Source organism: Ptychodera flava (assembly GCF_041260155.1).
Source record: "Ptychodera flava strain L36383 chromosome 23 unlocalized genomic scaffold, AS_Pfla_20210202 Scaffold_23__1_contigs__length_28996876_pilon, whole genome shotgun sequence".
In the NCBI taxonomy this organism is placed as follows: Eukaryota; Metazoa; Hemichordata; class Enteropneusta; family Ptychoderidae; genus Ptychodera; species Ptychodera flava.
This window is the reverse complement of record NW_027248277.1, coordinates 6,482,014-6,626,192: the sequence shown is the minus strand read 5'-3', so window position 1 is coordinate 6,626,192 and position 144,179 is coordinate 6,482,014. Positions and strand designations below refer to the sequence as shown.

Below are 144,179 nucleotides of genomic sequence, written 5' to 3'. Positions count from 1 at the left end.
TTGATTACGCGCCATACATAGATAACAACATTAAATTTCCAAAGCAAATCTGAATTGAAGAGGTATTCTAGTATTTGGACGATCAAAAAACTGTGCAAAGTCTCTACGAGAGAGATGTTTATGAAAGTGTTTTTCCTGTAGCTTTGAAATGTGGTTCAAAGTATTTTGTGATTTCATTGTTCTAATATGTTCAAATCTTGATGAAATTTAATATTGAAATTCTAAGCGTTACTTTCTCATTTAAGGTAATAAGTTCAAGAAACTCAAAACAGACTTGTTCTGTGCAGCAGGCCTTACAATGAATTTTTGACAATGAAAAGGCAAATCTGCTTTTTTCTATTGACAGATATATCTGCCGTATACACTGCTCCACAGAAAATCTGGATGCGCACTACAGCGTATGGTGAATGGGAGAAATATCTGTTGAATCATGTTGAAGAGAACCAAGCAAAGTACTTGATAGAACAGTCTAGATATCACCATATTATCAGTCAATTGAGATTTGACGAGTTTTTCTTTCCGTCAGTTGTATCTTACTGGTATAGGAATTGTTACACTTTACCATCAACTTTGACAGAAGCAACTGAATGGGCAATTATGCATCATTTTGATATGTACTGTGAGAAAGATCAGCTTAAAATAGGCAATGTTCAGAAAGTGATGCGAGATAGTTTTTGTAAAATAGGAAAGTCTGTATTCGGTAACATTTTTGGAACAGGGACTGCCAACCTAACATTTGTTGTTCCTCATATTGAAACATATCTTTTTGGCTTACTTGAGAAAACTCAGGGCAATAAATACAAGTTCATAAATGAGTTATTGTCCTTTTACGCTGCTGCTATCTATCTAAGTAGAAGCCAGTATATTTTTTTAGACATTGGTGTCATTGAGGTCCTTGTGAAATCCTTTCCAATAGTTTTGTACTTTGTATCCAGCATACTGAATGTAAAAGCAGATTTCTTCTTCAGTGTTTTAACAAACTGTGTAATGAAGACGTATCCTGTGACATTTAAACTATTTAGTCTGCAAGGAGGCTGTCTTCTGGAAACTAAATATCCCGAAAATTTTTTGAGAACTGTCCACAGTTTGATGATACCACATGGTCTAAATTTGTCACAAACAGACCTTGAATCCATTTCTCTTTATGATATTGAGGCTGTGGAATTCCTCTTAAAGAATACATCACTGATTCAGAATATCATGTTTGATTTTGTAAAACCGATGCCATGTGAGTTGGGGTTTCTAAAAGTTCTCAACCAACTAGTGGCAAATCCTACCTCTTCTATAGGCATCAAAGTGAAAAATTCTGTTGAATTATATATGGTAGCCAGATACATAGCATTTCACAGGCTTTTCACCACACAGAAGTATAAAAGTAGTAGAGGATTCAGTAAACCTGATTTACAGTATATCAATATTGAGGCAACACAAAACAAATCTGGTCATATTGATAGTAAAACAACACAAGCGTTAGTCAAAGTTATCTCATCACTGCCATTATCGGAATCTCTCAGTCTGAGTGGATTTTGTGAAAACTTCATGAAAGAGTTGATGGAAACTATGCTGGATAACTTTGCTATTTTAAAAGTCAGGGTTTTAGATTTATCAAATAATCGTTTAGGATCCATGTTTGCAAGTGTTATGATGAGATCAGTTAAATGCTTACCATTTCTTGAGAAACTTGATGTGAGAAATAACAAGTTAGGTAGCCTAGGTAGTGTTGAATTACTGAAACTGCACGGTGAAGTTCACGTACGTTTAGATAACAACGGAGTTGAAGATAGCCTCAAACAATTACTAGAATGTAAAGAGGTTGTTAAGAAGACTGGTGATCTTGTAGAAATGTCAAAACAAGTCAAAGATTTAGATGATATCAAAAATATCCGAGATAGTTTTGACAATGACTTAGAATTAAATATGTCTCAGGCATCAGCTGATAATGTACGCGTGTTATGCATGAATTTGGCTCTCTTTAAGAATGTGGTTAACTTGAATCTGAGGCAGTGTAATATTTGTACAGAACTTGGCATGGTGCTTGCCGAGAGTTGTGGTCATTTGTTGTTGTTAAAGTATTTAGATATCAGCTCCAATCAGTTAGGTGATGACGTCATCGGGCACTTAGGTTTTAAACTACCCTTACTTAGAAATTTAAGGTATGCAAACCTACATGACACCAAGATCACTGTGAAAGGCATCATGAGTTTGCTTGAAAGTGTACCTGAAGAGCAACAGAAACTTGTCAATGTGTCTCATAATTTGACAACACTGAAATATACTCTACCACACATCAAAGACACAGTTAGGCATCACGCACAGAATGTTGATCTTCATGCCAGTGAACTCACCCTTGACAAGTTGAAATTTGTGAAAGATTTGTGGAATGTATGAAATATTGTGGTTGAAAGCAAAATTTAAAAAGATAATAGATTTGAATACTTTTGCAAAGGCTTGGACAATCTTGTGTTCTTCCATAGTCTTATCTTGAGAAGCAACAATATAGGTGATGCAGATGAATGCAGAACAATTTAATAAATGAAGGGGTATGGGGTCTTACTGAGCTGAAGCAGTTGGTCAGTCAAAAACAATATTGAAGAAGCTGCAGGACTATGGCCTTTTGGAAAATTGGTGAGATTAAGGCAGCTGACGCTTAGCAAAAACAATATCAGGGAAGAAGGTGCAAAGTGTCTCAGTAAGGTGATAAAGAACATGCCTTGCCTTGAACAACTTGATCTTAGTCATGATAAAATAGGAGTTGTAGGTATTAAGAGTTTTGAAGAATTGACTTGGCTGAGGCAGTTAAATCTCAGCCATAACAATATTGGGAGAGATGGTGCGAAGTGTCTAAGTAAAGTGTTAATGAATATGAATTGTTTGGAAAAGCTGGACCTTAGTCACAATAACATCGGGGAAGATGGTGCAGAGAGTTTATTTGTAGGAATGCAAGTATTAACAGGGCTTACAGTCTTAAATTTAAGCAATAATAACCTTAGAGAAAAGGGAATCAAGAGCATTAGTAAAGCTATGAGAAATTTCACACGGCTGAAGCATTTTGATCTCAGTTTCAATTACATCAAATTCGTTGGTGCAAATAGTTTGAGTAAATCAATGGTGGGCATAACTTCATTAGAGTACATTGACCTCGGTCATAATGACATCGGGGATGTTGGCGCAGAAATCATGAGTGAAATAATTTGAGTTACAATGACATCAGTCACATCGGTGCAGAGATTTTGAGTGAAGCGATTGGAAACATAGAAACACTGCTGCATCTTGATCTTAGTCATAACCACATAGGAGATGCTGGTGTTGAAAGTCTGAGCAAGAAAGCAGAGTCCTTACAATGGCTGCAGCATTTAGATCTTAAAAACAATGACATTGGTGATAATGGTGTTGAAAGGTGTTGAGCAAACGAACGGACTGTTTTGAATATATGGATTATCTAAATCTTGGTCAAAATGATATAGGAAGGCATGGTCTACAGTGTATTGATGAAGCACTTGAGATGACAGATATTAAGAATACCCTTGATCTCTACATCTCATAATACTACCACCCCTTTCAGATGAAAACTGAATTAATGCATCCAATCTGCAAACGTGTATCCTCCATAGAAATAAGCTTTAGTGATTTAGCTCTGATTTAGTTTTCTTCTGGGAGTTTTTTAAGTTTCAAGCGTGTAAACAACATTCGTGTAAGTTTTAATTTACTTTAAGGACATTACATGTTTGAAAACACGAAGATTATGCATAGTTTCTTTTAAGTTATTTCATACTTTTTCTATTTTAATATTGTGGCCATTTCTTGAATAGAATTCATTTTTGTTAAATTCCTACGCACATAAGATATTTATGTGCATCACTTATACTTTACATAGAACACGTTTTGCAATCATGAAATGTTACAAAACCATATCCAATGAAACGACACATTTTGTATCAGAATTTGGTGTATTTTGTTTAATCACAATTGTATCATTTTTACCCTGCTTGTTTAATGATTTATATCAGAGGAGGAATAAAGTTACGAATATATATTTTGTAAATACTATTACAGAGTTTTATTTCTTTATATCTCTCCTATGTAACATTTATTATTTATTGCTGTCATGGTACCGTGAAAATATTGGAAAAAACATGTAAAACAGGATGCAGAAATAGACATAGGCCCTATTTCACCACGTCATGTACAGGTCTAGTCGCCAAAGTAGAATAATATGACAGAACCACATTGCCTTTGAGGGCACTCTGTGGTGTTCCGAAGGTATTTCCGGAGGGATACGGTGTATTTTGCCACCAGTTCTTTTCAGAGCGTTTCTGTTATTATTACATATGTTCCCCAATTTTGTCGATCGCCGTCGAAAAAAACCAGCTAATCGCGATGCGGCCTTATTGCATATAGACTCTATATGGTGCGCATTGATATGCTGTCAGTGAACTTTTCATCAGCTGTGAGCTCACTGATTGGCTAAGGGAAACTTTCTGATATTCATATGCAAATATTTTGATGCAGTGTACCGAGTTCACATCACTGTATTTCCACCTCAACTAAGACAACAAAAACAGACACAAACAAAGACGTTTGAGCACAGAAATCTTAAATATTTCAATACATGTGAACCAAATTGGCATTTACAGTAACAAGATCAACTTCAGTAAAAATTCGAATAACAGAAACTTCAAAATCTTGCGCGAAATTAGACTCATAAGAGTTCGAGTACGATTGTCAGTGGTGCACAGACATCTGGCGAAGAAAGACGCTGTTAAGAGTTGTTTCCTGTGGCCGCGATGTTGAATGTGCAGTTGAAGACCCCACTGGTGATTTTAATATCAGAGAATAGCTCCAGTAACTGGTTTTGCGAACTTGCTGGCTACATCATTGCAAGGATTGCAAGTACTGATCATCGTATTGTCTGAAGAGCCGATCTATCACTCGCCTTGCTGGCCAAAGACATTTCTTTGCCATTGCCGATACTGGTATTGCACTATCGCTTGTCGATGAGTTAGGTCACGGGTTGAATTTGTTATCAAACCCACTCAATATTATTCCTTGGCCGTTGCTCGACTGGGCACCATTTTACAAGTGGTATAGCCACAAACTGATGACGTCAAAGATGTGCATATTTATGGAAATGACATCAAAGGTTACGTTCTAAAAGGGGCGATAAATTATTCTGGGGTATGAGTTAGGAATGGGGGCTTGGAAACTAAGGGGGAAATGATTGAAAAGAAGGGTCCAAAGTTTTCACTATCTTCACTACACTCCCTCTTTCTGTAGTTCCTGATACCTATGTGGAAGCAACGGTTGATTAATTAGAGGTGTTAGTTTTTAGTTACACATTTTTACACAATAATCAATACCGCTACCGGGGCTCGAACATCACAACTTCGCCGATGCTAACTCGCCGTGTATGCAACCCTGGGAATTCGGGGTTAGTTAATATCCTAAGCCGGTCGGAAGGTGTGAATCACGTTGACGTCAATAATAGTAAGCTCAAACTACTCGAACAGCATTTGCATGCAAGGGAGTGTGTGGAAGCAGTGACTATTTGCCCTGTGAAGTTTGACTGAATATTAGTTTCGTCACAGTCCCTGCAAGTTCTGCGTAAGCACGGTCACTCTGCAAAAGAGTGGAGTGACCGCGACGTACAGACTTCGCTCGATTGGCGACTGCTGTATTGACTGCTACTAACATTCATATGAGCATAACTCCTAATTTTAGCCCGTACTTACGACATAGCTGCAGCTGTATACTTCATACCTCACCTCACCTCACCTCACTTCAGCTTACCCCACGAGAAAGACAGAGACACTGTCTGTGTATTTGACTCGGGGCCATCGCATCAAGACATAGCCTCGCTAATCACAATCGTATGATCAAATGTTGTGAATCAGACAAGGCCTTCGCCAGAAGAAAATACTCCAAGTGTACCATAGACCCTCCAAAAACGGGTCTACGACTGGTCATTAAACCACGATCACTCCACCATAATTTTGAATCTGGGACCAACGGATGGCTGGGGATCACTTGGTTTGCCTATCTCCCCTGGCTGAAGTTTAGATGAATTTTTGTCTAAATAATGCGATCAAAACATCGCGAAATTTGTTGAAACAACATTTGATGGACATTCAAGGATTCATGAAGCATGGAAACGTGTCGAAATTATTCTTCTGTTAGTGATCCGCGTGCTTTTTGGAGAGCTCTCTCTCACGTTGTTACCTCCATGGTTTATGCTTGCGTAAACGATCGAAGCGAGGACTGCGTTCCCTTTTTTAAATTGTTTATAAAATGCAATTTACCGGCTGCAAACATTGATTTTGGAAGTCCCCTAAACTAAAACACAGTGAGAGTGACTGTCATCGAAGGAAGACCATTTTCACGAAAACAAGGATGCCAAATTGTCGTTGAAAGACGATCAATACCAAGCGCCTTAAAATGACTCAGCTGCAACAGTTTTGTGATCATCGCTTAATTTTTTCAGAGGGATATATGTCACATTATAATTACATCATTTCATGGCCAAACCAATGAACATGAAATTAGAATTTCCATTTCCACATTAATGTTGGTATTTTAGTTCCCTTGGTTTAGCGTCGCCTTTGATTTTAAAACTTCACTGAAAGAAAGCGGCGAACAATGATCGCCGAATTCTTAACAGTCCCCTATGGTGGATAGAGGGACTGTTTCTCTATATACACAGTACTGTCACACAGAGAATCTATCTTTATCTATCTGTTTACTTTATGCTATTTCATAAGTTATGCAAATGGAAAAATACTGGTTGAAAAGTATTATAGGTCGTTCCTTTGTGAAAAACACTCTCGGAATGACAATCACTGGAAGAAACGGGAATGCGAAATGCTGTGCGTGGTCAACTTCCGGTTCGCCTAGTCTCGAGATAAAGACGATCTCGCTAGTGTGAAACACTGCCTTTCTGAAGATACACAATGTTTTATTCAGATCAGAAGACGTTTAAATCTCCAATCCTGCTAAACAACTGCGTCTCGTTAACGTGTACACATGGTAAAAAATAATCCATCTTTTCTGCCAACGAAATTCAGCATTGTTCTAAAGTGAAACTTTCATCATGACACGCTACGATAATATCAAAAGAGCGTTCGGAAAACGAGTAATGATTGGGTCATGTGATCATAGCCTGGCAGTTCCAGAAAATTATCTGAAATATTGATTGCGTCCACTTTCTCGTAATCTCACGGAAATTTGAAAAGTTGATATAAACAATCTGCCTAGTTGTCGTTCTGGGGCCAAGGACATGGTGAACAGCAGAACGAGCGTTTGCTTCATCGCTTGCTAACACTCCACCGTATTGAAAATAATCAACCATGATAAAGTGCCCATTGACCATAGATAGTGGACCGATGTTTAAGTTTTAAAAAGCACAAGATGTGCAGCATCCGAATATCAGTAAAATAAAATCTTCCGGGGATGTTACTTTACTACATTGCAAGTTATTGACGACGCTATGCTCTGGGAAGTGTTTCAGCATTCACAGCAGAACAAGGTCGATTGACACTGTAGCAACAGTAAAATTGCGCACCTGCACACGTCACTGAGATGAAAACTTGGCCGTTACTAGTATTTTACGGTTTGGAAGCATGCACTCACGATAAGTGCAGGTTAGATATGATTTTAAGAAAATTTGGAAAAAGTTCTTTGAAATATGCCGTTTAAATTTTCTCCTCTGGCACTGTTTGATGCAAACCATCGCTTGTGCAGTCAGTCAAAAATAAAGTCGCAATGATTACCTTACACCGATACGTTGTACCATTGCATATGCCGTTGATACACGTCTTGGTATACATGCTCAAGTGCGACAATATTTACCAATAGAAAGTAGCACGGGGTTATAACTAATTTGCATAATTTAGCGTGAAATAATTTCATAACCATGGTTTTCTATGTAAATATTATTTAATGGCAGGTGACCTGTTTTCAACATGCTTTCCAGTAGGCAAAACACGTAAAACATTTTGCTGAAAGCAAGCAATCAGTAAAATATTAAAAAACAGTGATAATTAGCTCAATCAAAAGCTAAAATACTTGGAGAAGTTTCACAGTTTTTGAGAAAATGCAAAAAATAGAGGGACTATGTTAACTATGTCTGTGAAAATACCAACATTATTTTGCTGCCAACAGATTGGTAATCTGTGGTACATTATATAATAATGAAAAGGTTTTGGTTTGCTTGGTTTTCAAAATTAACAGAATATTCCACATTTTCGGATTTAATCTTTCTAGGCAATGTCTCGGTGATGGATGCCATGAATATCGCAGAATTGGTAAAATATAGAGTTATCAGATTTCACCTCTAATACTTTGACCGAAAATTCGGTTGCTTGCCGGTACCCCCGAGGAAAGCGAACAAAAAGTGCAGGCATTTGAAGCTCGAGAATGAAAAGCCGTACATTTGGCTTACAAATCATCTAGAATTTGGTGATGTTTTTGTTCTGAGCGTGGCACTTCCAACCCGTCTGTTTGAAGACTACGCAATGCGATTATATAGAGCGGACTTGCAGGAATCCACATATTTTAAATTTCTAGTTGGGGTATTTTGATTTCACAGCAAACCCTATTCTGGCAATTCAACAAACTATAGATACATAGATGTTTTCTCAGTTGTCTCAATTGCAAGTATTGTCAGAATGTATGGAGTTGTGTATGGGAACTAATGTCAAATTCATTATTACGCATCGCAGCTGGAATCTGCTGCCGTTGACTTATTAGCATAAATCATATAGCTGCTGGTTTGACCTCTGTTAGGGTCATCAGGCAGAGGTTGCTAAGCTCTCATTGGTTGAACATTCTGTGATGTCAGCCTAAAAGATTTATGCTAAAACAAGGCAACATCTGACTGGTGACCTCCAGAGGTTAAACTGCAAACGGTAGTAAGATTCCCGGATATAGTCATGTAAAGGGGTCAAGCGTCTGAGAAACTGCATTTTCGGACTTTGCACAACATTTTAAGAGCGATAGATTCACATAGCGACAATTTAGAAAGGCTAACAATGCAGATCTAATGGCAAGCTTATCAACCATCAATAATGCGGTGGAGATACAGCGATTTCAATGGTAGGAGCGAGTAAAATAGAAAATTTTCAGAGCAGTGTAGAGAGAGCTGGCTGTGTAAGCTGGCACCTCCCCTTTATATACTCCTGGTACATTGGTCGCCCCAGCTGGCCGCGACCGGACGCCCATGTCATACATAATTCATTCACATACACATACACATACATATAGGGCCTACACATACAGCGATTTTATCGAATGCTGCTCTGCAGAAAGTTAAGGAAGCTCAATCCTGATAAAGTACTAGCTCGGTTATGTGATATCAATTATGATTTAAGTCTTACTATTCTAATAATCATGAAAGAAAATCATATTTTAGACTATTAATTTCCAATTTGCCTGTGACTATACCACGGAAATTTAACTAGAGAGAACATGCACATACAACGTTTATGATTCGTACTTTGAGATCAGAGAGATCACGATCGTGTTCCGAGTAAGTAGATTTCGGAAACAGAATAAAAAGACTTCCATATAGGGTCGTTTTAAATAATTCGCTTCCTGTTTAGGACGCCGGTAGGAAAACGGTGACCGGTCATAACCAAAGTACATGTATGATAAAGGAATAATTACATAAACTTTGGTCGATATGACACTGTAATTGCAACTCGTCGGAAGTATGTCGGCTGCAGGCTATCTCTATTTCAACCTGGATCCCTGTTGGTCACGTAGTAGTACTTCTGTTGCTTTGAGCGTTCTAGAATTCTGCAGGTGAACTAATGACGTCATATGTCAATCCGCGACGTGAAGCGGTCATCGCTTTTCTGAAAAATTGACACAAATGGCGATGATTTGTTTGATTTCGCACGCATTTTTACCTCCAAAACGATGCTGGATAATTAAGATCTATAATAAAACCTGAACGGTCCTGCGGACCTTGGTCGTACGGCGTACGGGCCCTCGCATGCTCGGGCCATTCCGACGTACGACTTCGGTAAAGATTATTATGGCATATCAATCACGGAATGTTCGTCCGTTTCTCTTTCTCTTTTGCAGAGAACGGTAGAGGGCGCATTTCCGGGAAATCCCCAATTTGTACCTGTGTACAGAATGGGAAGATCTTGATGATCGAGCGACGGTGTTTACTTTATGATTATTTTTGCGAAAAGGCAGCTATTTCGAAGCATTGACCTTGATATGAGAATTCTGTGCAACTTTAAAATCGCTGGTAACTCTTAGGTGAGTATCTCGTTATTACAATCAGAGCGGTCGTATGATTGTACCGGTATATATTGTAGGCTTAGAGCGGCCATGATTAAAGCGTACTTCCTTGTATATGAAGTTGTAAGGGATCGATTTTTGTTTGGCGACTGTACACAAGCTCTTTTTCCATGAAAGTTGGATATCTACTATACATATGTTTCACAAAAGCGTGCTAAGGTCCGTTTGTGCTTGAGTCTTAAAACGGTTGTCATAGTAGCATAGTTTTCACGTTACTTGTTAGGCGTAGTCATGTTTGAAATGGGGTCATTCAGGGTCATACCATACAGAAGCTGAATTAAAGTAGTTCGCACCGAGAAAATGACTGACAAACACAATCCAAATTAAGAATAAAAATCGGGGATCACCGTGCATATTTTACGACCAGAAAAACAAATTACTCTATATTTTGGTAATACTGTCTTTGCTCTAAACGTAAATGATATTATTTTCATCCAGCAATATTTGCTGTATGACATGGTATAAATATCATTCTTTGCTTCATGTCATTGAAAACACATCTTACTTAATGATAATGTAGAAAAATACAACTACCCACCATGGGGCAAACGAATGTATGTGTTTTATCATTAACAGTGAGCGATGTATGACCACCACTTATTTTTTTTTCCTTTTCATTTTATACAGGTAAATAAAAAATGACATCTTTATTCCTGGCTGAAAGATGGTCTCGTATTGGCGACACAGTGTCAGCTCTCAACTGTCAACTTGCAAGCCTTGCAGCACAAAACAGACAAAAGAAGATCTGCTGTGTTGTTTTGAAGGCAACTGAAGAAGAAAAGAAAGATGCTGCTGACTGTGGAGTTGAACTCATACTGCCATGCTTGAGCGATGACATCATAGATGCATGTGAAAATGATGAACCATGTTACAAATGGCTTCTATCACCTGACCAATATTTCTCAAACCTGATTGAGCTTCAGAATGTTGAATATATTGTTGAACATATAAAGTCGTCAACATCATTCCTTTGTGCATCTGCACTAAGGAAACGCTGTTTCAAAAACTCAGACATTGTTTTGATAAATCATGAAACTCCATCAGCTGATTTGAGAGACAGACACGTGAAAATTGCCGAAGCAGCAGGCGCTGTTTTCTCTGTCATACCTACTGTCTTCAAGGAATACACAAGACTTTACCAATCAACTAATATTCAAATGAAGCATGAACTTTACATTCCAAGATCAGAGAATTTCTTCTTTGATCTAAACGTAGATCAAATGTCCACAACAAGTGACCTTAAACAAATACTTACAGTGATAACAGACAAAAAAGTTGAGACCGCAAGGTTCAAAGTTCTTTCTGCTGCAGTTGGTAAAACAGCAGCTGGGTTTAAATTTATGTGTGCAAATATTCCAAAGTGGTTTGTTCGTATAACATCAGCAGCTGATCTCAGTGACACTGCAAACTTTCTAAACAACAATTTAAACAGTACTTACATAGAAGCCAACACTTATCCTCCTTACGGCTCTCAAGATGAAATATACAGGGACCTTCAACAAAGCAGTGTACTTGTAATACCACCTGATGAGCCATTTAGAATGGAGGCATTGTGGGCCATAGCTGCTGGACTTCCTGTGTTGGTTCCAAGGAGAACTGCCATGGCAGACTTTCTTAAGAAAATCTGTGGTGATCGGGCAGAGTACTTCCTTTATGAACCTACTGTCGATGATTTGTCAGACCAAATAAGTAAGATGCTGAACAGACCTGAGACCGTTGGTGTGACCAGGAAGTTGAAGAATGCATTCCAAGGTCACACTGAAATCAATGAAAGTCAGGGAAACTTCACAGCCTATTTTGCTAAATCACAACAACCTTATCCTCAACCTGTCTCAGGTATGATATGCAGTGATTGTGCAAACTTTCATAAATACTTGGCATTAAGGTATATATCTGTTGAATTTGTTTGTGCATGTATAACTATGTGATTTAGTCTGTTCTATTATTATAAACCAATAGGTTATGATAGCTTGCTGTATTCAAGTCAAATTAGCAACACCGAGTTAATTTAACAGTGAATTTAAGTGATTGCAGTTTGGTGGCTGTCACACATGGTCAGTGTAACCGCCTGACAACTTTGATTGCCATGATTTTACAGTGCCATATTAATGACAATAATGCCCGAGTGCTGGAAATTATGACAGTGGCAGAGAGATTGGATATGAATTTAAAACACTGCGATGGTGACATTTAAAAATTTCTCGGGGTGTTCCTGTACAGGGTATTCAAATGCTACAAAGTGTAACAATGATACAAGGCGCTTCAAAACATAATTCACTCACAGAAACATTCAAATAAAAATCAAAACGTGGTAACAATATCTGTACTCTATTTTTCTTCAGTTACTGCGGCTTCAACACCTCCCCACAGACATTCAACTGATGACGGCATAGGTTCTATTGAAGACACATCTTCTCAACAATCACTCTCACCTCAGCCAGGTAAGCATAACAGCCATAACACTAAGAACATGTCAATGTGAATGAATGTAAAAAACAAAACAAGTAAGATTAAGTAACATATTTTCCTCTAATATTTTCTTTGTTCGGTGCAGGAAAATTATAGTGACGTCAAGACTGTCACAAAATGTTAAATACGAATGGTAACGCAATTATCACGTCAAGCATATTCTGTTATTCGTGAAAAAATAGGATTTATACAACTATACTCATCACAAGCCCAGAATGTGTTATTAATCTGCAAAATACAAATAATTTCCTTGAACGAATCCTCATTTAAAGTTATGAAGTACTTTTGTAATGATATAAATATGACATTAAAAGTTGTCCATAACTTTAAACTGTAGATTGAAATTGAGGAACCCTGCCCTCACTTAACGGATCTCTCAGACTTGATTGTTCTACACTTACCTCCAGCAAAAATATACAAGATTTAAAAAATATTCTTGGTCTAGAAGCTCGATTGACTATGGATGGCTTCAAACTGACATTTAATGTTGCAAATGGCTTTAGCGAGCATTCAAAGATTGACAGTAAGTTGCAAATCCTACGGAGGTCAAAACTTAGATATTCACATGCAGTTACATTATATGTGTTGTTTTGAAAATTGCGTTGTTCCTGTAAATAGATACTTGACATTTCACTTCTAAAAACATCTTATCTTACCTGCTTTCACACAGCGAGTCCAGAGTCACCAGTTTTTCTACACGAAGCATCAACAAGTGAAGCCCAGAGTGCACCAGTAATAGCGAGGAAACGACCACTTATGCCAAGTAAGCTGTTCAGCCATAAAAACTGCTTTCATATATATTTGGGCTCAGTAGGATTTCAAATTTCAGATAGTGATTTTCTCAGTTAGAAATATTCCAGGGTTCTAAAAAAGGCAGCTTTTGACAACCTCTTTCAAAAGTGTAATTCATATACTTTGCCATTTGATGTAGTTTGACAAAAGTGATTGCAAAATGCCAAGCTAACAGCAACATGTTTTTTTTGTTTTTTTTGCGTCCACCAAAGACCTCCCATAGTCAATTGACATACAAGTAAACTGTCTAGCTTAAGAGATCTTCAAAATAATACTTTGTCCCATTTATATTTTTTAATGTCACAGTATAGGTTCATTAGTGCATGGTCCAAAATGTTTAATTCTGCCCTAGAAACAGTCTAGGTGTTAGTAGTAGAAAAAACAAATGCCATTCATGGTCTCTTAACATACAGTTTATTTTTTCACTTCAAGACTGTCAAATAGAGCGTGTGAACATGATCAGAAATTTTAGCAAGTCAAATCATTATATCGAAATTAGACTACATTTTTTCTTATGTCATCAGCATAGCGCTTGTAACAATGAAGTCGTTGTATTAAGGATTCTATCAACACTAACATTCAGTTGTTGAAAAGGAATACCTTGCTTAACTCTTGGACCATTAAGTTTATTGTACAGCTTTGTACCGTGTATCTCAACAAGGTCTTAAGATTGCACTGTGTTAATACATTTGGAAAATATGAGAAAATGATGGAAAAGTCAAGAGCTTGAAAGAGACTAGTATAGTAGATAACTTTCTCAAATATCTCTCTAATTCGTGTTTCCTAATATATAGTTCAGGTTATCTTGTTGAAATAATATTAGTTGTATTAAAATTTTGTTCCCATTTTACTGAAGGAAAGATATAACTCTAACAGTAATTTTTATTGAACAATCTTTTCATGTTGTCTTTGTCCATAGCTCTTCTCTGTGATGCAAATCTTGAATTTGAAGAGAAAAAGATGAAGATGGAGACTACTCACCTGATGGAAAGAGAAAGACAGCAATTTGAACTTCAAAAAGAGAGAGACCAACATTCCTTCAAGATTCAAAAGAGGGAAGCGTTATTGGCTGAAATTAAGGAACTTTATGAGCTTGAGAAAAAGAAAATCATGGCTAGAGATAGCGCAGATTTAGTGAAAGAGTTAGATGAAGCCTATGATAAGTTTAAGGCGAGGCTAGATGCAATTTCTGATGGTTCCTTACAGTTCATGTTAAGTTTCCTTTCAGAACAAGATATTGACCATTTTTGGCAGGAGTACATAGCAGCTGATGTTGAGCACGTCATTAGTGGTATTCTAATAACACCAGAGATGAGAGCCCTTGCAGAGAAAGCTGGGTGTACTGCCAGAATCAGACTGAAGATTGATAAGAAGGAATATGAGCTTGTCAAGGAAATACTTCATGGTAAGGACCACATAACTTAAGTAGTTTTTCAATTAATACTTTAAGTGTACAGTGAAAGTAAATAGCTGAAGAAAGTTTAACTTCAAGCAAGTTATAATAATACTGTTAAGAAATCATAACTATTTGTGCGTCTTTCTTATCCATCTCAATGGTCAATATAAGGGACAAGAAATTAAAATGTAACACTTTTCCCCTTTTAGTGTAATCTTAGGTTTTGTGAATTATCATCAATGATTTTGTATAGGTGTAGAGTCACAGATACGGCAATTAAGAATATAATCTGACCAGCCAATTTGACCAGTATGTGCTGAAGGAACATTAACAGCCCAAAGTCGTAACTCACCCAGTCTCTGTGTGTCCATATATCCATCTATAGACCAATTTGCTCATAACTTTAAAATTTAATAGAGCAAATCTGACTTTTTAAGGTAATCTAGCATTTGGATGATCATCTAAAGTGCCAAGCCTCTAGTTACAAGATGTTTGGCGAAAACATATATAACATGGCTTTCTTCTGTGGTTTATTGTGTTTTGTAATTTCATTACACTGATATGTTTAAATGTTGGTGAAATTAATATTTAAATTGCAAGGGTTTATTTTGCTCATGTAGGTGATAAGTGCAATACAATAGCTGTCTTGTCATCGCTGACCTTGATTCCGAGGTGTATTTTAATCATATAGCTTACACTAAAATCTTCTCAATTAGTAACATTTTGATTTTATTGTGATTTCGTCATCCAAAGCAAATGAAATTAATTAATAGAATCATATAGCCTATTTGCTATTTAAAACACTGTATTGATTTTATTGTAATTAAAAGTTACGCCTTCACAATGACTGTTGACAGAAATTGGTAAGTCTACTTTTCTTATTGACAGATATGTCGGCTGTGTACACTGCTCCACAGAACACTTGGATGAGGACTACAGCATATGGTGAATGGGAGAAATATGTCTCGAAACATGTTGGAGAAAACCAAGCAAAGTACTTGATAGCACAGTCAAGGTATCATCATATAGTCAGTCAATTGAGATTTGATGAGTTTTTCTTTCCTTCAGTTGTATCTTACTGGCGTGAGAATATGTACACTTTGCCATCGACTTTGACAGAGGCAACTGAATGGGCAATTATGCACCATGTTAATGTATACTGTGAGAAACATCAGCTTAAAATAGGTAATGTTCAGAAAATGGTGCGACGATAGGTTTTGTGAAATAGGAAAGTATGTATTCAGTAATATTTTACGAACAGGGACCGCCGACCTAAAATTTGCTGATCCTTATAATGAAGCATATCTTTTTGGCTTACTTGAGAAAACTCATGGCAATAAGTTCAAGTTAATAAATGAGATTTTGCCCTTTTACGCTGCTGCTATCCATCTCAGTAGGAGCCAGAATTATTTTTCAGAAGTAGGTGTCATTGAGATCCTTGTGAAATCCTTTCCAACTGTTTTGTACTTTGTATCAGGCATACTGAATGTGAAAGCAGATTTCTTCATCAGTGTTTTGACAAACTGTGTGATGAAGACGTATCCTGTGACATTTAAACACTTTGGTCTGCAAGGAGGCTGTCTTCTGGAAACTAAATATCCAACAAAGTTTCTAAGAACTGCCAATAGTTTGTTGATTCCCCAAGGTCTAAATTTGTCACAAACAGAACTAGAATCAATTTCTCTCTATGATATTGAAGCCGTGGAATTCATCTTTAGTAATACATCACTGATTAAGAATATCATGTTTGATTTTGATAAACAAATGCCACGTGATTCAACGGTTCTAAAAGTTCTCAACCAGCTAGTGGCAAATCCTACATCTTCTGTAAGCATCAAAGTGAGAAATTCTGTTGAATTGCATATGGTAGCCAGATACATAGCATTTCACAGGCTTTTAACTATACAGAAGTATAAAAGTAGCAAAGGGTTTGGTGAACCTGTTCTAAAGTATATCAAGATTGAAGCAACACAAGAAAAGTGTGGTCATATTGATAGTAAAACAACACAGGCGTTAGTCAAAGTTCTCTCATCACTGCCATTCTTGGAGTCTCTCAGTCTGAGTGGATTTTGTGAAAACTTTATTAAAGAGCTGATGGAAACGATGCTGGATAACCTTGCTATTTTAAAACTCAAAGTTTTAGAATTATCAAATAATCATTTAGGACCCATGTTTGCAAGTGTTATGATGAGATCAGTTAAATGTTTACCATTTCTTGAGAAACTTGATGTGAGAAATAACAAGTTAGGTAGCCTAGGTAGTGTTGAATTACTGAAACTGCATGGTGAAGTTGATGTACGTTTGGATAACAATGGAGTTGAAGATAGCCTTGAAAAATTACTAGAGTGTAAAGAGGTTGTTAAGAAGACCGGTGATCTTGTAGAAAGGTCAAAACAAGTAAAAAATTTAGATGATGTCAAACATGTACGAGATAGTTTTGACAATGTGTTGGGATTGGATATGTCTCAGGCATCAGCTGACAATGTACACGTGTTGTGCACGAATTTAGCTCTCTTTAAGAATGTGGTTAACTTGAATCTGAGGCAGTGTAATATATCTAGAGAGCTTGGAATGGTGCTTGCCGAGAGTTGTGGTCATTTGTTGTTGTTAAAGTATTTAGACATCAGCTCCAATCAGTTAGGTGATGATGTCATTGGGCACTTGGGTTTTAAACTACCCTTACTTAGAAATTTAAGGTATGCGAACCTACATGACACCAAGATCAGTGTCAAAGGCATCATGAGCTTGCTTGAAAGTGTACCAGAAGAGCAACAGAAACTTGTCAATGTGTCTCAGAATTTGACAACACTGAAATATATTCTACCACATATCAAAGACACAGTAAGGCATGACAGAAAGGAATTGGATCTTAATGCCAGTAAACTAACCCTTGACAAGTTAAAATTTGTGACCGATTTGAGGAATGTAAGAAATATTGTGATTGAAAGCAAAATTTGGAAAGATGATGAATTTGAATACTTTTGCAACGGTTTGAACAATCTGGTCTTCCTCCGTAATCTTACCTTGAGAAGCAACAATATAGGTGATGCACGTGTGAAAAGTTTAATAAGTGTAGGGGTAGAGGGTCTCAAAGAGCTGCAGCAGTTGGATCTCAGCCAAAACAACATCGAAGTAACTGGACTATGGTGCTTGGGAAAATTGGTCAACTTAAGGCAACTGACGCTTAGCAAAAACAATATCAGGGAAGAAGGCGCAAAGTGTCTAAGTAAGGTGATAAAGAACATGCCTTGCCTTGAACAACTTGATCTTAGTCATAATAAAATAGGAGCTGTAGGTATTAAGAGCTTTGAAGAATTGACTTGGCTAAGGCAGTTAAATCTCAGCCATAACAATATTGGGAGAGATGGTGCGCAGTGTCTAGGGAAAGTGTTAATGAAAATGAATTGTTTGGAAAAGCTTGACCTTAGTCACAATAACATCGGAGAAGATGGTGCAGAGAGTTTATGTGTAGGGATGCAAGTATTAACAGGGCTTACAGTCTTAAATTTAAGCAATAATAACCTTAGAGAAAAGGGAATTGAGAGCATTAGTAAAGCTATGAGAAATTTGACACAGCTGAAGCATCTTGATATCAGTTTCAATTACATCAAGTTTGTCGGTGCGAATAGTTTGAGTAAATCAATGGTGGGCATAACTTCATTAGAGTACCTTGACCTCAGTCATAATGACATCGGGGATGTTGGCGCAGAGATTATGAGTGAAATAATTTCAAATTCTCGTTGGATTGAATATCTTGATCTCAGTTACAATGATATCAGTCACATCGGTGCAGATATTTTAAGTGTTGCTATTTATTCCTTGGAATGGTTAAAACACCTGAATGTTAGTAACAACAAGATCGGAATGGATGGAGTTAAAATTTAAGTACAGCAATACAAGGTCATGTGTTGTTGGAGCACCTTGATCTTAGCAATAACAATATAGGAGATGATGGCACCGAGTGTTTGATGGAAGGGATGGAGAACAAGGATTTTGTGAAACATCTCAATTTAAGTGGAAATAATATTGGTGATAGGGGTATAGAGAGTTTAAGTAAAGGACTCGAGTTTATGACTAGGCTTGAACACTTTGATCTAAGTAACAACGACATTAGCAGCATTGGTGTTGAATGTCTGAGTGAAGGAATTGGGTACATAGAAACACTGCTGCATCTTGATCTCAGTAATAACCATATAGGGGATGCTGGTGTTGAGAGTCTGAGCGAAAAAGCTGAGTCCTTGAAATGGCTGCGGCATTTAAATCTTAGCAACAACGAAATTGGCGATAATGGTGTGGAAAGTCTGAGCAAACAAATGGATTGTTTTGAATATATGGATTATCTCAATCTTGGTCAAAATGATATAGGAAGCCATGGTCAAAAGTGTATTGATGAAGCACTTGAGATGATGGATATTAAGAATATGCTTGATCTCTACATCTCATGATTCTACTACCCCTTTCAGATGAAAAACTGAAATATTGCATCCAAATTGCAAGTGTGTATCCTCCATGGAAAGAATATTTAGTGGTTTGAGGCATTTCTGTGATGACAATTTTTGTAGACTCTCAGAGTGACTCATTTTCGTTGTGAAACCCATTTTAGTTCATATTTGGTTTTGTATATAAATACCAAAAGGGGCTTATATGATGAGTCGGTGGCGTCTGTATGTATGTATGTTTGTTGGTATGTATGTGCGGATGTATGTCCGTCACACACAAAGGCTCCCATACCGCCAAAGCTATAATCTCAGTATTTGGTGTACAGGTAGATGCAGGGGTTGAGATGTGAATTTGTTCAAATGAACATGTCGTTGTCAAAAATGTGCTAATGAGGTAAGAGAAAGGGAAATCCTGCAAACGTGCAGGAGTGATGGCATGCCAGTGACTGAAACAGGCTTGAGTCATTTCCTGTCATTGTTTATGAACTGTTACATATTAACAGACCTGCTCAAACCATAGACAGTAGAGGGGGGAAGACTGTCTATGCTCAAACTAAGAGGGGCTAGCTGTAGTGCTGTGCATATTGCTAAAGTTGAAATCCAGTACCGAAAGTTTCAGACCTTATTTACTTTTGTCATTCTTTTTTTTTCTGGTTTAAATATTTCTTGTTGTTTTTCTGGTTGTACTGTGCAGAAATCAATGTCATAACATTAACCTAGAATTTTCTAGCACTGATGGACAGATAGAAACAATATTTATTGTTGATCTTTGATAACCATACTGGTATATACCAATTCTGATCAAATTTGAGCGACACCGTATAATTGCTGTATTTTTATTACCTAAGAACATGTTCTAACTGACTAATTAATTACATTTGTTAAATCGTAAATTTGCTAATGTATTTCTGTACTTTAATTTGGAACGCTTCTCATCTGGACTACTACCATTTATTTAAATATTTGTTATGGAGAGAAATTATCAATGTTTTCTTTAAGAAAATTTGAGCAAACATTGCTTCTTTATTTTCATTGCCATGAGATACGATTGTATTATATATGCAGCATCCAAGGCTAAAGTAGGGAAAGGTGTATCGCACAGTAAACGGCCACAGTAACGCTATCATAGTTTCATGAACATGTTTATTGTCCTCGCACAGAAACTGCTACGTTTTGAAATTTGTGTGAATCCGATTTTTTGCATGATAATATTTTGTGAAAGTTTCTTTTCATTGAGGGGTAGTAATTCTCGGACAGTTTCATCAAGCTATGTCTAGCTGAGGTGCAGCAACCTTTCCAAAAACTGTAGTGTCAGCAAGTATGAGCACTGGTATATAACCCTTACGTTATATTTACTTATATGATGAGTCAATATGAACTTGAAGGGATTTAACTGCTCACATTAAATACAACTTAGCCATGCTGTGGTTATCATAACAGAAAGTTGGGGTACACAGTCAATCGTTTAATTGGATCATTAGATATCATGTGAAGAGTCAAACTTTCCAGTAGGATTCTAGTCTTTACAGGTGATTTGTTATAATGAAAACGTACTAAATGTTCCTATACCACACGCTGCAGTTCTTAATACATACAGGTATAGCCACTAAACCTTAGGAATCATAAAATAAGCATCCAGAATAAACAATGTTATGTTGATCATCATTACAGCTATATTTTGACGCTAGCATTCGCCACGAACATTGTTTTACTACTTAAAATAGCCTTAAGGTAGACTCATTGTAAATGTGTGTATATTTGCCTGTTTTTTGTTTTGTGATTCTTTAGGGGGAGAGTTAATATGCCAACCATATTTATTTATACATAATAATATTTTGAATATTAAGTGATCATTTTAAGCTATTCAGCTTTCCAGAACTTCCGTTTAAGTATATCCTTTACTCGATTTCATTGAAATTGTTCTTTGAATGAACAAATCAAGTACAAAGAAGTAGTTTACTCGGGATCTGTTATGTTTATATTTACCTTTATGAGATTTTGTTCTATAAGTCAAAGTAAGTTTTTGTGCTGCTGATATCGGAAAATAGTTGTAAGCTCTCAAAAATGATAACAAGACTTTCTGTCTGCAACACGTAGATCAGTACTTATCGAATTTGCATGTTTTTTTGTGATTTACAGCCTTTTTTAACACAGTCAAGTTTGGATTCAATAAATGTGTCAACAATGACTTTACATATTTTACTTTTTACATATTGTATGCAATGGTACTATTTTATATTTCAACAATGTTCAGGGAGAGGTAAAAGGTAATATAAATGTTTACTGGAATGAAGAGAAGGCAAATAACACTGCATGAAAACCCAATAATTCAGATAAATTCACATTAATGAGTTGCCTGTATTATAGTATAATACACGTGAATTCACATGAATCCACATGAATACAGGCTTGCTGAATACAAAAAATGAATTCTTGGCTGTATTTATCTGTATATGCACTCTTCAGCTAAAATACAGGCAATAATCCATGTTAATACAGTAAGTATTATAGGGTTTTTATGCAGTGTAATAAAATTCAAACTTACACTGTATTGTCCCTGAAACATCACTGTGATAAAGTTACCCTTTGTAGAAACATTGATTGTGATGCAGAACATGTCACAATCATGTTGTCAACACTGAGATATGCGTTACACTTGTTAAAGCTGGCAGGTGATGTGTATACCTGGTGCTATCGTTGTTCATGAGTAAAGCTATGATTTAGTTTTCTTAACGTCAGTTTTTTTAAGTTTCAAGCGTGTAAACCAGATACGTGTAAGTTTTACTTTACTTTTATGACATCGCTTGTTTGAAAACACGAATAAGACTTGGGTAGTTTCTTTTAAGTGTTTTCATACTTTTTCTATTTCGATATTGCGTCCAATTCTTGAAAAATTATTTTTGTTTAGTTCCTAAACAAATAAGAGTTGTTGTAATTTGTTCAATCACAATTTTGTCAGTTTAACCCTGCTTGTTTTATGATTTATATCAGAGAAGGAATAAAGTTACGGATATATATTTTGTAAATATTGTTACAGACTTTTATTTATTTACATCTGTCCTATGTAACATTTATTATTTATTGCTGTCATGGTACCATGAAAATATTGGAAAAAGAACAGGTAAAACAGGATGCAAAATAGACAAAGGCCCAATTTATCCACGTCAGGTACAGGTCTAGTTGCCAAAGTAGAATAATATGACAGAACCGCATGGCCTAGGAGGGCACTCTGTGGCGTTCCGAAGGTATTTCCCGAGGAATACGGTGTATTCTGCCGCCAATACTTTTCAGAGCGAACCGAGGAAAAGTACTGGCAGAATGCACGGTATATCCCAATGGAAATACCTTCGGAACGCCAGAGAGCGCCCTCCAAGGCCATGGGTTCTGTTATTATATATTCCCCGATTTTATCGAGAGCAGTCAAAAAAAAGGTAATCGCGATACGGCCTGATTGCATATAGATTCTATATAGTGTGCATTGATATGCTGTCATTGAACTTTTCATCAGCTATGAGCTCACTGATTGGCTAAGGGAAACTTTCTACTATACATATGCAAATATTTGATGCAGTGTACCGAGTCACAGCACTGTATTTCCGTCTTGACTAAGACAACAAAAACAGACACAAACAAAGACGTTTCATGACAGAAATCTTAAATATTTTTAATACATGTGAACAAAATTGGTATTTAGAGTAACAAAATCAACTGTAGTAAAAATTCGAATGACTGAAACTTCAAAATTGTGCACGAAATTAGACGGTACTGCTGTCAGATCTATGGTTAAACACGGTGGTGCACGGACAGCTGGCGAAGAAAGACGCTGTTCAGAGTTGTTCCCTGTGGCCACGATGTTGAATGTAAAGTTGAAGACTCCTCCGGTGATTTTAGTATTGGAGAATAGCTCCGGTAACTAGTTTTGAACTTGCTGGCTACATCATTGCAAGGATTGCGAAGTACTGATCGCCGCGTTGTCTAAACGGCGACCCGCGGCCGCCCGCCTCGAACGACTATACAAGCAACGTTACGATAACCTGTGACCGAACCCGCAGTTAGGGTTCCCCTCCCATTGACCCCATACACAATGTTGATATATCATTCAAAAGTCTCGGAGTAAAGATGGTAATACAATCAAGCACAGTTCGACTGGTCAGAGACATAAAAGACAGTTTCCACGCATTTATAAGAAAATAAAGCGAAATCACTAATTATCTTGAAGCTATACATTCCTTGACTTTGTCTCAAAACGTATTTACAACTTGGATCAGTTGATCCAAGGCTGCATTGCTGTTGTACGCATCGCCCAGCCTTTGCTCGGAGATTCTAGAATAAAATTTTCCGAGAGTGTGTAGGGCGTCAAGATTCTTCAGTTGCTTGGTCGCCAGTTGAAAGGTATTAATAGTCGCGCCAGCGGCTTACTGACTACGCATGCGCTTATCATAATATACTATGCGAGTAACCGGAAGTGTACCCTTCTTTCATGGGCGCCGCCATGTTTGTTTTTTTTTGAGTACTCGTAAATAAACAAAAACGAAACAAATTACTATTATATAACATGCCTTTTATAAAATATACCTCTTTATTAGCCAGTAAATGTTATTATGCACCTTGTCGCTGATACAAAATATCGTTAATATAGATAAAGGGAGAAAACTGTCGTGCATATGAACGGGGGCATACGCAAAGAATGCTGGGATTGAATTATAGAAGAGCGCCCCCTGTGTCAATAATTAGATTCAAAAATTGCCAGTTTTTAGACGGAACGCTATAGTTTTCAGCTTGCAAGTGGAAGGTGGGCAGTGCGGTTACCATTGCAATGATAATGATTGCATAATACGTCCCTTGTTTATCGCAATAGGCTGTTATCATTGTAAAAATTGCCAATTTTTGTCCAAAATTTTTACACGCTACAGAAAATCTATACCTGCCCTGCTGCAGGGTTTGACGTCGTGTACGTACGTGAACTGCTTTCATCAGAGGGAAACTGGGCATAGTTGTCATATAAACGTTTATGAAGTAACAATTACAGTTTATCATGAATCAATACAAATAACATTGCCAATCTTTAATAACCCCTGGCGCGACACCAAGGGCTGAGCCCTATATAATATTAGTCGCGCCAGCGGCTTACTGACTACGCATGCGCTTATTCATAATATACTATGCGAGTAACCGGAAGTGTACCCTTCTTTCATGGGCGCCGCCATGTTTTTTTTTTTGAGTACTCGTAAATAAACAAATACGAAACAAATTACTATTATATAACATGCCTTTTATAAAATATACCTCTTTTATAAGCCAGTAAATGTTATTATGCACCTTGTCGCTGATACAGAATATCGTTAATATAGATAAAGGGAGAAAACTGTCGTGCATATGAACGGGGGCATACGCAAAGAATGCTGGGATTGAATTATAGAAGAGCGCCCCCTGTGTCAATAATTAGATTCAAAAATTGCCGGTTTTTAGACGGAACGCTATAGTTTTCAGCTTGCAAGTGGAAGGTGGGCAGTGCGGTTACCATTGCAATGATAATGATTGCATAATACGTCCCTTGTTTAACGCAATAGGCTGTTATCATTGTAAAAATTGCCAATTTTGCCAAAATTTTTACACGCTACAGAAAATCTATACCTGCCCTGCTGCAGGGTTTGACGTCGTGTACGTACGTGAACTGCTTTCATCATAGGGAAAGTGGGCATAGTTGTCATATAAACGTTTATGAAGTAACAATTACAGTTTATCATGAATCAATACAAATAACATTGCCAATCTTAACCCCTGGCGCGACACCAAGGGCTGAGCCCTATATAATATTAAACATTAAATGACAAGTTTTTCTTAACTACTTGTGTTTTAAGATCGCACCAACTTATCGTGAACTTGGCTTAAAACTGCATGTTGTTGACATGCCTCATTCCTCGTTTGAATTCAGCTGATTTCTTTATATTTTAATTTCACAGTATCGTACCGACATTTTATTTACTGAAAGTCGACAAATGATGCAACCCTAGGAAATAACGGTACGATTGATAGCGGGAAACCGCATTCTGAGTTGTTTCCCTCGTAACAACAGAAGTTTTGAATCAGCATTTAAACCAAAGCGGAACACAGATTGAAGAATAGTTCTTAGATCTTTAATTTTTATGTCTTACCAACGGAAGCTTCTGTTGAACGATGTATTTGCTGAATTCTTTTCAAATTCTGATTTCGTGGTTTTTTTTGTGATTGTTATATTTTTTGTTTCTTTGTCGACTTTTACCAATATATTTTATCGACATTTCTCGACAAGTCGATAAGTGAAAAAAAAACCAAAAAAACAATATATTCTAAATATTTCTTTTGGTTGTTTTATTGAGCGCATGCCTTTCAATTTGATATTTTAGCAATAAACTTTAAATAAATGAGCAATTAAATTTACTTTAGTAAATGAATTGATGAACAAATAAATGAATAAATAAATACATAAATGATAATAACTTTTAATTTGATTAATAATCGACCTTGTACTAATCCAGGTCGTACATCAAATAAAGTTTTGCCATATTGTCAATTTCCATATCTGTAATAAATTGCCTATCTGTCTTGAGAAGCATCCATTGATCAGCTTCCTTTCAGCGTCTGCAAATATTGGCTCTGTTTGCGATTATTTCCGGGCATGGACGCGCCATTCTGAAGCTTGGCATAACGCCCGTTGTGACCGCAATGGAATTAATTTTTGGTGCACACATACTTCAAGAAGTTAACAGGTTGTTACCGCCTGCAATATACTCCCTTTCAAGATGTGATCGAAGATTTTTTTCCCGCTGAGTCGAGTAGTTCCCTGAACACGAGCGAGTGCCCGAATCCCCTGAATTTGGCTGCTGATGCGTGCACCTGGCTAGGAAGGTTATATCTGATTGGTCGATTGTCACTATTCACAGCTACCCAGGGAGTCTATAGTGTATAATTCAGTCAGCCAACCAATTGGATAACAGTTTCCGAGACACTGCACATTAGCCCGAATGTGTAAACCTAAGAGTTCGAACAACGACGCTCAACCTCTGCAATTTTTTTCCCCAATAATCGGGGGAGGGGAGCAGAGGTCTACATACTAGCAAAAAATACTGGTGAAAAATATCTGTGTTTTTTACAAAGTGATTAGCAAAGTTGTGCAGCAAGGCAAAAAGGGCCATTAGTGTATATTTTATCGAAATGTGCCTGATCAAACATCTACATGAGGCGAACGAAAGAGGGCGGTCAAAAAACTACAGTAGTAATGATGTGTATATCCTTCATATGACAGTTCCAGGAGCCAGAGCTCAACGAAAAAAGAAAACGTTTAAAATGCCTATTGTACTCTTACCGTTCTCTTATAACTTTTCATCAAGGGATATTATAAACCATGCTGATACCCAACAACGAAGAATGGTTTCATAAATGAATGCAAGTTTCGCACATGCATGATAAACGGACCGGGTAAACGGAATAGCACTGCACGAGAGAGACATGACTTACGAATCACGTATGAGTAGACGGCCTTTGCATTCACTAACACTGAGAATGCGTGACCCATTTCTGACCTTATATAAGGGACAAAGGGCAGACATGCACGGTATAAAAGACGGAGACAAAACATGGCTTCCGACGGGGCGCCGCACTGTCGTGTTGCCGTCTTCCTTGCTGTCCTGTGTTTCGTGTTCGCTGACGATCCAATGGTTGAAATCGCTTCGGGAAAACTCGTCGGCAAGTCTGAGATATTCTGGCACCCGGATGTAAACATCAATCGCACCATTCAAATCTATGAAGGGATACCCTACGCCGAACCACCAGTCGGTGACCTGAGATTTCGTCCACCTCAGACGAAAGTGGGCTGGGATGGAGTGTATCGGGCAACAAAGTTTGGGTCGGTCTGTATTCAAGCTCCCGACCATCTTGAAGTAATACCAGATCTAGAGACACAGAGCGAGGACTGTCTCTTCCTGAACGTTTACGTACCTGTGACACACAATGTGAGTATTTCTTCAACTTTAATAGGGTCTTTTTTCTAAATACATCCAGAAATGCACTACAGCGGTCTTGTTTTACTCAAGAAAAATGTATCATGTCGATTGTACAAGCCTGAGTGCGAAAAATAATGTTGAAAAATTATTGAAAGACTGTACGATGAAGACGGCGTTTTGTCATGACATGCGAATTTTTGAGACAGATCTGGGTTTGTCAGTGAATAAAGTATGTGAAGTACAATCGAAATTTTAAAATGAGAATGTACTGTGAAAAAACGATGACCAACAACAAAGATTGCAGTCGTTACATAATTAGAACGAATGCAACTTTGGCGGTTTAGTGACGAAGTACAGTTATGGTTCCGTTAAACATGGGTTAAGGTCTTCATTTTGTCACACTCTACTATATGAATAAACAGGTAGAGCGATGATAGAACTTCAAACTTTAGTTCAAATTTTGCTCGATGAAATTTCAACCATTCTCTTACCAAATGAATATGAAAATCAGAGATCAACGAGCGAACCAATGCCTTCTAGTTCATGCTTGTTTTTTAACTGCAATGAATAGGTCAAACGTCTGTACTCTTTGTTGGGCACTGCAGACCTTGGGCGGAACAATGCTGTGAATAAAATGACCTTTGACCACAGGCAATAGCCTGTTTTTATCAGTGCGTTTAAGCTCACAGTTTGTATAGGTACTTTTGTTTATTTACCAAAGATAACTTATATGGTAAGTCAGCAGCATCTGTCTGTTTCTGTTTTTCTGCCTGTCCGTTCTTATTCCCGGTCTGTCTGTCTGTCTGTCTACCTGAATGCCTGCATATGTGCATGTATGTATGTATGTATGTATGTATGTATGTATGTATGTATGTATGTATGTATGTATGTATGTATGTATGTATGTATCTATGTCCACATCTTAAACTTGAAAACTACAGCATCTATGACATTATCTTGGTATTTGATGTACTGGTGAACCCAGGGGTTGAGATATGAATTTGTTTAAACTATTATGTCAGTTTCTATGTATGCAAATGAGGTTAAAACGAAAAATCTTCCAAGCAGTAGTTTAAAATGTTAGGTGAAAAAATTGGTACACAGGTTTCTTTATGTGATCTAAAGGTGTTATCGAATTCCAGTGAAATTTGCATGTCTATGTTTTTTGAGTTCGTTTAATTTTGTTTTCGTCGTACAGTTATTGTCCTCTGAAACTTTTCGCCGTTGTTTTGAAACTCGTCATTCAAGTTCTTCAGGGTGATCTCCGTCAGTATTGTACAAATTGCCATGAAATTTATAATTTGGGGGTAAGCTTCCGAATTGTTGTTGACATTTCTTCTTTTCTGAAACCGCTTTTAAAATTGCTCAGAAACCGCATGTTCCAAGAGGTAACCTCGGTAAATTTTGTTAAGGTCGTGGTGAAGAGTTGGTATTTGTATTTTGGACAATTTTTCCTGTTATTTTATCGACCTTTTCTATTGTCTGACCCTACTTGTAAAGTTGCTTCAAAATTATATTTGCGGTCCTTAGTGGGATCTACTTTGTGTTAGTTTAAATCAAACAGAACATGCAGTATTGTATTTTTTGTGAATAACTTTTGTTTTTGGTCAGAAAATACCTAGAACTATCATTAATTGCTGGTATAGAATAGTCTTATAGCAAAACTTGAGAATCACCTATAGTATGAAGTCAGCACACGCATGTTGAACATTGGCTGGGAGTTTGTGCAAATGAATTTATCATTGCGAAAATATACAAATGAGCAGAATTCAAACGACAGGTTTATAAATTTTAGTAGGAAAATCTTGAATTTTGGATAAGTTTTTGTTTTATCGATTTTGACAAAAACTATTGTCAACAGAAAACTTTTGCATTGCTTTGAAATTTGAGAATGAGATGCAAGTGTGATATTTTTTTACCTTTCTCTTTGTTATTTTTGATTAACAAAACTATTTACAGAAGCAGTTCCCATTCCGATCTGAAATTTAGCATAGACGTTTTTTGAGTGGTAGTAACATAAAACTCTAAATTTAGATTATGTTAAAATGAAGAAAATTATTAAATATTATGATAGGATTGTCATATCTTATACCCCAAAAAATTAAAGTACACAATATGGTGACTTAATAAGCATTTGATATGGTAAGATATATTATAGCCCAAACATGGGACTATGTGCCCGAGGGCAGGTGACCATTAGCCCGACGTAAGGAGGGCAAATGCTCTCCTGCCCCGAGGGTACATAGTCCCAGGTTTGGGCTATAATATTTTTATTACATGTCTCTCTTACACAGTTTTCACTCAAAATATTTAGATTTATTGGCAAATGATAATCCAATGCTTTATTTCCATCTTAGATGAAAATCCGTACAAAATGGAACGATTTTCATCATCGAATGGCGCAATGATATATTTAAACTACTTTTATGTGGTTCATCAATTTTTTTATGGAAATTTTTCCAAAACCGGATTTGCTGTGCACAACATGAAATTTCGACAATTTTACATAAAAAAAGTTGTCAAGTTGAAAATAGTTCCGGTTCACTTTCAGTCTAGTGATGACTATGCGGCCCGCGACGTCATCAACGAGTTAGCATTGAATCCTATGGAGCGCGCGACGTTCGATATACGAGGCATGTAATAAACTGTATTTGCTGTCAAACTGCAGGAAAACATCTTTAAAAAACATTTCTGACAATGTGATTTTAACAGTTGGGTGTCCAATCAAATATATTCAATAATTGTATCAATGTTGAAGTGTATCAAGGTCGTAGATACTTTACATATTTTATAGAAGGTGAGTTTTTGGTTACATGTTGAAATCTCCCATCTTGACTTTGTATCTCAGTCTTTATGTCTTCGTTCACAATTAACAATTTATGTTAGTCGAAGATGCCAAGTTTGGTCAATTTTCGAAAAGACTCAATTTCATCACTCTTGTCTTGCGTGATTAGTTTTGCAAGTTGTTCCAAAATGGATGATCCAGATGTACTTGAAGACAGAACAAAAACGTTTACTTTTCCCCGTAGAGTTTCCGAGTTAATGGCAACATGTTAAAATCTGTTCATATATCAGGAATATAGGCAAAATGTTGACATCTTTTCAAAGTTAATTTGCTGGCAGTTTTGCAAATACCATTGTCATATAGGTGAGGCAATATTGTAAACAATAGTAGCCTTAAAGAAACCCTAAATAGCGTACGTTAACCTCAGCATATACTCATACTTATGAACTTGCATGGATCTTGTAAGAGTGTACATTGCTGAATGTCTGTTTTACATGTAACGACAGTCTTTGATCATGCCACCATAGACAAAAGACGGACCAACTGTTGTTTACATGAATTACATTCAATAAGATATTACAACTGGAACCTTTTACTTTCGTACGGTAGATTGTATGACTATTTTTAATGTGCAAGGCTGTATGGTGTTGTATATGTGTGTTGTATATGTTGTATATGTTCAAATGCACTTAGCATTATGAATTTCACAAGCTAAAGCCCAAAGAAGCTACTAAATATCGTAGCACACTCATCCCCTAATGCCACATTTACAGAAATTTGAGCAAAGTGTCATGAACACCCTTTCCCTATGGCTCGTCTGGATGGCACTTCATACTGAATTACCATTAGCTCTATAAATTTTCAGACAGACCAGCTACCTGTAATGGTATGGATCCATGGCGGCACATTCATTCTTGGCTCTGGTAGTTGTTATTACAATGGCACACCATTAGCTGCAATTGGTGACGTCATCGTTGTAACCTTCAATTACCGTCTTGGTCCCCTAGGCTTCCTGTCCACAGGTAGGGTGGAGGCAAGGATAACGCGTGTTGCACTTGTTCTTACAGAATAATGTGTAGGGGTTCTATTCCCGAATTATATGTGACTGACCTAATTATTCATATGATTTATCATTATCATAGTGTTCGAGAGCAAAGAAAACAACAGTATCTAGACATGCGGGCGGTCACAAAATCTGGCATCGCTGTTGTAGATGGCAATAATAGCAGTCAAGGATGTACGTTTTAATGCAAATGTTTTTTATTTATATATTTATTTATTTATTTATTTACTTATTTATTTGTTTTTTGTATTTATTTATATATTTATTTATTTATTTATTTACTTATTTATTTGTTTTTTGTATGTTTGTTCTCTTGCGTACTTATTGTTTTCACCGTTGAACAATTTCATGATTACTGTAGACAGTATTTACATTTATTATAATTATTTCCTGCTTTCAGGCGATGAACACGCACCAGGGAATTATGGTCTGCTTGACCAGATGGCAGCTGTACAATGGGTACATGACAATATAGAAGGTACTAAAACCCCAATACAGTGAATTAACTTTGTTCACGCTTTCCCTAACCGAAGTTCAGTGAGTTTCAATTAGGTACCACAACTCGGTATGTAAGACGAACTCATTGTACATGTACGATTAGTTCAGGTATCCCTAATTAATTACAGTAAACCAGCATGGGAAAGTTCTGTCTATCATTATAGCTGATCACATGGTTGCTATTTATCTGCAATGTAGCTGTTTCGACCGTAAATTTGAAAGCTAAATCAAGAAAATATGTTTTTCATTATTCTCAGCTGAGAAAATCTCTTCAGTTGTACGACTCTTAGCTGACATTGTTAAAAAGTTACATTTTGATCGCATGTAATCACACTGTTTTTATTTCAGTCCAGACAAAACACATAACTTTGGTATAGTTGTAAAACAGTAGCAAACGACAAAATTCAACAATAAAGATCAAACACGATATGTATTCAACATATATAAAATCCTCAACAACCACACTTTTGAGTAACTGTGCAAATGTGACACATGATATGAATGAACCAATTATAAACCTGTACAACAAATACGGCAGTGAAAAAAGAAAAACAAAAATAAAACAAAAAAGGAAATAAATGCATGGCCAAAATTGAATAAAAACGAACCCAAAATACTAAAATCAATGTAAAGTCGATACAAATGTAGGGTATAAATCAACCAGTGCCTGTATAGCAATACTATCCTAAACATTATGGAAAGATCTGGCAACTTGTTCTCGTGGACTACAGGTTATAGACAATGATTCACATGCTGGCGGTGGCGGGTTCGAGCCCCAGCAGCGGTGTTGTTATACACAATTGTCTACATAATACATAAAACTTTATCATCCTCTTATTAATCAACCGATACTTCCACAGAGGTATCAGCATGGAGTAGACATGTACAGAGTTAGGCAATTACAGCAAGAGGGAGTGTAGTGAAGATAGTGAAAATTTGGGACCCTTGTTTTCAATTGTCTCCCCGTAAGTTTCAAAGCCCCATTCCTAACTCCTACGGTCAAAATTAATCGCCCCTTTAAGAGCATGACCTTTTAAATCCTTTCAATAAGTATACATATCTTTGCCGTTATCAGTTTGTGGTTATACTAAGTGTAAAATAGTGCCCATAAGCTCCCATTTGATTCTTTTTACAGCTTTTGGCGGAGATAAAGACATGGTTACTCTGTTCGGTAACAGTGCTGGGTCATTGAGTTGTGAATACATGTTGCTGTCTCCCTTGATGCAGGGACTTTTTCATAGGGTTATAATGCAGGTATGACAAGTAGATACGACGGTACAGGTCCAGTTAAGTTAAATAATCAATTAAACGTAGTGTACGCCTCGAAAGTGAAAACCTTAACTATTCCTTGAACTTCCTCAATGAAACCTTCACCAATCCTCTTATCAAATGAAGAATGAAAAGCAGGGTTAGTATGCAAAGTTTTGTAGTAGAGAAGCAAATTACCTGATATTTACCAATATTTGAAATCTAAAATTGCAACATCTCTCGTAAAGCAAGCCTTAAGAACAGTGGACCCACAGAAAATAGTATTGTACATTTTGAAAAATATTAAAGCACAATGAAGCGGGTGTGCATTCACTTGGTCCGACTGCGAACTCGTTTGAGTTCATCTACAATGATTCCGGTGAAACTACTGTATAGTGGAAGAATATTGCTGCCGTTCATCGCCATGGTTCTCAATTTTTATTGATTCATAAGTATCTCATTTCAACTAGAATATTTTTTTTGTTCTATTTTGTTTCTCATCCAAAATTAGAGTGCAAATGTGTTTATCAAGGGGTTTTTCAGTACAGATACAAGTATGCAAAGGAAAACGGCTCATGGACTTGGTAAACTGGTAGGTTGTAAGCGAGAAACAACCGAAGAGTTGATTCAATGTCTCCGTACTCTGCCAACTGAGAATTTTAAAGATTTATCGGACATCAAAACAAAGGTGAGAATATATTTGAGTATCTGTGCTCATTCAACCTTATTTCAATATTGGAATGAACATTGACTTAAATCTATCTATCTATCTATCTATCTATCTATCTATCTATCTATCTATCTATCTATCTATCTATCTATCTATCTATCTATCTATCTATCTATCTATCTATCTATCTATCTATCTATGTCTATCTATCTATTTATCTATCTATCTATCTATCTATCTATCTATCTATCTATCTATCTATCTATCTATCTATCTATCTATCTATCTATCTATCTATCTATCTATCTATCTATCTATCTATCCGCATAACTCTGTGACGCTGCAGTTCTGAATGTCTGTGTGTCTATGTCTGTTCTTCACTCCGAACGTCCGCCAATCCATCCTTCCATCAATCAGTACTTATCCATTCCTTCATCGTCAAACTTCTCATTTCATCTGTTCACCTTCCTGTTATTGGAACGAACAAACATTCGAATAAATTTTTGTCAAGCACTGCAAGTAATGTCGGGGATATTAATTAATTTTACTCTTTACAGGATAAACTTGAGAACATAATCGGTCAAACACTTCCTAATATTCCATTTCCTCCAGTGGCTGATGGCTATTTCTTGACTGAGAATCCATCGAGTGTTGTTGAAAAGATGGCTTTCACAAAATCGGGTTTAGACCTTATGTTAGGCACCTTGGCTGACGAAGGGATGCTTTTCATCGCACATGGAATGCCTGACATGTGGAACGAGCCCGAGTTAACAATGAACAAAGCCGTGTATGAGTCATTGATGAGTATTCTCCTGGCCGATGTTCGAATGCAAACCAACCAGGCTGTGAAGGAAGCAATCAAACTAATGTACATCAACTGGGATGATGCCGATGTGGCAGACCTTGACTACGTTGACGCCCTCAGCCAACAGGTCGGTGATGACTACTTCATTTGCCCAGCAGACGCGTCTGCTCGCGCATACGCCAAGGCCGGTTTCAACGTCTACAAGTACCACATGACGCATGTGCCAAGCAAGTCATTCTGGCCTGTTAAGTGGATGAAAGCTACGCACGAAGAGGACTTACCATTCGTTTTCGGTTGGCATTTCGTGGATGGGATGAACTGGACTCTACCCAAAGAAGAGGTTGATATGACACTGAAGGTGTTGAAATATTGGACTAACTTTGCCAAAACTGGGTAGGTGTGAGTTAATCGATATTTTGTTAGGACACTGGGGTAATGTTTTATGTATGTACGTACAGTATATTTACGTAGTACATGAAAGACCATATTATAGAGCGTAAAACTGTATACGTAAGCGGAACGTGAATGGATACGTCATCGCTTTAAGCGCGCTCATATAATGTTCTGACAATGTCGTTTGGTTGTCGTTTTCTTAGTGAAATGGCAACTCATTATTTAAATCTTTTTCGAGGGCAATTGTTATGTAGGTCATTTACCCCACACTCATCATGACCTGAGTTCAATTAGTCTAGAACATTCTCAAGGTCACTGCCCTTAATGACCTCACAACCTTGAATTCAATTAGTCATGTTTGGAATGTTCTGGAAAGTTGATTAGTTGTGTAAGAGAGATAATTTTAGAACAGTAATTAGCATGTCAATAAAAGTTCTAGATTGTTCTTATATGCCTTTATAAAAGGGACGTGCACTGCTTCCAGTCAGACTTTTGGGATCGTGTCTCTTGTGTGTTACTAAACTCCAGCAGTAGTCATTCTCAAGACTTTTCAAGACCTTCACTGTCAACGCTGGATTTATACTGTGGACTTTGTGCAGCTTCAAGCCTGCAAGCCAAAGGACTGTTCATTCATCCGACTGACTGTTACAACTCTGAGACTGGAGCTTTGCCGTCCCAGCTGAGATAAGTAGTCTGTACACTTTTAAAGCTTGTACTCTATCCCTGACTTAGCCATTAGTTTTATTTTCGTAATAAATTTTGTTTAAACGTTAACTGCTGAGTTCACCCTTTTGTTCGTTTTCTCTGCACGTAACAATTGGGGCTTGTCCGGGATACGAATATTTTGAGCCGTTGACAACATTTTGTCTGCCTTTTTAAAACTACTGTATACTGTGAACTCAGCGAAATTTAATCATGGCGGAATTTAAACCAGAGGAAATGGATGACCTTGATCAGGACACATTTGATTCCTCAGAAAAGACGACCTCATAACACTGGCCAATTTCCTTAAAGTAGAAGTCAAAAGATCTATGCGCAAGAGGGAATACAGTACCGTATTGCCAAACATCTAGTTGATTTAGGCCAATTTGAGGAATCCACCCTGAAAGATTATGAGCCCGAGTCTACCTCTGAACTCAGAAAATTAGAATTAGAAATGCAGACGAATTTGGAGATCAAGAAACTAGAATTACAAATAGAAAAAGAAAAAATACAAATGCAGTTAGAAATGGAAGAAAGACAGAGAGAGAAAGATAGGCAGGAAAGATTAGAAATGAAACGTTTAGAGCTTGGACAGTCAGGAAAATCCTTCCTTCACACGGTTTTGACATCACTAAGCATTTCAGGTTAGTCCCCCCTTTCCAAGAAAGGATGTTGATAAATATTTCCTTCATTTTGAGAAAATTGCTCAGAGTCTGAATTGGCCTAAGGAGTCCTGGTCTATGCTTTTGCAGAGTGCTTTGGTGGGTAAAGCCAGAGAAATTTACATTCAGTTGTCAGTAGAGCAGGCTTCAATTATGATTCTGTGAAGGAATTAATTCTCAAGGGTTATGAGTTGGTGCCTGAAGCGTACCGTCAGAAATTTAGGGATTGTGAGAAGGCGAAAGACCAAACTTATGTTGAATTTGCTCGAACAAAAGAACAACTGTTTGATCGCTGGTGTTCTTCTGAAAAGGTCAGTCAGAATTATGACAAATTACGACAACTTGTTTTGATTGAGGAATTTAAAAGGTGCATCCGGAGTGACATCAAGACATTTATCAATGAACAAAAGGCAGATACATTGGAGGTTGCTGCACGTTTGGCCGATGATTATTCATTGACCCACAAATCTTCCTTTCTCAGCAAACCATCCCAGTCCTTTTCATACAGAAACAATGCAGGTAAATTTAACTCCTCCTTTTCATCCAAGAATTTCTCAAAGGACAGTAGAAAATCAAATGACAACAGTTCACAAAATTCAAGTAACACTCCCACATCATCAGATCCCAAGTCTCAATCTCCTTCTGACAAACAGTTCGGTACACTTTCTTGTAATTATTGTAAGAAAGACGGCCATTTAATGTCAGATTGTTTCAAATTGAAAAGAAAACGTGAAGGTCAAAGTGGTCAAAGTGGATCTAAGCCCACCGGCTTTATTTCTTCATCAACTCAATTAGAGCCTAATAATGTGTGCACACATTTTCTGAGGTTAAATCCCTCTTATCCCCAATTAATGAGGTCAAGGTCAATTCTTCTCAAGATAGCATTATGGGTATTTTCGAACCATTTATTCATAATGGTTTTATATCACTTTCTAGTGATTTCTCTTCCGCTACCCCTGTCAAAATTTTAAGAGATACCGGGGCTTCCCAGTCTCTTTTGTTGGCAGATACCCTGCCGTTTTCTGAAAAGTCATTTTCAGGTTCTAAAGTTCTTATTAAGGGGGTAGATTGTAATGACTACATTCCTGTTCCTCTCCATAATGTCTATTTGTCTTCGGACTTTGTTTCTGGACCTGTGGCTTTAGGTATTAGGCCTTTTTTGCCTTTTGAAGGGATTCACCTTCTTCTTGGAAACGACCTTGCTGGGGACAAGGTCATTACTAATCACTTGTGACTGATAATCCTAGTTTAGATCAGGATCCAGAGCCAATTGAACAAGAGATACCCGATTTATTTCCTTCATGTGCCATTACTCGAGCCATGTCAAAGAAAACTTCCGAGAATCAAATACTCTCAAAAATAATGTCACAGATGTTGACTTAAATGACACCTTTCTCAGTCAGGTGTTTGACACGGATCATTCCGTTATCCCTCGTGGATTTGAAACTTCCAGTAAAACTTCTGCTGACCAAAGTCAGACATTTTCTAGATCAAATCTCATTGCAGAACAACACAAAGACCCAGATATTTTGTCTTTGTTTGACAGGGTAGATGATGAAGGTAAAACTTCAGATAGCTCTGTTTCCTATTATACAAAGTCTGGTATTCTAATGCGTAAATGGAGACCTCCAGATGTTTTGGTTGATGACGATTGGGCTATAAAACATCAAATTGTGGTTCCAAAGCCCTACCGTGCTGAAATATTGCGCCTGGCCCATGAAACGCCCTGGGCTGGTCACTTAGGAGTCAGGAAAACTTATCATAAAATTCTCAGTCACTTTTATTGGCCTAATCTTAAGCAGGATGTAGCACATTTCTGTAAAATTTGTCACACATGTCAAATGGTAGGAAGCCATGTCAGATCATGCCAAAGGCCCGTTTACTGCCAATTCCTGCATTTCAAGAACCATTTAGTAGGATACTAATAGACTGTGTTTGGCCCCTACCAACAAGATCAGGAAATAAGCACGTGTTGACAATATTGTGAACGTCAACTTGGTTCCCGGAAGCCATCCATTGAGAAACATAAAGACAAAGACTATAGTGAGATTTTTAGTCAAATTTTTCACTTTATTTGGCCTCCCTAAATGTGTCCAGTCCGATCAAGGCTCCAACTTTATGTCTGGTATTTTTCAACAAGTAATGGATCAGCTAGGCATTAAACAGTACAGGTCATCCGCCTATCATCCAGAAAGTCAGGGTGCTCTTGAGCGATTTCATCAAACTTTGAAAAACATGGTTAGGACCTACTGTTTTGACACAGAGAAGCAGTGGGATGAAGGAATTCATTTTCTGCTCTTTGCTGTTAGAGAGTCATTCAAGAGTCTCTTGGTTTTAGCCCATTTGAGCTTGTATTTGGACACACAGTCCGTGGCCCACTTAAGCTTGTTAAGAGCAATTCCTATCAGACGATGATGATTGTCTGAATATTTTGCAATATGTGTCAGATTTTCGTACGAAACTCTCTAAAGCATGTGAATTAGCCAGAGAAAATCTTGAGTCATCTCAGCAGTCAATGAAAATCAAATATGATAAAAGCACCTCAAAACGGAAGTTTGAACCAGGTCAAAAAGTTCTTGTTCTACTTCCAATTCCTGGCAAACCACTCCATGCTCGTTACTTTGGGCCATACCTAATTGATAAGAATTGAGTGATTTAAATTACATCATAATAACACCTGACAGGCGAAAACAAAAACAGCTATGTCACATAAATATGCTTAAGCCATATTTGGATAGGGATAATCCTACTAAAACAAAGCCTGTCAGTACAGTCAGTTCTGGCCATTATGAAGATAGTGATACTGAAACTGACTTGAGTGAAAATACTCTAAACTCAAAGCTGGGCTCGGTCAAGCTTCAGAACTCAGAAATCCTGGAGAAGCTGGAGTCTACAAAGTTGGCACACCTCCAGCCAGAACAACAACAACAGGTGAAAGAACTGCTCCATGAATATAAACACCTGTTTCAAGATGTTCCAACGAGGACAAACGTCATCTATCACGACGTTGATGTTGGGGACAGTAAGCCTGTAAAACAACATCCATACAGACTGAATCCAACAAAAGCGAAATATCTCCAGGAAGAAGTCAAATACCTGCTGGACAATGACTTTATTGAACCCAGTAAAAGTAACTGGAGTTCGCCGTGCATACTTGTTCCCAAATCAGATCACAGTTATCGTATGTGCACGGACTTTAGGAAGGTCAACACTTTAACAAAGACAGACACTTTCCCAATCCCGAGGATTGATGACTGCGTCGACCGAGTGGGAAAAGCCAAGTACGTGACGAAATTTGACCTACTGAAGGGATTTTGGCAAGTCCCTCTGACGGATCGTGCTCGTGAAATATCCGCCTTTGTTACACCAGACGGATTGTTCCAGTACAAGGTGATGCCATTCGGAATGAAGAACTCTCCGGCAACGTTCCAACGGATGATCAACGACGTCATATCCGGGCTAGACGGGTGTGCAGCCTACGTTGACGACGTCGTCCTGTATAGTGACACCTGGGAGGAACACATCAAGCTCATGCGGAAGTTCTTTGAGAGACTGAGTAAAGCAATGTTGACTGTCAACCTTGCCAAATCTGAGTTTGGTTGGGCGAGGGTAACTTACCTCGGACATACTGTAGGACAGGGTGAGGTAAAACCTGTTGATGCCAAAATCAGTGCCATTTCAAGTTTTCCCATACCAAACTGCAAACGACAACTGATGCGCTTTCTCGGTATGGCTGGTTACTACAGAAAATTCTGTCCAAATTTCTCCACAATTACTGAGCCTTTGACTAACTTACTTAAAAAGAAAGTAAAGTTTGTCTGGTCAGAGCAATGCCAACAGGCATTTGATACACTTAAAGCCATACTGCAAAGTGCCCCAGTGTTGTCTGCACCAGATTTCACTTTGCCATTCAAATTAGCTGTAGATGCTAGTGATACGGCTGCTGGTGCTGTTTTATTGCAAGAGGATAGTCATGGTATAGATCATCCTGTTTGCTATTTTTCACGCAAATTTAACAAATCCCAGAGAAACTACTCTACAATTGAAAAAGAGTGTTTATCTTTGATATTAGCTTTACAGCATTTTGAAGTTTATGTTACTTCTTCAAATCAGCCAATAGTGGTTTATATTGATCACAACCCTCTTGTTTTTCTGCAGAAATTTAAAGGCAAAAATCAGAGATTGCTAAGATGGAGTTTAATGTTACAGGAGTTTAATCTTGATATTAGACATATCAAAGGCAGAGACAATTTAATTGCAGACTGTCTCTCTCGTATTTAGAGTTTATTGTTGTTCACTTTCAAGAAATTTTACTTTAGAGTAAAAAAAAAAAAAAAAAAAAAAAAAAAAATTTGAGTACTTAAATCCTTTTCAAGATTACATTTGTAAAAGAAAGATTTTTCTTTGAAAAATTTTCTTTTTTGAAGAGGGGTGTGTTATGTAGGTCATTTACCCCACACTCATCATGACCTGAGTTCAATTAGTCTAGAACATTCTCAAGGTCACTGCCCTTAATGACCTCACAACCTTGAATTCAATTAGTCATGTTTGGAATGTTCTGGAAAGTTGATTAGTTGTGTAAGAGAGATAATTTTAGAACAGTAATTATCATGTCAATAAAAGTTCTAGATTGTTCTTATATGCCTTTATAAAAGGGACGTGCACTGCTTCCAGTCAGACTTTTGGGATCGTGTCTCTTGTGTGTTACTAAACTCCAGCAGTAGTCATTCTCAAGACTTTTCAAGACCTTCACTGTCAACGCTGGATTTATACTGTGGACTTTGTGCAGCTTCAAGCCTGCAAGCCAAAGGACTGTTCATTCATCCGACTGACTGTTACAACTCTGAGACTGGAGCTTTGCCGTCCCAGCTGAGATAAGTAGTCTGTACACTTTTAAAGCTTGTACTCTATCCCTGACTTAGCAATTAGTTTTATTTTCGTAATAAATTTTGTTTAAACGTTAACTGCTGAGTTCACCCTTTTGTTCGTTTTCTCTGCACGTAACACAATCTTTACGTACACTTCAATAATTGCATTCCCTTAGTTAAAATTTGTATTCTCCCTGTATTTTTATTGCTGTCTGATCTTGAGATATATTGACTGACAAATAGGATACAGAGTTACACTTACAAGGCTCCTGCAGACAAATGCAGACGTTAGTACATACGCATAGGCACTGCTAGCATACTATGCTGATAAAATTCAGACTTTTCAAGACTTTTTAAGACCATGACAACAACATTGATTTCTTCTTTTGTTCAAACGCAAATTAAAAAATTAAGTATTTCATTTCATAGAACTGTATGCCAGTTATGCAATATATGTATGCAATACATGTACGTTAAAGCCCTTTGAGAGCTAAAGTCATTTTTATTGTCTTTCAAAAATATAATCAAGTAATATTTTAGTCACATTTTGGCCAAAATTTTGATAAACATTGCAGTGAATGATATTTAATGTCCATCTGGTCCAAAATTATCAAAATAATTACGACAAATTCGTGAAAATTTGTAAAATGTTGCGCAATATTCTCAAAAGTACCCTTACTAGGAACATCCCAATTTATGCGAAGGGGCTGACTCTAACCAAATTCAAAAGAAATAAATGTTGACCCACTTGTCATCCTCATGGTCAAATGGAATGGAGTTTAGAGTTTATAATTATAATAGATTACACGGTGATAAATTAACTCTTAGGATTTACAAAGCAGACAAAATTAGTTTTGAAATTCAGGGTTCGGCTAGTAAATGCAACATGTAATTACATAAGCTTACCATTTGCCCAAATGGGTTGAATAAATGGGTTGATGTGCCCGAGAGCAGGTAACTATTTGGCCGCCACGAGGAGGGGTAATTGTGTCACCATGCGAGACATTAATTTACATGCAGGACATTCTCAAAGATTTTTACGATTATCGGAAAGCACAGGGAAGGATTTAACAAAAGTTTGAATAGCAGAGCGCTCGTGGATTTTACATCGCGTTAAACGTCGTCCTTGACGTCGACGGGCTTAACTGGACCGGGTAACTATGGAAACCGTCCGTACATCGCTCACGCAGCCCGCCAACTCCCCGGATGTTCCTTTTCGTATCAATGCACTAGAGGCACGTAATAAGACTTGTTGTACCATTACCTTTCATATATAGAAAATTATGATATCAGTGACTTAAGTAACATGTTCAGGTTAAAGTGACGGTGTACACTCTAAACTTGCACCCTCATGCACCCTTACGCCGAGGATGCCGATTTGTGGTATAAAGTAGAGATTAATTGATTCAACACCATTTGTAGTGTTTTTGGCATTGGTACAGAATTTAGTCATACGCCAATATATCGCCAGTTCCATTTTTCGTGTAATTTACGGTGATAAGTGAGACATTCATTTTTGTCTGTTGACGCGGCCTTTATGACACCAACACGACAATGCTCAGGAAATATTGCACAATAAATTTTAAATATCTTAATTAAATTTAACTTTTAAAATAAGTTATCTCGCTAATTGTAGGAAAAACTTAAATCCATCTTATGAGAGGAGTTCTCAGGTTGCTTAAACATCATGAAATTAGAATTACTTCACTCAAAAAGTTTTATAATGCAGATATCTCGTTGTACATTTTCAGAAATCCAAACCTTCCAAGAGACGATGCAACGTTTTCTGAAGAAGAGGCACGACATGATTGGCCGCTGTTCAAAGTACCCGGATTAGAATACAAAGAAATTGCACTGACGATGTCAAACAAACGAGCATTGAAAGCCAAAGAGTGTGCCTTCTGGAATAACTTCATTCCTAACCTGATGAAAAATACTGGTAAATAATACTTAAATCGAACAATCGGTAGCTGTTACTTTTTTGTTTGATACGACAATTCATGCGAAAACTCTCCCTGTTTAGCTTGCCAACGTGGCGACAATTGTGTATGTCAACATGCTTTTTGGAATAGAACAATATATTATGATTAACATCAAAAATTAATAAGTTTGAAAGGCACTTCGAAAAGTGACAGCTGCTGGTGCTTTAAATAATCAGGAGAATTCACCAACCAGCATTAACTCCTTATCAATATCACTGCCTTCAGCCGGCTTTCTTAGGCTTGGTAATAATGTCGCACACACTTATTTGAATAACTGTTGAGTCCTCTGAATCATTGCGACTATTAGATTATTTGGGACTTTTTCTAGTCAATTAAATTTTACAGTCATTTTTCTGTGACCTTGAAACTAAATAATGTTCCTGACACATCATGGCTAGGAGACATTTGGTTGATTTTAATTGTCGGGAAATTTGGACTAACTCATATATCTTTGCAATTTTGCATTTTCCATTCTAAGCCTAGCATGATGACTTACTGACTTTTTATTCTCAGTTTGCTCTTTAGGATAATAATCTAAGATAATAACGATTTTATCTAGAAATGTACTCGCATAAATTTTATTCTGATAAGTGCTTCAATATTGTCTCTGCTTTACTTCATTGTTGTGCGCATGCTCAGTCACGGTAAGCATCTCAACGCCACTGTCTTGTTCTTCATCATTTGTAGATCCTGACATGAAGTGTTTCGCAGATGAAGATGAAGCAGAAAGTACGCAAAAGACTCCAACATAAAACAGTAACGTGTCTGATATTAACTTTTTGAGTTTCAAGTCGAGAGCTGTGTGTCTAGTGGCACGAACTAAGTATTTTACAAGGTATATTTTGCATAGTTTCAAAGTGGCGGTCAGCTGTATACCCTTTTTCATGAAAACTCAACATTCGATTTGAACTTGTATTTGCTAAGATTTTGCTAAAGGCAGTTTAGAAAGTATACTTTGCCATTAAATTGTTTATGGGCTTATTTGGATAATTTGAATATGACAGCTGTATATCAGCATTTAAATATTATAAACATATTAAAACAATTTGAATTTCTTAAATTATTTTTGTTGGTTATTATAATACAGATAATTTCTCATTATTGTGAGAAAACCACACATTTTCCTTCATAAACCACGCACAGATTGCGTTGATACTCATAATATAAATGCTACCAAGATTGCGTTGATAAACATGTATACATACTACCAACACAGTAATTGCTGTTCCCTTGGGTACATTATATATCAAGTCTGATGAATCTATTCGCTGGAAGGCAACGATAATACGATTTTATTCCTCAAACTCGACCCGTACTCATATATCATGCAGATCAATTTCGCAATGATGACCGTGATTTTCATCATGTGAAATTATCAGACAGTACACTTGTACCAGTCATATCAACTGTTCTTATTTTGTGCATAAGTCGTGATCGTTGACTGACAATTGCACAAATTCAATGATCCCAAATCATTATCACTGCCAAAAACTCTTTCATTTAGAATTAAACATGCACAACGGGTGAATTCATTATCAAAACAGGCTAGCAGGAATTGTAGAAAATTCTTTGTTCTTTGTTTTTCTGAAACATATTTTAACCTTGATTAAACCCATTTCAGGTATGATTTATGTCGTAAAAAGTGTCCTCTTCTGGTCGGTTGCCTGCCAAATTTCTACTTCTTGCTACGCTGTGCGCTCGACAAGGGTAAGACTTGGTTACCAAGCCTGCTTTTGGGGTTCCCCTTCCGTTGACCCCATACACTATGGGAATATATCATTCGAAAGTCTCCGAGAAAAGATTGCGATACAGACAAGCATAATTCAACTGATCAGAGACAAACAAGTCAGTTTCCACTCATAAAAGACTGCCAAAGTCACTAATTACATTGAAGCTATATATTCCTTGACTTTGTCCCAAACGTATTTACAACTTGGACAAGTTCATCCTATGCTGCATTGCTACTGAGGGCTGTACGCATCACGCAGTCTTTGCTCTTTCCGAGATTCTGTAGGGCGTCTAGATTCTTTACTTTCTTGGTCGTCAGTTAAAAGGTTGAAATATATTAATTGGAAAAATTTCAAAACAACTTTTCCTTTAGTACTTGTGTTTTAAGATTACACCAACTTGTCAGCTCGGTATTTTAGAAATAAAGTTAAAAATAAATAAACAATTAAATTTACTGTAGTAAATAAATTGATTAATAAATAAATGAATAAATGAATAAATACAGGATACTAGTTTTTTAATTGACTTTTCATCTTCATTGTAATAATAAAGATTGTACATCAAATAAAGTTTTGCCATGTTGTCGATTATCTGTGTCTGTAATAAATTGCTTATCTGTCCTGAGAAACATCCATTGATCAGGTCCCTTTTAGCATATGCAACTTTTGGCTCTGTTTGCGACTATTTCCTGACATAGACGCGCCATTCTGAAGCTTGGCATGACGCAAGTGACGACCGCAATGGAATTAACTTTTGCTGCACACATACTTCAAGAAGTTAACAGGTTGTTACCGCAGGCAACATACTTCCCCTCAAGATATGATCGAAGATTTTTTCCGCTGAGTCGAGTAGTTCCCCGAACACGAGCGAGTGCCCGAACCCCCTGAATTTGGCTGATGTGTGCAGCTGGCTAGCAAGGATATATCTCATTGGTCGATTATCACTAGTCACAGCTACTCGGGGAGTCTATAGTGTATAATTCAGTCAGCCAACCAATCGGATAACAGCTTCCGAGACACTGCACATCAGCCCCAATGTGTAGACCTAAGAGTTCAAACTACGACGTTCAACCTCTGCAATTTTTTTCCCGAAACAGGGAAGCAGAGGTCTACATAATAGCCAAAATAATGATGCAAAATATCTGTTTTATTAACCAAGTCGTGCTTAAAAGCAAAAAAGAAAGCGTCATTAGTCTATATTTTATCGAAATGTGCCTATTCAAAGATCTACATGAGACGAACGAAAGATGGCGTTCAAAACTACATTACATGATTATGTGATATCCTCCATATGGCAGTTTCAGGAACCTGAGCTAAACAAAAAACACGTTGAAATTGCTTACTGTACATTTACCGTAGTCTTATGATTTTTTATCAAGGAATAAAACCATGCTGATACCTAACTACGAAGAATGGATTCACCTTGGGTATAGGCATCTTGATATCTTTGGCGAGAAAGCTAATAAATACAAAATTGGCAGAGGCAATGATTTTGAAATCTTGCAGGTCCAGAGCTAGAGGAAAAGAATGTTTTCGCTGATTTTAATAGGTATATATTTGAATGAAAGTTTCGCGCATGCATGTACGGAATCACACTGCACGAGAGGGTCATGAATTGCGAATCATGTATGAGTGGAGGGCTCTTGCATTCACTAAAACTAAGACTGCGTAACCTGTTTCTGACCCTATATAAGGGACAAAGGGCAGACATACACGGTATATTAAGGAGGCAAAAATATGGCTTCCAATAGGGCGCACTGTTGTGTTTCTGTCTTCCTGGCTGTCCTGTGTTTAGTCTTCTCTGACGATCCAATGGTTGAAATCGCTTTGGGAAAACTGGTCGGCAAGTCCGAGATATTCTGGCACCCGGACGTAAACATCAATCGCACCATTCACATTTATGAAGGTATACCCTACGCGGAACCACCAGTCGGTGACCTGAGATTTCGTCCACCTCAGTCGAAATTGGGCTGGGATGGGGTGTATCGGGCAACGAGCATTGGGTCGGCCTGTATTCAATATCTGGACCCCCTTGAAGAATTGACAGAGGCACAGAGCGAGGATTGTCTCTTCCTGAACGTATACGTACCTGTGACACACCAAGTGAGTTTTTTAACGTTATATACTTGGGTGTTTTTCAAAATCTAACAAGATATAAAACAATCGACTTTTTTCAAGACAAATTTATCACGTTGGATATACACACCTGAGTACGAGAAAATTCTTGAAAAATTCTTGAAAGACTACGTGATGAAGGAGGTTTTTGTCAAGCAAAGTCACGACCCGATGTAGATTTGTCAGTTAGCTGAGTACGTAAAGTATTTACGTTCGAACTCTTCAAATGAAACCTTTTAAACAGTTTGTTGGGCGGAAAATGATAACAATCAGCAAGTCTGCAGTTGTTGCGATATTAGAGCTATGAAACAAATGCAGCTCTAATGAGAAACCTGCTATGCGTTTGAGCATTGGGACTTTGCCATGTAACATGGGCGGCTCAGTAACAAAGTACAAACTTTACAATTGCCATTAATTGGATCAAAGTCTTGATTGGTCAAAGTCTTCATTCTCGCCAACACTACTCCATGGAGACTTAAGTAGAAAGATAATAGAAATACAAACTTTTGGTCAAACTTTGTCCATTAAACTTTTAACCATTCTTTTTCCAAATCAATAACAAAAATCAAAGGTCAACGTGACCACCAATGTCGCCGAGATACTCTCCTGAAAAACAGGTCAAAATGTATTCTCTATATGACATAGCGGCCCAAGGGCGAGACCATGCTGAGAACAGATTGACTTTTGACTACAAACAGTGTCCTATCATTATCAGTGCGTGCTTATCCCGATATATCGTTTGTAAAGCACTTCAATCCAAATGATCAATTAGCTCGGCCTTTAAACTCTCAGACAGATCAGCTACCTGTAATGGTATGGGTTCACGGCGGTGCATTTATTAAGGGTTCTGGTACTTGTTATTACAACGGCACAGCCTTAGCTGCAATTGGTGACGTCATCGTTGTAACCTTCAATTACCGACTTGGTCCACTAGGCTTCCTGTCCACAGGTAGGGTGAACGCTATGGAATGTGTGTTTGTGTGTGTTTGATGATATCTGGGGTCGACATTCCCTCCCATTATATGTGACTGATTAACTTGTTTAAGATAGTATGAGCTTCGATTGTGGAATATCTAACCTTTTGCCAAAATTTTCCGGAATTGCAATTCTTTTACCTATCAAGAATGGAAATCAGGGGTCACCGTGCAAAGTTTATTACAAGAGAAACAAAATGCCTGATACTTACCGTTCGATATTCAAAATGGCCGCCACCATGTGTGAACTCTATGAGGAAAAATAAAATTTTCGGTTTGCAAAAATCTCAGACGCTGAAAATCGTTTTTGCTTCAAGAGCTTTACCAAATGTCGTGACTGAATGTGCTCACTTGGTTTACATCAGGTTCATTACATAGTAGTACGCTTCAAAGACAATGAGGTATCTGTCAGATCATTATATATAGCAGGTTTTATCAACTTTCGCACAGTACTCTCGGAGTTAAATCACTAATTACAAAACTTCATGAAATATGCAAATATGTTGATTTATTAAATTGACACTGCTCAATTCTTCATTGAACAATTAGATATATAGCAGATCAACATCCGTTGTTCGTTTCATCAAATATAATGCTCTAAGTTCTGGGTAATATCACTAATTGCAAATTTCATTAAATATGCAAATAAACCCTAAATTAACTTGACACAACTCTGTGCTTTACGTGACAATTAAGCATTTGTAAGATCAATATCTGTTGCAGGTCTCATTATATTTGGTGCAATAATTTCAGAGTTACACCACTAATTACAAAGTCCATAAAATATGAGTCACGAGACCATGTACAACTAGGCAAGTGCGTTAACCCTTCAGCTCTCAAAATCTGCCACAGTTTTCAGGTCATCTCAGAAAGTCTGGGTACTAATACGCAGTCATAACTCACGTGAATACCCAGTCACCTCGCAGACCGAAATGCCGAAAATTCAACCGCACTCAGGCAGCGATAGGATCTGAAGCATAACAGTGTTCACTGAAACTGCTTCAGACCAAAGCGACATCCCTCATGAACATGAGGCCAGCAACGGGGAAGAACCTTTTCCAGATAAAATCACCATGTAAATACTCTACAGAAGCCTGGAAAGTTTGCGAGCAGATGTTTCCACCTTCAAAACCAAACTCTCGGTATTATCAGATGTCGAAGATCGAGTAACAAAACTCGAGAAGAGGCAAAACGACTTCGAGAAATCGTGTGACTATGCTGCTACTAAAGCCGATGACAATGAAACCAGGATCGCCTCTCTCGAACAGAAAGTCTGTCAACTTACAGAAGACTTAAAAGACACTCAGGAGGACAGTACCCGAACCACGACGACTAAGAGAATGCTCCCTCCTTTTCCACGGTGTAAAAGAAGAAAGAAACGAAAAGCCAATGGAGGTTGCCCGACAATTGCTTATGGACAAGTTCAAAGTAAGTGATCACAGAATAGAAAAAAGCCTTCCGAGCCCCAGTAAGCAGGATCATCACTAACAATCGGTCACGACCTGTCATTGTGAAATTCAATCTACTGGCGAAAAGTCAACATATATTACGCAGGGCCAAGCAAGGCCTAGTCGGAACAGAAATCTACATCAAACAAGACCTACCCCCCGCAGATTACAAGAAAAAACGCCTGTACCACAAGACCATGGCGCAAGCTTACATGGACAGAAGGAAACCAATCTTCCGGAATGGAATGCTGTACACGGACGGAGTCATGTACTCAGGACCACCACCAACACTCGATGTGGTTTAAGAACCATGCCTCAGACCACCCATGCGACTGCATGAACATTCGGCCACCAGATTGGAGAGCTACACTGCCACATCATCTTCACTCAAGTCATGCGACAACAACTATCTGCAACTATTGTCAGGACTTTTTTATTAGATTAAGTAGAAACTGTTTTTCTCTTCATGTCCTTTTTTATCCTTGTTCTTCACTATTCTATCCAAAAATAGGTAACAACCAACAGAAATGAAGTAAGTATGCTTTTAAAATATACCAATTTCATCAAACATGCAGAAATTGATATTTTATCACTTAACGTAGAGGTCTCAGGGAATTTAAGAAAAGAAAGAAGGTGTTAACATGGTTAAAACACAAAAAGCCAAATATTGTTTTTCTTAGGAAAAACACACCACGTCGGATAACAAGAAATTTTGGTCATCACAGGCTTCAGCTTCAGGCGACTGTTTTCATTCTCATGGGACACACAATAGTAGAGGTGTCATGACTATTTTACGCAAACTGACCACCACTTCCTGAAAAATGACAACATCCCCAAACTGGGCTTCAGCTAATGAGAAATTTACGCGCCCTCACCATGATGCCTAGAAATAAGACCCCTGGCAATGATGGATTGCCAGCAGAATTCTACACAACATTTTGGCCGACAATAGGGCCAACAGTAGTTGATTCCCTCAACTATGGGTTTGACAATGGGAGTCTTTCCAACTCCCAGAGACAAAGTGTGATTACACTAATAGAAAAGAAGGGGAGAGACACCAAACACATCAAAAATTGGCGACCGATTCCACTCATCAACGCCGACGCTAAAGTAGCTGCAAAATGTCTCGCCAATCGTCTAAAAATATTTTACCTAGCCTCATTAACTGTCAGCAGATCGCCTTTGTCAAAGACAGAGATATAAGTGACTACATCAGGCTGATAGAGGAAATGTTCTGGCATACAGACGAAAACGACCTCCCGGGAATACTGCATAGACTTTGAAAAAGCCTTTGACAGTTTAGAATGGGATTACATTATGGAATGTTTAAATACATATGGGTTCGGCCCACTCTTTAAACAATGGTTCATTACATTTTACACAGACTTGAGCAGTTGCATTATGAACAATGGTTTCAGCACCGGATATTTTAACATTGAAAGGGGGGTTAGACAAGGAGATCCATTGTCACATAAAAAAACATCGGCATCCAATGGCCGACATCACCGATCAAAATTGCAGGACATTACATCTCGTATAACCAAGAGTTAAACACCACTCTCAATTATGCAACACCACTCAAGCACATCGAAGAAACTCTCGGAACATAGAAAAAAGAGACCCCTGACAGTGATACGGAAAGTTCAGATTTTGAAAACCTTCGCCCTATCATAACTTAATTACGTCATGAGAATGACCACAATAACACCTAAAATCTGTGCGTGGAAACTACCTTTTCAAGTGTAACTTCGATATTAACTCACTCAGCCTGCTCCTACCGAGATTCTACCAAGCAATGCTTGAATCCTGGTCGGCCTGCAATGTCGTGGTCAATGGCTCTGAGATTGACATCACTTGTCAGACAATTTTGAACAACAGAAACGTTCTAATTGGAGGGAATTCTGTCTATAGTCCAAAGGGTTTGAATTAATATTTGATTTACTTACCAAGGAGGGGTATCAGTCATGGGAAAAGTTAGCCAACAAAAACCTCCATGGGAACGAAGTTTTCCTTCTTTATGGAGCAATTAAATGTATCAGAGTTAAGTGGTCAAAACCATTGCTGCTTGAGCCAGTGTTCAAAGATGAATACGAATATATAAGTGTGTTTTTTTTAATGTAACTTTCAACCCTCCCCTAAAGTTACGAGGGAGAGCATCAGAAACGCCATTTACAGTAAAGAGGAATTAAGTCCAATTAATGAACGCTATTACGAAAGAGAATATGACTTTACTGGACCATGGTCTCCCACATATAGCTTACCATTTAAGGTAGCCATAGATACAAAAACACGTGAATTCCAGTTCAAACTTCTTCATCATATTTTGTACACTAAATACGATCTATCCAGAAGAGGCATGGACCAATCACCACTCTAGACACTAGATCATCTTTTCTACACCTGTAAAATCACTGAGACCTTCTGGAACGAGTTTCACGCATTTTTCGAGGAACCTCTCAGTTTGTTCACGAGACATAACTTAAATGAAGTGCTCTTTGGTGTTGACGGTTACTCTGACATTCATAATCACTTGCTACTGTTAGCCAAAAGACACATCTATGCCATGAAAATGAAACAGAGTAAACTACACTTTACAGCTTTTATGTTGCAAGTGAAATTCAACTACCATATAGAGTACGAAATAGATCTGGAAAAAGACAAATTAAAGAGACACTGCAGCAAATGGATTTCAATTTTACACACAATTGTAGATAGCTAAGCACTGTACTTCATTTTAATTTAAGTTACTGTTACTAAAGAAAATGTTACCAATAAAACAACTTAAATACAAAAAAGTCCATAAAATATGTTAATGAACGCTTAATTGACTTAAAACTACTAAATGCCACACAACACTGTCAAATATCTGTCGGACCAGTACCTGCAGCAGATTTCATCTAATTCGGTGCACTTATTTCTGAGTTATCTGACCAATTACAAAACTCCATTAAATATGCAAATGAGGTATTTATTAACTTGACACTGCCAAATGCTTCTCAGTGCAGTTAGATATCTATGAGTTCAATATCTTTAGCAGGTAACATCAAATTTGGTGTAGGAATTTCGGAGTTATATCACCAAATAGAAACATTCATTAAATATGCAAATGAGCAGATGATTTGCATGACACTAACAGAATCATTGAAATGTTCTGAGATTCCCATCTGTGAAAAGTTTCATGAAATTTTGTGCATTTTTTTTGAAATATGTGACACTGCCATTGCTGTCTCCATAGCAAATTAAACCATTATATGAAAAAATGATAGTTCATAACTTCATCAATATGCAACACTTACCAAAATCAAATCGGTTCTTGAAATTAGCACACAATACCTGTCTACCAAATCTGACTTTAATCCATTCAGGGCGATCAGGAAACGTGATATCACTCTGGTATCTAGCAAAAATAGCAACCAATGATGTACACTTTAAGGCTGATGAATTTATTTATTTATTTATTTATTTATTTATTTATTTATTTATTTATTTATTTATTTATTTATCGTTTTTAAAATTGAACATTTTCATGATTGTTACTTCAGTATTTATACGTTTATTCTTCTTTCAGGCGATGAACACGCGAAAGGGAACTATGGCCTACTTGACCAGATGGCAGCTGTACAATGGGTTCATGACAATATAGAAGGTACTGAACTATGATTGTTAACGGTTACTCTAACCGAAGCGGGCAAGCAAGTGTGGAGTAACCGTGTCCTGTTCTACGTTACGCACAAATTGTTTTTGTAGATGATACTATACACCCTACAGCGTACACTCTACTCTCTCTTCATTTAAATCAAAACATTAAAACGCACCTTTAAAAATTAGCCTTTAGTTATCTTTTTATGAACTTTTAATATAAATGATATAAGTTTACCAGATTAGTTGATGTGCGTAGTGTTGGTTATGTTTATTTTAATTTTTTTTCACTATCATATTTTTCTTTTAGCTGTGAAGTTTTCTAATTTTACTTGTGTCTTTTACATTATTAAATAGCAGTGTAATTTTTAAAGCCTTTGATCACGTTTTATCATAGCGGATATAGACGCTTTAAGAATAAATTATCATTATTATCATTATTATTATTATTATTATTATTATAATACTATTCACAAGTTGATACACAACGTGCCTTTTTACTTCTATGTTACAGCTTTTGGCGGAGATAAAGACACGGTTACCCTTTTCGGTAACAGTGCTGGGTCATTGAGTTGTGAATACATGTTGCTGTCTCCCTTGATGCACGGACTTTTTCACAGGGTTATAATGCAGGTATGTAAAGCCTGCATGGCGGTACAGATCCAGTTCGTGTTAAGTATCAACTCAAGATAATATGTAGACTCGGTTCAAGTTGGTGAATTAAAAAAAATAAAACCGTTTGCATCAGTTTCTGTTATGTCTCTTCTATTTCATAAAAACATATTTGAAATTTGGCAGCTCGGGTCATGTTTTCCTAGTGATCGAAAGCGTAACCTATGAGACTGCGTAGTAGTGAGTTATTGTCCGGTGAAAATCCCCTGTGTCGCGTACACATGGCATTGACCCGACTCACACGTTTCACATAAAAACAGAACACGAATCTTCGCGTTCACCTTTACTCAAACATTCACAAATCAAAGACTTTAACCAAGTCTAGGTAAAGTGAAAGACTTAAACTTTTGCTTAAACGTAGTCGATGAAACTTTCTACCAATTTCGTACCAAATCAAGAATAAAAATCGGGGGTCACTATGCAAAGTTAGGTACTAGAAAACACAAAATACGTAACATATTGCCGATATTTTACATTTTAGATGGCCGCAATGGTTTTGACCTTCAACATATGATTATTAGTGGTGAATGTTGAACTATTTACAAGGATTAGGAGGGAAATGTAATAATAGCTGAATGAGAGGAAATTCGTTCAATCTATATCGCTGAATTTTTGTTGAATCAACACAAAATACCTGCTATTTTTGCTCGTCGTATTATATTGTGTACTCGATATTACGGATCTACGTGGAGAGTATAAATAATTTGCCAACAAACGCGATGTACTTCTACCGTTATATCTGATCGCCAGAGTCACAGTAAGGGTATCCAAAACCACATTGTTCTTTACCGGTTATCTGTGGTTTAAATATCTCTTCAACATTTTAAGTGTCGCTCCATAAAATAGCTTTTGTTTTGGTGGGACAAACTACACGATATTGAAATGCATTGTTGTTAAAACGCAGACTTGTCACTACAGCAAGACGTTGAGATAATAATCTCATAAATGCTTTTAACACAATTTAATTTCTTTCGCGGCAAAAAGTGCTGTATGCTCGAGAAACAAGCTAAACTAATTCATTTGCTTTCACATTTTAGTAATTTCAAACGTTAAAGTCCTGTATAACCTAACACTTTACAGTGTGCTTCTGTGATCAAGTGTTTAACAAGTACAAATCAACAATATTTTAATTATGAGGGACCCACTGACACTTTCGTATTTAAGAGAATTTCAGGTCCTGGACAATTTTTACGAAAACAGGGCAGTTCATTCGAATTTAATTTATTAATGAGTATCTAATTTCAACCTGTATATATTTAAAGATTCATTTTATTTCTCATTCAATATCAGAGTGCAAATGTGTTTATCAAGGGGTATTTCAGTACAGATACAAGTATGCAAAGGAAAACGGCTCATGGACTTGGTAAACTGGTAGGTTGTAAGCGAGAAACAACCGAAGAGTTGATTCAATGTCTCCGTACTCTGCCAGCTGAGAATTTTAAAGATTTCTCGGACATCACAAAAACAAAGGTGATAATCACTTTACTGTGTTTGTCTGTACCCATACAGCGACTGCTGCAGAATATCACTCCCACTGTGTCTTCACTTTCCCTTTATAAAGACGAGGAAAGCTATACAGCACGTTTCAGTCCATAATTATTGTAGGGCTCATCTTAAGCTGATGAAAACAATTGTCGGTTTACTCTAGATGGACTAGAAAATCTATATTTAGCCCCTATAAATCTACCTACCTACCTACCTACCTACCTATCTATCTATCTATCTATCTATCTATCTATCTATCTATCTATCTATCTATCTATCTATCTATCTATCTATCTATCTATCTATCTATCTACCTATCTATCTATCTATCTATCTATCTATCTATCTATCTATCTATCTATCTATCTATCTATCTATCTATCTACCTATCTATCTATCTATCTATCTATCTATCTATCTATCTATCTATCTATCTATCTATCTATCTATCTATCTATCTATCTATCTATCTATCTATCAGCATGATCGTCTGTCTGAAAGTCTGTATGTCTGTGTCTCCGTCCTTCCGGCCATAGTTCTTTGTATTCATCAACCCTCCTATTCCCACATCCGTTCATCGTCAACCTTTTCTTTGTTTCTGTGCACCTTCCTTTCATTTGGATGAACTAATATTTGAATGTTTCTTTGTTAAGTCCTGCAACTTATATCCAATATGTCATCAATATAAATTTTACTCTTCACAGGAAACACTTGAAAACATAATCGGCCAAACACTTCCTAATATTGTGTTTCCTCCGGTGGCTGATGGTTATTTCTTGATTGAGAATCCATCGCGTATTGTTGAAAAGATGGCTTTCACAAAGTCGGGTTTAGATCTGATGTTGGGTAACTTGGCAGACGAAGGGATGTATTTCATTGCATTAGCAATGCCTGACATGTGGAACGAGCCCAAGCTAACAATGAACAAAACCGTGTATGAGGCTTTGATGAGCAGTCTCCTTCCCGGTACTCGAATGAAAACCAGCCAGGCTGTGAAGGACGCACTCAAATTCATGTACATCAACTGGGATGACGCCGATTTCGAGGACCTTGATTACAGTGACGCTCTCAGCCAACAACTCGGTGACTTTTACTTCATATGCCCAGCAGACGCATCAGCGCGCGCATATGCTAAGGCCGGTTTCAAAGTGTACAAGTACCATATGACGCATGTGCCAAGCAAGACATTATGGCCTGTTAAGTGGATAAAAGCTACGCACGCAGAGGACATACCATTCGTTTTCGGTTGGCATTTTGTGGATGGGTTGAACTGGACTATATCTAAAGAAGAGGTTGAGATGACATTGAAGGTGATGAAATATTGGACTAACTTTGCCAAAACTGGGTAGGTTGGAGCAAATCAATATTTTACGATAACATCAATTTTGCTAACACACTTACTAGGCTAAATGCTTTATATACATACAGTATGTTTACGTATATTGACGACCATATTAGAGAGCCTAACATTGCACACGTAAACGGAACGTGAACGGATATGTCATCACTTTCTGTGCGTTTGTCTCATGTTCTGATGACAGACTTTTTAATCTTTTCCGATAGTTATTTTTTACACTCGCTTTAATACCTATATTCCTATCCTTTTCTATCTTTGCTCGTATTTTTATTGATTGCAGTCTGATTTTGAGATATTTTACGTAATAAATAGAATCTAAAATAACCTTAAACCAGGGAAAGTACCTGCAGGAGTAGAATCGCAGACAAATACAGACGTCACACAAGCGCTACTAGCATGCTATGCCAATAAAATCTAGACTTCTGAAATAGACATTCCGTTTGTTTTTAATACCATGGAAACACCATGGAAGTCTTCCACTGTCTGAATATATCAAAAATCAAAACTTTAGAATTTTGACGCATGAGATAATGTCAATTCAGTATGTAGCAGTCTGTGAGATATACACTGAGTCATGTATACTCAAGTGTAACATAGAACGATCTCCATTGGTAACATCCTAATGATATCAGTGAAGGGACTGGCACTATCTAAACTTGGTAAACATAAATTTCGACCCTCCTGTCATCCTCAAGGTCAAATGAACTGAAGTTTGGGGTGAAAAGAATAAACTAGCTCACACAATGACGAACAGGAGTCATGAAGTGGTTCAAATTACCGTTTTCAAATTTACGATTAAACATACGGCATGTTATTATATATTACCCTATATATCTTTGTATTAGTCACGTTTAACATAAGCATAAGACATACGAGTGAATTTACGTATAGTATGACTTGCTAATTCATTATCAGTCATCTTTCTTAGAAGACTTGATTTACGACATCAGTGACATAAAAAGGAAATCAGTGAACTACCAAAATGGTACCATGTTTAGGCGAAAATGAATACAAAAGAACACGGTGTTCACTCGGAGGCAACGCCCTCATGCACCCTTACACGGACGTCGTTATGTGAGCACGTTGTGATATAAAATGGAACCGAAAACTGACTCTAGTACCAGTTGTTATATGCTGGGAATGGGTTTATCACAGAAAGGTCATTACCCAATATTGCCAGCTCCTTGTGACATGTCATCTGTGCTGCATGAGACACTCATGTCTGACGCAACATAAATTATACCCATGTTGATACGACACATATGTAATCGTCTAAATTGAATTTTTTTAAAACATTTATCTCAGTCTCTACTGGTACGAAGAACTTCCATCTATTGTGAGGAGCGTTCACGTTGCTGAAAACTTTAATTCACTTAAAACGTTTTTTTATACCAACATAATGCTTTACATTTTCAGCAATCCAAACCTTCCAAGAGAGGATGCAACTTTAATTGAAGAAGAGGCACGAAATGATTGGCCGCTGTTCAAAGTTCCCGGATTACAATACAAAGAAATTGCACTGACGATGTCAAACAAACGAGCATTAAAAGCCAAAGAGTGTGCCTTCTGGAATAACTTCATTCCTAACCTGGTGAAAAATACTGGTAAATAATACTTAAATCGACAAATCGGTAGCGGTTATTTTTTTGTTTGATACGACATTTCATGCGGAAACTTTCTTTGTTTAGCTTGCCAACATAGTCAATTGTGTATGTCAACATGCTTTTCGGAATGGAACAATATATTACGGTTAACATCAAAAATTAAACAGTGTGAAAATAACTTCAAAAACTGACAGCTACTGGTCCTTTAAATAATCAGGAGAATTCGCCAACCAACATTAACTCCTTATCAATATCACTGCATACAGCTAGCTTTCTTAAGGAGCAGCTGCATGTTGCCAACACAGATTTTTTTCAAAGCAATATTTCCCATCAAAGATGACAAGGAAACCCCCTCATACTATATACTTAAGTTTAGTATGGTAGCAGTAGTTTACTCAAAGGGTAAAGTGGGTGTATCTTTGGGGCAAAAAACCTTACTTTTGCTATTAATGATAAAAATTAATTTAAGTCAAAAACTTGACGTTATTTTCTGAAATGCAATATTTCACTTGAAAGAAGAGTATATGTAGAAAAAAACGACTTTTTATTTGGCATTATCTATCCTCATTCTAAAATGGGAGGGGTTTAAAGACTGACACTGAAAAAAATGATTAAAATCATGATAAGCAAAATTAAAAAGCCTCTTATTCAAAATGTGAGAACTTTATTGCCAAACAAAATAGTCGTTTTGTTAAACAGCATTTAAAGAACATAATGTGAAAATTACAGAAAATTTGATCCAGCCAGAGTTGAGTTAAATTCTTTGGAATTTCAAAACTGGGAGGGAAAACAGCCAGAAAATCGGGCAATTTGCATAAATTTACATTAATTAACACTTCTTGACAACCAAAATTTTAATCTTCGTTTAACAAATTAATAAAAATTTAATGAATATTTGCAAAAAGTGATTTTTGAGCAAAATATGCTGTGTCTGGTGCAGCGCCCCCATAAGCTTGGTATAATGACGCATACCCTAATTTGAATAACTGTTTCCTGTGAATCATTGCTTCTATTAAATTATTTGGGAATTTTCTGCAGAGTTAACACGTCATGGCTAGGGGACATTTGTTTGAATTTGAAATTCCCGGAAATTTTGACTAAAATAAATATCTTTGCATTTACGATTCCAAGCTTAGTATGATTGTTTACTGATTTTTATTTTCAGTTTGCTGATTAGAATAACAATTTAAGATAATAACATTTTTATGTTGTAAATTACTAAATGTATATTATATTTTCATTTTAATACAGTACCCTCACTTTCTGATAATTACTTGACTAAAGTCTCTGCTTTACTTCATCGTTGTGCGCATGCTCAGTAACGGCAAGCATCTCAACGCTTCTGTATTGTTCCTCGTATTGCATTTGTAGATCCTGGAACCAAGTGTCTCGCAGATGGAGATGAAGAAGGAAAGTACACAAAAGACTCCAACATAAAACAGTAACCCTGAGCAATACACAGCGGTTGCAACATGTCCGATATTAACTTTTTGACTTTCAAATTGAGAGTTTTGTATCTAGTGGCGCGAACAAAGTATTTTACAAGTTTTATTTTAAATAGTTTCAAAGTGGCAGTCAGCTGTATACCCTTTTTCATAATAGCTCCAAACACATTTGCTTTGAATTTGTATCTGCTAAGATTTGCTAAAGACAGTTAAATGACGGCTGTAAGCTTATATTTGAAAAACAATTTTAGTGTCTTATATTATTTTTGATGATCATGTTAATACAGCTTATTTTTCGATATTGTGAGAACACCACACATTTTCCTTCATAAAACACGCACAGATTGCATTGATACACATAGTATAAATGCTACCAAGATTGCGTTGATAAACATGTATAAATACTACCAAAACAGTAAATGCCGTTTCCTTTTGGTCAATTATCTGTCTGGTCTGATCAATCTATTCGCAAGACAGCAACGATAATATGATTTTATTCCTTAAACTCGATCCGTACCCATACATCGTGCAGATCAATTTCGCAATGATGACCACAATTTTCATCATGTTGACTTTTCAATTCAGACAGTACATTTGTACCAGTCATAAAATGTTCTTATCTTGTGCATAAGTGATGACTGATAATCGCACAAATTCAATGATCCTAAATCATTATCATTACTAAAACCTTTTTCCTTTAAAATTAAACATGTAAAACATGATGAATAGACCTTTTCCTCATTCAACCGGAAGTTAGATTAGCATATCATTTGCATGGCGATTTGACCTAGTTCAGCTGCGGAAGTCGCCTTGCCAACGTCCTCGCTATGGCGATCGTAGCTGTGGGTCCGTAGCTGTGGTGTTTTCGGGCAGAATTTCTGCCTTTTACGGGCTAGTTTTGACTTTTACGTTTTAACCCCGCGTAAAAGTCAAAAGTAGCCCGTAAAAGGCAGAAATTACGCCTGAAAACACCACAGCTATGACCCACAGCTATGGCGAACGATGAGAATACATTCCCAACGTACTTGCTTTCGAAGCAGACAGTGTAGTAACTGAAAACGTCCTTAAATTGGGAGAGTAGCAAATTCAATCAGCATCAAACGATGTACAGAAGTGAACACGAAGATGGACGGTTACCGAGTGCATGACATTTATAAGAAAAGACTGCGAAAGTCACTGATTACCTTGAAGCTATACATTCCTTGACTTTGTCTCAAAATATTTTACAACTTGGATCAGTTGATCAAAGGCTGCATTGCTATTGTACACATCGCTCAGCCTTTGCTCGAAGATTCTAGAATAAGATTTTCTGAGAGTGTTTGGGGCGTCCAGATTCTTATGTTGCTTGGTCGCCTATTAAAAGCTATTAATATATTAAATGGAAACGTTTAAAGACAAGTTTTTTCCTAGTACTTGTCTTTTAAGACCGCACCAACTTATCGTGAACTTGGCTTTTAACAGCATGTTGTTGACATGGCTCATCTCTCTTTTAGATGCAGCTAATTTCTTTATATTTTAGTATCGTACCGACATTTTATTTACCTCAAGTCAAATACTACAACCGTAGGAAATAACGGTACGATTGATAGCGGGAAACCGTATTCTGAGTTGTTTTCCTTATAACAACAGAAGTTTGCAATCAGCTTTTAGACCAAAGCGGAACAAAGATTTAAGAAGAGTTCTGAGAACTTTAATTTGTCTAAGTCTGACCAATTTAAGCTTCTGTTGAACCGTGAATATGCAGATTTTTTTTTAAATTCTGATTTCGTGGTATCTTTTAGTTTGTAAATTTAGTTTTGTTTCTATGCAGACTTTTTATAATTAAATTGTATATATATCTGACAGGTGTTTCATTGGGTGCATGCCTTTCAACTTGATATTTTAGAAATAACCTTTAAATAAATGAAGGATGAAATTTACTTTAGTAAATTAATTGATGAACAAATAAATGAATAAATAAATGCTCGATGATAATTTTTAAATAATTCATAATTTACCTTGTACTAATCCAGATCGTACATCAAATAAAGCTTTGTCATATTGTCAATTTCCATATCTGTAATAAACTGTCTATCTGTCTTGAGAAGCATCCATTGATCTGTGCCCTTTCAGTGTCTGCAAATATTGGCTCTGTTTGCGATTATTTCCCGGCATGGACGCGTCATTCTGAAGCTTGGCATAACGCCCGTTGCGACCGCAATGGAATTATTTTCCCTGGCAGATGCACACATACGTCAAGAATTTAACGGGTTGTTGCCTGCAACATATTCCCTCTCAAGATGAGATCGAAGATTCTACCGCTGTGTCGAGTAGATCCCTGAACACGAAAGAGCGTCCGAACCCCTTGAATTTGACTGCTGATGTGTGAAGCTGGCTCGGAAGGTAATATCTGCTTGGTCGATTGTCAAAATTCACAACTACTCAGGGAGTCTATAGTGTATAAATCAGACAGCCGACCAAGCGCACTGCACGAGAGGGATAAGAATTACGAATCACGTATGAGTGGAGGGCTCTTGCATTCAGTAACACTGACACTGCGTAACCTCTTTCTGACCTTACATAAGGGACAAAGGGCAGACATACATGGTATATAAAGGAGACAAAAACATGGCTTCCAAAGGGGCGCATTGTTGTGTTTCTATCTTCCTGGCTTTTCTGTGTATCGTGTTCGCTGACGATCCAATGGTTGAAATCACTTCGGGAAAACTGGTCGGCAAGTCTGAGATATTCTGGCAACCCGGATGTAAACATCAATCGTACCATTCACATCTATGAAGGGATACCCTACGCCGAACCACCAGTCGGTGACCTGAGATTTCGTCCACCTCAGACGAAAGTGGACTGGGGTGGGGTGTATCGGGCAACGAGCATTGGATCGGCCTGTATTCAGTATCTGGACCCCCTTGAAGAATTGACAGAGACGCAGAGCGAGGACTGTCTCTTCCTGAACGTATACGTACCTGTGACACACCATGTGAGTATTTTTTTAACGTTATAGCCGGGTTTTTTTTCTTTTTCAAATTATTACAGAAAAATACATTAACTTGATTTTACTCGAGACAAATTTATCATGTCGGATGTATTTATGTCCGAACTCTTCAAATGATAATAATTAAACTGTTGCGTGGAAAATGATAACAATCAGCAAGTTGGCAGTTGTTGCGATATTACATCTATAGAACGAACACAGCTCTAATTAGAAGCCTGCGTTGCGTTTAAACATATAGGATTTTTCCATGTAACCCGGGCGGCTTAGTAACAAAGTACAAACTTTACAATTGCCATTAATTGGTCAAAATCTGGATTGTCAAAGTCGTCATTCTTGTCAAGTCTACAATATTAAGACATGGGTAGAGAGATAATGGAAAGACAAATTTTTGTTCAAACTTTGGTCAATGAAACTTTCAACCATTCTCTTACCACAACAATAACAAATTCCAAGGTCAATGTGCAAACCAACGTCTCCAAGCTACTCTCATACTTGTTAATTTGAACGAAAATAGGTCAACATATATTCTTTCGAGGACAGTGCGGCCCCAGGAGGAGAACATGCTGAAAGCAAAGTGACCTTTTACCATAATCAGTGGTGAATCTTTATCAGAGTATTTTTTCTAAACGGGTCGTTTGTAAAGCACTTCAGACTGATTTACCAATTAGCTTGACTTTACAATTTTCAGACAGATCGGCTACCTGTAATGGTATGGGTATACGGTGGTGCATTTATTAAGGGTTCTGGTAGTTGTTATTACAACGGCACACCCTTAGCTGCAATTGGTGACGTCATCATTGTAACCTTCAATTACAGACTTGGTCCACTAGGCTTCCTGTCTACAGGTAGGGTGAACGCTATTGAATGTGTGTTTAATAAGATATCTGAGGGCGACATTCCCTTCCATCATATATGACTGATTCGCTCGTTTAAGGTAGTATGAGCTTCGATTGTGAAAGACTTAACCTTTTGCCCAAATTTTTCCATAATTGCCACTCTTTTACAGTATAAGAATTGAAATCAGGGGTTACCAGGCAAAGTTTGGTACAAGATAAACAGAATACCTTACATTTACCGATATTTGAAATTCAATATGGTCGCTATCCATGAGGAGAAATAAGTGTTCGATCTTAAAAAAAAAAAAAAAACTCAGACGTTGACAATTTTTTCTTTCTCAAAGAGCTATAAAATGAACACTCGATCAGAAAAATAATTGGAAAAAACTGAGAGTTCTTATATCTATCATCGAGGTCCATTCAGCCTTACTGATGGGCATCTATGATTAATGTTGTTCGACTTTACCAATATCTCAATAAATCTACGAAGTTAAATCAATCGTCAGTTATACATGCCTTCCTCTACACTGATAACAAATCAGCTGCAAAAACGAAAAGTACCGAGAGAGAGAGAGAGAGAGAGAGCATTTTAAAATAATCGAGAGCGTTTGACTGATCTTAGCGATCAGAAAAGAAGCTAGCATCACTTTGGTGACTTGCAAAAAAGCGGCCAATGATGTACAATTCAAGGCTAATGTAGTCAATCATATTTGTATTTATTTATTTATTTATTTATTTATTTATTTATTTATTTATTTATTTATTTATTTATTTATTTATTTATTTGTCATTTTGAAAGCTACACATTTTTTATGATTGTTGTCTTCAGTATTTATATTTCACCCGTTTATTCTTCTTTCAGGCGACGAACACGCGCCAGGGAACTATGGCCTACTTGACCAGATGGCAGCTGTACAATGGGTACATGATAATATAGAAGGTATTGAAAAATATTTTGTTCACAGTCACTTTGAATAAAGCAAGTGTGTAGTGACCCTGTCCTGGTTTTTACACTAAAAGTGTTGTTAAAGATGTAGTACTATTCACAAGTTGATACACAACATCCCCTTTGTTTCTTTGTACAGTTTTTGGTGGAGATAAAGACAAGGTTTCCCTGTTCGGTAACAGTGCTGGGTCATTGAGCTGTGAATACATGTTGCTGTCTCCCTTGATGCAGGGACTTTTTCACAGGGTTATAATGCAGGTATGTAAAGCCTAAACGGCGGTGCAGATCCAGTTGGTGTGAAATATTAACTAAAGGTAATAAGTAGACTTTGTTCAAGTTGGTGTATTTTTAAAAATAACCCATTTGCAATAGTTTCTCTTGTTTCTCTTTTATTTCATACGATCCTATTTGCCAAGCTAAGGTCAGGTCTCCCAAGGTCAGGTCTCCCTAGAGATTGAAAGCGTTACATTTGTGTCTGCGTAGTAGTGACTTTGGTGAAACTCTCCTGTATTGTGTACACCTAACTCATAGCATTCGCCCACTCACAAGTTTCCTATGAAACCAGCTGGAACGCGAATTCTAGCGTTCACTCCCAAACCAAAACAAACACAAAATCAAAAAAAAATTACAAAATAGAGACTTTAAACAAGTCTTGCTAAAGCGAAAGATTTAAAACTTTTGCTTACACTTCCTCAATAAAACTTTTGACCATTCTCTTACCACATAGAATAAAATCAGGGGTCACCATGCAAAGTTTGGTACTAAGAAAACAAATTACGTAACATTTACAGATATTTGACATTTAAGTTGGCGGCAATGGTTTGGACCTAATATATGATTCCCAGTGGTCAGTGTTGAACTGTTTACAGGAAATTGGATTGGATGAAACAATAGCTGAATAATAGGAAATTCGTTCAATCACTGAATTTTGGGATGAATCAACACAAAACATATGGCGTGATTTAAGTCAAAGATCACGATTTCTCGTTAAAACGAATAGTATTTCATTGTGTACTCAACATTATGCATCTAAGTGGAGAGTATAAATGATCTCCCAACAAACAAGATGCACACCTACTATGATGCCTGATCTCAGGAGTCATAGAAGGGCATTCAGAACTACTTTTGAAGAGTTCTTTTCGGGTTACCCGTGGTTTATATGTCTCACAGTAAGTGAGGCTACCCAGAATTCTCCATGATCTGTACACACGGAGATCACTCACTGAACTGAAGCAAATTTCTTCTGTACACAGAACAACTCGGTCCATATTTCAAAATTCTGGCAACATAGTTCTGATAATCATAATTTTCTGATTTCTCACTGTGAATAATGAGAAGATCAACCTCTTTTTCACGGACACTGCATGAAAACCTAATAATACTTACTGTATTAACATGGATTATTGCCTGTATTTTAGCTGAAGAGTGCATATACAGATGAATACAGTCAAGAATCCATTTTTTGTATTCAGCAAGCCTGTATTCATGTGGATTCATGTGAATTCACGTGTATTATACTATAATACAGGCAACACATTAATGTGTATTTATCTGAATTATTGGGTTTTTTATGCAGTGGGAGGAGATAGCAGTTTTGTAATTTTGTCGACAGAGATTTTTGACAGCCATACACACTATTTTCAAGAAAACTAAGGGAATAAGTTGCATCTCTGTTGGTAAAACAAAGGGTATTGATTTTTTTTAATGTTCGTAACAAAGGAAATTTGCATGTCTGACAGGTGGTATGATGAGACCATCTTAGTTGCTGATAAGTTTATCTTGAAAAATGTGCTATTTTTAGCACCTCCAAACATCGACTTCTAATTCAATTTACTCTTGAATTTTAAACATAATCAATTATTTTGGAACATAGTTTTAACAAATAATCCTGAACTTAAATTGTAAGTTAAAAATTGTTAAGAAACTGATAAAATTGAAAAAGCCTTTAGCAAAAAATGTCAGAGTAAACAAATCAAGGGGAATTGTGGGTAGCCTCACTTACTGTGTGTCTCTTCATCATTTTAAGTTTCGCTCCCTTAAATAGTTTTTCCCTCGTGCCATGGGTAAACTACATGATGTTAAAATGCATTGTGGGTAATAACCAAACTTAGCACCACAAGAGTTTGATAAAGTGATCTCATGAATACATTAATATGTAATCGCTGTCATGGAAAAAATCTGTCAGCTCATTAAACTAGCTAAACCCGTTCATTTTTCATCTTTTCAGCCACCTCCAGTATTAAAGTCCTGTATAACCTAAACCTTGACATTTTGCTCCTGTAATCATGTGTTGTACAAGGACAAATATACAAAATATATATATAAAATATACAAAATTGAAAATATGGTAGACCGACTGAGACTTTTATGATTTACTTACGTTGAGTAATATTATTTAGAGTTCTGAGGATTTCAGCACGATTTTTGCAACAAAAAGGGCAGTTTTTTCACATACGATTTATTAATGAGTATCTGACTTCAACACGTATACATTAAAAGATTTATTTTATTTCTCATTCAATATCAGAGTGCAAGTGTGTTTATGAAGGGGTATTTCAGCACAGATTCCCGTATGCAGAGGAAAACGGCCCACGGACTTGGTAAACTGGTAGGGTGTGACCGAAAAACGACCGAAGAGTTGATTCAATGTCTCCGTGCTCTGCCAGCTCAGGATTTTAAAGAATTCTCAGACATCACAAAAACAAAGGTGAGAATCATGTTACTGTGTTTGTCTGTACCCATACAGCTACCAATGCAGAATAGCATTCCAATTGTGTCTTCACTTTTCCTTTATAACGATTTTAGTTATTCAAAATTTCAAACTACACATCACGTTTCTGTCTAAAATTCCAAGGAACTCCTGGATAATTAGAAATCGAGAGCTATTTCTAAAATAACATCTATTAAAATTTTCGATTTTTCCACAATGTATACCAGATGCCACACAATAAATTGCAAGAACGCTTGAAAAACATCATCAACAAAGCCTTTTTCTACAAAATGAATCACACCGTTACAAGTATGTAGTATCAGGGTATAATTCTACATATTTTTAAAAATCTTACTAATCGACAACATAGTTGTTGAATTTGGAGGACAAATTTTCCAACAGCGTATAGGAATTCTAATGGGCACTAACTGTACTCTCTTGCTTGCAGACTTACATTTGTACTCATATGAGGCAGAACGTATTCTGTAGCTAGAACTTTCATCCATACATTTAGATACATAGACGATGTTAATTAAATGATTACCTCCCGATTAAGTGAGAATCTCGCTAGGATTTATCATTCACAAATGTTGATTAAAAAAAAATATACAGAAACGGCCTCTGCTGCTTCATATCTGGATATTTTCCTAGAATATGACTCTAATGGTCACCTTTCTACCAGGCCATATGATTAGAGAGATGCTTTCAACTCAAATAGATAGATAGATAGATAGGTAGATAGATAGATAGATAGATAGATAGATAGATAGATAGATAGATAGATAGATAGATAGATAGATAGATAGAGGGATAGATGGATGGATGGATGGATGGATGGATGGATGGATGGATGGATGGACAGATAGATAGATAGATGGATGGATAGATAGATAGATTAATAGATAAATAGATTAATAGATAGATAGATAGATAGATTAATAGATAGATAGATTAATAGATAAATAGATAGATAGATAGATAGATAGATAGATAGATAGATAGATAGATAGATAGATAGATAGATAGATAGATAGATAGATAGATAGATAGATAGATAGATAGATAGATAGATAGAGCCATCCATTCATTATTCCACCCGTCCGTTCATCTCAATCAATCAAACATTTTACACTTCAGTCTGTCCGTGAAATGGATCGACATTCTTTAAATATTGGAATGATTTTCAATATTAATCTATATATATACCTGTGTACCTATCTATCTTTCTATGTATGTATGTATGTATGTATGTATGTATGTATGTATGTATGTATGTATGTATGTATGTATCTATGTGTCTATGTATCTATGTATCTATTTATGTATCTATTTATGTATCTATGTATCTGCATGTTTGTGTTGAAGTTTATGTCTGTGTGTCTGTCCATCTGCCCTTCTGTCCATCCTTTTATCCCCTATGCATCCACCCGCCCTTCCGTTCACCGATCCCTTCATCATGAATCTTTGCATTTATTCTTTCCACCTTCATTTTATTTGGACGAACTAACATTTGAATATTTCTTCATTAATTCCTGCAAGTGATATCCAATATCTCATCGATATTAATTTCACTCTTCACAGGAAACACTTGAAAACATAATCGGCCAAAGACTTCCTAGAATTGTATTTCCTCCCGTGGCCGATGGCTATTTCTTGACTGAGAACCCATCGAATGTTGTTGAAAAGATGGCTTTCACAAAGTTGGGTTTAGATCTCATGATTGGTAACTTGGCTGACGAAGGGATGTATTTCATTGCATTTTCAATGCCTGACATGTGGAACGAATCCAAGTTAACAATGAACAAAACGGTGTATGAGTCTTTAATGGGCAGTCTCCTTCCCGATGCTCGAATGAAAACCAACAGGCTGTTAAGGACGCAATCAAACTCATGTACATCAACTGGGATGACGCCGATCTCGAGGACTATGATAACTGTGACGCCCTAAGCCAACAGCTCGGTGACGTTTACTTCATATGCCCAGCTGACGCATCAGCGCGCGCATATGCCATGGCCGGTTTCAACGTGTACAAGTACCACATGACGCATGTGCCAAGCAAGTCATTCTGGTCTGTTAAGTGGATAAAAGCCGCCCACGCAGAAGACTTACCATTCGTTTTCGGTTGGCATTTCATGGATGGGATGAACTGGACTCTACCCAAGGAAGATGTTGATATGACATTAAAGGTGATGAAATATTGGACTAACTTTGCTAAAACTGGGTAAGTTGGAACGAATCAATATTTTACAATAAACATCAATGTTGCATACACATGACACGCAATTTTAAATTTTGCGTACGTCTTTTCCGATAGCGATTTTACACTCGCTTAAATAATATATTCCTTTCCTTTTGTATCTTTGCTCAAATTTTTATTGATTGCAGTCTGATTCGTAATATTTTAGGTGATAAATAGGATCTAAAATAACATTAATCATGGGAAAGTACCTGCAGGAACAACGAAAAATGTTACCGTGTTTTGGCGAAAATGAATTCAAAAGGACGACGGTGTTCATTACTAGACAGCGCCCTCATGCAACCTTACGAGGACGTTCCTATGTATGCATGTTTTGATATAAAGTGGAACCGAGAATTGACTTCCCTGCCAGTTATAGTATTCTGGGAATGGGTTTATCATAAATCCGTCATTACCCATTATCTTCAGTTCCTTGTGACGTGTCATTTGTGCTGCATGTGACACTCAGCTGCTTCTTATATCTGACTCCAGACAAATCACACCAATGCAGATACGACACATAGTTATTAATCGCCTAAATTGAGTTTTCAAAAACCTTTACCTCTCTTATGTTACGAAGAATTTCCATATTGTGAGAGGAGCATCCATGTTGATGAAAACTTGGATTCACTCTAAACGTTTTTTTTTTAAAACAAACATATCGCTTTACATTTTCAGCAATCCCAACCTTCCAAGAGAGGATGCAACTTTAACTGAAGAAGAGGCACGAAATGATTGGCCGCTGTTCAAAGTACCCGGATTAGAATACAAAGAAATTGCACTGACGATGTCAAACAAACGAGCATTGAAAGCCAAAGAGTGTGCCTTCTGGAATAACTTCATTCCTAACCTGATGAAAAATACTGGTAAATAATACTTAAATCGAAGAATCGGTAGTTGTTACTACTTTTGTTTGATCCAACAATTCATGCCGAGACGCCAACTGTTTGACTTGTCTACATAGCGTCTGCAAGTGAAGAACGCATTTTTGCATTCGAATACAAACCAGAATTTACTTGTCAGCATTAATCATGGAGTCTACTCAAGAGCAAGCCTCGTTGACAAACACAATATTGTCTTCACCTGTACAGGCAGAATCGACAAACACACTATTTTAAGCACGTGACATGTACAGACTGAGTTGACAAAATGACTCTTGTGTATCTCAACATGCTTTAAGAAATAGAAAAAAAATATTACGGTTAACATCAAAAATTAAAAATGGTGAAAAGAATCATCGAAAATTACAGTTATTGGTCATTTAAAATAATCAGGAAAATTCTTGCATAGACCCTACAAGTCACCTACGGCCTCCGTGCCTCCGACCCCACTCCGTCTAGCCTCGAGGTCCACTTTTAGCGCCGTAGCATAAAAACTGCTCATTTGAAAGTAAATGGTCTCCAGGGGAGATGATGATGTCACTGGCGTCCCTTTCAAAGTCAATCAGCCCAAATGTTCCCCACATGATTGGCAAATGATTAAATGGATGTTGTCATAAACTAGCCGAAAAACGTTCAGTTTATGAGCTAGTTTATGAGCAACATCCATATAATTATTGGCCAATCATGTGAGGAACATTTGGGTTAATTTACTTTCAAAGGGACGCCAGTGACATCATCGTCTCTCGTCTCTCCTTGAGACCACTCACTTTCAAATGAGCTGTTTTTAGCTACGGCATTAACGGTGGACCGGCGAGGCTAGACAGAGTGGGGTCGGAGGCACGGAGGCCGTAAGTGACGTTTAGGGTCTAGGCAAGGGGAATTCACCAACCAGCATTAACTCCTTATCCATGTCAATGCCTACAGCTAGGTTTCTTAAGCCTCAAGGTATAATGAGGCACACCTAAATTTGAATAACTGTTTTCTCTGAATAATTGCTTCTATAACATCATTATTAATGTAAATGACATTTTAGTGTCTGTTTTCTTTGAACTTCAAAATAAATAATGTCCCCGACCTCTCTGTACAGTTAACAGGTCAAAGCTAGGGGTCATTTATTTGAATTTGAAATACCTGGAAATGTTGACTAAATTAAGTTTGCATTTCCAATTCTAGGCTTAGCATGACGGCTTACTACTTTTCATTCTCAGTCTGCTGTTAAAAATATCAATTTACGCTGATGAATTACTTATTTATCTAAGAAATTACTCACATGATAATGTAAATGTAAAATATCAATTTACGCTGATGAATTTCTTATTTATCTAAGAAATTACTCACATGAACATTATATTTTCATTTGATACATTTCCCTCACTTTCTGATAATTACTTGACTATAGCCTCTGCTTTACTTCATTGTTGTGCGCATGCTCAGTCACGGCAAGCATCTCAACGCCACTGTCTTGTTCTTCATGTTCCATTTGTAGATCCTGACATGAAGTGTTTTGCAGATGAAGATGAAGCAGGAAAGTACACAAAAGACGCCAACATAAAACAGTAACCCTGAGCAAAACAAAGCCGTTGAAACATGTCCGATATTAACTTTTTGACTTTCAATTTGAGAGTTTTGTGCCCAGCGGCGCTAACAAAGTATTTTGCCTGATCATAATACGTGCCATGCCCTGCAATGACTTGCGGACACTGATAGGGTTAGAGGGAGCTTTTTTCCTTGATTGTTATAACTTGATGATCATTCAATACGGAGCGCTACTTAACACCGTCGTCGTTCTCAGATTTCCGCATGGGTGTAGATGTCAACAGTTGTACTGGTTAGCTTATTACGTCAAGTATAGATAAGTCGTTGATCGAGTAATCAGTAATACGATGATTAGTAGATATGCACCCAATGCAATATATCAACATTTAACGTGGAGAAAGGAATGGCGATCTTTATTATTTGTTTGTTTCTTCTTGTTGTTGTTGCTGTTCGAGCGTAGTTAATCTGTTTACTTGACTTTCTAATTTCCATTATTTCAAGGTGGCGGTCCGCTGAATAGCCTTCTTTATAATAACTCAACATTTGCTTTGAATTTGTATTTGCTTAGATGTTGCTGAAGACAGTTTAGAAAATATACCTTACTGTTTGATTGTTTATAGGCTTATTTGCATAATGTAAATATGGCAATCAGTTACAAAGAGACAACCCACCTTACTATCTAAACGTTTGTGTTGCGTTCGTGTTCGATTCGTTTCGGGTATGTGTGAAAATTTCCTAGATTACTATCCAGTTATTTATGTTACACTAGTGATTGTTTCGTTTCGGAATGTAGGGAAGTTTGGATTAATATGTACGATAACGTTTTGTGTGTTGGGGAAAGCTCATGGCGAGATGCAGCCAGACCTATGGTGTTATAAATGTGGATAGAATGACCCTTTAAATTTGACGCTTGCGTTACGAAATCCGAGTGTGGTTTCTCATCAGTCGCAGATGTTTCTTGCCTCAGTTTGTGTTTGTGGAAATTATTTTCAGTGTATCTAGTGTTCTTGCTCTGCAAGCAGAGAAGCAATTATATCAATGTTTGGACGGCTTTGTGAATTCGTTTGACGATCTGGTTTGTTTGTATTCTTGCTTTACTTCTGTAATTTTTGTACAAATGTGTCTCTTAAATTTTCGTTTCTCTTGTAAGTAATGATTGGTAATTCTGGGAACAGATTCTTAAGTATACTGTCTTTTTTTCTGTTTGTTCTTTGTCGTCTTTGTTTAGTTTTGTATAATGTTGAGTTTTGATTAATTGTCTTTCGCATTCGAGTACGTAATCTTTTGTGTTGAAAATGACAATGTGACCCCTGTCGAAGGGGTTTATGGTAATTTGTCTATTGTTTCCGAGTTTGTTTATCCCGATTTTTTTTGTTTTTTTTTGTTGTTTTGTTTTGGTTTTTTTTGGTACGCGACTTGTTCTGTTTCCTTTCATAAAAAGGGTATCTCTCAGAGTGTTGGTTTGGTTGCTTCGAGATAACTTTCAAATTTTGTGTTTGCTGTTGACTGGGGAGTCAGTTTGATTTTTGTTTGAATGGGTGTTGTTGTGATTGTTTGTGTCTCATAATGTAGTGTTGTCTCATTTTCCGACTGTATTTATTGAAATCATGAAGCAGTAGTTTTCTGTTTGCTTGTGTTGATGTCGGAATAAATTTTAGGCCTCTGCCTATCGCTATTTTTCGTTGTTTATTAGTTTGTACGACGATAGAGTTTTTATGAATTTCATCTCTTTGTCGGCTTTCCATTGAATGATGGCTCTTTTTTTTCTACGGCTTGGAACGTACCTCCGATTCTTTTGCCGTCCTCTTCTTGGTGTAATGGCAGGTAATTATTTGTTGATAAGTTCAAAAAAAATCAGACCGGAGTACCTTTCAAGCTCTCACCGCTTGATTGTGAATGATTTGGTGAGTTTATAGCCTGGTAGTTGTGCTCGCAGGTAGATCTGTAGGCTTCGCGGCACCAGTTCTTCGTGTAGGCACCTTTGCCAATAGATGCCAGCTGCTGCTCGATTGTTTGTTTCCCTGTCGATGTATAGCTGATGTAACTTGTTTCTTGTTCTTTTTAGTTTGACGAAAATTTCACTGCTGTCAATCTCTGTGGTGGTTTGTATCGGGGTTGAAAGCGTCAAGTCGGGTGACTTGCTTCGTGTGTTTCTTGAATTTAGCTTTGTTTGATTGTTGTGGGTGAAACATGACATGAAAGAACTGGTGGGAAAAATTTGATGAAGGCACCGCCTTCTTTTCGTATGGGTTTAGGGAATTACTGAAAGTATGTCCGTACGGCGTTTGGGCTCTGAAAGTGAATGAACTTTTTAAGGTTGCGATGATCATAATTTAAATAATCGGATGTGTAGATTACCAATTGCATTATTAAAAGACAATGACTATTGGCATTTTGTTAACAGCAAAGGGTAGTTCAATTCTATGGCTAAAAATCCTCTTGTAGGATATTTCCTGTCAGGTTTTGTTTGTACACAATGAACTCTGAGAGTGACCACCATGGAATCCAATTTATCATGTCATTGTCGACTTTTCAATTCAGTTCGATTCAATTGAAATATCTTTTTTTTTCTGTATTTAAAAAGAGAATTAAGTTGTAAACTGCATGCATGTAATTAAAAAAACATTTATGGTGAGTTCGAAACCTGGTTCAAGACCCGGTTGGTCCAGAGTAATGGACTCACTGTCGAAGGGCGGTGAGTTCGAGACTCTAGCACGGTGTTGTGCCCCTGAGCAAGGCACTTTACTCCTCAGTGCTCCTTTGGGGGTTAGTGGGTAATGAGAACCTCGTCCTGTAATTGGGCTAACGCCCGTTGGAAATAAGAAATAAGAAATAAATAAGAAACATGTATGATATACGATTTTCCATGACACTGAACTTAGTGTCAACGATGTCACGAGTTCGCTTGAAAATACATCAGGAGAAATACACAAATTTATCAGTGTGCCTCATTCAGTCTACTTCGTATCAATTACATAGTAAAGATTCACGCACAGGATTTGGATCCTAAAGCTAGTGAACTCACTCGAGACAAGTTGAAATTTGTGAAGGAATTTGTCAGGATCTTAACAATCATATCTGCCTTGTAGAAGTCTTTCTCTGAAAAGTGAAAATGTTGGTGATTGTAGTGCAGAACATATATTTAAGGGAATGGGCTATGACTGAGCAAAGACATCTGGATCTCAGTGACAACGACATTCAAGATGCTGGTCTAAGTAACTTTGAGAACTTTTTATGGCTAACACATCTTAATCTCATTAAACTTGACAAAGAAGGTGCTAAGGGTCTCAGTACAGTGATAAAAAATATGACTTGTCTTTGCCTAGAAGCCCTTGATATCAGTCACCCTAACATTGAAGACATTGTTGCTAAGAGTCTCAGTGTGGTTCTGCAAGTATTGCCAAGGATAAACCCAGCGAAAGGGGTATTCATTTGCAAGTGCACCTCAATTTTGGATGCAAAGACAGCGTAGTTCTGATTTTACTGCGAAAAAATTCGCTCAAAAGAGTTTCAAAACAAAAAGTATCATAAATGTGTCATGAACTGCTGAAATGACTTTATTTAAAGTTTCACGTTGCCAGCGTCCACATTTGGAAAAAGAGCGAGTAGATATTTTGAGGCCGCAGGGCACGATAAGATTTTGCGATGGCAGTTCTTTGCGGAAACTTAAAGCATTGAGTTTCTGCGTCCGTATTTTTTTGTTATGGGCAGGTAGAGTTTTCGCCTCCGCGCGAGCTTTTGTTTTTTCCGCATTCATAGTTAGGCATTCGCCGCCATCGTTATAGTTCAACATCACACTAAGTGCCTCATAGATTGTTACTACTGCGACCTGCTTTCATCGAAGGTCAAGTTGAAAAGTGTTAGCAGCTTTTAGAATCACTATGGTATTAGCAATGTTGACGCTGACTGATATTTTGTGGTAGCATAAAAACATGATTTGAGTGTTTGTTTCGCATTTGAAGTTGACGTCGCCGCTTAAAGTTGTAGCCGGGTGCTATTATTTTATATTTCGAATAAAAAAAATTGTTTTCTACCTTTGCATTTTCGACGGGGTAAGAGTTGTCGCTGAGGGATCCCAAACGGCTTTCCAAAATTTAACAAAATATCACCGATTTTAAGCACACCACATACTAGCCAAAAGTACTGGCGTTAAATATCTGCATTTTCTACGAAGTGCGTAGCCACGTAGTACTCCAAGGCAAAAACAAGGAAAAAGTCCATATTTTATAGAAAGGTGGCTGATCAAACATTTACATTAAGCAAACGAAAGAGGGCGGTCAAAACCACAGGACATGAATTGTTTCCTAGCCAAAGTAAAATAACGTTCAACATGCTTATCGTACTCTTTACATTTACGTCAAGGGACACTATAAACCTTGCTGACACCCAATAACGAAGAATTGATTCACCCGGGTTAAAGGCATCTTGACATCTCTGACGAAAACGCTTATGAATACAAAATGGGCAGAAGTAATGGTTTTGACATGTTGCAGGTCCAGAACAAAAGCTGTTTTCACTGATTTCAATGCGTATATGTGAATGAAAGTTTCGGGCATGCATAAAGGGAGCACATTGCAATGGAGGTGCGTACGTAACCTATGTCTGACCTTACATAATAAGCACAGAGCAGACAGGCGATATATTTTGGAGGCCACAACATGGCTTTCTACGGGGTGCACTGTCGGGTTGCTGTCTGTCTTGCTGTCCTATGTTTAGTCTTCGCTGACGATCCAATGGTTGAAATCACTTTGGGAAAACTGGTCGGCAAGTCTGAGATATCCTGGCACCCGGATGTAAACATCAATCGCACCATTCACATCTATGAAGGGATACCCTACGCTGAACCACCAGTCGGTGACCTGAGATTTCGTCCACCTCAGACGAAAGAGGGCTGGGGTGGGGTGTATCGGGCAACGAGCATTGGGTCGGCCTGTATTCAAGCCCTCGACTCCTTTGATGATATAACAGAGACACAGAGCGAGGACTGTCTCTTCCTGAACGTATACGTACCTGTGACACACTCTGTGAGTTATTTTTTAATTTTAATGAAGAATGTGTCCTGGGAACAGATACTTGGACTCTCACACTTTAACAACTCTTTTCTGCTATACCACTATGGGATTCATTTAAAGCTCTTGGTGTAACCGTCTTAGTTTTTCGAAAGTGGAATATTTAAATTTTCTCCATAGAAATGGCGGCCATTTTGAATTTTAAATATCGGTAAATCTTGGTTTATTTGTTTCTCTAATACAAAAATTTACATGGTGACCCCTGAATTTTATTCTTTATTTTGAAAGAGAATGTTGAAAGATTCCTTAAGAAAATTTTAAGCAAAAGTTTAAGTCTTTCACTTTCTAGGAGCATACTACCTTACGACGTTGTTTCATCTCACAGTTGGTATATATCTATAAATCAAAACATGGTAGGTCGGCAGCGTATGTAGGTATGTATGTATGTATATATGCATGCATGTATGTATGTATGTATGTATGTATGTATGTATGTATGTATGTATGTATGTATGTATGTATGTATGTATGTATGTATGTATGTATGTATGTATGTCCACATTTTAAACTTGAAAACTACAGCATCTATGATATTATCTTAGTATTTGATGTACTTGCGAACCCAGGTGTTGAGATATGGATTTGTTTAAACTAACAGGTCAGTGTCTATGTATACAAATGAGGTATAAAAAGAAAGCAGTAGTTTTAAATGTCGGGTTGAAAATTCCGAACACAGGTTTTAGGTGATCTAAGGTGTTATCGAATTCCAGAGACATTTGTATGTTCATATTTTTGGGTTCGTTTTATTTTGTTTTCGGCCTAAAGTTATTGTCATCTGACACTATTTTTCGCCATTGCTTTGAAACTTGTCATTCAAGTTCTTCAGGGTAACCTCCGTCAATATTGTACACATTCTCATGAAATTTATAATTTTGGTGCAAGTTTCTCAATTGTTGTATTTTCTTCTTCTTTGAATATGCTTTTAAAGTCGCTCAGAAACTGCATGTTCGAAAAGGTAACCTTGGTAATTTTTTGTTAAGGTAGTGGTGAAGAGTTGGTATTTGTATTTTGGACAATTGTTCTGTTATTTTGTTAATCTATTCTATTGTCTGACACCATTTGTCAAGTTACTTTAAAATTATATTTGCGGTCCTTAGGCGTTCTTCTTAGTGTTAGTTTAAATCATAAAGAACATGCAGTATTGTATTTTTTGTGAATTGCTTTTGTTTGTGGTCAGAAAATACCTAGAACTATCATTAATTCCTGGTATAGAATAGTGTCATTGCAAAACGTGAGAATCACCTATAGTATGAAGTCAGCATACGCTGATTTCAAATGACAGGTTTTTAAATTTTAATAGGAAGACCTTGAACTTTTTATAAGTTTTTCTTTTATCGATTTTTACAAAAATTAATGTTAACAGATAACTTTTGCATTGCTCTGAAATTTGAGAATGAGATGCAAGTGTAATATTTTTGTTATTTTTGATAAACAAAACTCTGAAATTTAGCATAGACATTTCTTTGGGTGGTAGGAACATAAAACTCACTTAGATTATGTTAAAATGAAGAAAATTATTAAATATTATGACAGGATTGTTATACCTTATACCCCCCCCCCGAAAAAAATAAAGTACATTATATGGTGACTTAATAAGCATTTGATATGGTAAACTGTATTTGCTGTCAAACTGCAGGAAAACATCTTTAAATATCATTGCTGGATGTGATTTTAACAGGTTGGGTGTCCAATCAAATATATTTAATAATTTTATCAATGTTGAAGAGTATCAAGGTCGTACATACTTTACATATTTTATAGAAGGTGAGTTTATTGTTACATGTTGACGTCTCCTCTCATGCCTTTGTATCTCTTTATGTCTTCGTTCACGCTATCAACAAATTATCTTAGTCGAAGAGGCCCAGCTAGGTCAAATTTGGAAAATACGTGGTCAAGATAATGTCAGTGAAAATGCATTAGTTGGTCTCAATTTCATCACTCTTGTCTTGTGTGATTTAGTTTTGCAAGTTGTTCCAAAATGGATGATCCATATGTATTGGAAGAAATAATAAAAAACGTTTACTTTTCCTCGTAGAGTTTCCGAGCTAATGGTAACATGTTAAAATCTGTTCATATATTTGGTATATAGGCAAAATGTTGACGTTGGTTCAAAGTTCACTGGCTGGCAGTTTTGCAAATACCATTATCATATTAGTGATGTGGCATTGTTAACAATATTAGCCTTAAAGAAACCCTAAATAGCGTTCGTTAACCTCAGCATATATTCATACTAATAACCTTGCGATGGGCCTTGTAAGTGTGTACACTGCCGAATGTACACTGTCTATTTTACATGTAACGACAGTCTTTGATCATGCCACCATAGACAAAGGACGGACCAACTGTTGTTTACATGAATTACATTCAATAAGATATCACAGGGAACAGATGAAAGGACCCTGGGATGGGGAGGAGGTTTTTTTGTGCAACGGTTTACCTTATTTGATTTTATTAATTTTGACTGTGATATTTCAAATAAAGAGTTCAACTCCACACCGTCTGACTGCTTTATAATATTACCGACACTGCATGAAAACGCAATAATACAGCTAAATTCACACTGATTGGTTACCTGTATTATAGAATAATACACGTGAATTCACATGAATCCATATGAATACAGGCTTGCTGAATACAAGCAATGGATTATTGACTGTATTCATCTGTATATGCACTCTTCAGCTAAAATACAGGCAATAATCCATGCTAATACAGTAAGTATTATTGGTTTTTCATGCAGTGCGACAAGTCCTTATCTCCTCTTCAACTTGTGTATACACCACTGTAATTGCTCCGAAAACATTGCCAACTTGCTAATCCGCTGTCTGTATCAGCGGATTAAGTGATTGAGTCAACACCACAGCCGTCACACACGTAGTGAAATAAGGAAAGGGTGAAAATCACAGACACAGTATCACAAGAAAACGCAAATCTGAGCAGATGTAGAAGTCAATCGAAATTTAACGACTATCAAAAGCATCGCTATACCGATGAACTGTTACATGCCAAAGTACGCCGTCTAAAATGGTCATCTTGAGCCAGAAAACAACCTACATTTTTGAGTCGGTCATGGTCCGATGTCGTCCGTAAGAGCGGAAGTCGGAAGTAGAACCTTTTGACCTCAAACCTGTTTATTTCCAATCCAGAAGTAAACATATTTCCCATAATGCGTTTGGTGTTACATAATGTCAAAGTTAGTACATCATGCTCAAAACGAGCAAAAGTTTTATAAGATCACGCTACACGACTGGTTTTAATCAATCCTACAAAATCAAAACAAGGATTCAATTTGTATAACGATGAGTTCGAGAATATAACCAAAACTTCTGTAAATCCTGCACGGAAAGAGCTGAAGGGCGAGGTATCACGTTTCCTGCCTCTGCATCTACACGAACCTCCTTGGTCAATCGAGGTGGTAGCTTCAACAGCCACAGACAAGGAGAATTTTTCTCCTTGTAGCGAGGCTCAGACAGCATCAACCGAACCGAACACCGCTGCAGGCAGCTCAATATAGATCGATGTCATCATGTATGCCAGTATTATACACTATCCATATTATTCGATGCCACCATCGATGCATCGTCTTCGTACATCTATAGCGTCTATCGTAAACGTAGCACACCGTCATCGACTGTGACTGACTCGTTTGCCCGGCCTCCCCGCTAATACATCAGCGACAATCCGTACCAATGAAGTTCTCACCTACAGGTACTCCAAAGAAACCTCCACAATGTGCACATCGTATCAACAAAACATCTTGAATGGCAAGGAACACGATTAGACTTCCTAATATTAACCCCAGTTATTACCAGGATTACGAATTTACTGACATTTTCTTGCCCGTTCTCGTTTTAAAATGTTATTGTGTTTTTCACTTCCGCGTCCATGTGTAGCGTAAGTTATAGTATTTTCCCCAAAGACGGACAGCCCACGCTTCACTTTCCGAGAACAAGATGGATAAAATCATCAACTTTTATTCAGTTTTTTGTTTGTGTACTGGTACTGCAAGCACGCCTTTTCAATAAAAACGATTTCATGGTATTTGATACATTGTCTGTGTATTCTGTCTGTAAAAACGTCAGCGGCTGCGTTTAGGTTGTTGCGCGGCACAACAGAGAGTCCAAGCTGACTTTTATATATTTTCGCTGTATTATTATGCACTTTCCACCAGTATCATTCCTCAAACACGCAACTCAAGGACGACAGTACATAATCTGAATGAACTGAAAGGATGGACTTAGCTTTTTAAAGTTCTAGGGTAAGAAAATGTAGTCAGGAACTTAACCTATGTCATCAAAAAATTTGTAACGTTACGTTGCCGTCTCCTTCAGGCCGCCCAGATCATGTATTTTAATTTTTTCTGAGCTGTCTCTCCACATGGCTGTTGTTAGTGACTTTTTAACTTTTCTACATTTTCTCTCCTGATCGGTCGGACGGTAGCCTAGTTGATTTCATCACAGACAAGGAGCTTCAATATCCTCCACGAGAATAGTTTAAGCGTCCACGGTCGTAGATTTCAGGTTTCCGATTTTTTCCCAATGTTTTCTCTCTCCACAACAATCGCACCAGGTCGTGGCTGTAAAGTGTTGAATTTTCACGACATTTTTCTCAACGACCGTGACTTTCATGTATTCGACTTCATTTTCTGTCCACGACCGGTTGAGGTAGTGGCCGTAAAGTGTTAAATTTTTCCCGACATTTTCTCAACGATCGGTCATGAGGTTATGGCTTTCAAGCTTTGAATTTTTTCCCCGGTATTTTTTTTCAACGACCGGTCGTGGCTATAAAGTGTTGAATTTAGCCCGAAATTTTCTCAATGATCGGTCATGAGGTTATGGCTTTCAGGTTTTTACTTTTTTCCCCGGTAATTTTTCTCCATGACCGATCGTGAGGTCGTGGCTGTAGGTATAAAATGTGGAATTTTGCCAACATTTGTCTACACGACCGGTCGCGAGGTTGTTGCTTTCAGTAATGTCTCTCAATGGCCGGTCACTAGGGAGCTCCTTTACCGTTTATTTATGAATAATAAGTTGTGTACCTTCCTATTTATTTACGAATTCATGAATATTTTAAGCGTCCACTAGTTTTACGGACGACATCGTGACACTGTGTCTGAGATCTTCAACCCTTTCCTTATTTTAATGCGTGTGGGACGGCTTTGGTGTTGACTCAATCACTTAATCCGCTGATACGGACAGCGGATTAGCAAGTTGGCAATGTTTTCGGAGCAATTACAGTGGTGTATACACAAGTTGGAGAGGAGATAAGGACTTGTCGGTAATATATAAAGCTGTCAGACGGTGTGGAGTTGAACTCTTTATTTGAAATATCACAGTCACAATTAATAAATTACTTGTATAGCAATAAAGGAAACAGTCAGACGGTTTGGAGTTGAACTCTTTATTTGAAATATCACAGTCAAAATTAATATAATCAAATAAGGTAAACCGTTGCACAAAAAAAAACTCTCTCCCCACCCCATGGGACTGATTTCTTTCCCCTATGATTCAATAAGATATTACAACTGGGTACCTTTTCCTTTCGTATGGTAGATTGTATGACTTTTTTTGATGTGCAAGGTTGTATGGTGTTGTAAATGTGTTTTGTATATGTTTTATATGTTCAAATCCACTTACCATAATAAATATCACAAGCTAAAGCCCAAAGAAGCTACTAAATATCGTAGCACACTCATTCCCAATGCCACATGTACAGAAATTTGAGTAAAATGTCATTAACACTCTCTCCCTATGGCTCGTCTGGACGGCACTTCAAACTGAATTGGCTTTATAAATTTTCAGACAGATCGGCTACCTGTAATGGTATGGATCCATGGCGGCGCATTCATTCTTGGCTCTGGAAGTTGTTATTACAACGGCACACCCTTAGCTGCAATTGGTGACGTCATCGTTGTAACCTTCAATTACCGACTTGGTCCCCTAGGATTCCTGTCTACAGGTAGGGTGAACGCCATGAAACTCGTGTTTCACTTGTTCTTACAGAATAATATGTAGGGGCTATATTCCGGCCAATTATCTGTGACTGACCTAATTATTCATATGATTTATCATTATCACAGTCTATGAGAGCAGTAAACAATAGTATCTAGACATGCTGGCGATCAGAAAATCTTGCATCGCTATTGTAGCTGGCAATGATAGCAATCAAAGATGTACGTTTTAGTGCAATTGTAATATATATATTATATAATATATATATATATATATATATATATATATATATATATATATATATATATATATATATATATATTTACTTATTTATTTATTCATTCATTTATTTATCTATATGTCTGTTTGTTAATCAACGTGTCCATTAATTGTTTTCTTGAATGTGCACTTATTGCTTTCACCGTTTACCAATTTCATGGTTACTGTAGACAGTATTTACATTCATTATAATGATTTCCTGTTTCAGGCGATGAACACGCTCCAGGGAATTATGGTCTGCTTGACCAGATGGCAGCTATACAATGGGTACATGACAATATAGAAGGTAGTAACCAAAATACGGAGAATTGATTTTGTTCAAGCTTTTCCTGACCGAAGTTCAGTGGCTTTCAATTAGATGCCACAACTCGGTATGTAAGACGGACTAATTGTACTTGTGCGATATAAGCAATAAGTTCATATATCCCTACTTAATAACAGTACATCAGCATGGAGAAACTCAGTCTATACTAATAGTCGATCATATGGTTGCTATTTATCTACAATGTAGCTGTTTTACTGTATAATTTGAAAGCTAATATAAGAAAATATGTTTTTTCATTTATTTTTAGCTGAAAAAATCTTTTTAGCTCTACGACTCTCAGCTGAATTGTTAAAAAGTTACATTTAGATCACACCTAATCACACTGTTTACTTATCAGTCAAGACAAAACACATAACTTTAGTATTGTAAAAAGGTTGCAAACGACAAAATTAAACAATAAAGTTCAAACACGATATTTATACATCATATATAAAATCCTCAACAACCACACTTTTGAATAACTGTGCAAATATGACACATGGTATGAATGTATACTGAACCAATAATAAACCTGCACAACAAATACAGAAATGAAAAAAAGAAGAACAAAAATTAAATAAAAAAAGGAAATAAACGCAAGGCCGAAAATTGAATAAAAACGAACCAAAATACGTAAATGTTAAGTCGATACAAATTTAAAGTATAAAGCATTTAGTGCCTGCAAAGCATTACTATCCTAACCTTTATGTAAGATTCTTGCAACTTGTTCTCGTGGAGTACAGATTTTAGATCGTGATTCACATGCTGACGGTGCGGGGTTCGAGCCCCAGCAGCGGTGTTGTTATATAAAAATAGTCTAAATAATACATAGCACTTTATCATTCTCTTATTAATCAACCGCTACTTCCACATAGGTATCAGCATGGAGTAGACATGTACAGAGTTAGGCAATTACAGTAAGAGGGAGTGTTGTGAAGATAGTGAAAACTTGGGACCTTGTTTTCAATTGTCTCTCCGTAAGTTTCCAAGCCCCCATTCCTAACTTTACACTCAAAATCAATCGCCCCTTTTAGAACATAACCTTTTACATCCTTTCAATAAGTATATATATCTTTGCCGTTATCAGTTTGTGGTTATACTAAGGGTAAAGTAGTACCTATAAGCTCCCATTTGTTTCTTTGTTACAGCTTTTGGCGGAGATAAAGACATGGTTACCCTGTTCGGTAACAGTGCTGGGTCATTGAGTTGTGAATACATGTTGCTGTCTCCCTTGATGCAAGGACTTTTTCACAGGGTTATAATGCAGGTATGACATGTAGATAAGACGGTACAGGTCCAGTTAAGTTAAATAATCAATTAAACGTAGTGTACGCCTCGAAAGTCAAGACCTTAACTATTCCTTAAACTTCGTCAATTAAATTTTTACCAATCCTCTTATCAAATGAAGAATGAAAAGTAGGATCACTATGCAAAGTTTGGTAGTAGAGAAGCAAATTACCTGATATTTACCAATATTTAAAATTCAAAATTGCAAAATCGCTCCTAAGGCAAGCCTTAATAACAGTGGACCCACAGAAATAGTATTGTACATTTTGAAAATAATTAAAGCATAATAAGTAGGATGACTATGCATTACAGGGTCACTTAGGTGAGCAGTGAATCCGCAAAAAGGCCTTATTTTCGGAGTTTAATGTACCCACCTTACATACTACCACATCATTCGTCATTTAAAAGCTTATTATCTCTACTTTAAGAATATTGACGATCTGGAGCTGCCAATTTGGGCCATACCCCCTAATTTTCATAATTCACACGGGTACCGAATTTGCATAAATGCGATATAAAATTATAAAATTCACTGTTAACTACTTTAAACATACTTTTAAACTATCAAGTGATATATCAAATGAAAGGTATTTGCATGTAGAGTACAACTTGATATCCAAAGACATTTTTAAATTGATGTCACTGAAATATTTTCATATTTAGGCCTATATTGAAAATAATGTTTTCCTCTCTTGAATAACAATATTTTAAAAATTTCAACACATACAGCTACATCATACAGCTACATCATTCATCATTTGAAAGCTTATTATTTCTACTACAAGAAAATTGACAATTTTGAGCTGTCAAGCAGGGCCATAGCCCCTAATTTGCATAATGTACAAGGGTAACCAATTTGCATAAATGCAATATAAAATTACAAATTCATTGTTCACTACTCTAAACATACTTTTAAAATATCGAGTGATATATCAAATGAAAGGTATTTGCATGTAGAATACGAAACGGATATACAATATAGAACGAGATATGTAATTTTGTTTCACTGAAATGGTTTCATATTTATATTGAAAAAATATTTTCCCCTGTTGAATAACAATATCATAAATATTTCATCACATATAGCCACATCATACAGCCACAGCATACGTCATTTTAAACGTAATTATCACTAATTCAAGAAAATTGTCAAAGTTGAAGTATCAAGTAAGGTCGTATCCCTACATTGCATAATTTACACATGTAAGTAATTTGCATAAATGCAATATAAAATTAGAAAATTCATTAACTATTCTAAACATACTTCCAAATTATCGAGTGATACATGCAATGAAAAGTATTTGCATGTAAAAAAAACAAAATTTACATCGAAAGAGAAAGTGGTTTTACTGAAACATTTTCATATTTGTGGTGAAAAAAAATTATTTTCCCCTTTTGAATAGCGGCATTTTAAAATTTTAACAGTAGCAGTATCAATCCAACCACATGCATTATGATGTGCTAACTGTAATTTAATTGTCCTACTGCGAGCTCGTTTGAATTTATTGACTATGATTCCGGTGAAACGAGTATATAGTAGGAAATAACTGCTGCCGTTCATTACCGTAGTTTTCAATTTTCATTGATTCATAGGTATCTCATATCAACCAGAATATTTATTTTTTGGTCTATTTTGTTTCTTATTCAAAATTAGAGTGCAAATGTGTTTTCAAGGGGTATTTCAGTACAGATTCCCGTATGCAAAGGAAAACGGCTCATGCACTTGGTAAATTGATAAGGTGTGAGCGAGAAACAAACGAACAGTTGATTCAGTGTCTCCGTGCGCTGCCCGCTCAGGATTTTAAAGATTTGTCGGGTATCGAAACAAAGGTGAGAATCTAACCGAATGCCTGTGCTCAATCAACATTGATTTTCAATATGTGAATGAACCACGAATTAAAACTCTCTCTCTCTCTCTCTCTCTCTCTCTCTCTCTCTCTCTCTCTCTCTCTCTCTCTCTCCTCTCTCTCTCTCTCTCTCTCTCAGGCAACCCTGCCTGTCTATCTCTACCTACCTATCTACCTACCTATCTACCCTCTATCTATCTCTCTATCTATCTATCTACCCATCATCTATCTATCTATCTATCTATCTATCTATCTATCTATCTATCTATCTATCTATCTATCTATCTATCTATCTATATATCTATCTATCTATCTATCTATCTCTCTCTCTCTCTCTCTCTCTCTCTCTCTCTCTCTCTCTCTCTCTCTATATATATATATATATATATATATTATGTCCATATATATATCCGCATATCTATCTGTCGCTGCAGTTATGAATGTCTGTGTCTCTATATCTGTCCGTCAGCCCTTACGTCAACCCGGCCATCCTTTCTTCCATCAATAAATTTATCCACTCCTTCATCGCCATACTTCTTATTGAATCTCTTCACCTTCCTGTTATTGGAATGAACCAACATTCGAGTACATATTTGTTAAGCACTGCAAGTATTATCCAAAATGTCATGGGTATTAATTTTACTCTTCACAGGAAACGCTTGAAAAGATAATTGGTCAAGCACTTCCTTATATTCCATTTCCTCCAGTGGCTGATGGCTATTTTTTGACTGAGAATCCATCGCGTGTTGTTGAAAAGATGACTTTCATTAAGTCGGGTTTAGATCTGATGTTGGGTAACTTGGCAGACGAAGGGATGTATTTCATTGCATTTGCAACGCCTGACATGTGGAACGAGCCTAAGTTAACAATGAACAAAACCGTGTATGAGTCTTTGATGAAAATTCTCCTGGGCGATGCTCGAATGAAAACCAACCAGGCTGTGAAGGACGCAATCAAACTCATGTACATCAACTGGGATGACGCCAATCTTGAAGACCTTGACTACGTTGACGCCCTCAGCCAACAGGTCGGTGATGACTACTTCATATGCCCAGCAGACGCGTCTGCTCGCGCATACGCCAAGGCCGGCTTCAATGTGTACAAGTACCACATTACGCATGTGCCAAGCAAGACATTACGGCCTATTAAGTGGATGAAAGCTACGCACGAAGAGGACTTACCATTCGTTTTCGGTTGGCATTTCGTGGATGGGATGAACTGGACTCTACCCAAAGAAGAGGTTGATATGACACTGAAGGTGATGAAATATTGGACTAACTTTGCCAAAACTGGGTAGGTGTGAGTAAATCAATATTTTGTTAGGACACTGGGGTAAATGTTTTATGTATGTACGTAGAGTATATTTACGTGCATGAAAGACCATAGTATAGAGCGTAAAACTGCATACGTAAGCGGAACGTGACCGGATACGTCATCGCGTTAAGCGCGCTCATATCATGTTCTGACAATGTCGTTTGGTTGTCGTTTTCTTAGTGAAATGGCAACTCATTATTTAAATCTCTTTCGAGGACGATCTTTACGTACGCTTCAATAATTGCATTCCCTTCGTTAAAATTTGTATTCTCCCTGTATTTTTATTGCTGTCTGATCTTGAGATATATTGACTGACAAATAGGATACAGAGTTACACTTACAAGGCTCCTGCAGACAAATGCAGACGTTAGTACATACGCATAGGCACTGCTAGCATACTATGCTGATAAAATTCAGACTTTTCAAATAAACTTTTCGATTGCTTTTAAGACCGTGACAACAACATTGATTTCTTCTTTTGTTCAAACGCAAATTAAAAAATTAAGTATTTCAAGTTCATAGAACTGTATGCCAGTTAACATAATGTAAAAGCAAAATGCTGTTGTGTTCGAGTCGGTTGTGTGAACGTCGTAAACCGAATCAGTGCAATACATGTACGTTAAAGCCCTTTGAGAGCTAAAGTCATTTTTATTGTCTTTCAAAAATATAATCAAGTAATATTTTAGTCACATTTTGGCCAAAATTTTGATAAACATTGCAGTGAATGATATTTAATGTCCATCTGGTCCAAGATTATCACAAATTCGTGGAAATTTGTAAAATGTTGCGCAATATTCTCAACGTACCCTTACTAGGAACATCCCAATTTATGCGAATTAGGGGCTGACTCTATCCAAACTCAATAGCAATAAATGTTGACCCTCTTGTCATCCTCATGGTCAAATGGAATGGAGTTTAGAGTGTATAATAATAGCTTACACGGTAATAAATTAACTCTTAGGATTTACAAAGCTGACAAAATTAGTTTTGAAATTCAAGGTTCGGCCAGTAAATACAACATGTAATTACACAAGCTTACCATTTGCCCTAATGGGTTGAATAAATGAGTTGATGTGCCCGAGAGCAGGTAACTATTTGCCTTCCACCAGGAGAGCAATTGTGTCACCTTGCGAGACATTTATTTATATGCATGGCATTCTCGTTTTACGATAATCGAAAAGCACCAAAAAGAATTTAACAAAAGTTTAAATAGCAGTGCGCGCGCGGATTTTACATCGCGTTAAACGTCGTCCTTGACGTCGACGGGCTTAACTGGACCGGGTAACTATGGAAACCGTCCGTACATCGCTCACGCAGCCCGCCAACTGCCCGGACGTTCCTTTTCATATCAATGCACTGATTTGCACCCACATCGTCACATGTAATACGACTTGTTGTACCATTACTTGTCATCTTTATTAGATAATTATGATATCACTGACTTAAGTAACATGTCCAGGTTAAAGTGACGGTGTACACTCTAAACTTGCGCCCTCATGCACCCTTACGCCGAGGATGCCGATTTGTGGTATAAAGTAGAGATTAATTGATTCAACACCATTTGTAGTGTTTTTGGCATTGGTAAAGAATTTAGTCATAAGCCAATATATCGCCAGTTCCATTTTTCGTGTAATTTACGGTGATAAGTGAGACATTCATTTTTGTCTGTTGACGCGGCCTTTATGACACCAACACGACACATGCTCAGGAAATATTGCACAATAAATTTTAAATATCTTAATCGTCTATATGTAAATTTTAAAATAATTTATTTCGCTACTTGTAGGAAGAATTTAATCCATATTATGAGAGGAGTTCTCAGCTTGCTTAAACATCATTAAATTAGAATTACTTCACTCAAAATGTTTTATAATGCAGATATCTCGTTGTACATTTTCAGGAATCCAAACCTTCCAAGAGACGATGCAACGTTTTCTGAAGAAGAGGCACAAATGATCGGCCGCTATTCAAAGTTCCCGGATTAGAATACAAAGAAATTGCACTGACGATGTCAAACAAACGAGCATTGAAAGCCAAAGAGTGTGCCTTCTGGAACAACTTCATTCCTAACCTGTTGAAAAATACTGGTAAATAATAACTTAATCGAACAATGGTAGCTGTTACTTTTTTGTTTGATACGACAATTCATGCGAAAACTCTCCCTGTTGAGCTTGCCAACGTAGCGACAATTGTGTATGTCAACATGCTTTTCGGAATAGAACAATATATGATGATTAACATCAAAAATTAAACAGTGTGAAAGGCATTCGAAAAGTGACAGCTACTGGTCCTTTAAATAATCAGAAGAATTCGCCAACCAGCATTAAGTCATTATCAATATCACTGCATACAGCCAGCTTTCTTAAGCTTGGTAATAATGTCGCACACACTTATTTGAATAACTGTTGAGTCCTCTGAATCATTGCTACTATTAAATTTTTTGGGACTTTTTCGATTCATTTACATTTTACAGTCATTTTTCTGTGACCTTGAAACTAAATAATGTTCCTGACACATCATGGCTACGGGACATTTGTTTGACTTTAATTGTCTGGAAATTTGGACTAACTCATATATCTTTGCACTTTTGCATTTGCATTCTAAGCCTAGCATGATGGCTTACTGACTTTTTTCTCAGTTTGCTCTTTAGGATAATAATCTAAGATAATAACGATTTTATCTAAAAAAGTACTCGTATAAATTTTATTCTGATAAGTGCTTCATTATTGTCTCTGCTTTACTTCATTGTTGTGCGCATGGAAATAGAAAAAATATTACGGTTAACATCAACAATTAAAAATGGTGAAAAGAATCACCGAAAATTACAGTAATTGGTCATTTAAAATAATCAGGCGAATTCTTGCCTAGACCCTACAAGTCACTTACGGCCTCCTTGCCTCCGACCCCACTCCGTCTAGCCTCGAGGTCCACTTTTAGAGCCGTAGCATAAAAACAGCTCATTTGAAAGTAAATGGTCTCCAGGAGAGACGATGATGTCACTGGCGTCCCTTTCAAAGTGAATCAGCCAAAATGTTCCTCACATGATTGGCCAATGATTAAATGGGTGTTGCTCATAAACTAGCCAGAGAACGTTCAGTTTATGAGCTAGTTTATGAGCAACATCCATATAATTATTGGCCAATCATGTGAGGAACACTTGGGCTGATTTACTTTCAAAGGGACGCCAGTGACATCATCGTCTCTCCTGGAGACCATTCACTTTCAAATGAGCTGTTTTTTATGCTACGACACTAAAAGTGGACCGGCGAGGCTAGACGGAGTGGGGTCGGAGGCATGGAGGCCTAAGCTACATGTAGGGTCTAGGCAAGGAGAATTCACCAAACATCATTAACTCCTTAGCTTTCTTAAGCTTCAAGGTATAATGAGGCACACCCAAATTTGAATAACCGTTTTTTCTGAATTGTTGCTTCTGTAAAATCATTTGATAACTTTTAATGTAAAAGACATTTTAGTGTCTGTTTTCTTTGAACTTTAAATAAATAATGTCCCCGATCTCTCTGTACAGTTAACAGGTCAAAGCTAGGGTCATTTATTTCAATTTGAAATGCCTGGAAATATTGACTAAATTACATTTTTTAGCATTTCAAATTCTAGGCTTAGCATGACGGCTTACTGGTTTTCATTCTCAGTCTGCTGTTTAAAATATCAATTTACGCTGATGAATTCCTTATTTATCTAGGAGATTGCTCACATGAACATTATATTTTCATTTGATACATTTCCCTCACTTTCTGATAATTACTTGACTATAGTCTATGCTTTACTTCATTGTTGTGTGCATGCTGTCATGGCAAGCATCTCAACGCCACTGTCTTGTTCTTCGTGTTGCATTTATAGATCCTGGAATAAAGTGTTTCGCAGATGAAGATGAAGCAGGAAAGTACACAAAACACTCCAACATAAAACAGTTACCCTGAGCAAAACAAAGCCGTTGGAACATGTCCGATATTAACTTTGTCGATCTTTATTATTTGTTTGTTTTTTGTTGTTGTTGTTGCTATTGGAGCGTGGTTAATCTCTTTACTTGACTTTCTAATTTGCATTATTTCAAGGTGGTGGCCGGCTGAATAGCCTTCTTTATAATAACTCAACATTTGCTTTGATACTCAACATTTGAATTTGTATTTGCTTAGATGTTGCTGAAGACAGTTTAGAAAATATACCTTACTGTTTGATTGTTTATAGGCTTATTTGCATAATGTAAATATGGCAATCAGTTACAAAGAGACAACCCACCTTACTATCCAAAAGTTTGTGTTGCGATTCGTTTCGAATGTGTGTGAAATAGGATTCCTAGATTACTATCCAGTTATTTATGTAACACTAGTGATTGTTTCGTTTCGGAGTGTAGGGAAGTTTGGATTAATATGTACGATAACGTTTTGTGTGTGTGGGTGGGGGGAAGCTCATGGCGAGATGCAGCCGGACCAATGGTGTTACAAATGTTGATAGAATGACCCTTTGACGCTTGCGTTTCGAAACCTGAGTGTGGTTTCTCATCAGTCGCAGTGTAGTTTCTTCACTCAGTTTGTGTTTTGTGGAAATTATTTTCAGTGTATTTAGTATTCTTGTACTGCAAGCAGAGGAGCAATTATATCAATGTTTGGACGGCTTTGTGAAATCGTTTGGCGATCTGGTTTGTTTGTTTTCTTGCTTTACTTCTGTAATATTTGTACCAATGTGTCTCTTAAATTTTCGTTTGATTGGTAATTCTTGGAATAGATTCCTCATTATTGTGTCTTTTTTCTGTTTGTTCTTTGTCGTCGCTGTTTAGTTTTGTATAATGTTGAGTTTTGCTTTATTGTCTTTCGCGTTCGAGTACGTAATCTTTTGTGTTGAAAATGACAATGTGACCCCTGTCGAAGTGTTTTATTGTAATTTGTTTATTGTTTGCGAGTTTGTTTATCCCGATTTTTGTTGTAGTACGCGACTTCTTTTGTTTCCTTTCATGAAAGGGTATCTCTCAGAGTGTGAGTTTCGTTGCTTTGAGATTTTATGTTTTCTGTTGACTGGGGAGTCCAGTTTGATTTTTGTTTGAATGGGTGTTGTTGCGATTGTTTGTCTCATAATGTAGTGTTGTCTCATTTTCCGACTGTATTTGTTGAAATCATGAAGCAGTAGTTTTCTGTTTGCTTTTGTTGGTGTCGGAATAAATTTTAGGCCTCTGCCTATCGCTATTTTCGTTGTTTATTAGTTTGTGCGACGATAGAGTTTTTATGAATTTCATCTTGTTGTCGGCTTTCCATTGAATGGTGGCTCATTTTTTTCTACCGCTTGGAACGTACCTCCAATTCTCTTGCCGTCCTCTTCTTGGTGTAATGGCAGGTAGTTGTTTGTTTATAAGTTCAAAAAATTGCAGACCGGAGTACCTTTCAAGCTCTCGCCACTTGATTGTGAATGATTCGGTGAGTTTATAGCCAGGTAGTTGTGTTCGCAGGTAGATCTGTAGGCTTCGCGCACTAGTTCTTCGTGTTATCACCTTTGCCAATAGATGCTAATTGGTGCTCGATTGTTTTTTTTTTTCCTGTCGATGTATAGCTGATGTAACGAGTTTCTTGTTCTTTTTAGTTTGATGAAAATTTCACTGCTTTCACTGTCTGTGGTTGGTGTCGGGGTTGAAAGCGTCACGTCGGGTGACTTACTTTGTGTGTTTCTGGAATATAGCTGTGTTTCTAACACTGTTGCATTGTTGTGAGTGAAACATGATATGAAGGAACTGGTAGGAAATATATTATGAAGGCACCACCTTCTTTTCGTATGGGTTTAGGAATTGCTGAAAGTATGTCCGTAACGGCGTTTGGGCTTCAAAAGTGAATGAACTTTTTATTTTTAAGCAGTTACGATGATCATAATTTAAATAATCGGATGTGTAGATTGCCAATTGCATTATTAAAAGACAATGACCATCGTCACTTTGTTAACAGCAATCGGAAGTTCAATTCTAAGGCTAAAAAATCCTCTTGTAGGATATTTCCTGTCAGGTTTAGTTTGTACACAATGAACTCTCAAAATGACCACGACGGAATCCAATTTATCATGTCATTGTCGACTTTTCACTTCAGTTTGATTCAAATCCAATTTCTTTTTTTCTGTCGTTAAAAAGACAATTAAGTTGTAAACTGCATGCATGTAATGAAAATATCATTCATGGTGAGTTCGAAACCCGGACTCACTGTCGGAGGACGGTGAGTTCGAGACTCTAGCACGGTGTTGTGCCCTTGAGCAAGGCACTTTACTCCTCAGTGCCCTTTGGGGTTAGTGGGTTATGTGTACCTCATCCTGTAATTGGGCTAACGCCCGTTGGATGATGGACTGAAAAATAAGAAATAAGAAATAATAAGAAATATGTATGATATTCGATTTTCCTGACACTGAACTTAGTGTCAATGATGTCACGAGTTCGCTTGAAAATACATCAGGAGAATTACACAAATTTATCAGTGTGCCTCATTCAGTCTACTTCGTATCAATTTCATAGCAAGGATTCACGCACAGGATTTGGATCCTAAAGCTAGTAAACTCACTCGAGACAAGTTGAAATTTGTGAACGATTTGAGCAATGTAACACATATTGTAAGTTAAAAGCAAAACTAGAAAAGAAGGAATTTGAAAACGTTTGTCAGGGTCTTAACAATCTTATCTGCCTTAGAAGTATTTCTCTGAAAAGTGACAATGTTGGTGATTGTAGTGCAGAACATATATTGAAGGGAATGGGCTATGACTGAGCAAACACATCTGGATCTCAGTGACAATAACATTGAAGTTGCTGGTCTAAGTAACTTTGAGAATTTTTTGGCTAAGACATCTTAATCTCAATCACATTGAACTTGACAAAGAATGTGCAAAGGGTCTCAGTACAGTAATAAAAATATGCCTTGTCTTTGCCTAGAAGCCTTTGATATCAGTCACACTAACATTGAAGACATTGTTGCTAAGAGTCTCAGTGTGGTTCTGCAAGTATTGGCAGGGACAAAAGTCCTAATTCTGAGCAATAATAACCCTAGTGAAACGGATATTCATTAGCAAGTGCACCGCAAGCTCAGATGCGAAGATAGCTTACTTCTGATTTTACTGCGAACAAATTCACTCAAAAGAGTTTGTTACGTGCAGAGAAAACGAACAAAAGGGTGAACTCAGCAGTTAACGTTTAAACAAAATTTATTACGAAAATAAAACTAATTGCTAAGTCAGGGATAGAGTACAAGCTTTAAAAGTGTACAGACTACTTATCTCAGCTGGGACGGCAAAGCTCCAGTCTCAGAGTTGTAACAGTCAGTCGGATGAATGAACAGTCCTTGCAGGCTTGAAGTATAAATCCAGCGTTGGCAGTGAAGGTCTTGAAAAGTCTTGAGAATGACTACTGCTGGAGTTTAGTAACACACAAGAGACACGATCCCAAAAGTCTGACTGGAAGCTGAGCACGTCCCTTTTATAAAGGCATATAAGAACAATCTAGAACTTTTATTGACATGCTAATTACTGTTCTAAAATTATCTCCCTTACACAACTAATCAACTTTCCAGAACATTCCAAACATGACTAATTGAATTCAAGGTTGTGAGGTCATTAAGGGCAGTGACCTTGGGAATGTTCTAGACTAATTGAACTCAGGTCATGATGAGTGTGGGGGAAATGACCTACATAACACACCCCCTCTTCAAAAAAGAAAATTTTTCAAAGAAAAATCTTTCTTTTACAAATGTAATCTTAAAAGTGTGAACAACAATAAGTTCTAAATACGAGAGAGACAGTCTGCAATTAAATTGTCTCTGCCTTTGATATGTCTAATGTCAAGATTAAACTCCTGTAACATTAAACTCCATCTTAGCAATCTCTGATTTTTGCCTTTAAATTTCTGCAGAAAAACAAGAGGGTTGTGATCAATATAAACCACTATTGGCTGATTTGAAGAAGTAACATAAACTTCAAAATGCTGTAAAGCTAATATCAAAGATAAACACTCTTTTTCAATTATAGAGTAGTTTCTCTGGGATTTGTTAAATTTGCGTGAAAAATAGCAAACAGGATGATCTATTCCATGACTATCCTCTTGCAATAAAACAGCACCAGCAGCCGTATCACTAGCATCTACAGCTAATCTGAAATCAAACTGAAATCTGATGCAGACAAGACTGGAGCACTTTGCAGTATGGCTTTAAGTGTATCAAATGCCTGTTGGCATTGCTCTGACCAAACAAACTTTACTTTCTTTTTAAGTAAGTTAGTCAAAGGCTCAGTAATTGTGGAGAAATTTGGACAGAATTTTCTGTAGTAACCAGCCATACCGAGAAAGCGCATCAGTTGTCGTTTGCAGTTTGGTATGGGAAAACTTGAAATGGCACTGATTTTGGCATCAACAGGTTTTACCTCACCCTGTCCTACAGTATGTCCGAGGTAAGTTACCCTCGCCAACCAAACTCAGATTTGGCAAGGTTGACAGTCAACATTGCTTTACTCAGTCTCTCAAAGAACTTCCGCATGAGCTTGATGTGTTCCTCCCAGGTGTCACTATACAGGACGACGTCGTCAACGTAAGCTGCACACCCGTCTAGCCCGGATATGACGTCGTTGATCATCCGTTGGAACGTTGCCGGAGAGTTCTTCATTCCGAATGGCATCACCTTGTACTGAAACAATCCGTCTGGTGTAACAAAGGCGGATATTTCACGAGCACGATCCGTCAGAGGGACTTGCCAAAATCCCTTCAGTAGGTCAAATTTTGTCACATACTTGGCTTTTCCCACTCGGTCGATGCAGTCATCAATCCTCGGGATTGGGAAAGTGTCTGTCTTTGTTAAAGTGTTGACCTTCCTAAAGTCCGTGCACATACGATAACTGTGATCTGATTTGGGAACAAGTATGCACGGCGAACTCCAGTTACTTTTACTGGGTTCAATAAAGTCATTGTCCAGCAGGTATTTGACTTCTTCCTGGAGATATTTCGCTTTTGTTGGATTCAGTCTGTATGGATGTTGTTTTACAGGCTTACTGTCCCCAACATCAACGTCGTGATAGATGACGTTCGTCCTCGTTGGAACATCTTGAAACAGGTGTTTATATTCGTGGAGCAGTTCTTTCACCTGTTGTTGTTGTTCTGGCTGGAGGTGTGCCAACTTTGTAGACTCCAACTTCTCCAGGATTTCTGAGTTCTGAAGCTTGACCGAGCCCAGCTTTGAGTTTAGAGTATTTTCACTCAAGTCAGTTTCAGTATCACTATCTTCATAATGGCTTGAACTGACTGCACTGACAGGCTGAGTTATAGTAGGATTATCCCTATCCAAATATGGCTTAAGCATATTTATGTGACATAGCTGTTTTTGTTTTCGCCTGTCAGGTGTTATTATGATGTAATTTAAATCACTCAATTTCTTATCAATTAGGTATGGCCCAAAGTAACGAGCATGGAGTGGTTTGCCAGGAACCGGAAGTAGAACAAGAACTTTTTGACCTGGTTCAAACTTCCGTTTTGAGGTGTTTTTATCGTATTTGGTTTTCATTGACTGCTGAGATGACTCAAGATTTTCTCTGGCTAATTCACATGCTTTAGAGAGCTTTGTACGAAAATCTGAGACATATTGCAAAATATTCAGACAATCATCATCGTCTGATAGGAATTTCTCTTTAACGAGCTTAAGTGGGCCACGGACTGTATGTCCAAATACAAGCTCAAATGGGCTAAAACCAAGAGACTCTTGAATTGACTCTCTAACAGCAAAGAGCAAAAAATGAATTCCTTCATCCCACTGCTTCTCTGTGTCAAAACAGTAGGTCCTAATCATGTTTTTCAAAGTTTGATGAAATCGCTCAAGAGCACCCTGACTTTCTGGATGATAGGCGGATGACCTATACTGTTTAATGCCTAGCTGATCCATTACTTGTTGAAAAATTCCAGACATAAAGTTGGAGCCTTGATCGGACTGGACACATTTAGGGAGGCCGAATAAAGTGAAAAATTTGACTAAAGCTCTCACTATAGTCTTTGTCTTTATATTTCTCAGTGGTATGGCTTCGGGAACCGAGTTGATGTACACATAATTGTCAACATGTACTCATTTCCTGATCTTGTTTTTGGTAGGGGCCCAACACAGTCTATTAGTATCCTACTAAATGGTTCTTGAAATGCAGGAATTGGCTGGAAAGGGGCCTTTGGAATAGTCTGATTTGGCTTTCCTACCATTTGACATGTGTGACAAGTTTTACAGAAATGTGCTACATCCTGCCTGAGATTAGGCCAATAAAAGTGACTGAGAATTTTATGATAAGTTTTCCTGACTCCTAAGTGACCAGCCCAGGGGGTTTCATGGGCAGGCGCAATATTTCAGCACGGTAGGGCTTTGGAACCACAATTTGATGTTTTATAGCCCAATCGTCATCAACCAAAACATCTGGAGGTCTCCATTTACGCATGAGAATACCAGATTTTGTATAATAGGAAACAGAGCTATCTGAAGTTTTACCTTCATCATCTGCCCTGTCAAACAAAGACAAATATCTGGGTCTTTGTGTTGTTCTGCAATGAGATTTGATCTAGAAAATGTCTGACTTTGGTCAGCAGAAGTTTTACTGGAAGTTTCAAATCCACGAGGGATAACGGAATGATCCGTGTCAAACACCTGACTGAGAAAGGTGTCATTTAAGTCAACATCTGTGACATTATTTTGAGAGTATTTTGATTCTCGGAAGTTTTCTTTGACATGGCTCGAGTAATAGCACATGAAGGAAATAAATCGGGTATCTCTTGTTCAATTGGCTCTGGATCCTGATCTAAACTAGGATTATCAGTCACAAGTGGATTAGTGATGACCTTGTCCCCAGCAAGGTCGTTTCCAAGAAGAAGGTGAATCCTTCGAAAGGCAAAAAAGGCCTAATACCTAAAGTCACAGGTCCAGAAACAAAGTCCGAAGACAAATAGACATTATGGAGAGGAACAGGAATGTAGTCATTGCAATCTACCCCTTAATAAGAACTTTAGAACCTGAAAATGACTTTTCAGAAAACGGCAGGGTATCTGCCAACAAAAGAGACTGGGAAGCCCCGGTATCTCTTAAATTTTGACAGGGGTAGCGGAAGAAAAATCACTAGAAAGTGATATAAAACCATCATGAATAAATGGTTCGAAAATACCATAATGCTATCTTGAGAAGAATTGACCTTGACCTCATTAATTGGGGATGAGAGGGGTTTAACCTCAGAAAATGTGTTGCACACATTATTAGACTCTAATTGAGTTGATGAAGAAATAAAGCCGGTGGGCTTAGATCCACTTTGACTACTTTGACCTTCACGTTTTCTTTTCAATTTGAAACACTCTGACATTAAATGGCCGCCTTTCTTACAATAATTACAAGAAAGTGTACCAACTGTTTGTCAGAAGGAGATTGAGACTTGGGATCTGATGATGTGGGAGTGTTACTTGTACTCTGTGCACTGTTGTCATTTGATTTTCTACTGTCCTTTGAAAAATTCTTGGACGAAAAGGAGGAGTTAAATTTACCTGCATTGTTTCTGTAGGAAAAGGACTGGGATGGTTTGCTGAGAATGAAGATTTGTGGGTCAATGAATAATCATCGGCCAAACGTGCAGCAACCTCTAATGTATCTGCCTTTTGTTCATTGATAAACGTCTTGATGTCACTCCGGATGCACCTTTTAAATTCCTCAATCAAAACAAGTTGTCGTAATTTGTCATAATTCTGACTGACCTTTTCCGAAGAACACCAACGGTCAAACAGTTGTTCTTTTGTTCGAGCAAATTCAACGTAAGTTTGATCTTTCACCTTCTCACAATCCTAAATTTCTGACGGTAAGCTTCAGGCACCAACTCATAACCCTTGAGAATTAATTCCTTCACAGAATCATAATTTGAAGCCTGCTCTACTGACAACTGAATGTAAATTTCTCTGGCTTTACCCACCAAAGCACTCTGCAAAAGCATAGACCAGGACTCCTTAGGCCAATTCAGACTCTGAGCAATTTTCTCAAAATGGAGAAAATATTTATCAACATCCTTTTCTTGGAAGGGGGAACTAACCTGAAATGCTTAGTGATGTCAAATTGTCTGAAGGGAAGAATTTTCCTGACTTTCCAAGCTCTAAACGTCTCATTTCTAACTGCAGTCGGTGTTCTGCTAATTCTCTTTCCTTTTCTTTTTCCTCTCTTTCTTTCTCCCTTTGTCTTTCTTCCATTTGCAATTCTTTTTCTTTCATTTCCAATTCCCTCTCTTTCTGTCTTTCTTCCATTTCTAATCTTTCCTGCTTTCTTTTTCTTTCTGTCTTTCTTCCATTTGCAATTCTTTTTCTTTCATTTGTAATTGCATTTGTATTTTTTCTTTTTCTAATGCCAATTTTTTAAGCTCCAAATCTGCCTGAATTTCTAATTCTAATTTTCTTAGTTCAAAGGCAGACTCGGGCTCATAATCTTTCAAGGTGGATTCCTCAAATTGGCCTAAATTAACTAAATGTTTTGCAATGTGGTACTGTATTTCCCGCTTGCGCATAGATCTTTTGACATCTACTTTAAGGAAATTGGCCAGTGCAATGAGGTTGTCCTTTTTGAGGGAATCAAATGCGTCCTGATCAAGGTCATCCATAAATTCGTCTGGCTTGAATTCCGCCATGATTGAATTTCGCTGAGTTCACAGTATACAGTAGTTTTGAAAAGGCAGGCAAAATGTTGTCAAACGGCTCAGAATATTCGTATCCCGGACGAGCCCCAATTTGTTACGTGCAGAGAAAACGAACAAAAGGGTGAACTCAGCAGTTAACGTTTAAACAAAATTTATTACGAAAATAAAACTAATTGCTAAGTCAGGGATAGAGTACAAGCTTTAAAAGTGTACAGACTACTTATCTCAGCTGGGACGGCAAAGCTCCAGTCTCAGAGTTGTAACAGTCAGTCGGATGAATGAACAGTCCTTGCAGGCTTGAAGTATAAATCCAGCGTTGGCAGTGAAGGTCTTGAAAAGTCTTGAGAATGACTACTGCTGGAGTTTAGTAACACACAAGAGACACGATCCCAAAAGTCTGACTGGAAGCTGAGCGCGTCCCTTTTATAAAGGCATATAAGAACAATCTAGAACTTTTATTGACATGCTAATTACTCTAAAATTATCTCCCTTACACAACTAATCAACTTTCCAGAACATTCCAAACATGACTAATTGAATTCAAGGTTGTGAGGTCATTAAGGGCAGTGACCTTGGGAATGTTCTAGACTAATTGAACTCAGGTCATGATGAGTGTGGGGGAAATGACCTACATAACAAGTTTTAAAACAAAAAGTATCATAAATGTGTCATGAACTGCTGAAATGACTTTATTTAAAGTTACATGTTGCCAGCGTCTACACTTGGATAACGAGCGAGTAGATATTTCGCGGCCCGCAAGGGACGATAAGATTTTGCGATTGCAGTTCTGGGCGGAAACGTAAAGCATTGAGTTTCTACGTCTGTATTTTTGTTATGGGCAGTTAGATTTTTCGCCTCGTACGAAGTTTTTGTTTTTTCCGCATTTACAGTTAGGCAAACGCCGCCATCGTTATAGTTCAACATCACTTAAAGTGCCTCATAGATTGTTACTGCTCCGACCTGCTTTCATCGAAGGTCAAGTTGCAAAGTATTAGCAGCTTTAGTATCCCTATGGTATTAGCAATGTTGACGCTGACTGATATTTTGTGGTCGCATAAAAACATGGTTTGTGTGTTTGTTTCGCATTTGAAGTTGCCGACGCCGCTAAAAGTTATATTGTAGCCGGGTGCTATTATTTGTATATTTCGACGGAAACAAACTTTTGTTTTCAACTTATGCATTTTCAACGAGGAAAGAGTTGTTGCTGAGGGATCCCTAACGGCTTTCCCTAATTTAACAAAATATCACCGACTGACATTCTACTGTAATGGAGGTAGAAAAAAAGAAGCAATTTTTTGTTTCTCTGTAGTAGCGGATTTTTCGACAGCTATACGGTACGATATATTCAACTATTGTACACAAATATTCAATCATTGTACACAAACACTTAGTTCTACTCTATTTCACACAATTTCTGTATCATTCGCTGTTTTGTTGCGTCTTTTCAAAATCTACATCCACTTACAAGGAACTTGCCATGGAGTCTCAAAAGAAACTGTGTTGTAATTTAACAGCTTATTTGTAGAGAACACGATGTCTAACATTAACACGTGACCAGTACATGGACCTTGGGGTTCTTACAAATCTCGGGGAGTCTGTCGGGTATAATTCATTGATAACGGTAATAGTCAGCCAATCATGCCGGAAAATGCCGAGAGAGTTTGACCGGTTAAGAAGGGCTTGACTACGCAGTTTCTGCGTAGTGAAGCTTCATTACGTATTCATGGTGACCCCTGGCCAGCTGTCAATAACTTTGGGGGCTTTTGTTTTTTGGCCTGCTTTGCATATGCGTCGTTGGACACGACCTGCCAATCACCCAGGTAGTCAATTAAACTATTAATTGACTGTTTACCGACCCAATAACACTATCCAGCAGTATCAGTCATATTTTAATCGCGTGGCCCGGGTGGGCACAACGTAGGAACGCGTGTATTTCTGTGTGTACGTTTCACTTGTGGTGTCTCTACTACCTCCATGTTTGTACCATCGCGTGTCCTTGTTTCACCTACAGCATTACCTTCAAGGTGACAGGCTTACTGTAATGTTCAGTATCATTGCACCGAGTTCTGCCCACGGTGAAAACCACCTGTTTTGCCTACTAATTACTGCCCGTCGCTGCCCGTCCTGAATGTAGCCTATCTATAGCTACAGTAATCACATAAACCATTTATCAGTTTTGATATATACTCCTTAATTGTAAGTTTGATCAAAATCGAGACCACATTCAAGGGCTATGCAGACTGTCCATGTAACGCACACACAGTGACAAGAAGGCGGCAAACACCTACTCACCAAGCACATCGAATCGGCGAAAAGAAGCATAAAAAGCTAGGCTTATCGCCAAAACAAACGCGCCAAGCGCTAACAAAACACCATACCAAGCGGCCCTTTTCAGGGCCACCAAATACTCCAAAAAGGGAACTACCAAAAAATACGATAAGATGACATAGAACACACAAACACTTAAAAGAAATAACAAAAATCGTACACATAACAAACAACTGAAACACAACATTAAATACAAAATAAACAATCACAGTAACGTAACAGAAAACATGGCCGTGGAAATAAATCAGCTATTTCCAAAGAAAAGCCGACAACAACATGAAATTCAACAACAACCTATCATCGCTCAAACTATGAAACTCCGAAAAATAGTACTAGGCAAAAGCCTTAAAATTCATTCGGACACCAACAAAACCAAACAGAATAAAACCACCTAAGGATTTCAACAAATAAAGTCGTATAATGTGACTACGCTACATCGTGAGACACAAACAATCGCAACAACACCAATTCAAAGAAAAGTCAAATTGGACTCCACGAACAACAAAAAAACAAAAACTTGAAAGCTATCTGAAGCTTCTAAACTCGCACTTCTAGAGATACCCTTTCAAACAAGGAAACAAAACATGTCGCGTGCCAAAAGAATCGCGATAAACCAGCTTGCAAACATTGGACAAATTTTGGGAAAATAACCCTTCGACAAGGGTCGGTTTTTCGTTATTGTCAACACAAACGATTACGTACTCGAATGCGAAAGGCAATTACGTAACACTCAGTATTATACACAACAAGCCAGAACAAACAGTAAACAAAGTAAATGAACTATTAATTAAAATGTACGAGAACAAGCACATCAACCAGGATACTTGTAAGTATCTTGATCCAATAAACATAAATCCGTACCCCGCAGTGGTACTCATTGCCTAAAAATTCACAAACCTCCGCAAAAATCTAAAAGACACACCAGTCAAAACAAAATTTACCGAAGTAAAGAAATATAGAACAAACAAACCGAACCACCAAACGGACTCACAACGTGACCAAAATTAATATACTTGCCTCGCTAATCGGAAAGCAAGACCACTAAAATGCATTAAAATAAATTTTCACAAACACAAACTAAGGAAAGAATCTACACTGCGACTGATGAGAAACCACACTCGGGTTTCGAAACGCAAGCGTCAAAGGGCGACTCTATCAACTTTTGTAACAACATAGGTCCGGCTGCGTCTCGCCATAAGCTTTCCCCACACAAACAAAACATTACCGTACACACTAATCCAAACTTCTCTACAAATATCCAAAGCGAAACAAACATTTCATTAACACAAACAATCGGATAAGAATGTAGGAACACATTTTCGAAACGAATCAAACACAAACTCGACACAAAAACATTTAGGATAGTTAGGTGGGGAGCCTGTTTCACATTTTTTACATCTCGCTATACTGTCTATGATTCTAAAAATAAAGTCATCTGCCACTTTTTCTGTATACGCGGTTTGGCAAAACTCATCTCTTCAATCGAAAGTTGGGCGATTTCATGGTTCTTTGGGGCACTTAAGTGTACGTCGAGCTTAAGGAATGTAGTTACATTCGCGATGTTTTTATTCGAAAATTATTTATTCCTTCAAGGGCAAATGCACCATAATTTATGCTGTTGGAAATACTGGCCGCTCATAAACAAGACAATAAACTCAATATATGTGCATTTTACTTATATTGTCAAAGTACCACCGACACCCACAAAAAACCAGATGGTTCAGTGCAGGTATTTGCAACTCTGCCATCCGACTGGTCAACAGGAAATCAACCATAGGTGTCTTTTGGCACGCGTATACGCCAGTCACCTAGGCGACGGTAATCTGCACCACTTATCACCATCGGGAAGGTACTCCTCCCCATATACCACTGGTGATTCCACCCTCAAGGCACTGCGTCATTCGACCAAGCATTGTTATTGTAATTTCCTGCATAAAATTAACAGCGAGGTCAACCGGTCAAACTCTCTCGGCATTTTCTCTCATGATCAATTGAATAGCAGCTTCCAAGATGCTGCACATTATTCCGAGTCGGATGCAGATATAGACCTAAGAGTTTGAAGAACGAAGCTCAACCGCTGTAATTTTTCAGACATCGGGAAGGGGGGGGCAAAGGTCAACATACTAGTCAAAAGTACTGGCGTAAAATGTCTACGTTTTCCACAAAATGAGTAGCCACGTTGTACTTTAAGGCATAAGCAAGGTATAAAAAGTCAATATTTTAGCGAAACGTGGCTGATCAAGCATTTACATCAGGCAAACGAAAGATAGCGGAAAACCACAGTATATGAATTGTTCCCTAACTTAACTAAAATAACGTTCACAATGCTTATAGAACTCTTTAAATTTACATCAAGGGATATTATAAAGCGTGCTGATACCAAATAACGAAGAATGAATTCACCAAGGTTAAAGGCATCTTGACATCTCTGGAGAGAAAGCTTTCGAATACAAAATGGGCAGACGCAATGATTTTGACATGTTGCGCGCAGGTCCAGGACAAAAGCTGTTTTCGCTGATTCCAATGGACATGTATGAATAAAAGTTTCGGGCATGCATAAACGGAAGCACACTGGACTTCAGGGGCATGCGTAACATATGTCTGACCTTACACACAAGCACAGAGCAGACAGGCGGTGTATTTTGGCGGCCACAACATGGCTTGCTACGAGGTGCACTGTCGGGTTGCTGTCTTCCTTGCTGTCCTGTCTTTCGTCTTCGCTGACGATCCAATGGTTGAAATCGCTTCGGGAAAACTGGTCGGCAAGTCTGAGATATTTTGGCACCCGGATGTGAACATCAATCGCACCATTCAAATCTATGAAGGGATACCCTACGCTGAACCACCAGTCGGTGACCTTAGATTTCGTCCACCTCAGACGAAAGCGGGCTGGGATGGGGTAATATCGGGCATCGAGCATAGGGTCGGCCTGTATTCAAGCTCTCGACTCTTTTGATGATATAACAGAGACACAGAGCGAGGACTGTCTCTTCCTGAACGTATACGTACCTGTGACACACCATGTGAGTATTTTTCAATTTTAAGGTAGAATGTTTCCTGGGAACAGATACTTGGACTCTCACACTTTAAGGTGAAGTACTACGAATTACGTCAAAATTAAGTTGTGGTGTCATTTTCTTGAAACTTTGCAAAAATATCCTTGGAAGTTGTGCAAGTGCAAAAATGAATAAAAAATGGGGGTCACCACGCTCGTTTCCATGGAAACGGACGTTAAAATGGCGTCGTTAGAAATAAATAAAAATGATATAATTCACTTAAACAAAGAAAGCAATTATAAACGCTTAGCAAATGAGTTAATTTTAATAAATACCAAGACTTAAGATCCATATCTATCGAATGTATAGTTTTCATGATGTTTGTGAACAAATTTTAATATAAGTATCGATTACAAAAGACGATATCGAAATAATATCACTACATAATTTTCGAACTTTCTTCCTGTCGCTTTGAATGGTGACATTTTGACCAAACTTAGCGAATAAACTCCTGACATAATACCGTTTAGTTTACATTTTTAATAAAAGGGTGTCACCACATTACTTTTTACAATATCTCTAGGTGAATGGGTATATTTGCGCCATATAAATGGGAGAGAAATGTTAATTTTTTCGCTCATATTTAATAAAAACCAGCTTCCTAGGGGGTCAAAATATGACGAGGTTCTAGGTCACATGTATTTCTAAGACACTGGGTCAAAAAATTAGGTAAAAGCGCAATTTCAACAATGACAGGTGATGTTAAATACATACGCTACAAAATAACCCATTTGCGGCAGGCTGGAGTTAAATCTGCGCAGAAACGTTCTAAAGCGTGTGCGCGTCCGAATTCGTCGCCCTTCACCTTAACAATTCTTTTCTGCTATACCACTGTGGGGGTTCATTTAAAAGTTTCTTGGTTGTAACCATCTTAGTTTTTCGAAATTAGAATATTTATTTTTTCCGTAGAAATGGCGGCCATTTGAATTTTAAATTTCGCTAAATATTGGGTTATTTGTTTTTCTAATACAAACATTTACATGGTGACCCCTGAATTTTATTCTTATTTTGAATGTTGAAAGATTCCTTAACAAAATTTGAGCAAAAGTTGGTAATGGTAACATGTTAAAATCTGTTCATATATATGGTATATAGGCATAATGTTGACGTTGGAGCAAAGTTAGCTGGCTGGCAGTTTTGCAAATACCATTATCATATTTGTGAGGTGGTAGTGTTAACAATAGCAGGATTAAAGAAACCCTAAATAGCGTACGTTAACCTCAGCATATACTCATACTTATGAACTTGCATGGGTCTTGTAAGTGTGTACGTTCCTGAATGTCTATTTTACATGTACGACAGTCTTTGATCATGCCACCATAGACAAAAGACGGACCGACTGTTGTTTACACGAATTGCATACAAAAAAGATATAGTAACTGAAAACTTATACTTTCGTATGGTAGATTGTATGACTTTTTTTGATGTGCAAGGCTGTATATTGTGTTGTATATATTTATTGTATATGTTGTATATGTTCAAATACACTTACCATTATAAAAATCACAAGCTAAGATCCAAAGAAGCTACTAAAATCGTAGCACACTAATTCCTAATGCCACATGTACAGAAACGTGAGAAAAATGTCATTAAGACTCTTTCCCTATGGCTCGTCTGGATGGCACTTCAAACTGAATTACCATCAGCTTTATAAATTTCAGACAGATCGGCTACCTGTAATGGTATGGATCCATGGCGGCGCATTCATTTTTGGCTCTGGTAGTTGTTATTACAATGGCACACCCTTAGCTGCAATTGGTGACGTCATCGTTGTAACCTTCAATTACCGTCTAGGTCCCCTAGGATTCCTATCCACAGGTAGGGTGAACGCCATGGAACTCGTGTTTCACTTGTTCTTACAGATTAATATGAAGGGGCTATATTCCGGCCAATTATCTGTGACTGACCTAATTATTCATATGAATTATCATTATCACAGTCTGTGAGAGCAGTAAACAATAGTATCTAGACATGCTGGCGATCACAAATCTTGCATCGCTATTGTATCTGGCAATAATAGCAATCAAGGATGTACGTTTTAATGCAAATGATATACATATATATATATATATATATATATATATATATATATATATATGTGTGTGTGTGTGTGTGTGTGTGTGTGTGTGTGTGTGTGTGTGTGTGTTTCTTAATCAACTTGTCCATTAATTGTTTTCTTGAATGTGCACTTATTGTTTTCACCGTTGAAAAATTCATGATTACTGTAAACAGTATTTACATTCATTATAATGATTTCCTCATTTCAGGCGATGAACACGCTCCAGGGAATTATGGTCTGCTTGACCAAATGGCAGCTGTACAGTGGGTTCATGACAATATAGAAGGTAGTAACCAAAATACGATGAATTGATTTTGTTCAAGCTTTCCCTGTCCGAAGTTCAGTGGGTTTCAATAGGTGCCACAACTCGATATGTACGACGGACTAATTGTGCATGTGCGATATAAACGATAAGTTCATATATCCCTACTTAATAACAGTACATCAGCATGGAGAAGCTCAGTCTTTACTAATAGCCGATCATATGGTTGCTATTTATCTACAATGTAGCTGTTTTGACTGTATAAGAAAATATGTTTTTTCATTATTCTCAGCTGAGAAAATCTCTTTAGCTGTACGACTCTCAGGTGAATTGTTAAAAAGTTACATTTGGATCACACGTAATCACACTGTTTATTTTTCAGTCCAGACAAAACACATAATTTGGTATAGTTGGAAAACAGTAGCAAACGACAAAATTACAACAATAAAGTTCAAACACGATATTTATGATCATATATAAAATCCTCAACAACCACACTTTTTAATAACTGTGCAAATATGACACATGATATGAATGTATACTGAACCAATAATAAACCTGCACAACAAATAGAGAAATGAAAAAAAGAAGAACAAAATTAAATAAAAAGGAAATAAACGCAGGGCCGAAAATTGAATAAAAACGAACCAAAAATACGTAAATGTTAAGTCGATACAAATGTAGAGTATAAAGCATTTAGTGCCTGCAAAACATTACTATCCTAAACCTTTATGTAAGCTTCTTGCAACTTGTTTTCGTGGACTACAGGTTACAGATAGTGATTCACATGCTGACGGTGCGGGGTTCGAGCCCCAGCAGCGGTGTGGTTATATAAAAATTGTCTAAATAATACATAGAACTTTATCATCCTCATATTAATCAACCCCTACTTCCACATAGGTATTAGCATGGAGTAGACATGTACAGAGTTAGGCAATTACAGCAAGAGGGAGTGTAGTGAAAACAGTGAAAATTTGGACCCTTGTTTTTAATTGTCTCCCCGTAAGTTTCAAAGCCCTATTCCTAAATCTTGCACTCAAATTAATCGCCCCTTTTAGAACATAACCTTTTACATCCTTTCAATAACTACACACATCTTTGCCGTCATCAGTTTGTGGCTATACTACGTGAACAATAGTACCTATAAGCCCCCATCTGTTTCTTTGCACAGCCTTTGGTGGAGATAAAGACCTGGTTACTCTGTTCGGTAACAGTGCTGGGTCATTGAGCTGTGAATACATGTTGCTGTCTCCCTTGATGCACGGACTTTTTCACAGAGTCATCATGCAGGTATGACAAGTAGATAAGACGGTACGTTAAATAATCAATCAAACGTAGTGTAAACCTCGAAAGTGAAAACCTTAACTATTCCTTGAACTTCGTCAATGAAACTTTTACCAATCCTCTTATCACATGAAAACTGAAAAGTAGGGTCACTATGCAAAGTTTTGTAGTAGAGAAGCAAATTACCTGATATTTACCAATATTTAAACTCCAAAATTGCAAAATCGCTCCTAAGGCAAGCCTTAAGAACAGTGGACCCACAGAAATAGTATGGTACATTTTGAAAAATATTAAAGCATAATGAAGGGATGTGCATTACTGGGTCACTTAGGTGAGCGGTGAATCCGCAAAAAAGGCCTATTTTCGGAGTTTAATGTACCCATCTTACATACTGCCACATCATCCGTCATTTAAAAGCTTATTATCTCTACTTTAAGAACATTGACGATATGGAGCTGCCAATTAGGGCCATACCCCTAATTTGCATAATTCACACGGGTACCAAATTTGCATTAAATGCAATATAAAATTATACAATTCACTGTTAACTACTTTAAACATACTTGTAAACTATCAAGTGATATATCAAATCAAAGGTATTTGCATGTAGAGTACAACTTTGATATCAAAAGACATTTTTAAATTTATTTCATTGAAATGTTTTCATATTTAGGCCTATTTTGAAAATAATATTTTCCTCTAAAAATTTAAACATATACAGCTACATCATACATCTACATCATTCATCATTTGAAAGCTTATTATTTCTACTACAAGAAAATTGACAATTTTGAGCTGTCAAGCAGGGCCATAGCCCCTAATTTGCATAATGTACAAGGGTAACCAATTTGCATAAATGCAATATAAAATTACAAATTCATTGTTCACTACTCTAAACATACTTTTAAAATATCGAGTGATATATCAAATGAAAGGTATTTGCATGTAGAATACGAAACGGATATACAATATAGAACGAGATATGTAATTTTGTTACACTGAAATGGTTTCATTTTATATTGAAAAAAAAATATTTTCCCTGGTGAATACAATATCAGAAATATTTCATCACATATAGCCACATCATACACCCGCATCATACGTCATTTTAAACGTTATTATCACTAATTCAAGAAAAGTGGCATAATTGAAGTGTCAAGTAAGGTCGCATCGTTACATTGCATAATAGCGTAAGTAATTTGCATAAATGCAATATAAATTAGAAAATTCATTAACTATTCTAAACAAACTTTTAAATTATCGAGTGATACAGGCAATGAAAAATATTTGCATGTAAAAAAAACAATATTTACATCCAAAGAGATATACAAAATGGTTTTACTGAAACATTTTCATATTTGTGGTGAAAAAAAATTATTTTCCCCTTTTGAATAACGGCATTTTAAATTTTAACAGTAGCAGTATCAATCCAACCACATGCATTATGATGTGCTAACTGTTATTCAATTGTCCTACTGCGAGCTCGTTTGAATTTATTGACTATGATTCCGGTGAAACGAGTATATAGTGGGAAATAACTGCTGCCGTTCATTACCGTAGTTTTCAATTTTCATTGATTCATAAGTATCTCATTTCAACCAGAATATTTATTTTTTGGTCTATTTTGTTTCTTATTCAAAATTAGAGTGCAAATGTGTTTATCAACGGGTATTTCAGTACAGATTCCCGTATGCAAAGGAAAACGGCTCATGGACTTGGTAAACTGGTAAGGTGTGAGCGAGAAACAACAGAAGAGTTGATTAAGTGTCTCCGTGCGCTGCCAGCTCAGGATTTTAAAGATTTGTCGGGTATCGAAACAAAGGTGAGAATCTAACTGAATGTCTGTGCTCAATCAACATTGTTTTTCAATATTGGAATGAACCACGAATTAAAACTCTCTCTCTCTCTCTCTCTCTCTCTCTCTCTCTCTCTCTCTCTCTCTCTCTCTCTCTCTCTCTCTCTCTCTCTCTCTCTCTCAGGCAAACCTGAATGTCTATCTACCTACCTACCTACCTACCTACCTATCTATCTATCTATCTATCTATCTATCTATCTACCTATCTATCTATCTATCTATCTATCTATCTATCTATCTATCTATCTATCTATCTATCTATCTATCTATCTATCTATCTAATATCTATCTATCTAATATCTATCTATCCATCTATCTCTCTCTCTTTTCTCTCTCTCTCTCTCTCTCTCTCTCTCTATATATATATTATCTCTCTCTCTATATATATATATATATATATCCGCATATCTATCTGTCGCTGCAGTTATGAATGTCTGTATGTCTATACATGTCCGTCAGCCCTTACGTCCACCCGCCCATCCATCATTCCATCAATAAATTTATCCACTCCTTCAATGCCATACTTCTTATTAAATCTCTTCACCTTTCTGTTATTGGATTGAACCAACATTCGAGTACATATTTGTTAAGCACTGCAAGTATTATCCAAAATGTCATGGGTATTAATTTTACTCTTCACAGGAAACGCTTGAAGGGATAATTGGTCAAGCACTTCCTTATATTCCATTTCCTCCAGTGGCTGATGGCTATTTTTTGACTGAGAATCCATCGCGTGTTGTTGAAAAGATGACTTTCATTAACTCGGGTTTAGATCTGATGTTGGGTAACTTGGCAGACGAAGGGATGTATTTCATTGCATTTGCAACGCCTGACATGTGGAACGAGCCTAAGTTAACAATAAACAAAACCGTGTATGAGACTTTGATGAAAATTCTCCTGGGCGATGCTCGTATGCAAACCAACCAGGCTGTGAAGGACGCAATCAAACTCATGTACATCAACTGGGATGACGCCAATCTTGAAGACCTTGACTACGTTGACGCCCTCAGCCAACAGGTCGGTGATGACTACTTCATATGCCCAGCAGACGCGTCTGCTCGCGCATACGCCAAGGCCGGTTTCAATGTGTACAAGTACCACATTACGCATGTGCCAAGCAAGACATTACGGCCTATTAAGTGGATGAAAGCTACGCACGAAGAGGACTTACCATTCGTTTTCGGTTGGCATTTCGTGGATGGGATGAACTGGACTCTACCCAAAGAAGAGGTTGATATGACACTGAAGGTGATGAAATATTGGACTAACTTTGCCAAAACTGGGTAGGTGTGAGTAAATCAATATTTTGTTAGGACACTGGGGTAAATGTTTTATGTATGTACGTATAGTATATTTACGTTCAATGAAGGACCATATTATAGAGCGTAAAACTGTATACGTAAGCGGAACGTGAATGGATACGTCATCGCTTTAAGCGCGCTCATATAATGTTCTGACAATGTCCTTTGGTTGTCGTTTCTTAGTGAAATGGCAACTCCTTATTTAAATCTCTTTCGAGGACGATCTTTACGTACGCTTCAATAATTGTCATTCCCTTCGTCAAAATTTGTATTCTCCCTGTATTTTTATTGCTGTCTGATCTTGAGATATGTTGACTGACAAATAGGATACAGAGTTACACTTACAAGGCTCCTGCAGACAAATGCAGACGTTAGTACATACGCATAGGCACTGCTGGCATACTATGCTGATAAAATTCAGACTTTTCAAATAAACTTTTCGATTGCTTTTAAGACCGTGACAACAACATTGATTTCTTCTTTTGTTCAAACGCAAATTAAAAAATTAAGTATTTCAAGTTCATAGAACTGTATGCCAGTTAACATACTGTAAAAGCAAAATGCTGTTGTGTTCGAGTCGGTTGTGTAAACGTCGTAAACTGAATCTGTGCAAATCATTATACATGTACGTTAAAGCCCTTTGAGAGCCAAAGTCATTTTTATTGCCTTTCAAAACTATAATCAAGTAATATTTTAGTTAAATATTTTGCCAAAATTTTGATAAACATTGCATTGAATGATATGTGATGTCCATTTGGTCCAAAATTATCACAAATTCGTGGAAATTGGTAAAATGTTGCGCAATATTCTCAAAAGTACCCTTACTAGTAACATCCCAATTTATGCGAAGGGGCTGACTCTATCCAAACTCAATAGAAATAAATGTTGACCCTCTTGTCATCCTCATGGTCAAATGGATTAGAGTGTATAATGATAGATTACACGGTAATAAATTAACTCTTAGGATTTGAAAAGCAGACAAAATTAGTTTTGAAATTCAGGGTTCGGCCAGTAAATACAACATGTAATTACATAAGCTTACCATTTGGCCAAATGGGTTGAATAAATGGGTTGATGTGCCCGAGAGCAGATAACTATTTGCCCGCCACCAGGAGAGCAATTGTGTCACCATGCGAGACATTTATTTACATGCAGGGCATTCTCGTTTTACGATTATCGAAAAGCACCAAAAAGAATTTAACAAAAGTTTAAATAGCAGTGCGCGCGCGGATTTTACATCGCGTTAAACGTCTTCCTTGACGTCAACGGGCTTAACTGGACCGGGTAACTATGGAAACCGTCCGTACATCGCTCACGCGGCCCGCCAACTTCCCGGACGTTCCTTTTCATATCAATGCACTGATTTGCACTCACATCGTCAAATGTAATACGACTTGTTGTACCATTACTTGTCATCTTTATTAGATAATTATGATATCACTGACTTAAGTAACATGTCTAGGTGAAAGTGACAGTGTACACTCTAAACGTGCGCCCTCATGCATCCTTACGTGAAGAGGATGCCCATTTGTGGTATAAACTAGAGACTAATTGATTCCTAATCATTTTTGCGTTTTTGGCATTGGTATATCAGAATTCAGTCAAAAGCTAATATATCGCCCGTTCTATTTGTCGTGTCATTTACGGTGATAAGTGAGACATTCTGTTTCGTCTGATGACGCGGCATTTATGACATCAATACGACACATGCTCAGGAAATACTGCGCAATAAATTTTAAATATCTAATCGTCTAAATTTAACTTTTAAAATAATTTATGTCGCCACATGTAGGAATAACTTCAATCCATATTATGAGAGGAGATCTCAGCTTGCTTAAACATCATTAAATTAGAATAACTTCACTCAAAAAGTTTTATAATGCAGATATCTCGTTCTGCATTCTCAGGGATCCAAACCTTCCAAGAGACGATGCAACGTTTTCTGAAGAGGAGGCACAACATGATTGGCCGCTATTCAAAGTTCCCGGATTAGAATACAAAGAAATTGCACTGACGATGTCAAACAAACGAGCATTAAAGGCCAAAGAGTGTGCTTTCTGGAATAACTTCATTCCTAACCTGATGAAAAATACTGGTAAATAATAACTAAATCGAACAATCGGTAGCTGTTACTTTTTTGTTTGATACGACAATTCATGCGAAAACTCTCCCTGTTGAGCTTGCCAACGTAGCGACAATTGTGTATGTCAACATGCTTTTCGGAATAGAACAATATATGATGATTAACATCAAAAATTAAACAGTGTGAAAAGCACTTCAAAAAGTGACAGCTACCGGTTCTTTAAATAATCAAAAGAATTCGCCAACCAGCATTAACTCATTATCAATATCACTGCATACAGCCAGCTTTCTTAAGCTTGGTAATAATGTCGCAGTCGCTAATTTGAATAACTGTTGAGTCCTCTGAATCATTGCGACTATTAAATTATTTAGAACTTTTTCGATTCATTTACATTTTACAGTCATTATTCTGTGACCTTGAAACTAAATAATGTTCCTGACACATCATGGCTAGGGGACATTTGTTTGACTTTAATTGCCTGGAAATTTGGTCTAACTCATATATCTTTGCATTTTTGCATTTTGCATTCTAAGCCTAGCAGGAAGGCTTACTGACTTTTTTCTTGGTTTGCTCTTTAGGATAATAATCTAAGATAATAACGATTTTATCTAAAAAAGTACTCGTATAAATTTTATTCTGATAAGTGCTTCATTATTGTCTCTGCTTTACTTCATTGTTGTGCGCATGGAAATAGAAAAAATATTACGGTTAACATCAACAATTAAAAATGGTGAAAAGAATCACCGAAAATTACAGTAATTGGTCATTTAAAATAATCAGGCGAATTCTTGCCTAGACCCTACAAGTCACTTACGGCCTCCTTGCCTCCGACCCCACTCCTTATAGCCTCGTGGTCCACTTTTAGCGCCGTAGCACGAAAAACAGCTCATTTGAGAGTGAATGGTTTCCAGGGGAGACGATGATGTCACTGGCGTCCCTTTCAAAGTCAATCAGCCCAAATGTTCCTCACATCACTGGCCAATAATTAAATGGGTGTTGTCATAAACTAGCCAAAGAACGTTCAGTTTATGAGCTAGTTTTTGAGCAATATACGTACAATTATTGGCCAATCATGTGAGGAACATTTGGGCTGATTGACTTTCAAAGGGACACCAGTGACATCATCGTTTCTCATGGAGACCATTCGCTTTGAAATAAGCTGTTTTTTATGCTACGACATTAAAAGTGGACCGGCGAGGCTAGACGGAGTGGGGGCGGAGGCACGGAGGCCGTAAGCGACGTGTAGGATCTAGGCAAGGGAAATTCACCAACCAGCATTAACTCCTTAGCTTTCTTAAGCTTCAAGGTATAATGAGGCACACCCAAATTTGAATAACCGTTTTTTCTGAATTGTTGCTTCTGTAAAATCATTTGATAACTTTTAATGTAAAAGACATTTTAGTGACCGTTTTCTTTGAACTTCAAAATAAATAACGTCCCCGACCTCTCTGTACAGTTAACAGGTCAAAGCTAGGGGTCGTTTATTTGAATTTGAAATACCTGGAAATGTTGACTAAATTACATTTCTTTGCATTTCAAATTCTAGGCTTAGCATGACGGCTTACTGGTTTTCATTCTCAGTCTGCTGTTTAAAATATCAATTTACGCTGATGAATTACTTATTTATCTAGGAAAGTGCTCACATGGACATTATATTTTCATTTGATACATTTCCCTCACTTTCTGATAATTACTTGACTATAGTCTATGCTTTACTTCATTGTTGTGTGCATGCTCAGTCACTGCAAGCATCTCAACGCCAGTGTCTTATTCTTCGTGTTGCATTTGTAGATCCTGGAACGAAGTGTTTCGCAGATGAAGATGAAGCAGGAAAGTACACAAAAGACTCCAACATAAAACAGTTACCCTGAGCAATACACAGCGGTTGCAACATGTCCGATATTAACTTTGGCGATCTTTATTATTTGTTTGTTTTTGTTGCTGTTGTTGTTGCTGTTGGAGCGTGGTTAATCTCTTTACTTGACTTTCTAATTTGCATTATTTCAAGGTGGTGGCCGGCTGAATAGCCTTCTTTATAATAACTCAACATTTGCTTTGATACTCAACATTTGAATTTGTATTTGCATTTGAATTTGTATTTGCTTAGATGTTGCTGAAGACAGTTTAGAAAATATACCTTACTGTTTGATTGTTTATAGGCTTATTTGCATAATGTAAATATGGCAATCAGTTACATAGAGACAACCCACCTTACTATACAAAAGTCTGTGTTGCGTTCGTGTGCGATTCGTTTCGAATGTGTGTGAAATAGGATTCCTAGATTACTATCCAGTTATTTATGTAACACCAGTGATTGTTTCATTTCGGAGTGTAGGGAAGTTTGGATTAATATGTACGATAACGTTTTGTGTGTGTGGGTGGGGGAAGCTCATGGCGAGATGCAGCCGGACCAATGGTGTTACAAATGTTGATAGAATGACCCTTTGACGCTTGCGTTTCGAAACCTGAGTGTGGTTTCTCATCAGTCGCAGTGTAGTTTCTTCACTCAGTTTGTGTTTTTTTGAAATTATTTTAAGTGTATTTAGTGTTCTTGCTCTGCAAGCAGGGAAGCAATTAAATCAATGTTTGGACGGCTTTGTGAAATCGTTTGGCGATCTGGTTTGTTTGTTTTCTTGCTTTACTTCTGTAATTTTTGTACCAATGTGTCTCTTAAATTTTCGTTTGATTGGTAATTCTGGGAATAGATTCCTCAGTATTGTGTGTTTTTTCTGTTTGTTCTTTGTCGTCGCTGTTTAGTTTTGTATAATGTTGAGTTTTGCTTTATTGTCTTTCGCATTCGAGTACGTAATCTTTTGTGTTGAAAATGACAATGTGACCCCTGTCGAAGGGGTTTATGGTAATTTGTCTATTGTTTCCGAGTTTGTTTAACCCGATTTGTTTTTGGTACGCGACTTGTTCTGTTTCCTTTCATAAAAAGGGTATCTCTCAGAGTGTGAGTTTGGTTGCTTCGAGATAACTTTCAAATTTTGTGTTTTCTGTTGACTGGGGAGTCCAGTTTGATTTTTGTTTGAATGGGTGTTGTTCCGATTGTTTGTGTCTCATAATGTAGTGTTGTCTCATTTTCCGACTGTATTTGTTGAAATCATAAAGCAGTAGTTTTCTGTTTGCTTTTGTTGGTATCGGAATAAATTTTAGGCCTCTGACTATCGCTATTTTCCGTTGTTTATTAGTTTGTGCGACGATAGAGTTTTTATGAATTTCATCTTGTTGTCAGCTTTCCATGGAATGATGGCTCATTTTTTTTATACGACTTGGAACGTACCTCCAATTCTTTTGCCGTCCTCTTCTTGGTGTAATGGCAGGTAATTATTTGTTGATAAGTTCAATAAATTTCAGACCGGAGTACCTTGCAAGCTCTCGCCGCTTGATTTTGACTGATTCGGTGAGTTTATAGCCTGGTAGTTGTGCTCGCAGGTAGACCTGTAGGCTTCGCGGACTAGTTCTTCGTGTAATCACCTTTGCCAATAGATGTTAATTTGTGCTCGATTGTCTTTTTTTCCTGTCGATGTATAGCTGATGTAACGAGTTTCTTGTTCTTGAAAATTTCACTGCTGTCACTGTCTGTGGTTGGTGTCGGGGTTGAAAGCGTCAAGTCTGGTGACTTACTTCGTGTGTTTCTGGAATTTAGCTGTGTTTCTAACACTGTTGCATTGTTGTGAGTGAAACATGATATGAAGGAACTGGTAGGAAATATATTATGAAGGCACCACCTTCTTTTCGTATGGGTTTAGGGAATTGCTGAAAGTATGTCCGTAACGGCGTTTGGGCTTCGAAAGTGAATGAACTTTTTAAGCAGTTACGATGATCACAATTTAAATAATCTGATGTGTAGATTGCCGATTGCATTATTAAAAGACAATGACCATCGTCACTTTGTTAACAGCAATCGGAAGTTCAATTCTAAGGCTAAAAAATCCTCTTGTAGGATATTTCCTGTCAGGTTTAGTTTGTACACAATGAACTCTCAAAATGACCACGACGGAATCCAATTTATCATGTCATTGTCGACTTTTCACTTCAGTTTGATTCAAATCCAATTTCTTTTTTTTCTGTCGTTAAAAAGATAATTAAGTTGTAAACTGCATGCATGTAATTAAAATATCATTTATGGTGAGTTCGAAACCCGGTTCAAGACCCGGTTGGTCCAGAGTAATGGACTCACTGTCGGAGGGTGGTGAGTTCGAGACTCTAGCACGGTTTTGTGCCCCTGAGCAAGGCACCTTACTCCTCAGTGCTCCTTTGGGGGTTCGTGGGTTATGTGTACCTCATCTTGTAATTGGGCTAACGCCTGTTGGATGATGGACTGAGAAATAAATCTAAATTTACTATAACCCAAACGGGATTCGAACCCCCACACACTCACGGCAACATCGCCTAGCTGATAGGCCTCACACAAAGCCAGTCGGCCACTGCTTCCAACCCAAAAAGAGTTGGTCACAGTAACCGACTTAGATGTTGCAATTCTGTGCGCGACCGAACAACACGGTGTGCGTGGAGCAGACGACACACAGACACAGTACACACACACAGAGTACACACATATAGTAATCGGAAAAGCACGAAGCTTTTTACTGAGCTATCAGACAGACTCGGGGACAGTAAATATCCACCAGCAATACTGTCCACTCAGGTTAAAGAAATCTAAATTTACTATAACCCAAACGGGATTCGAACCCCCACACACTCACGGCAACATCGCCTAGCTGATAGGCCTCACACAAAACCAGTCGGCCACTGCTTCCAAGAGTTGGTCACAGTAACCGACTTAGATGTTGCAATTCTGTGCGCGACCGAACAACACGGTGTGCGTGGAGCAGACGACACACAGACACAGTACACACACACACAGAGTACACACATATAGTAATCGGAAAAGCACGAAGCTTTTTACTGAGCTATCAGACAGACTCGGGGACAGTAAATATCCACCAATAAGAAATAAGAAATAAGAAATAAATAAGAAACATGTATGATATTCGATTTCCATGACACTGAACTTAGTGTCAACGATGTCACGAGTTCGCTTGAAAATACATCAGGAGAAATACACAAATTTATCAGTGTGCCTCATTCAGTCTACTTCGTATCAATTACATAGTAAAGATTCACGCACAGGATTTGGATCCTAAAGCTAGTGAACTCACTCGAGACAAGTTGAAATTTGTGAACGATTTGAGCAATGTAACACATATTGTAAGTTGAAAGCAAAGCTAGAAAAGAAGGAATTTGTCAGGATCTTAACAATCTTATCTGCCTTGTAGAAGTCTTTCTCTGAAAAGTGAAAATGTTGGTGATTGTAGTGCAGAACATATATTTAAGGGAATGGGCTATGACTGAGCAAACATATCTGGATCTCAGTGACAACGACATTGAAGTTGCTGGTCTAAGTAACTTTGAGAACTTTTTATGGCTAACACATCTTAATCTCAATCATATTAAACTTGACAAAGAAGGTGCAAAGGGTCTCAGTACAGTGATCAAAAATATGACTTGTCTTTGCCTAGCAGCCCTTGATATCAGTCACAGTAACATTGAAGACATTGTTGCTAAGAGTCTCAGTGTGGTTCTGCAAGTATTGCCAAGGATAAAAGTCTGAATTCCTAGCAATAATAAACCCAGCGAAAGGGGTATTCGTTTTCAAGTGCACCGCAATTTCAGATGCGAAGACAGCGTAGTTCAGATTTTACTGCGAAAAAAATTCGCTCAAAAGAGTTTCAAAACAAAAAGTATCATAAATGTGTCATGAACTGCTGAAATGACTTTATTTAAAGTTTCACGTTGCCAGGGTCCACATTTGGATAACGAGCGAGTAGACGTTTCGCGCCGCAAGGCACGATAAGATTTGGCGATTTTAGTTCTGGGCGGAAACGTTAAGCATTGAATTTCGGCGTCCGTATTTTTTGTTATGGGCAGGTAGAGTTTTCGCCTCCGCGCGAGCTTTTGTTTTTTCCACATTCATAGTTAGGCATTCGCCGCCATCGTTATAGTTCAACATCACACTAAGTGCCTCATAGATTGTTACAACTGCGACCTGCTTTCATCGAAGGTCAAGTTGCAAAGTATTAGCAGCTTTTAGTATCCCTATGGTAGTAGCAATGTTGACGCTGACTAATATTTTGAGGTCGCATAAAAACATGATTTGAGTGTTTGTTTCGCATTTGAAGTGGACGTCGCCGCTTAAAGTTGTAACCGGGTGCTATCATTTTATATTTCGAAGGAAAAAAAAAGTTTTGTTTTTCACCTTTGCATTTTCAAGGGGGACAGAGGCAAAAACAAGGTATAAAAGTCCATATTTTATAGAAAGGTGGCTGATCAAACATTTACATTTGGCAAACGAAAGAGGGCGGTCAAAAACCACAGGACATGAATTGTTCCCTAGCCAAACTAAAATAACGTTCAAAATGTTTCTCGTACTCTTTAAATTCACATCAAGGGATAATATAAACCTTGCTGACACCCAACAACGAAGAATGGATTCACCAAGGTTAAAGGCATCTTGACATCTCTGACGAAAAGGCTTATGAATACAAAATGGGCAGACGTAATGATTTTGACAAGTTGCAGGTCCAGGACAAAAGCTGTTTTCACTGATATAAATGCGTATATGTGAATGAAAGTTTTGGGTATGCATAAACGGAAGCACATTGCAATGGAGTTGCGTAACGTAACATGTGTCTGACCTTACATAACTAGCACAGAGCAGAAAGGCGGTGTATTTTTGCGGCCACAACATGGCTTTCTACGCGGTGCACTGTCGGGTTGTTGTCTTCCTTGCTGTCCTGTCTTTCGTCTTCGCTGACGATCCAATGGTTGAAATCGCTTCGGGAAAACTCGTCGGCAAGTCTGAGATATTCTGGCACCCGGATGTAAACATCAATCGTACCATTCAAATCTATGAAGGGATACCCTACGCCGAACCACCAGTCGGTGACCTGAGATTTCGTCCACCTCAGACGAAAGTGGGCTGGGATGGGGTGTATCAGGCAACGAGCATAGGGTCGGCCTGTATTCAAGCTCTCGACTTTTTTGATGATATAACAGAGACACATAGCGAGGACTGTCTCTTCCTGAACGTATACGTACCTGTGACACACCATGTGAGGTTTTTTTTTCAATTTTAAGGTAGAATGCGTTTTGGGAACAGATACTTGGACTCTCACACTTCAACAATTCTTTTCTGCTATACCACTGTGGGGCACAGTAAGTGAGGCTACCCACAATACTCCATGATCCGTACACACGGAGATCACTCACTGAACTGAAGCAAATTTCTTCTGTACACAGAACAGCTTGGTCCATATTTCGAAATTCTGGGACCATAGTTTTGATAATCATAATTCTCTAATTTCTCACTGTGAATAATGAGAAGATCAACCCCTTTTCCGCGGAGGAGATAGCAATTTTGTGATTTTGTCAACATAGTTTTTTGACAGCTATATGCAATCTTTTCAAGGAAACTAAGGGAATAAGTAGCACCTGTGTTGGCAAAAGAAAGGATATTGATTTTTTTAAGTTTGTAACAAAGGAAATTTGCATGTCTTGCAGGTGGTATGAAGAGACCATATTAGTTGCTGATAACTTTACCTTGACAAGTGTACAATTTTCAGCACCTTCGAACGTGGAATCCGTATTCAATTTACTCCTGAATTTAAAACATAATCAATAATATTGGACCATAGTTTTAACCAATAATTCTAAAATTAAATTTAAGTTTCAAATTGTTCAGAAACTGATAAAATTGAAGAAGCCCTTAGAAATAATTTCTGAGCACACAAATCGAGGGGAAATGTGGGTAGTCTCACTAACTGTGTGGGGGTTCATTTAAAGCTGTTGGTGTAACCGTCTTAGTTTTTCGAAATTCAATATTTTATTTTTCTCCATAGAAATGGCGGACATTTTGAATTTTAAATATCGGTAAATCTTGGGTTATTTGTTTCTCTAATACAAACATTTGCATGGTGACCCCTGAATGTTATTCTTCATTTTGAAAGAGAATGTTGAAATATTCCTTAATAAAATTTTGAGCAAAAGTTTAAGTCTTTCACTTTCGAGGAGCATACTACCTTAAGACGGTGTTTTATCTCATATTTGGTGTATATCTACAAATAAAAACATGGTAGGTCGGCAGCGTATGTATGTATGTATGTATGTATGTATGTATGTATGTATGTATGTATGTGTGTGTGTGTGTGTGTGTGTGTGTGTGTGTGTGCGTGCGTGCGTGCGTGCGTGCGTGCGTGCGTGCGTGCGTGCGTGCGTGCGTGCATGCATGCATGCATGCATGCATGTATGTATGTATGTATGTATGTATGTATGTATGTATGTATGTATGTATGTATGTATGTATGTATGTATGTATGTATGTATGTATGTATGTATGTATGTATGTATGTATGTACCGATATGTATGTATGTATGTATGTATGTATGTATGTATGTATGTATGTATGTATGTATGTATGTATGTATGTATGTATGTATGTATGTATGTATGTCCACATTTCAAACTTGAAAACTACAGCATCCATGATATTATCTTAGTATTTGACGTGCTTGTGAAACCTGGTGTTGAGATATGGATTTGTTTAAACTAACAGGTCCATGTCTATGTATACAAATGAGGTAAAAAAAGAAAGCAGTAGTTTTAAATGTCGGGTTGACAATTTGAAACACAGGTTTTAGGTTATCTAAGGTGTTATCGAATTCCAGAGACCTTTGTATGTTCATATTTTTGAGTTAGTTTTATTTTGTTTTCGGCCTAAAGTTATTGTCCTTTGAAACTGTTTTTCGCCATTGCTTTGAAACTCGTCATCCAAGTTCTTCAGGGTAACCTCCGTCACTATTGTACACATTCTCATGCTCATGAAGTTTATAATTTTGGTGCAAGTTTCCGAATTGTTGTTATAATTTCTTCTTCTTTTAAACTTCTTTTAAAATCGCTCAGAAACTGCATGTTCGAAAAGGTAACCTCGGTAAATTTTTGTTAAGGTAGTGGTGAAGAGTTGGTATTTGTATTTTGGACAATTGTTCTGTTATTTTGTCAATCTATTCTATTGTCTGACACCATTTGTCAAGTTACTTTAAAACTATATTTGCGGTCCTAAGGCGTTCTACTTGGTGCTAGTTCAAATCATAAAGAACATGCAGTATTGTTTTTTTTGTGAAGTGCTTTTGTTTTTGGTCAGAAAATACCCAGAACTATCATTAATTCCCTGTATAGAATAGTCTCATTGCAAAACTTGAGAATCACCAACGGTATGAAGTCAGCACACGCTGATTTCAGACGACAGGTTTTTAAATTTTAATAGGAAGACCTTGAACTTTTTATAAGTTTTTCTTTTATCGATTTTGACAAAAATTATTGTTAACAGATAACTTTTGCATTGCTCTGAAATTTGAGAATGAGATGAAAGTGTAATATTTTTGTAATTTTTGATAAACAAAACTCTGAAATTTAGCATAGACATTTCTTTGAGTGATAGGAACATAAAACTCACTTAGACTATGTTAAAATGAAGAAAAGTATTAAATATTGTGACAGGATTGTTATACCTTATACCCCCCCCCAAAAAAAAAATAAATTAAAGTACATTATATGGTTACTTAATAAGCATTTGATATGGTAAACTGTATTTGTTGTCAAACTGCAGGAAAACATATTTAAATATCATTGTTGGATGTGATTTTAACAGGTTGGGTCTCCAATCAAATATATTCAATATTTTATCAATGTTGAAGAGTATCAAGGTCGTACATACTTTACATAATTTATTGAAGGTGAGTTTATTGTTACATGTTGAAGTCTCTTCTCTTGCCTTTGTATCTCTTTATGTCTTCGTTCACGCTATCAACATGTTATCTTAGTCGAAGAGGCCCAGCTAGGTCAAATTTGGAAAATACGTGGTAAAGATAATGTCAGTGAAAATGCATTAGTTGGTCTCAATTTCATCACTCTTGTCTTGTGTGCTTTAGTTTTGCAAGTTGTTCCAAAATGGATGATCCATATGTATTGTAAGAAATAATAAAAACGTTTACTTTTCCTCGTAGAGTTTCCGAGCTAATGGTAACATGTTAAAATCTGTTCATATATTTGATATATTGGCAAAATGATGACGTTGGTTCAAAGTTCACTGGCTGGCAGTTTTTCAAAGTACATTATCATACAGGTGAGGTGGTATTGTTAACAATAGTAGCCTTAAAGAAACCCTAAATAGCGTATGTTAACCTCAGCATGTACTCATGATTTTGCATGGGTCTTGTAAGAGTGTACATTGCTGAATGTCTATTTTACATGTAACGACAGTCTTTGATCATGCCACTATAGACAAAAGACGGATCAACTGTTGTTTACATGAATTACATTCAATAATATATTACAATTGGAACCTTTTACTTTCGTATTGTAGATTGTATGACTATTTTTGATGTGCAAGGCTGTATGGTGTTGTATATGTGTGTTGTATATGTTGCATATGTTCAAATCCACTTACCATAATAAATATCACAAGCTAAGGCCCAGAGAAGCTACTAAATATCGTAGCACACTCATTCCTAATGCCACATGTACAGAAATGTGAGTAAAATGTCATTCACACTCTTTCCCTATGGCTCGTCTGGACGGCACTTCAAACTGAATTACCATTAGCTTTATAAATTTTCAGACAGATCGACTACCTGTAATGGTATGGATCCATGGCGGCGCATTCATTCTTGGCTCTGGTACTTGTTATTACAATGGCACACCCTTAGCTGCAATTGGTGACGTCATCGTTGTAACCTTCAATTACCGTCTTGGTCCCCTAGGCTTCCTCTCCACAGGTAGGGTGAACGCCATGAAACGCGTGTTTCACTTGCTCTTACAGAATAATATGTAGGGGCTATATTCCGGCCAATTATCTGTGACTGACCTAATTATTCATATGATTTATTATTATCACAGTCTGTGAGAGCAGTAAACAATAGTATCTAGACATGCTGGCGATCACAAAATCTTGCATCACTATTGTAGCTGGCAATAATAGCAATCAAGGATGTACGTTTTAATACAATTGTAATATATATATATATATATATATATATATATATATATATATATATATATATATATATATATATATATACTTATATATTTATTCATTCATTTATTTATTTATATGTCTGTTTGTTAATCAACTTGTTCATTAATTGTTTTCTTGAATGTGCATTTATTGTTTTCACCGTTTATCAATTTCATGATTACTGTAAACAGTATTTACATTCATTATAATGATTTACTGCTTTCAGGCGATGAACACGCGCCAGGGAACTATGGCCTGCTTGACCAGATTGCAGCTGTACAATGGGTTCATGACAATATAGAAGGTAGTAACCATAATACGGTGAATTGATTTTGTTCAAGCTTTCCCTGACCGAAGTTCAATGGGTTTCAATTAGGTGCCACAACTCGGTATGTAAGACGGACTAATTGTACATGTGCGATATCAACGATAAGTTCATATATCCCCACTTAATAACAGTACATCAGCATGGGGAAACTCAGTCTATACTAATAGTCGATCATATGGTTGCTATTTATCTACAATGTAGCTGTTTTACTGTATAATTTGAAAGCTAATATAAGAAAATATGTTTTTTCATTTATTTTTAGCTGAAAAAATCTTTTTAGCTCTACGACTCTCAGCTGAATTGTTAAAAAGTTACATTTAGATCACACCTAATCACACTGTTTACTTATCAGTCAAGACAAAACACATAACTTTAGTATTGTAAAAAAGTTGCAAACGACAAAATTCAACAATAAAGTTCAAACGCGATATTTATACATCATATAAAAAATCCTCAACAACCGCACTTTTGAATAAATGTGCAAGTGTGACACATGATATGAATTTATACTGAACCAATAATAAACCTGCACAACAAAAACAGAAATGAAAAAAGAAGAACAAAAATTAAATAAAAAAGGAAATAAACGCAAGGCCAAAAATTGAATAAAAACGAACCAAAAATACGTAAATGTTAAGTGGATACAAATGTAGAGTATAAATCATTTAGTGCCTGCAAAGCATTACTATCCTAACCTTTCTGTAAGGTTCTTGCAACTTGTTCTCGTGGAGTGCAGGTTATAGATAGTGATTCACATGCTGACGGTGCGGGGTTCGAGCCCCAGCAGCGGTGTTGTTATATAAAAAATAGTCTAAATAATACATAGCACTTTATCATTCTCTTATTAATCAACCGCTACTTCCACATAGGTATCAGCATGGAGTAGACATGTACAGAGTCAGGCAATTACAGTAGGAGGGAGTGTACCGAAGATAGTGAAAATGTGGGACCCTTGTTTTCAATTGTCTCCCCGTACGTTTCCAAGCCCCCTTTCCTATCTCTTACACTCAAAATTAATCGCCTCTTTAAGAAAATAACCTTTTACATCCTATCAATAAGTATACATATCTTTGCCGTTATCAGTTTGTGGTTATACTAAGTGTAAAATGGTGCTCGTAAGCTCCCATTTGTTTCTTTTTACAGCTTTTGGCGGAGATAAAGACATGGTTACCCTGTTCGGTAACAGTGCTGGGTCATTGAGTTGTGAATACATGTTGCTGTCTCCCTTGATGCAGGGACTTTTTCACAGGGTTATAATGCAGGTATGACAAGTAGATAAGACGGTACAGGTCCAGTTAAGTTAAATAATCAATTAAACGTAGTGTACGCCTCGAAAGTCAAGACCTTAACTATTCCTTAAACTTCGTCAATGAAACTTTTACCAATCCTCTTATCAAATGAAGAATGACATGTAGGATCACTATGCAAAGTTTGGTAGTAGAGAAGCAAATTACCTGATATTTACCAATATTTAAAATTCAAAATTGCAAAATCGCTCCTAAGGCAAGCCTAATAACAGTGGACCCACAGAAATAGTATTGTACATTTTGAAAAATATTAAAGCATAATGAAGGGATGTGCATTACAAGGTCACTTAGGTGAGCAGTGAATCCGCAAAAAGGCCTTATTTTCGGAGTTTAATGTACCCACCTTACATACTACCACATCATTCGTCATTTAAAAGCTTATTGTCTCTACTTTAAGAATATTGACGATCTGGAGCTGCCAATTTGGGCCATACCCCCTAATTTTCATAATTCACACGGGTACCGAATTTGCATAAATGCGATATAAAATTACAAAATTCACTGTTAACTACTTTAAACATACATGTAAACTATCAAGTGATATATCAAATCAAAGGTATTTGCATGTAGAGTACAACTTTGATATACAAAGACATTTTTAAATTGGTTTCACTGAAATATTTTCATATTTAGGCTTATTTTGAAAATAATATTTTCCTCTTTTAGTAACAATATTTTAAAAATTTCAACATATACAGCTACATCATGCATCTACATCATTCATCATTTGAAAGCCCTTATTTCTAATACAAAAAATTGACAATGTTGAGCTGTCAAGCAGGGCCATAGCCCCTAATTCGCATAATGTACAAGGGTAACCAATTGCATAAATGCAATATAAAATTACAAATTCATTGTTCACTACTCTTAACATCCTTTTAAAATATCGAGTGATATATCAAATGAAAGGTATTTGCATGTAGAATACGAAACGTATATACAATATAGAACGAGATATGTATTTTGTTACACTGAAATGGTTTCATTTTATATTGAAAAAAAAAATATTTTCCCCTGGTGAATACAATATCAGAAATATTTCATCACATATAGCCACATCATACACCCGCATCATACGTCATTTTAAACGTTATTATCACTAATTCAGAAAATTGGCATAATTGAAGTGTCAAGTAAGGTCGCATCGTTACATTGCATAATAGGTTAGTAATTTGCATAAATGCAATATAAAATTAGAAAATTCATTAACTATTCTAAACATGCTTTTAAATTATCGAGTGATACATGCAATGAAAAATATTTGCATGTAAAAAAAACAATATTTACATCCAAAGAGATATACAAAGTGGTTTTACTGAAACATTTTCATATTTGTGGTGAAAAAAAATTATTTTCCCTTTTGAATAGCGGCATTTTAAAATTTTAACAGTAGCAGTATCAATCCAACCACATGCATTATGATGTGCTAACTGTTATTCAATGTCCTACTGCGAGCTCGTTTGAATTTATTGACTATGACTCCGGTGAAACGAGTATATAGTGGGAAAACACTGCTGCCGTTCACCACCGTAGTTTTCAATTTTTATTGATTCATAGGTATCTCATTTCAACCAGAATATTTATTTTTTTGTTCTATTTTGTTTCTCATTCAAAATTAGAGTGCAAATGTGTTTTCAAGGGGTATTTCAGTACAGATTCCCGTATGCAAAGGAAAACGGCTCATGCACTTGGTAAATTGATAAGGTGTGAGCGAGAAACAAACGAACAGTTGATTCAGTGTCTCCGTGCGCTGCCCGCTCAGGATTTTAAAGATTTGTCGGGTATCGAAACAAAGGTGAGAATCTAACCGAATGCCTGTGCTCAATCAACATTGATTTTCAATAGTGAATGAACCACGAATTAAAACTCTCTCTCTCTCTCTCTCTCTCTCTCTCTCTCTCTCTCTCTCTCTCTCTCTCTCTCTCTGTCTCTCTCTCTCTCTCAGGCAACCCTGCCTGTCTATCTACCTACCTACCTACCTACCTATCTATCTATCTATCTATCTATCTATCTATCTATCTATCTATCTATCCATCTATCTATCTATCTATCTATCTATCTATCTATCTATCTATCTATCTATCTAATATCTATCTATCTAATATCTATCTATTTCTCTCTCTCTCTCTCTCTCTCTCTCTCTCTCTCTCTCTCTCTATATATATATATATATATATATATATATATATATATATATATCAGCATATCTATCTGTCGCTGCAGTTATGAATGTCTGTGTGTCTATATCTATCCGTCACCCCTTATGTCCGCCCGCCCATCCATCCTTCCATCAATAAATTTATCCACTCCTTCGTCGGCATACTTCTTATTTAATCTCTTCACTTTCTGTTATTGGAATGAACCAACATTCGAGTATATCTTTGTTAAGCGCTGCAAGTATTATCCAAAATGTCATGGGTATTAATTTTACTCTTCACAGGAAACGCTTGAAAAGATAATTGGTCAAGTACTTCCTTATATTCCATTTCCTCCTGTGGCTGATGGCTATTTTTTGACTGAGAATCCATCGCGTGTTGTTGAAAAGATGACTTTCATTAAGTCGGGTTTAGATCTGATGTTGGGTAACTTGGCAGATGAAGGGATGTATTTCATTGCATTAGCAGTGCCTGACATGTGGAACGAGCCTAAGTTAACAATGAACAAAACCGTGTATGAGTCTTTGATGAAAATTCTCCTGGGCGATGCTCGAATGAAAACCAACCAGGCTGTGAAGGACGCAATCAGACTTATGTACATCAACTGGGATGACGCCGATCTTGAAGACTTTGACTACGTTGACGCCCTCAGCCAACAGGTCGGTGATGACTACTTCATATGCCCAGCAGACGCGTCTGCTCGCGCATACGCCAAGGCCGGTTTCAATGTGTACAAGTACCACATTACGCATGTGCCAAGCAAGACATTACGGCCTATTAAGTGGATGAAAGCTACGCACGAAGAGGACTTACCATTCGTTTTCGGTTGGCATTTCGTGGATGGGATGAACTGGACTCTACCCAAAGAAGAGGTTGATATGACACTGAAGGTGTTGAAATATTGGACTAACTTTGCCAAAACTGGGTAGGTGTGAGTACATCAATATTTTGTTAGGACACTGGGGTAAATGTTTTATGTACGTATAGTATATTTACGTGCATGAAAGACCACATTATAGAACGTAAAACTGCATACGTAAGCGGAACGTGAACGGATACGTCATCGCTTTAAGCGCGCTCATATCATGTTCTGACAATGTCGTTTGGTTGTCGTTTTCTTAGTGAAATGGCAACTCATTATTTAAATCTTTTTCGAGGACGATCTTTACGTACGCTTCAATAATTGCATTCCCTTCGTTAAAATTTATATTCTCCCTGCATTTTTATTGCTGTCTGATTTTGAGATATGTTGACTGACAAATAGGATACAGAGTTACACTTACAAGGCTCCTGCAGACAAATGCAGACGTTAGTACATACACATAGGCACTGCTAGCATACTATGCTGATAAAATTCAGACTTTTCAAATAAACATTTCCATTGCTTTTAAGACCATGACAACATTTTCTTTTTGTTCAAACGCAAATTAAAAAATTAATTATTTCAATTTCATAGAACTGTATGCCAGTTAACATAATGTAAAAGCAAAATGCTGTTGTGTTCGAGTCGGTTGTGTGAACGTCGTAAACCGAATCTGTGCAATACATGTACGTTAAAGCCCTTTGAGAGCCAAAGTCATTTTTATTGTCTTTCAAAAATATAATCAAGTAATATTTTAGTCACTTTTTTGCCAAAATTTTGATAAACATTGCAGTGAATGATATTTGATGTCCATTTGGTCCAAAATTATCAAAATAATTACGACAAATTCGTGGAAATTTGTAAAATGTTGCGCAATATTCTCAAAAGTACTCTTACTAGGAATGGAGTTTAGAGTGTATAATAATAATAGATTACACGGTGATAAATTAACTCTTAGGATTTACAAAGCAGACAAAATTAGTTTTGAAATTCAGGGTTCGGCTAGTAAATACAACATGTAATTACATAAGCTTACCATTTGCCCAAATGGGTTGAATAAATGGGTTGATGTGCCCGAGAGCAGGTAACTATTTGGCCGCCACGAGGAGAGTCATTGTGTCACCATGCGAGACATTTATTTACATGCAGGGCATTCTCAAACAGTTTTACGATTATCGAAAAGCACCAAAAAGAATTTAACAAAAGTTTGAATAGCAGTGCGCTCGTGGATTTTACATCGCGTTAAACGTCGTCCTTGACGTCGACGGGCTTAACTGGACCGGGTAACTATGGAAACCGTCCGTACATCGCTCACGCAGCCCGCCAACTCCCCGGATGTTCCTTTTCGTATCAATGCACTAGAGGCACGTAATAAGACTTGTTGTACCATTACCTTTCATATATAGAAAATTATGATAATCAGTGACTTAAGTAACTTGTTCAGGTTAAAGTGACGGTGTACACTCTAAACTTGCGCCCTCATGCACCCTTACGCCGAGGATGCCGATTTGTGGTATAAAGTAGAGACGTTTTTTGCGCATTGGTCAAAGAATTCTGCCATAAGCCAATATATCGCCAGTATTTTTTGTCGTGTCATTTACGGTGATAGGTGAGACATTCAGTATCGTCTAATGACGCGCGCCTTTATGTCACCAATACGACATACATGCTCAGAAAATATTGCACAATAAATTTTAAATATCTAATCGTCTAAATTTAACTTTTAAAATATTTCTCTAGCTACTTGTAGGAAGAACTTTAATTCGGTTTATGAGAGGAGTTCTCAGGTTGCTTAAACATCATGAAATTAGAATTACTTCACTCAAAAAGTTTTATAATGCAGATATCTCGTTGTACATTTTCAGAAATCCAAACCTTCCAAGAGACGATGCAACGTTTTCTGAAGAAGAGGCACGACATGACTGGCCGCTGTTCAAAGTTCCCGGATTAGAATACAAAGAAATTGCACTGACGATGTCAAACAAACGAGCATTGAAAGCCAAAGAGTGTGCCTTCTGGAATAACTTCATTCCTAACCTGATGAAAAATACTGGTAAATAATACTTAAATCGAACAATCGGTAGCTGTTACTTTTTTGTTTGATACGACAATTCATGCGAAAACTCTCCCTGTTTAGCTTGCCAACGTGGCGACAATTGTGTATGTCAACATGCTTTTCGGAATAGAACAATATATTATGATTAACATCAAAAATTCATCAGTGTGAAAAGAACTTCAAAAAAGTGACAGCTACTGATCCTTTAAATAATCAGGAGAATTCACATACCAGCATTAACTCCTTGTCAATATCACTGCCTACAGCCGGCTTTCTTAAGCTTGGTAATAATGTCGCACAAGCTAATTTGAATAACTGTTGAGTCCTCTGAATCATTGCTACTATTAAATTATTTGGGATTTTTTCGAGTCAATTGCATTTTACAGTCATTTTTCTGTGACCTTGAAACTAAATAATGTCCCTGACACATCATGGCTAGGGCACAGTTGTTTGATTTTAATTATCGGGAAATTTGGACTAACTCATATATCTTTGCATTTTTGCATTTTGCATTCTAAGCCTAGCATGATGGATTACTGACTTTTATCATCAGTTTGCTCTTTAGGATAATAATCTAAGATAATAATGTTTTTATCTAGAAAAGTACTCACATAAATTTTATTCTGATAAGTGCTTCATTATAGTCTCTACTTCACCTCATTGTTGTGTGCATTTTCAGTCACGGAAGCATCTCAACGCCACTGTCTTGTTCTTCGTGTTGCATTTGTAGATCCTGACATGAAGTGTTTTGCAGATGAAGATGAAGCTGGAAAGTACACAAAAGACTCTAACATAAAACAGTAACGTGTCTGATATTAACTTTTTGAGTTTCAAGTCGAGAGCTTTGTGTCTAGTGGCACGAACTAGTATTTTACAAGGTATATTTTGCATAGTTTCAAAGTGGCGGTCAGCTGTATACCCTTTTTCATAATAACTCAACATTCGATTAGAATTTGTATTTGCTAAGATTTTGCTAAATGCAGTTTAGAAAGTATACTTTGCCATTAAATTGTTTATGGGCTTATTTCGATAATTTGAATATGACAGCTGTACACCAGCATTTATAATGAATAACTCAATATTAAAAACAATTTGAATTTCTTATATTATTTTGTTGGTTATTGTAATACAGCTAATTTCTCGTATTGTGAGAGCACCACACATTTTCCTTCATAAAACACACACAGATTGCGTTGATAAACATGTATAAATACTACCAACACAGTAATTGCTATTTCCTTGGGTAACAGACATCAAATCAGGTCCAATAATCATTATCATTCAAGGTAACTATGAAATTTACCAGGTCCAAGGAACAAGACGATACAGACAAGCATAAATTATATATTAGGTCTGATGAACCTATTCGCTGGAAAGCAACGATAATACGATTTTATTCCTTAAATTCGATCCGTACTCATACATAGTGCAGATCAATTTCGCAATGATGACCGTGATTTTCATCATTTGAAACTATCAGACAGTACAGTCATATCAACTGTTCTTATCTTGTGCATAAGTCGTGACCGTTGACTGACAATTGCACAAATTCCATGATCCCAAATCATTATCACTGCCAAAAACCCTGTCATTTAGAATTAAACATGCACAACGGGTGAATTCATCATCTCTAAAACAGGCTAAAAGGAATTGTAGAAAATTCTTTGTTCTTTCTTTTAACCTTGATTAAACCATTTCAGGTATTATCTATGTCGTAAAAAGTGGCAGTGTCTACTTCTGTTCGGTTGCCTGCCGAATTTCTACTTGCTACTTGCGCTCGACAAGGGTAAGACTTGGTTACTAAGCCTGCACTTGAGGTTCCCCTTCCGTTGACCACATGTACTATGGGAATATATCATTCGAAAGTCTCCGAGAAAAGATGGCGATACAGACAAGCATAATTCAACTGATCAGAGACAAACAAGTCAGTTTCCACTCATAAAAGACTGTCAAAGTCACTAATTACTTTGAAGCTATATATGTTCCTTGACTTTGTCTCTAACGTATTTAAAACTTGGACAAAGTTCATCCAATGCTGCATTGCTGCTGAGGGCTGTACGTATCACGCAGTCTTTACTCGGAGATTCTAGAATAAGATTTTCCGAGATTCTGTAGGGCGTCCAGATTCTTCTCTTCCTTGGTTGTCAATTAAAAGGTTGAAATATATTAATTGGAAACATTTCAAGACAACTTTTCCTTTAGTACTTGTGTTCTAAGATCGCACCAACTTGTCGTGAACTTGGTTTTTAACTGTTCAATGTAGTTGATACTTTTTTTTATTTTTATAGTATCGTGACGACATTTTTGTTATTCAAAGTCGACAAACGGTGCATCCCTAGGAAATAACTGTGCGATTGATGGCTTGAAACAGCATTCAGAGTTATTTTTCCTCAGAACAACAGAACTTGCGATCAGCTTAAAAACCAAAGCTGAAGATAGATTTAATAACAGTTTTAAGACTTTAAGTTGCTTAAGTCTTACTAACTAAGCTTCTGTTGAACAATGTATCTGCTGGCGTTTTTTCAAATTCTAATTTCGCGGTGTTTATGTGTTTTATATATCTATTTCGGTTTCTATTTTAGACTTTCCACAGTTAAATTGTAAATATTTCTTACCGGTGTTTTATTGGGCGCATGCTTTTCAACTCGGTATTTTAGAAATAAAGTTTAAATAAATCAACAATTAAATTTACTGTAGTAAATAAATTGATTAATAAATAAATGAATAAATAAATAAATACAGGATACTAATTTTTAAATTGACTATTAATCTACCTTCTAATAATGAAGATTGTACATCAAATAAAGCTTTGTTATATTGTCGATCATCTGTGTCTGTAATAAATTGCTTATCTGTCCTGAGAAGCATCCATTGATCAGGTCCCTTTTAGCATATGCAACTATTGGCTTTGTTTGCGACTATTTCCGGGCATAGACGCGCCATTCTGAAGCTTGGCATGACGCAAGTGACGACCGCAATGGAATTAACTTTCGCTGCACACATACTTCAAGAAGCTAACAGGTTGCTGCCGCAGGCAACATACTCCCCCTCAAGATATGATCGAAGATTTTTTTCCGCTGAGTCGAGTAGTTCCCTGAACACGAGAGAGTGCCCGAACACCCTGAATTTGGCTGATGTGTGCAGCTGGCTAGGAAGGTTATATCTCATTGGTCGATTGTCAAAATTCACAGCTACTCGGGGAGTCTATAGTGTACAATTCAGTCAGACAGCCACAGCTACTCGGGGAGTCTATAGTGTACAATTCAGTCAGCCAGCCAATCGGATAACAGCTTTCGAGACACTGCACATCAGCCCGAATGTGTAGACCTAAGATTTCAAATTACGACGTTCAACCTCTGCAATTTTTTTTCCGAAAATCGGGGTATGGAGCAGAGGTCTACATACTAACCAAAATACTGATGAAAAATATATGTTTTTTATAACCAAGTCGTGCTTGAAGGCAAAAAAGCGTCATTAGTCTATATTTTATCGAAATGAGCCTATTCAAACATCTACATGAGGCGAACGAAAGAGGGCGTTCAAAAACTACAGTACATGATGATGTATATATCCTCCATATGGCAGTTCCCGGAACCTGAGCTAAACAAAAAACACTTTGAAATTGCTTACTGTACACTTACCGTAGTCTTATGACTTTTCATTAAGGATTAAAACCACACTGACACCCAACTACAAAGAATGGATTCACCTAGGGTTAGGTATAGGCATCTTGACGAGACATCTTTGACGAGAAAGCTAATAAATACCCAATGGGCAGACGCAATGATTTTGTCATCTTGCAGGTCCAGAAGAAAAGACTGTTTTCGCTGTTTGGTATATATATGAATGAAAGTTTCGCGCATGCATGAACGGAATCGCACTGCACGAGAGGGCCATGAATTACGAATCACGTATGAGTGGACGGCTCTTGTATACACGAGCACTGAGACTGCTGTAACCTTTTCCTGACCTTATATAAGGGACAAAGGACAGACATGGTATATTAAGGAGACAAAAACATGGCTTCCAACAGGGTGCACTGCTGTGTTTCTGTCTTCTTTGTTGTCCTGTGTTTCGTTTTGGCTGACGATTCGATGGTTGAAATCGCTTCGGGCAAACTCTTCGGCAAGTCCGAGATATTTTGGCTCCCGGACGTAAACATCAATCGAACCATTCACATTTATGAAGGGATACCCTACGCTGAATCACCAGACGGTGACCTGAGATTTCGTCCACCTCAATCGAAATTGGGCTGGGATTGGGTGTATCCGGCAACAAACATTGGGTCGGCCTGTATTCAATATCTTGACCCCCTTGAAGAATTGATTGTCTCTTCCTGAACGTATACGTACCTGTGACACACCAAGTGAGTGTGTTTTAATGTTATTTACTTGGATGTTTTCAAAATCTAACACAAAATATAAAACAATCGACTTTTCTCGAGACAAATTAACATGTTTGGTGCACACACCTGAGTACGAGAAAATTCTTGAGAAGAATAAGAGAAAGACAAACTTTTGGTCAAACTTTGTCAATGAAACTTTTAACCATTCTTTTTCCAAAGCAATAAAAAAATCCAAAGGTCAACGTGCAAACCAATGTCGCCGAGCTACACTCCTCAAAAACGGGTCAAAATTTATTCTTTATATGACATAGTGGCCCCAGGGCGAGACAAGCTAAGACAGAAAGAGTTTGAATTAATACTTGATTTGCTTACTGAAGAGGGGTATCTGTCACGGGAAAAGTTAGCCAACAAAAACCTCCATGGGAACGAAGTTCTCCTTCTTTATGGAGCAATCACATGTCTCAGAGTTAAGTGGCCAAAACCATTGCTGCTTGAGCCGGTGTTTAGAGATGAATACGAATATGTGTTTTTTAATTGTAACTTTAACCCTCCACAAAGTTACCAGGGAAAGCATCAGAAACGCCATTTACAGTACAATGTGTCGATCAGCATTTCATTCACCTTCAACTCTTCACCACTTATCGATCAATCAATTCGTACATCCATCCATCTACTCGTCTAAATCAAGCAACATATTTACACTTCAGCTTGTCCATCTTATCGATCAAAATTCTTTCAATATTGGACTGAAACACTATTTAAATTACCTACCTAGCTACCTAACCACCCATCCAACCAACACCAACCCATGTGTCTATCTGTCTGTCTGAATATCTGTCTATCTATCTGTCTATCTATCTATCAACATGTTCGTCTGTCTGGAAGTTTGTATGTCTGTGTCTCCGTCCTTCTGGCCATCGTTCTTTGTATTTACCGATCCCTTCATCGTAAACCTTTTAATTGTTTCTGTTCACCTTCCTTTCGTTTGGATGGACTAATATTTGAATGTTTCTTTGGTAAGTCCTACAACCTATATCCAATATGTCATCAATAAAAATTTTACTCTTCACAAGAAACTCTTGAAAACATAATCGGCCAAACACTTCCTAATATTGTGTTTCCTCCAGTGGCCGATGGTTATTTCTTGACTGAGAATCCATCGCGTATTTTTGAAAAGATGGCTTTCACAAAGTCGGGTTTAGATCTGATGTTGGGTAACTTGGCAGACGAAGGGATGTATTTCATTGCATTAGCAATGCCTGACATGTGGAACGAGGCCAAGCGAACAATGAACAAAACCGTATATGAGGCTTTGATGAGCAATCTCCTTCCTTACTCGAATGAAACCAACCAGGCTGTGAAGGACGCAATCAAATTATGTACATCAACTGGGATGATGCCGATCTGGAAGACCTTAATTACGCTGACGCCCTCAGCAACAGCTCGGTGACTTTAAATTCATTGCGAAGCAGACGCATTAGCTCGTGCATATGCTAAGGCCGGTTTCAATGTGTACAGGTACCATATGAAGAATGTGCTAAGCAAGTCATTCTGGCATTTTAAGTGGATGAAAGCTGCGCACGCAGAGGACATACCATTCGTTTTTGGTTGGCATTTCTCGGATGGGATGGACTTGACTGCATCTAAAGAAGTGGTTGATATGACATTAAAGGTGATGAAATATTGGACTACTTTGCCAAAACTGAGTAGGTTGGAGCAAATCAATATTTTACGATAATATCAATTATGCTAACATATTCTCGGTAAAATGCTTTATATACGTTCAGAATGTTTATATGTATGGATGTATATGGAACGCCAACATTAGGGGTATACGTAAGGTTTATCTTTGTATATGGAGCCATATCAATGCGTTAATATATGTAATATAAATTCATGCGCAACGATATACGTAACGCAGATTTTTGCGGACCAAAACGTACACTGTACTTGAGCACTTTATGAGTATACATACATACATGTATACATACATGCATGTATACATAACATATCTGACAAATATACAGAATAAGTATGTATCTATATTGTAGTATATCACGTATTTTGCCTACTAAGGCTAATCCATCTTGTACCAGTCTATAAGCTATACAGTTTTGTTCTCAAGCGTGACTTCTTACGACCCAAACCGGATACATCCCAACTTCTGTGAATGAACTTACTGTATCTAAACTTAGTGGACCCTCTTGTCATCCTTAAGGTCAAATGGAGTGAAGTATGAGGTGCGTAAAAATAAATGACACAGTCACACGATAACTCAAAGGAGTTACAACGTAGGTTTGATAAAATTAAAGATTACACTAATTAGTCATGCAACATGTTTTTTATATAAGCCTACCCTTCGTTTATATTGCCCTCTATTGGTCACAGTAAAAGAAGTGTATGGAGTACAAGAGTGGTTAGGCCCGTACTGTCAGAGTATGACATGTAAAAAATCCCTTTTTATGAATTTTAGCATCAATTCGATCAATTTCCGAAGCAAGCTTATGCCAAAACTCGTCCACTGTTGCCGTTATAGTTTTACTGATTTCATTTACAAATCCATCAATTTCACTAGTACGGGAAAAGGTGATATTAGGTAATAACCTCAAAATATCTAATCGTCTAATATGTATTTTTAAATCCAATTACCTCTCTATTTGTCCCAAGAACTTTCATGCTATGCGATTTGTGTTCATACAGCTTAAATTTAATGAAATTTAAATATTCCTTCCATGAGAGAGTTTTATAATAGACACATATCTTTGTACATTTTCAGCAATTCAAACCTTCCAAGAGACGATGCAACTTTTTCTGAAGAAGAGGTATGACATGATTGGCCGCTGTTCAAAGTACCCGGATTAGAATATAAAGAAATTGCACTGACGATGTCAAACAAACGAGCATTAAAAGCCAAAGAGTGTGCCTTCTGGAATAACTTCATTCCTAAGCTGATGAAAAATACTGGTAAATAATACCTGTGTGATTTAGCTTTGTAATTTTGTCAATATTTTTGTTTTGTATGTCGACGACAAGTTATTGTTCAACTCGCCAATTCACTATATTTAGCAAACAAGACTCTCTACGTGAAAACGACATTGTTGTTGTTTACAATTAACTCTAATTGGGACAAGAATTCGCTTCTAAACATATAAAACACAGTCTACACATGTATAGACTGAGTTGACAAGATGAACACAGTGTATCTCAAATGCTTTTGAAGAAGAAAAGGAAATGTATTTGACATCAAACAGAATACATAGTGCTAAAATCGGCAAAAATTACAGCTATTGGTCCCTTAAAATAACCAGGAGATGTTAATGCCATCAGTTCACTTCTGATTTAGATACCATTAACAATTGCTACTTTGGTAATATGTACTTGGGACACTTAAATTTCAATAATACTTTTCTTTGATCTTTTGTTTCTATGAAATTGTTCTGTATTCTTTGCAATAAAGGGCATTTTCACTTTCTTTTTTGTGTGAAATTAAAAAAAAATCCCACCCCCCTAGAGTTAACACAAGGCCTGGGTAGTTTGTTTTAATCTGAAAAACCGGTAAATTTTGACAAAATGTCTAATCCTAAACTTCCAATTAAGATTTTTATTCTTGGCTAATCAAGATAACACTTTTAGATAATAAATTACGTCTAGTAAATCTCTCAAATTTTCCTTTTAACACATTTCTCTCTCTTTCTAATAATTGCTTGGTATAGTCTTTGCTGCACTTCATTGTTGTGCGTACGCTCAGTCACAAGAAAATATCTCAACTCTTGTTCTTCGTGTTCCATTTGTAGATCCTGCAATGAAGTGTTTTGCTGATGAAGATGGGACAGGAAAGTTTACAGAAAGCGCCAGCATTGAACACTAACTCCGAGCAATACACAGTGGTTGGAATACGTCCGATATTGACCGATTGATTCTCAAAAGAAAATATTTTTAGCTGATCGTTTACGGTGCACTCATAGGATTAGAGGGAAATTTTTTCTTGGTTGGAGAAATTGTGTGATCATTCAACATGGAGACTTATTTTACATCCTCCTTGTTCTCAGATTTTTATCAGTGTTTAGATGTCAACAGTTGTGCTGGTCAGATAATAACATCACGTATAAAGAAGTCGTTGATATCGAGCAATCAGTAATAATACGATTTGAAGATTTGCATGCAATAATGAAATTCAATATTTTCGATGTGGCGGCGAGCTTTATATCCTTCTTTGTAATGAATAATTCAACATTCGCTTTGAATTTGTCTTTGCCAGGATTATTTGCGAAAGACAGTAATGAGGGTTAAAGTTACCATTCCATTGCTTGTATAGCAGGCTTATTTGCACAAAACACAATTTAAAGGTGACACTCAGCTGTATAAATATATACATAATGAATAACTCAACATAAAAACAAGTTCATTTCCTATATTATGTATTTTTGTACTAGGTATTTTAATACAGCATATTTCACATTGTTGTAAGTATATACGTTTATAAAACACGCAGAACGTGCGTTTATAAACATACATATTTGCTTCCGACACGTTAGTCACTGCCGTTGCCTTAAGTCAATTTTATGTCTGGTGCAATTGATGTATTCGCAAAACAGGATGATAACGTAATTTCATTTCTTGAACTCGGTCCGTACTCATACAATAGGCTAACCGTATAGATGAATTCCACTATGGTAACCAAACTTTAAATAAAGACTTTCAATTCTGCAACATCCAAATGTCTATGATATATGTATATAGTCTACGTCTATTATATATGAATAGTCTATGTCTATATGTATATATATATAATATGTATGTACACAGTGTATGTACGTATGTATGTAAATATATATATTATATATAAATATATATATATATAATATATATATATATATATATATATATATATATATATATATATATATATATATATATATATATATATATATAAGTAAAACTAACGAGAAAAATAACACAAATACATGTGATTGTCTCTACATTGCAAATTGGGGGGGGTTGAAAAAATGACCAATTTAGGAGTTGAACCCGAGTTCCCCTAATTCATTTCGTATGTTCTACCAACTGAGCTAACGATAGTTGAGTGGTTTTTTCTCATTAGTTTTTACAAAATATTTTCACGCTACGCAACACTTGTGCGATTCGTGACTTGTATGGCAAATTGTATACGATTATTGGCTGCTTTTTTACAATACAAAAAAATCACAACGATCCACCCATTGAGCTTTACCAAAACATCGAGACCCCTTTCACCAAAATCAAGAACAGAATAATCAACTAATACAAATCAACACTCGCTCCCAACATGGCATTTAATTGTCCCTAAGCAGATTACAGTGCACACGACTTGATATAAATTATTCACTTAGGTAAATAATTTTGCTGCGTTTCTCTATGGATCACGAATCTGCTAAATAAGTTCAAATTACGATTTAAAATATTAACATGTACCTAAATGTTCATTATCATCTGGTTTTTGAATTCAAAGATTATCTGGTTTTTGAATTCAAAGATGAGTAAAATTTTTCTCAACACCGTAGCAGTGTTGTATGTCTATGATGACATGAAAGACCCGGTATAGAAACGTTGATGGAAGGAACCACGTTTGGGTTTAGTGAATTGCTGAAAACATCTCCCTTCTGTGGCTAGAAACTCAAGAAACTTTATCAGCAATTAAGATGATCAAAATTTAAATAATCTGGTGCCTTTAAAAATAAACAATGCATTGTTGAAGGATAATGATCATTGCCAACTTGTTAACAGCAATCTTTAGATCAATTCTATGGCTAAAATGCTTGTTTAGGATACTTGTGGTCTCTCTTTGTTCGCACACAATGAGCTCTGAAAGTGACCACGATGGAATTTATGAACCTATTATGGCCATTGTCGACTATTCAATTATAATAAACACGAAATAAATGTTATTAATAAGCTTCAGCAGACTGTCATTGTAGTGGTAGGCTGTTGCGTAGATCATTGCATGGACGTGCCGGGTCAGCAACCTTACTGTACATAGGACCTTGCACTGACTGTTGAACGAGACTATTGTAATTCAGAAACTCAACGAAAATAGGTACTGTGTTACGTAACTAAGGTTCATTTTAAATGGTTCTACAAATGCATGCCGTGTACGTGTCGCTTATAGATACTCTTAAATGACAGAGCGGTTTTGTATGATGAGATTTCGTTCAAGTCGTCATGTAGTTCGATGTATGACATGACTAGGATATTTTAACATCAAGACTGAGATCCACCTTGATTGATCAGTACATATTTGTTTTCACCATATTCACCACATAACCTTTTCAACCCTAAAATAAGGCCTTACACATTCTGGATGCGCTACAGTTTCTGATAACTTGATTTCGAAAGTTGCAAAAATCGTATTATTATTCTTATTTGTTCCTCGGTAAGATTCGCATATTCCAAAGTCAGATGTGAGTATGGGCCAGCTGGGTTTTCATAACTGTGCTAATAAACTCTTGCATTGGAAGTGAACCTTCGTTATATATTCGGCAAGCGATTTGTTTGAGGGCGCACTTGTGGAGCTGAGCGGTGCTGACGACACAAAGGCTCAGTGGACTTGCACATCCTTGCCTTGTTCCGATTAACATTGACTATTGGGCTAAGTTGCATTCGCAAGCTCTCCGGACGGAGAGGAAGGCGTGAGGAAATCTACAGCATTTCCATAAATTTGTAAATACCACTCCTCACAACCATGTTACAAATGTGTCCGTTCTTGTAGGTCTAGCGAAATAATATCGGACATTTATTTCATTTCATGGCGTGCATATCCGACACTAAAATGGTACGATTTCCCAAAACAGCGACTCTGTACGTAGTATTTTGCTTAACAGCTGTACTACACAAATGTTGGCTTCAATAAAAGTGTGAACAGTTTATTTGAGTTCACTGTTCCGTTTTGCCCTTTCGACATTACAATGCACAAACCCCATCCCTCCTTTCCCCCTCCACCAGTATTTCTGTACATTTAAAAGATTTCTTCAATGCAATGCAACAACTATTATAATAGAATAGTTGCAGACTTGACAAGCCATTATGTACCTACAAACAATGAGAAACAATTCAGAATGAATGAATGAATGAATGGAATAGAGCGATGTACTAAAAGACGAAATCTCAATAATGGATTTTCAAGGTTATGTCATGTACACTGGATGAAATCGACAATGTCTGAATACACATGTAAACTTCTAACACTCGACCGTACAAAAACAAGAACATTAAGAGTAGCTTACAGGGAGCCATATTTAGTAATATACCATAAAGACAGTATCAATAATCATGTGTCTGTATAATTTGGCATTATCCTATTGTTTAGAGAATATATTTCTGAACCCGTCATTTATCGTGTTTAAATATGAATCAAATTTCAATTTGACTGGAACTAATGACAGTACAGAGGTGAGACATATTTGCATAAAACTGCAAAGTGAACTTAAA

At 37.1% G+C, this 144,179-nt stretch overlaps 8 protein-coding genes and 1 long non-coding RNA gene across 10 annotated transcripts in view; all 9 read left to right on the top strand.

Moving 5' to 3' along the window:
* The window catches only part of LOC139124112 (uncharacterized), a 13,321-nt gene extending 9,279 nt beyond the window's left edge, over positions 1-4,042 (top strand). Inside the window, exon 6 of the mRNA XM_070690255.1 lies at positions 347-4,042. Within this exon, the coding sequence (XP_070546356.1) occupies positions 347-2,388 (2,042 nt within the window). The 3' untranslated portion in view covers positions 2,389-4,042. The remainder of the gene's footprint in view (positions 1-346) is intronic.
* Positions 4,043-10,936: 6,894 nt separating this feature from the next.
* Positions 10,937-13,630, top strand: LOC139124111 (uncharacterized). Its single transcript, XM_070690254.1, has 3 exons — positions 10,937-12,141; positions 12,648-12,746; positions 13,445-13,630. Exons 1-3 carry the CDS (start codon positions 10,944-10,946, stop codon positions 13,621-13,623), a joined length of 1,476 nt encoding a protein of 491 aa, XP_070546355.1. The 5' UTR covers positions 10,937-10,943; the 3' UTR covers positions 13,624-13,630.
* Positions 13,631-18,939: 5,309 nt separating this feature from the next.
* LOC139124358 (uncharacterized) lies at positions 18,940-19,407 on the top strand. The gene has a single exon (XM_070690499.1). It carries the CDS (start codon positions 18,940-18,942, stop codon positions 19,405-19,407), a length of 468 nt encoding a protein of 155 aa, XP_070546600.1.
* A 7,576-nt stretch (positions 19,408-26,983) lies between these two features.
* On the top strand, positions 26,984-45,379 carry LOC139124107 (acetylcholinesterase-like). Its single transcript, XM_070690250.1, has 8 exons — positions 26,984-27,392; positions 31,034-31,190; positions 31,632-31,709; positions 32,865-32,983; positions 33,489-33,665; positions 34,205-34,845; positions 42,829-43,016; positions 43,747-45,379. The coding sequence occupies exons 1-8, from the start codon at positions 27,018-27,020 to the stop codon at positions 43,809-43,811; spliced, it is 1,800 nt and encodes a 599-aa protein (XP_070546351.1). The 5' UTR covers positions 26,984-27,017; the 3' UTR covers positions 43,812-45,379.
* Positions 45,380-46,523: 1,144 nt separating this feature from the next.
* Positions 46,524-59,525, top strand: LOC139124357 (fatty acyl-CoA hydrolase precursor, medium chain-like). The gene is made up of 8 exons (XM_070690498.1): positions 46,524-46,889; positions 47,694-47,850; positions 52,892-52,969; positions 53,477-53,595; positions 54,925-55,104; positions 55,824-56,464; positions 57,893-58,080; positions 59,452-59,525. The coding sequence occupies exons 1-8, from the start codon at positions 46,524-46,526 to the stop codon at positions 59,523-59,525; spliced, it is 1,803 nt and encodes a 600-aa protein (XP_070546599.1).
* A 2,595-nt stretch (positions 59,526-62,120) lies between these two features.
* LOC139124110 (uncharacterized) lies at positions 62,121-64,296 on the top strand. The gene is made up of 3 exons (XR_011549863.1): positions 62,121-62,499; positions 63,203-63,359; positions 64,213-64,296. It is a non-coding gene; the product is annotated as an uncharacterized lncRNA (long non-coding RNA).
* Positions 64,297-64,439: 143 nt separating this feature from the next.
* Positions 64,440-74,444, top strand: LOC139124109 (acetylcholinesterase-like). Its single transcript, XM_070690252.1, has 5 exons — positions 64,440-64,554; positions 66,824-67,003; positions 68,588-69,227; positions 69,921-70,108; positions 71,610-74,444. The coding sequence occupies exons 3-5, from the start codon at positions 68,896-68,898 to the stop codon at positions 71,681-71,683; spliced, it is 594 nt and encodes a 197-aa protein (XP_070546353.1). The 5' UTR covers positions 64,440-64,554; positions 66,824-67,003; positions 68,588-68,895; the 3' UTR covers positions 71,684-74,444.
* Positions 74,445-76,233: 1,789 nt separating this feature from the next.
* On the top strand, positions 76,234-116,737 carry LOC139124105 (acetylcholinesterase-like). 2 transcript variants are annotated; one of them, XM_070690248.1, is made up of 8 exons: positions 76,234-76,683; positions 82,530-82,686; positions 83,167-83,244; positions 84,411-84,529; positions 110,990-111,166; positions 111,842-112,482; positions 114,408-114,595; positions 116,375-116,737. In XM_070690248.1, exons 1-8 carry the CDS (start codon positions 76,318-76,320, stop codon positions 116,452-116,454), a joined length of 1,806 nt encoding a protein of 601 aa, XP_070546349.1. In that variant the 5' UTR covers positions 76,234-76,317; the 3' UTR covers positions 116,455-116,737. The 2 variants fall into 2 exon arrangements, with proteins under 2 accessions (XP_070546349.1, XP_070546350.1); XM_070690249.1 differs by lacking the exons at positions 76,234-76,683; positions 82,530-82,686; positions 83,167-83,244; positions 84,411-84,529 and adding exons at positions 105,263-105,706; positions 107,401-107,557; positions 108,007-108,084; positions 109,232-109,350.
* Positions 116,738-121,287: 4,550 nt separating this feature from the next.
* On the top strand, positions 121,288-135,192 carry LOC139124108 (acetylcholinesterase-like). The gene is made up of 8 exons (XM_070690251.1): positions 121,288-121,701; positions 125,266-125,422; positions 125,888-125,965; positions 127,133-127,251; positions 128,916-129,091; positions 129,737-130,377; positions 132,180-132,367; positions 133,101-135,192. The coding sequence occupies exons 5-8, from the start codon at positions 128,960-128,962 to the stop codon at positions 133,172-133,174; spliced, it is 1,035 nt and encodes a 344-aa protein (XP_070546352.1). The 5' UTR covers positions 121,288-121,701; positions 125,266-125,422; positions 125,888-125,965; positions 127,133-127,251; positions 128,916-128,959; the 3' UTR covers positions 133,175-135,192.
* The last annotated feature ends 8,987 nt before the right edge of the window (positions 135,193-144,179 follow it).

Excerpts from the sequence above, each read along its gene's own strand:
- LOC139124111 (XM_070690254.1), top strand. The coding sequence starts at position 10,944 with ATGACATCTTTATTCCTGGCTGAAAGATGGTCTCGTATTGGCGACACA. Across the intron at positions 12,142-12,647 it reads TTATCCTCAACCTGTCTCAG|TTACTGCGGCTTCAACACCT; the intron begins GTATGATATGCA and ends ATTTTTCTTCAG. Across the intron at positions 12,747-13,444 it reads ATCACTCTCACCTCAGCCAG|CGAGTCCAGAGTCACCAGTT; the intron begins GTAAGCATAACA and ends GCTTTCACACAG.
- LOC139124358 (XM_070690499.1), top strand. The coding sequence starts at position 18,940 with ATGGAGAACAAGGATTTTGTGAAACATCTCAATTTAAGTGGAAATAAT.
- LOC139124107 (XM_070690250.1), top strand. The coding sequence starts at position 27,018 with ATGGCTTCCGACGGGGCGCCGCACTGTCGTGTTGCCGTCTTCCTTGCT. Across the intron at positions 27,393-31,033 it reads ACGTACCTGTGACACACAAT|ACAGACCAGCTACCTGTAAT; the intron begins GTGAGTATTTCT and ends ATAAATTTTCAG. Across the intron at positions 31,191-31,631 it reads CCTAGGCTTCCTGTCCACAG|GCGATGAACACGCACCAGGG; the intron begins GTAGGGTGGAGG and ends TCCTGCTTTCAG.
- LOC139124357 (XM_070690498.1), top strand. The coding sequence starts at position 46,524 with ATGGCTTCCAATAGGGCGCACTGTTGTGTTTCTGTCTTCCTGGCTGTC. Across the intron at positions 47,851-52,891 it reads ACTAGGCTTCCTGTCCACAG|GCGATGAACACGCGAAAGGG; the intron begins GTAGGGTGAACG and ends TTCTTCTTTCAG. Across the intron at positions 56,465-57,892 it reads ACTAACTTTGCCAAAACTGG|CAATCCAAACCTTCCAAGAG; the intron begins GTAGGTTGGAGC and ends TTACATTTTCAG.
- LOC139124109 (XM_070690252.1), top strand. The coding sequence starts at position 68,896 with ATGTACATCAACTGGGATGACGCCGATCTCGAGGACTATGATAACTGT. Across the intron at positions 69,228-69,920 it reads ACTAACTTTGCTAAAACTGG|CAATCCCAACCTTCCAAGAG; the intron begins GTAAGTTGGAAC and ends TTACATTTTCAG. Across the intron at positions 70,109-71,609 it reads TAACCTGATGAAAAATACTG|ATCCTGACATGAAGTGTTTT; the intron begins GTAAATAATACT and ends TTCCATTTGTAG.
- LOC139124105 (XM_070690248.1), top strand. The coding sequence starts at position 76,318 with ATGGCTTTCTACGGGGTGCACTGTCGGGTTGCTGTCTGTCTTGCTGTC. Across the intron at positions 84,530-110,989 it reads TTCACAGGGTTATAATGCAG|AGTGCAAATGTGTTTATCAA; the intron begins GTATGACATGTA and ends ATTCAAAATTAG. Across the intron at positions 114,596-116,374 it reads TAACCTGATGAAAAATACTG|ATCCTGGAACGAAGTGTTTC; the intron begins GTAAATAATAAC and ends TTGCATTTGTAG.
- LOC139124108 (XM_070690251.1), top strand. The coding sequence starts at position 128,960 with ATGCAAAGGAAAACGGCTCATGCACTTGGTAAATTGATAAGGTGTGAG. Across the intron at positions 129,092-129,736 it reads TGTCGGGTATCGAAACAAAG|GAAACGCTTGAAAAGATAAT; the intron begins GTGAGAATCTAA and ends TACTCTTCACAG. Across the intron at positions 132,368-133,100 it reads TAACCTGATGAAAAATACTG|ATCCTGACATGAAGTGTTTT; the intron begins GTAAATAATACT and ends TTGCATTTGTAG.